The sequence below is a fragment of the Ammospiza nelsoni genome, chromosome 18 (assembly GCF_027579445.1).
Source record: "Ammospiza nelsoni isolate bAmmNel1 chromosome 18, bAmmNel1.pri, whole genome shotgun sequence".
In the NCBI taxonomy this organism is placed as follows: Eukaryota; Metazoa; Chordata; class Aves; order Passeriformes; family Passerellidae; genus Ammospiza; species Ammospiza nelsoni.
Genome location: NC_080650.1, coordinates 12,004,139 through 12,127,935, shown reverse-complemented (window position 1 = coordinate 12,127,935; position 123,797 = coordinate 12,004,139). Strand labels below are relative to the sequence as shown.

Below are 123,797 nucleotides of genomic sequence, written 5' to 3'. Positions count from 1 at the left end.
CTTCCCGTGAGGGCATTTTGCAGCTGCATGAAATCACCACCTTTGTGATCATTTGTGGGAGTTCCTGGGGGTGAGCAGAGCTGGCAGGGGCTGGGCAATGTTGCTTGTCCAGAGCTGGGGGTGGTTCCTGCCAGGCTCCCTCTTTCCCCATCTTGGGGCTTGGCTGAATCCTTCTGTTTTCATGGCTTTTCTCTGGATTTGGACAAATCTGGGCATATGCCTGAGGCTGGGGGCAGTTGATGTGCAATTCCCTTGAATTTTATTTATCCCCAAGCAGCCTGGGTACAGCTGTGTGGTTTTTGATCTGATTTATGTGTCACAATTGCTCTTAAACGGGCCCTGCTCTGTCTCTCTTCTCCTGCTCTCTTTTCCTGCTCCCTGTGAGCCTCTCCTTTTGCTCACTCCCAACTTTTGCTGCCGTGGAAGTTCTCCCACAAGCTCTGAACACACAGGCCGAGGAAAAGCTCCTGGCAGTGACTTCTCCAGGGGGTTTTCCACGGAATATTTGATCTGCACCCAGAGCTCTGCATGCCCTGATCCCTCTCCCAGGTGAGCCTGGAAAGCCACGAGGATGGGACAGAAGCAGCTCCCAGAGGGAACAAAGGCAGCTCTTGGAGGGAGATAGAGGCTCCAGGTCTTTGCTGAGGACGTGCCAACAGAGGAATCATGAAATGCCAGAGCCAGCAGCTCTTAGCACATCTCATGACCACTTCTGGGACAGCAAACCCCAGCCCTTTCCACATTTCAGGGAGCAGAAAGTGCCACTGTGGAGCCACCTGCTTGCCAAGAGAGATGTGTGTGGCATTTTGGGGTGAGGCCCCTCTGTGCCACCTGCCAGTGGCACGAGCTGTCCTGGGAGAAGGGAGGTGAGATCAGCTGCAAAGGTGCCGGGCTCTGACACGCTCACACCTCAGCCCTGCTGCAAGAGCCTGGCCCCAAAAGCAATTTAACACAACCACAGAAAGGCTGGAGGAAGCAGAAAGGCTTTAACAGAGAAAAGCTGTCTGCAAGGGAAAGCAAATGTGACCTTGTGTGTCCTTCCTGCTGCTGCAGCCTGGAGAATCACAGAGCATTCTGAACTTGAAGGGACCCACAGGGATCCAGCCCAGCTCCTGATGAATGGCCCATCCAGGGATTGAACCTCAGCGTTTTTTGGCTCTGCCCATTCCAGGTTTGTCCTCCCTCAGTGTCACCACAAGGACAGCAGGACGTGGCTGCAGCTCTTGCTGGAGGCAGGGATGCAGGCTTGGCATCTTGAGGTGGCAGCTGCTGCTCCTCCCCTCTGCCCTGCTGTGCCCAGCTGTGCATGGATATCCTGGATGGACCTGAGCTCTTGAGCTGCTGACAGCACAGGGATTGCCCAGGAGCTTTCACAGGGCTCAGATCACCTGCCCTGAGCTAAAGGCAGCACAGAAAGGGCTGCAGGAGCTCTGCTGCTCTCCCAGCCCATGGAACAAGCCCCACCATCCCAGGCTGTGCTGTCATTCCCACCCTCAGCCAGGATTTCCTGCCACATCTCCGTGGGCTGTGACACCTTCTGCAACTTCGACTCCCTGAAGCATCTCCAGCCCAAAATCCAGGGGCAAAAGGCCTCCAGGCACCGGGAGAATTTGAGAATCCAGATCTGCTGGTGCCAGCTGAGCATCCAACACGGGATAAAACGAATAAATGCTGCCACGGTGTGGCCAGAGCTCGGCAGGGCTGGGGCACACGGCCGGCTCTGTGGCACTGCCTCGGCTCTTGGTGACCTGCAGGGGAAAGCCGGAGAGCACGGAGGAAAGGACAGCCCACCCCAATCCCAGGGCAGGCAGAGGGACGGGGCCCTTGGCTTGGGATGTGTGAGTTTGGGAGAGATCCTGAATGGGAGAAAACTCCCTGGGCTCCAGAGCTGGGGACTTGCTGCAAGCTTGGCCTTGATTCCCATCCTGGGGCTGCAGAAACAAAGCTAAAATCAGAAAGAAAATCAGAAAGAAAATCAGACTCATCCTCTTCTTCTGGGAAATTTTGGCTCCTGCTTTATGTTTTGGTTCTCCTTTAGAAGAAGAAGGGAAGATGCAACCTGATGATGAGGAGGAGGAGGAGGCAATGCCCAAAGAAACATCTCTTTGTCCTCTTCCCAGCTCCCACCGTGGTGCTGGCAAGGTTTCCCTCCTGCCCTGCCTCCTGCCTGCCCTGCTGTACCACCTCCCACTGGATTATTTTGCTTTTTGTGCATCCCAAAGCTCATCAGCTCCATCTCCCTCCCAGGGGAGCCAGCAGGGCAGAACAACCTTCCTGCCATGGGTCTGCAGAGGGTCTGGGCCAGGCAGAGAGCTCAGCAAACACCTGGAGAGGAAATGCTGGTTTAAGGCTCCTTACCTGGACCTGGAGCAGAAACCCCTCCCTGCCATGAAGGTCCATGAGGTTAAACCCCCCAGGGCCCTGAGCTGCCTCTGCTCCTGCTGGCTCCTCACCAGCTGCACCACTGGGAATTTTGATTCACTCTTTGCTGTTGAGTCAGTCTCAGACGTCTGAACTGCTCCCCTTCATCCCCTCCACCTGCAGGGGCTTCACACTCCCCTCGAGCTCCATTTTCTCCCTTAGCAACAGGGGAAAGAAACTTGTGGATGTGCTTCATTATTCCTGAGATGTGGCTCTTCCAGCCTGGCCTCTGCTCACCTCCCTGTGGCCTTTCTGACGTGCAGGTGAAACCACAAAATCTCTGCTATGAACACAGAGGGAGGTGGGTCTGCCCCAGGCTGGGCCCTGAGCTGTTCCAGGGGTCACACACATAGGGGTGTGACAAATCTGGGGCACTCAGGTGACAAATCTGTCCCTTCTGGGTGCCTGCTGCCCACCCCTTCTGTGCTGGACCTGAGGGACCCAGCCTGGCTCTCCTGAGGATCTCCACCACCACCACCACCCCAATTTGGAGCAGCTCTGCTCCTTTTCACTCTCCAGGTGTTAAAGAGTCTCTTCTCTGAGCAGGAGGTTTGATTTTCAAGACACTACAAAGTGGGGTTTTCTGCAAAGATTTCACTTCCTAATTCTTTCAAGTGTCCACAGAGAGTCATTATATGGATTTGAGATCCCAGGGGGAAAGGTTCTGTGTTTTCCCACCCTGCTGTGCCCACCAGCAGGGAAAAACCACTCAGTGCATGGGTACCCAGTGCTGTGCTCTTGGTGATTTCTGAGGTTTCATCTCCTGGGAAGGGCTGCCTGGGAGTTTGTTGCTCTTCTGTTTATGAGAGACAAGGGTAAAACAATGAGAAAAGGGTAAAACAATGAGACAGGGGTAAAACAGTGAGACAGGGGCAAAACAATGAGACAGGGGCAAAACAATGAGACAGGGGCAAAACAATGAGGCAAGGGTAAAACAATGAGACAGGGGTAAAACAATGAGACAAGGATAAAACAGTGAGACAGGGGTAAAACAGTGAGACAGGGGTAAAACAATGAGACAGGGGTAAAACAATGAGACAAGGGTAAAACAGTGAGACAGGGGCAAAACAATGAGACAAGGGTAAAACAATGAGACAGGGGTAAAACAATGAGACAAGGGGAAAACAATGAGACATAGGCCACCAGGAGTGGCCTCACAGAGCTGTCACCTCCACATCGTGGCCTGAGCTTGTTGCTCAAGAGGAGCTGAGCCAAACTGGCCAGAGGATGGGATGTGTCTCTGTGCTGTCCCTGTCCCCTGTGTGTCCCCAGGGGGAGCAGGGACTGTGTGCACCCCCTGGGCACGGGGATCTGAGGGATCTGAGGGATCTGAGGTGTCTGTGCACAGCCAGCAGTCCTGCAGCTGTGTCCTGGCCAGGAGCCACACCCTGCAGGGAGGCTGTGGGGACAGAGGGGACAGTGCCCGGTGTCCAGCCTGTGGCTGTTTCCCTGGGATCCCTCCCTTGGCAGCCCTGCTGGGGGCACAGGGATCCCAGTGCCTTGTGCTGGGCAGGGAGCACAGCACTGCTGCTGCCTCGGGCTCCCTGTTCCCCTGGGATAACTGGGAGCAGACCCAGCCCCATCTCCCTGGGGGATGGAGCTGGGGGAGGTCACAGTGTGGGTGCAGACTGGGCTGGGAGATCTCCCACACCCTGGAGACCCCCTTCTGGTCAAACTGAGGGGAGAGGTTGTGGTTGTGCTCACAACCTCATGGACCAAGCCCAAGATAAAGCTGCTGCCTCCTGACTTCTGACCACTGAAGCCATTCCACTGCCCCCCTAAGGGTTCCCACCATTTTTTGGAAGGATGATTTTATGCTCAGAACTCGATTCTGTTCCTGGTTTCACCAGGGACTCGTTCTCAGCTTCAGAACTGCTCTGATAACTCTGCAATTGCATTGACAGTTCCAGAGGGGAGCACAGTCCCTTCACACAACAGATGGAGACACATTTGCAGGACCATTCAACTTTGCTGTAACTCCTTGTTTGTTAGAACAATTCCTTCTGCTGTAACGGGGAGAGCAAAATTTGGCCAGTGCTCTTGAAAAACCTGCAATCCTAAACTTGGATAAAATCAGCCTGGAATTCAAGTCCTCCCAGATCCAAAATGCCTTCCACACCTGCTGGCTTCAGTGGCACTGGGGATTTTGGCAGCTTGCACAGCAGCAGCAGCAGCAGCAGCAGCAGCAATTTCAGAATATTTTTGCGTGTGTCAATCTGCGCTTGCACGTGCCTGCAATGCATGGCTCCAGCAATTCCTGGGAAATCTCCCCCTTCCCAGGAAAATCCCAGCTCCAGCTTCTCCCATGTGGCCATGTGTGCTCAGCAGGGAGTCGGGGGAGAGGGAGAAAGCTGCTGCTTTAAAGCACTTGGTTCCAGAGGTGAAACAGAATTTAGGAGAGGTGAAAATCACCTTGGGAAACTCGTGGCACATCCAAGCATTCCCATGCAGATCCACCTTTTTTATTTTTTCCTGCTGGGAAAATGAAGCAGACTGGCAATTCCTGGCCTCCACCCCTGCAGATGTTTGGCTGTGATGGAACTTTGAGCCCTGGAATCACAGGAATGAAACCCCAAGAGGTTGTGAGCTCAGAGCTGAGCAGTGGCAGCACCTCACTGCCAGGGCTGCTGCTCTCCTGCCTCACTCATCCACGCCCTACCTGGCCAGATTTTGGGGAGGAAGAGCCTCAAAGTGAGCAAATCAAACCTGTGATGCTGGCCCTGAGAATTCCTGGTTTATCAGGAGCCTGAAGTTTTGCAGCTATTCCTCATTGCAGTAGAGAGGAATTGGGCGAGACTCCTGTATCCAAAGCTTTCAGAGCTGTTCTGGAGCTGTGGAAAAGCAAGAACTGGGATGCAGGGCAGCTCTCTGCAGAAATCTGGGAGGGAAAAACACCAGGCAAGATATTTTCCTTCCAGGGGCATCCTTAATACCTGGAAAATTGAAAGGCTAAATACTGGAAAAGATGGTTTAAGAGAGAAGCTAATTCAGGGCTCCTTTTTGCTGCTTTGTTTTCATGTGTTGGTTTTGGGGTGAGGAAAGCAAACAGAGAGCAAACAGCCAGTGTGTCAAATTTGGATTAAATCAAACTTTTTGTTCCTACAATAACTGCTGGCGGAGATTTTTCAAATGTATCAAGGGCAACAAAACCAGCCTTAATTAACTGAGACATTAATGCTCCTTGCTTCTGAGCCTGCTTTTGTGTTCTCCTCTCTGTGTGATCGTGGCATGGAATCCTGTCTTAACAAAAGCCACTTCCCAGCAGCCCAGAGGATGCTCAGGAACAGGGATGGGGTAGGAGAATCTCCCTGTGAGTGAGATTCAGTGCTAAACCCCTGCTTTGCTAAAACCCTGCAAGATAGGCAAATCCTCACAATTCCCAAGGTTGAATTCCCATGCTCTACTGCCTCGAAATGCCTTTAAAAACCCCAGGCTGTGTGTGCTTTGTGAGCAGTGTGCAGCTTTTCCAGAGTGCACACACAATTCCCCAGGCAGAGGATGAGCAGAGCACGGTGACTTTCAGCCGGGACTCGTCGCTTTTTTCCATTGCACAGAGTTAAAAACACCACTTCTGCCAGCTGCCCGGGGAATTTGATGTTCAGTGCCAATTAATTTTTGTAATAGGAGCAGGGATTTATCCCCTTGGCTCCCCCAGGCACCTTCAGTCTCAGACTCAAAGGCTGGGTTGGAGTCTTTCATTTTCCAGTGGCCTTTTCCTGAAGAGCAGCGGTGCCACGGTGAGGACGGGGACTGGGCTGGGGAAGGTGGCAGCTTTGGGGCAGGCAACTCCCAAATTTTCCATTGTAAACCCTTCAGAAGTGGGTTCTGCAAGCCCTGGCTGCTCCCTGCTCCCCTCACACCCTCAGGTCACTGTGCCTTCATCCGCTCGAGGAAACCATGCCAAGATCTGAGCCTGGCACTCTCACTTTGCATCCCATCCCCAGATGTGTGGGGCAGGGGGAGCTCCCTGTGTAGCTGCTTTTTGTGTGATCCCAGGGTAGGTTTGTGCAGGGGTGGGGTGACCTGAGCTGTGTGTGATCCTACCAGTGCTTTAAGCAGCCAGAAACGTGGTTCTTCCCCTACCTCCAAGCTCTCAATGCTGCTAAAAATCTCTGCCATTCGTCCCCCGTGCTCCAGCCCCTCTCTCAGACTGGCTCTGGCTCTGTTTGCAAGATATCCACGTTGTTCTGAAGCATGCACCTCTCTCTGTATAGTCCCAATCTTCTGATTTTATGGAATACTTATGCCTGTTTGCATTACGGTCCAAATAAAAAAGTGAACTAAAAGCTGGCAGCTCTTCTCTCCTCTCTGGGTTTTTAACACCAGAAGGTGCTCGAGGTCTCTGCCGGTGCCTTGGCCTCGCTCTGCTCTGCCACCTGCAATGCCAGGGTGCCACAAATAGCAGTGACAATCGGCAGCACCCCTTCACCTGCCAGACACACACAGAGCCTCGTGAGGTGGCCTGAGTCACAGCACTCGTGTGTGAAAAACACCTTCACGCTCCTGGGAACAGCCAAAAAGTTTAATAAAGGACAGTAGGGGACAATGAACACAGAGCAAAGGTTATCTTGGCACTAAACCAAGAGCACCCTGTTATCGTCAGGGTACCCCTTAAATACCTTTTAATTACATCAGACTGTTGCATATTCATAAACAATTATGCCTAGTAAACTTTTCCCATATCAATTCATATGTTCCAAGAATTGTTTAGCCTGGCTCCTCCTTGGATCTGCCTTTTTAGAGCATACACATTCCTTGATTGTGGTTTTAGCCCTTTTTTATCACCACCACTTTGTGGCACCTCCTCAGTTCCACCTTTTCAGAGCGTGGGTATTCTTTGGGTGTGGTTTTAGTCCTTTTTTATCACCACCAGTTTTTGGGCTTTGCTCCACACTGCCTTCAGACAGTGAGAGCTGATAACTGGAATATCAATAGCAGGGTCCTCATCCTGTGCTCAGTGGATGTTATCCCATCCCAGCAGGCATTTCAACACAAGCACACTGATATCAGCTATTTCACTGAGCTTAACTAACAACAGAAATAAAAACTATATCTTTATTAAAAAGTTACTTTAGCACCACATATATAAAATCCATTTTATTATTTGCAAAAAGCCAATATAATGTGTATATATAACACACAGATCCTGTCATTTATCCTCTGTCCTTGGGGGAAATGTCACAGGGTGCAATCCAGAGTGAATTTTGGAGCCTTGGGAACACAGAAAAAGCAGTCCAGGCAGGATTTGAGAGGCCTGGAAATGAGAAAGAAATGAGAAAGAAATAAGAAAGAAAAGAGACAGTGGCCAGGGTAATGAGGCAGAAACATGGACATGGCTTTTTCCATGGGAAAATTATTTTCCCACATAAAGGAAAAGGGGACTTATTAGAAAAGAGATTTTTACATGGGCAGGAGTGGCTTCCCACTGGCAGAGAGCAGGGTTAGGTGGGACAGGGGGAAGGAATTGCTCCCTGGGAGGGTGGGCAGGCCCTGGCACAGGATATTGATACTCATTGATCCACTTCAGGTACTCCTACCTATTGATGAGGTCCCCTCTGTGCACCCCTTTAGGTACTGATACACATTGATAAATCCCCTTTTGGTACCTCTTCTGAGATATTTTTACACATTGATATATTCCCTCTGTGCACCCCTTTAGGTACTGGTATGTTAGAGCCTTAGCTACTGAGAATTTTAGATTTTCTGTGCTGACAGGCACTGACCCTCAAGAGAACACTTCATTTACCTGAGGCCATGGAGAAGGCTTCCAAAATGAAATAATAAAACTAAGATTATGAGTGTGGAGTTTGAATAGAAGTGTGAAATATTACATAGTAGAAAACTTAGAGTTTAAGGTTTTAGAATATAGTAATATATAAAAATTACATATATATATATATATATATATATATATATATAATATATAAAATTACATTATAATATACAATGTATATAATATTTATAATAATATCCATTTTATTTATATATATATATATATATATATATATATATAAACAAGATAAAGGTTTTAAGGTGGAAGCTAGTCCTTCTTGTTTACCTTCTTCACAAATTTAAGTAGTATTGTGCAATTAGATAAAAAAGTCCACATTACAGAACACAGGTAATTAGTTATTCAGTTAAAAATAATTTAAGTGTCATTTCTTAATTAGACAGTTTATCCTTAAGAGACCTTATACACATTGATAAGTCTCCTTTTGGTATATTTTGAGATATTTTTACACATTGATATGTTTCCTGTGTGCACTCCCTTTTAGGTATTGATACACATTGATAAGGTCTCCTTTGTGCTCCCCCTTTCAGATATTGATACCCACTGATAAGATCCTCCTTTTGGCACCCCCTTTTCCATATTGATACATTTTGTAAGTCCCCTTTGGGCACCACCTCCGAAGTATTGATACACATTGGGTATTGATTAGATAAGGTCCCCTTTGGGCACCCCCTTTTCATCATTGATACACACTGATGAGGCCCCTTTTTGGCATCCTTTTTTTGCTATTGATACACATTGATAGGTGTCCTTTTTGGAATCTCCTTTCTGATATTGATACACCTTGATAGGTCCCCCCTGTGCACCCTATTTTCCCTATTGGTACGCATCGATGAGGTCCCCTTTTGGCACCCCCTTTCCAATATTGATCACATTGATGAGGCCCCTTTTGGGCAACCCCTTTCTGATATTGATCACACTGATTAGTTCCCTTTTTGGCCCCCATTTCCAATATTGATCATACTGATACAGTCCCTTTTTGGCACTCTGTTCCCAATACTGATACACATTTATGAGATCCCTTTTTGGCACCCTGTTTCTGATATTGATCACACTGATTCGGTCCCTTTTTGGCTCCCATTTCCAATACTGATCACACTGATGCAATCCCTTTTTGGCACTCCGTGTCCAATATTGATCACATTGATGCGGTCCCTTTCTGGCCACTGTTTCCAATATTGATCACATCGATGTATTGGCTCTTTCTGGCCGCCTTTCCCAATACTGATTGCACTCATGTGGTCCCTTTTTGGCACCCCCTTTCCAGTATTGATCACTTTGATGAGGTCCCTTTTTAGCACTCCATTTCCAATATTGATCACATTTATCCCTTTCTGGGTGCTGTTTCCAATACTGATCACACCAATGTGGTCCCTTTTTGGCACTCTCTTTCCAATACTGATCACATCGATGAGGTCCCTTTTTGGCACTCTCTTTCCAATATTGATTACACTGGTCCCTTTCTGGCAGCCATTTCCAATATAAATCACACTGACCCCCTTCTGGCCCCTGTTTCTGATATTGATCCACATTGATGTATCAGCCGTTTCTGGCCGCCATGTCAAATATTGATCACACCGATGTGGTCCCTTTTTGGCACTCTATGTCTAATATTGATACGCATTGATGAGGTCCCTTTTTGGCACTCCTTTCCCAATACTGATCACACTGATGCGGTCCCTTTCTGGCTGCCGTATCCAGTATTGATCACACCCATACGATCCCTTTTTGGCACTCCGTGTCCAATATTGATACACATTGATCCCTTTTTGGCACTCCGTTTCCAATATTGATACACATTGATCCCTCTTTGACACTCCGTGTCCAATATTGATACACATTGATCCCTCTTTGACACTCCGTGTCCAATATTGATACACATTGATCCCTTTTTGGCACTCCGTGTCCAATACTGATCACACTGATACGGTACCTTTTTGGCACCCCCTTTCCAGTACTGATCACACTGATTCGGTCCCTCTTTGGCGCTCCGTTTCCAATATTGATCACATTGATCCCTTTTTGGCACTCCGTGTCCAATACTGATCACACCAATGCGATCCTTTTTTGGCACTCCGTGTCCAATATAGATCACGGCGATGCGGTCCCTCTGTGCCCGCCGTTCCCGGTCCCTCTGTGCCCCCCGTGCCCTTTCCGTCCCCGCCGTTCCCGTCACTTGTCAGACGCTCCCTTGCCCGCTCTGCGCTCGCCGCCGCGGCCGCACTTGGCGGACGCTCCCCGGGCCGCCCCTCCCCGGAAGCGCCGGCGGCCCCGGAGCGCAGGTAAACAGCCAAGATGGCGGCGGAGGCCGCGGGCCCGGCGGGGCCCGGCACCGGTAGCGGCAGTGGCGGCGGGACGGGCCTGACGGATCTGCCGGGCGAGCTGCTGGAGCTCATCCTCTGCTGCGACGTGCTGGGCGCCGCCGACATCGGCCGCGTGTCCTGCACCTGCCGCCGGCTGCGCGAGGCGTGCCAGCCCCGCGGCAAAGTGTGGCGGGAGCGCTTCCGCCTCAGGTGGGCAGCGCCGCTCGGCCCGGCCCGCCCGGGCTCGGACGGGAGGGACCGGGAGGGAACGGGCAACGCCGATGGCCGGGCCGGCCTGGGAGGGTCGCGTGGGGCGGTGGAAGCGGCGCCGTCAGCGCTCGATCCCTTCGCGGTGAGCTCCGGCCGGGCCGGCGGTGGCACCGTGCGGGCACCGGGCGGTGCGGTGGGAGCTGTAAAGCCAACATTCCACCCCACGGGCAGGGACACCGAGCACTGTGCCAGGCTGCTCCAGGTTTATCCAGCCTGGCCTGGAGCACCTGCGGGGATGGAGAGGCCACGGCTGGGCTGCTCCGAGGGTCCTGCAGGGCTCCCTGCCCTTCCAAATCCCCTGGGAGGGACCAGACTGAGCCTGCTGCTCTCAGGGGATCCTGCTTGGCCCGAGATCAGGTTTGTGGCCCTTTCCACACCAGAGCCCGTGGATCCCCCGCACTGCCAGGGCCAGCACGGATTGGCCTCCCTGAGCCCTCCAAAACTCCCAAAGCAGCAACCAAAACCCATGTCAGGCCTGATGCTGGACAGCAGAGAGGGGTTTCTGCCTGAGGGTTTGGGGAGAGCTGTTCTCACAGATCCCCAGTCCTTGGGATGGGGTTTTGCTGCTGTTCTGTTCCCCCAGGGGCTGTGCTCAGTGGAGCTGTGAATATTTTGGGATCAAGGGTGAGTGTGACACTGTGGTGCTGTGCTGGTCTCAGCAGTCCTGGGGGCAGCTCCCCTCATTCCTGAGGCTGTCCAGGCTCATGTCTTACCTGCTTTTGTCTGTGCTGGCACAGGAAAAGCAGCAGAATTGCTTTCCCTTGCTGCCAGTTGGCTCCTGAAATTCAGCTCAGCCCAAATGTGGGGATTGTTCTCTTTTCCCCCCCTTTTCACAGGGGTGAAAAAGCTGCTGAGGAATCACAGCTTCCCCCCTGCACCAAGCCATGGCTCTGGGGCTGACTTTCAGCAGTTGAGTGGCTGCAGTTCCTGCAAGTGTCAGCCTGGTTGGGATCCAGCAGCTGGAATGGGATGTGGTGGGTGATTGGCACACATTTCTCCCCTCCTCTCTCCTTGATAATGGAATTTTTGGCAGGAGGCTTCACCCTGACCTTGCCATCCTGGCTGGATTCCGTTGTGAGCAGTGGCAATTTCGTCTTTCCAGAATTCCCACCGTCCTTCCAAGCCATGAAATTCTCCTTTCTCACCCCAAAATAAAGGACTGTGATGGTTATTGTGAGGTGGCTGCATTTCAGCAGTAGCTGAAAGGCCAGGAATTCATCAGGAGAGAGGTTGTTATGTAATGTGAGGTTATTTGACTTTATTTTGTGGAGACAACTGCAGGGGAGTTTTATTATTAACCAGCAGTGAATACCTTCCAGGTGTGGTTTGGACACTGGTAATGATTATTATACAGGAGGAGTGATTTCTATATTTGGCAAATTAAATATATAAATATATATATATAACCTGAAAAGAGCCTAAGACAAAGGAAAATGTTTTGTATAAACCAGTAATAATGAACAGCATTTCAAAATGTGGAATAAATCCCCCAGCAAATGAAAAGAAACCCCTTTCTCTCAGCTTCATTTCCAAAATATTTCCATCTGTGCTGATTCTTGTTCATGTTTCTCACACAAGTGATCCTGGTGTCTTCACAGCAGCAGGAATTGCAGTGCTGGCACCTATTTTATGGCACAAAGCTGTGTTGTGCCAGCACACACCCACTTTATTCAGAAAGGTGCTGCTAACAGCCCCCAAAGCATGCCCTGAAGTTGGATTTTCAGCTGAACCTTGAAATTTTGAATAAGCTGTGAAATGTGTGGTCTTTGAGGCTCAGTAAAGGAGGTGTGAGGTGTTGTTTTTTTCAAACAATTATTTCTTGTCTCTTTTCAAACTGCAGAAGCATTTAGCTGTCACAATTTGACTCCAGGTTGTGTTTTCCTCCCCTAGATGTTGCCACCAGCAAGGGCAGTGGAGGGAGCTGTGTTTTTAATGAGCTCCCCGAGGTGGTAGGAAGAACACAGGACAGAGAATTCCCCTTCTGTTCAGTGCCAGGTTGGCTTCCTTCTTTGTGGTAAACTCTTTTAATTATAAAACTGAAGCATTTAGGATGTTTAGGCATTGAAATCCTGCAGTGGGAGCCTCCGAAGGCTTCAGGAGAGCTTGCTTTTAAATAATCATTAATGCACAGCTGCAGATGGGGAGTTGTGCTTTGATGTCTGAGGTAATTTAATCCAGTTGGAAGCTGGGCAGTGTCTGGGCTCTGTCTCAGCTCCTCAAATCGTTCTGGAGGTTCTCAGGGAGGTGAAATATTAATGCTGCTGTTGTTTTGTGTGTGTGTGTGTGCAGGTGGCCATCCCTGCTGAAGTACTACAGCCACAGTGACAGTGTCAGCTGGCTGGAGGAGTACAAGGCACGGCACAACGCGGGCCTGGAGGCACAGAGGATTGTGGCCTCCTTCTCCAAAAGGTTCTTCTCAGAACATGTAAGTCCTCCTCTCTTTGTGTGTGTGTGCAGCAGCACTGCCACCTGTCCAATAGAATCATTAATAAAATCATTAATTGGATCATTAAGTTGGAAAAGACCTCCAGGATCAAGTCCTGAACTGCGTTCCTCAGCACCACATCTTTGCATTTTCTGAACCCTTCAATGAACCTTTGAAAAGCCAGAGCTGACATTCCTAAATCCCCTCAGGAAAACAATTCCTGCCCCTCTGCAAGGAGAAGCTGAGAGCAGCACAGTGCAGGTGTCTGTAGGGCTGCTTGTGTTGGTCCCACAGCTTTATATGGACAGAAACCAGAGCTCAGAGAGGCTGAGGTTTCTCACAGCACCCTGGGATGCCATCTCAAGGACACAAAGAACATTACTACTATTATTGTTATTGTTATTATTCTTTCTGAAATGTTGGGGCTTGCAAATGATGCAGCCACAAGAGCCCATGTTCTACTTGTGTTGCTCTCACAGCTTTATCTGCTGGACAGAAACCAGAGCTCAGAGGGGCTGAGATTTCTCACAGCACCCTGGGATGCCATCTCAAGGACAGAGAGAACATCATCATCATCATTATTATTATTATTATTATTATTATTTCAGAAATGTTGGGGCTTGCAAATGATGCAGCCACAAGAGCCCATGTTCTACCCTTGATCTGCTGCCAGAAGGATTTGGGCTAAGCCCAGCACTGGTCCTTGCCCCAACCCAACAGCAGCTGCTGCCAGGAGATTTTCCTTCCAAGGGTCCAGAAAACTGAACTCCTTCAAAGGACAGCAATGGCACCACTTCCCTAAGCAGCTTGACACCCCTTTCAATTAATCAATTTTTCCTAATAACCCACCTAAACCTCCCCAGGAGCACCTTGAGGCTGTTTCCTCAGCACTGCCTGAGCATTCACATCACCAGGGTGTATTCTTCTCTAAAAATCCTTAAACCATTCAAAAGTTGTTTATTTCCCTTTTAAAAAATGTTTTTATCTAGTATTTATTATTATTTTTATTAGGAAAAGGTTCTTCTTCCCCCAGAGGGTGCTGAGCACTGCAAAGGCTCCCCAGGGCAGTGGGGACAGTCAGAGGCTGCCAGAGCTCCAGGAGTGTTTGTACAGCACTGCCAAGGATGTGATGGGATTTTGGGATGTCTGTACAGGGTCAGGAGATGAATTGAATGATTCTTGATAGCTTGGAACATTCCACGATTCCATAATAATTCAAATATTCACCATCATTGATTGTGATCAGTTCTTTTCATTAGTTTATCCTGCCCCTCTCTCCACATCACCTCAACTGTGCACTCAGAGATTTTTATATTTCCTGACTTTGTGTAAAAAGCTGAAACACAGCCAGAAGGGGAGAGAGTTCCAAATCCAGAGGTGTGTGGAGTGCACACACCCTGGGGTTGCATTCAGCCCTGAAAGCTCTTTGCTTTGTGCTGGGAGCTCAGCCCTGGCTCTGGGAATTGTGAAGGCCACAGGGTTTTGTTGACACAAAGCACAGCTGCTGTTCTCACTGCAGACCTTGTGCAAGGACAAGTTCTGAGAGCTGTCACAAGCCCTTTGAGCTCAGGAGCAAAGCACAACAGGGCCTCTCAGTTGCAAAGTGTGTTTTTGAAGTTCTCCAGCCAGCCATGACCCTGAAATGCTTCTGTGTTCAGTGGGGAGAAGGTGAAAATGTGGTGTCTCACTCTGATGTGCACATGAGGCAGGAGTTACTTGGCTCTTTGTGGGTTTTGGCAAGCTGTACAGCTGGGTCAGCCTGGAACTGTGTGAAATCAATATAAATACTGCCTGTGACTTTGGCTGAATTCAAAATCCCACACAGGAGCCACTAAACAGCCTCCCTTTTATGGCTCCTATGCAGAAGGAAGGCAGCAGGGCCAGGTGGGTGTTTGGTGTCTCCTGGCTGCTCTGTTCTGCAGCTGCCAGACATTTATCCATGGAGAATTGTCACAGCATGAACTGGGAGAAGTAGCTCCTGGATTCCTCCTGTTTTGATCACATATGCAAAGACCATGGAGAGACCATTAAGAAATACCCAAAGGCCTCATGATGAGAACCATCTCCTGTGGGGCCAGAAACTGCAGCTTGATTCCCTGCTCAGAGCTGAGAGGAGAAGGCTTTCAACCCATGCATGAGCCCATATCCTGTAGTGAAAAACTTGAAAGCCTATTTTTTTTTACAGTTCAGCCAAAGTTTAAAAAGTAATTCTGAATTCTGGAAGAAAATAGCAATTCTGAATATAGATGCAGAAGTGGATGTTGCAAAAAATAAAGGCTCCTGTTCTTCATTCCTCCACCCAGGATGAATCTCCTGCACAGGGGGGTGTATGGAGGGGTTCAGTCAACCACAAGCAGTTGATTCTACCTTAAAATCACTTGCAGCTTGTGCCCATCCTGCATAAATGTGATTTTGCTGGTGCTGAACTCAGAATCACAGCCTTAAATGCTGTAGAATTGGCCTGAAATTGCTAAGAATGTTCCTGGGGTTCTCAGTGGATTCATAAATCCATGAGTACAGACTGGGAGTATTTGGGGAGCATGAGGTTTTTAAGATCTTTAATAAATTGGGAGAAAAATGGATTAATTTGGTTTTGAGACTTTTTCTGAAGTTATGGGAGAATCTGTTGTGCTGTGCATGACTCCTTATCTGCTTTGGCAGGTGCCCTGTGATGGATTCAGTGACATTGAGACCCTGGGCTGCCCCAGCCATTTCTTTGAGGATGAGCTGATGTGTATCCTCAACATGGAAGGAAGGTAAGAGAGGGCTGAGAAATTGCAGAGATTTCCCTCTTTCCCCAGTTCCAGGAGAAAAATATCCTGGTTAGTGCCTGACCTCAGCTTCTGCCCTTGGTCACTCATTTAACAACACCCCAGCTTGCTGAGGCCTGATTTCACAGCAGATTGAGTATTTCCAGAGAAAACCATGGAAACTTTGTCCCACAAGAGGAGATCCTCTGGCTTTGTGGTGCTTTTTGTTGTTTGACAGCTCGAGGCATCTCTTGGGACATATCCCATGCACCCTCAGCTCTGCCTAAGCTGTTCCCATCCTCTTGTTCCTTTTTGATTTAAGCCTGGATCAGTTTGCTGAACTGATTTGCAGGATTAGGTCAGAGCACCAGAAGAAAGTAGAAATCCTTCAGGAATGCCACCTTGAATCCCTGTACCCTGAAATTCCAGCTTTTTCTTTCCTTTTCTGAGCTGGGGTAGGTTGGTCCAATTTTTTGTCCCCAGAGAAGCAACTGAGTTGAATTCAGCCACTGCAAAATTTGCAGTTCTGTAAATTATTCAGCCAGGTGGTAAATAAAACTCGTGGGTTTTATCTGCCTGGGTAATGTCATCACCTTGATTAACACTGGGCAAGATGAGTATGTTTATTTGGAGGTTTTATTTGCTTTATTTGAAGGTTTTTCTGCTGGTACCTCCTACCCAGGCTGGTAGGTGTGGATTGATGTGATACAAAGCTGGATAAATGTCCTTAATGGGGCCTAATGGCCTTGATTAGAGGGACTGTTAATAGGGCTTGAAAAAACCCAACTGGAATGGCAATCATCTCATTTTTGCCTTTTCCCATCCATTTTATTGCCTTTTCTATTTGAGCTGGGCCTGAGCATCTCTCATTTGACAACTGGTTAAAAAGCTTTTGAGGCTTTGCACTGGCCAAATGCCTCCCCATAAAGCAGAATTGATGCTAATTACACCCTGATTAAGCTGTAGCCAGTGCCATTCAGGAGCATTAGGCTAAATCATCTCCCTGGAAGATATCCCAATAAAGCAGTTGTCCCTATTGAGGATCCCAATTTATTGGAAGAAGATAAAATATGATGAGTTTTGATTGCCCTGCTGTCCAGGAGGATGGAGAGGCTTTAGAAAGTGATGGGGTTTTGCTGTAAAAAGTTTTGGAATTGTGTCATCTACAGAGCAACTGTTGATCTCCTCCTGCCTTTTCAGAGCTACAGAGTTGCTTTTCCTCTGGGGAATTTTGGTTTTCTTCTGAATACTATTGGACTGACATTCATGTCCCTCATCAATCCATTTTTAATGCTGAGAGGTTGCTTTAGGAGTGGCTCTGGAGAGATGCAGTCAGACAGAGGGTAATGTTTTATGAATAAAGTACAGGATTTTAATCAGATATTCCTGAGCTCCTTTAATTAGGATCTATGTTGTTTCCCATGATAATGTATCTCCTCAAAAGGATGTATTGGTGATGGGAGATGATAGGAGCAATGTTTTGCAAGTTGTGTGTGGCTTTTTTGTGATAAATTCCTCTCAGCATTCCCCTTCTGGTTTGACTTTCAGTGACAGTGCTTGTTGAGAAAAACAATAACCCAAACTGTAATCTTGTATTAAAACTTAAACCATGTTTTCCAACTTAAACCAACTGTTCACCCTTCAAATACCTATTTAGAGCAATGCTTCCTCTTGTGTTTAACTGTGCAGGAAAGGTCTCACCTGGAAGTACTATGCAAAGAAAATTCTCTATTTCCTACGGCAGCAGAACATACTGAAGAACCTGAAGGAGTATCTGCAGCGCCCCACAGAGCGACAGTCCTTCCTGGAGGGTGAGTGCTTGGCACAGAGCCCCTAATGCCAGCTCTCCTTCCTGCTTTGACTTGTAAGGAGCCTGCCTTGCTCAGATCCAGCAAGCCCTTGCCTAATGACTCAGAGTTCAGGCTGGATTTTGGATGTGTCTGGAATCCTTCCCATCCCCGTTGCATCAAAATGTCAGGATGGCATCAGGTGCTGTCAGTGCTGTGTGCTTGAAAAATCACCCCTGGACAGCTGGGCTGAAGGCATAAAATGGTAAAACACTGGAATCTTGAACAAGGTGCTGAGAAAATGAGCTGGAGCTCGGCATCCTCATTACTGACATTGCTGCTGTGGCCCCTGGGCTGATTCCCAGTCAGTTCCCTGCTCTCCCCCTTCCCAGGAGCTCCTCAGATAAGGGCAGGGAGCAAGCAGAGGGAATTGTTGTAGCCTGAGCACTGGGAGTGTCTCAAGAATTGAGTGCTGGACTTTGGTGGGAAACAAATCCAAGTCACATGGTGGGAAGGCACTTACACCTGCTAAGAAAGAAAAAGCTCTTTCTTCTGCTTCTTCTGCTCTTCATGTCATCAGTCTGGTGGATTATTCTTTTTCTGTTTTCTGAATGGCTCAGAAGTTGCCTGGGGCTGTAGAAGAGTCCCTTCCTCTTGGTCCACACTCCAAAATATCCCTGAAAAAGGATAAAAGAGGCTGTAACACCAAAGCTGGTTCTTGTTAATGCAATAGGCATTGAAGAAGGGGCTGTTAGGGAAAGAAGGGAAAGCAAATTTGGCATTTTCTACAAAAAAACAAATTAATTATGAGACTTAGTCATGTGGGTCACAAATATGTGTGGTTTGTCTGCCATGAACGTGCCTTTGAAGCACCAGCAGGAAGTGTTTTGGGAATTTCAGCACAGGGAACACTTTGGGGGGACAAGAAGGAGACACAGGGCCCTGCTGAATTCCTTGATTTACAGACCAGTCATGGACATGCTGACAAAGCCATGTAGGAGGCTGGAAGAGGTATGGTCCATGCAAAATCCTTGCAGCTGATTCCAAAGATTGAAAAGAGGAGACTTTGGAAAGAGCAGTGGTGCCAAGGAGAAGGTTTTGTGAAAAGGAAATATTTTCCTGGAGGGGCTTGGGCAGGAAAAATACAAAAGTTTCTCCTGTTCTGTGTTGTGTTAGGAAGATGGAGAGCAGGTGTGAAAGAGAAAAATGAATGTAGCTGATAAGGAAATGATGAACAAGGATGATATGGAGGATGTGACAGGGAGCAATCAGAAGTGAGGCAGGTTGAGTGAAGCTGGGATTGTTTCAGGCTCTGAATAAAAATCTCTGTACGTTGGGGCTGTGGTGTGAGCACAAAGCTGGTCAAGCCTGACCCAGCTGCACTCCTGCTCAAGGTACAGAAGCTTTTCAGCATGGTGGAGAGGGCAGTACTGAGTTCAGCTGGTAATTTCTCATGTCAGCTCACTCAGTGCATTTTGTGTATCCAGGAGATGACTGCAGGTGCACACACAGAGCTCTGCTGTTCTGCTGCAACCGCTCGCTGCATGCCTGGAATGCAGAGCAGGCTAAACCAAGCCAAGAAAAAACTCAAGTCCTGTTTCTTATGCAGTTTGTTTTTTCCAGGTGCTGTTTTGATTGATCAATACTGTAACCCCCTGTCAGACATCTGCCTGAAGAGTGTCCAGGCTCAGGTGGACGATATCACGGACAAAGTGCGCAAAGTGCTGCGGACCAAGAACCCCAGGCACCCCAGCTTGGCTTCCAAGGCAGGTACTGTACAGAAATGTGCCTTCCTGCAGAGCCTTCCTGCCCCTCTGCACAGCTGGAACAGCTGGGGAGTTGTGGCAGCTTAAAGAGCTGTTGTTTTTATCCCCTGGCAAACAAACTTGTGACATTTACTGAAGCCATCATTCAAGAAACAGCTGTTCAATAGCCCAGGGTTCAGTCCATCTGATGCTGAAAGAATTGGGAGGGGAATTCTATTTTTTTCCCATTTGTCTCTGGGAATCTTATTAGTCCTGTTATCTACAGCTGAGCTGTGGGACTGGGAAACAACCTCTTTACTGCCAATCTCAGAAAATAATCAGTAGAAAGGTGCATGTTTATCATCTCCAAAGGTCAGGCAGCATCTTGCTCCATGGTTTTACAAACACTGAGTAATTTCTGGCTTCCAAGGAGAGACTGAGCCTGCCCATGTGAAGATTTCATTGCATAAAGGTTGAGTGCTCTTGTTTTCTCAGTCTTTGTTTCACTGCATGTGTTTGCAGGAGAGGTTCTCATTCCAGAAGTGGAGCTTCAGAGGCAGGTGCTTGATGCCATGAACTGTGTCCTGTATGAGCAGCTGAAATACAAAGGAAATGAGCTGGATTACTACAATTCCCTGAATTCCTACATTCACCAGGTATGTGTGTGTCAGGCAAAAACTGGGAGGCTGCAAGGCTTGAAACACTTTATTTGTCTGAATGTAGCCAGACAAGTCATTCTCTGTGAAGAACAACTCTTAAATAAATATGTTACCCTTCAGTGCATATTCTGTCAAGTTGCATTTTCAGTTGTGAGATCAACCCTTGAAATTCGTGTTTTTCTTAAATCCTGCCTGTATTTTTGTCACATTTTTCTCCCCCAGGTTTTGATCCGCAGGACAGGAATTCCCATCAGTTTGTCTGTGCTTTATTTAACAATTGCCAGGCAGCTGGGAGTCAAACTGGAGCCTGTCAACTTTCCCAGCCATTTCCTACTGCGGTGGTGTCAGGGGAAAGAAGGGTGAGTGACCTGCTGAACTCTGAAATTGTGCCCACAGTGACAAAAACCAGAACTTATTTACAGCTCCAGACCTGTGTGAGAGTGTTTAATTGTGTTCCATCTGCCTGTACAGAGGGAAAAATCAGATGTTTAGGAAAGTTTTCCTAGAACTCAGCTGCTGTGGCTGAATAATAACAGATTTCCTGCTCTAGACCTAGAGGAGAGTGTTAAATTATTTTGCACATGGAATTGTAACCTATACAGAGGGAAAAACCAGATCTTTAGGAAGGTTTTTCTAGAACTCAGCTGCTGCTGAATGGTAGCAGATTTCCTGCTCTAGATCTAGAGGAGAATGTTTCATCATTTTCCACATGGAATTATAACCTACACAGAGGGAAAAAACATGTTTAGGAAAGTTGTCCTAGAACTCAGTTCTTCTGCTGCTGAATGGTAACAGATTTCCTGAAATAATAGTACCCATGAGGTGATGGAAAAAAGGAAAGGTACCAGGTAGTCTCTGTTTAGGAGGGAGCTGAGAAATGAAGATTTTCCTAGAATTCAGTTCTGCTGCTGCTGAATAATAACAGATTTCTTGCTCTAGACCTAGAGGAGAATGTTTAATTATTTTCCACATGGAATTATAACCTATACAGAGGGAAAAAAAAACATGTTTAGGAAAGTTTTCCTAGGACTCTGTTCTGCTGCTGCTGGATAATAACAGATTTCCTGAAATAACAATACCCTTGAGGTGATGTGAGAATTATGGAAAAGAGAGAAGGTACCAGATAGTCTCTGTTTAGGAAGGAGCTGAGAAATGAAGATTTTCCTAGAACTCAATTATGTTGCTGCTGAATGTTAACAAATTTCTTGCTCTAGACCTAGAGGAGAACATTTAATTATTTCCCACATGGAATTATAACCTATACAGAGGGAAAAACCAGATCTTTAGGAAAGTTTTCCTAGAACTGCTGGATAATAACAGATCTCCTGAAATAATAATACCCCTGAGGTGATGTGGGAATTATGGAAAAGAGGAAAGGTACCAGGTAGTTTCAGTTCAGGAGGGAGCTGAGGAATGAAGGACACAGGTTGGAAGTGTTGAGGGAAGAACAGAAACGGCAAACCCTGCTTTACCACGAGACCCTGCTCACAGTTTGTGCTCTGTGTTACCTCCTCAGGAGCACAGATATTTTTGACTACACCTACATTGATGCCTTTGGGAAGGGGAAGCAGCTGACAGTGAAGGAGTGCGAGTACCTGATCGGGCACCACGTGACAGAGGAGTTCTATGGGGTGGTGACCTCCAAGGAGGTCCTGCAGCGCATGGTGGGGAACCTGCTGAACCTTGGCAAGAGGTGAGCTGAGGATCCAAACCCTGGGGAAAAGGAGCTGGGGTGCATTATCTGCATGTCCTTCCAAAAGGAGTCACTCATCTCATGAGGTCCTGAAAATTCCACGTGTCACAGGGCATTTTAATCGCCTGCATCTGGGTGGAAACAAAAATATTTAGTGAAACAAGTTCCTCTCAAGAAAATAGACAAGATGTTTTATTTTCTCTGTGAAAAGCTGATAGGGACTGTCCACCTTGAAAACAGAACCTTTTTCTGTCATGTGGTAAGCACAACCCCCATATTCAAATGAGCATTTTCAGAGATCCTGTTGGTGTGTAGAACATCAAGTTTTGATTCCAAATCCTCCTGATAATCCCTTTCCTGAATATCCACAAACAGACTCCCAGGAGTGAAAGGATTGTTGTAGGTGTCAGGGGAACAAAAGGCTTGGAGAGTGAATTCTCTGACCCGGGAGAAGAGCAGTGGGTGGGAGGGCAGAGTTCAGTGATCAGGTGTGGAGTGCTTTTCCTTGCAGCAGGCTGATGTGGTGGGTGACAATCCCTGCTGGAATCACTGCTGTGAGCATGCTGGACCTGCAGCACCATTGTGGGGACTCCCCCTGTCCCTGGGAGTTCTGGGGACAGGGTTGCAGAGCCTCATATGTGAATTTCCTTTCTGCTGGCAGAGAGAGCACTGACCAGTCCTACCAGCTCCTGAGGGACTCCTTGGACCTGTACCTGGCCATGTATCCAGACAATGTGCAGCACCTCATGCTCCAGGCCAGGTTGTACTTCCACCTGGGAATCTGGCCAGAAAAGGTACCTGGGCACTCAGGGGAATGCTCTGGGGAAGGCTGAGCACTATCAACACTGGGTTATTGATTTCTGGGCTATGTCAGCCTGCATTACAGTCTGCCACGATTTGTTTCTGTAATAAATGCAGTTGGAGGAGTTCTCACATTGCAGGGAATCAATTTGAAGCAGGGAGAGTGGATGATTCTTGGCTGTTTGTCCTGGGGGAGGCTTTGGAGCAGCATTGAGTCATAATTTATGATTTACAGCTTGTCTTGTAACCAACACCGTGGACTGTGAGTTCTTAGAGCATCCTGTGCCTAAATTGTGGTAAAACTCCTGCTGGGCTGCTAGAAAAAGAACAATTACCTTCTCAGAAAACTTTAGAAAGTTATCTTTTATAAATAAAACCAAAGCTGTGCTCCCAACTTTGGCCACACAGTCTGTGGAAAAGCAGCTTGATATTCCTGTCCTTGGAATTCCTTTTACTTCAGGATAACAATTCCTGTTATCTTGGTAATGTGGGAAGGAAGGTGCTGAGATTTACAGGTTGTCTGGATCGTCCAAGGCTTTCACTGAATCAGGGAAGAGCCTGTAACTCAAAAAAATCTGATTTTTTTAGTGTGTCACTGCAACACAGAGGTTTTTCCTACTCAGAATTCCCTGTGCTGGTTCAGTGGAGCCTGTACCGATTCCATCTGTGAGGTTTGGGAAGGGGACAGGAATATTGGCTGGACAGCTGAGCAGAAGCAAAGCTCTTCCCACCAAATCAACTGGAACAGGATGCTGGAGAAGCTCCCTCCTTCCCTTTGAAGAGCAAACTTTGCTAAGCTTGGCCTTCCTTTCTTAAGGCAGCAAATTTTAGGACCAGCACCAAAAAATTGTGTATGAGAGGGACTCAGTGAGCTGGACATAAATAGGGAACACTGAAAGATCTTCCTGGCACTCAGGGCAGTTTGGAGAGCACCAGATTTGGATTTGCAGCCCCCCAGAACACAGAACCAACACCAGGGCTGAGTTTTACTGAGTTTTCCTGAGCTCTCTGCACCAGCTGCAATGGAAATGAGCAAATTTGGATTTTTCAGGACTGTATCCAGTTGTTCCAGGCTGTCAGGCAGGATTGCAGCTAAGCAGAGAGAATGCTGTGTCTGACAGGACACAATGTACCAGCTTTGACAGGAGCTGCCAGATTTATGGATGGCTTGGAAATCTAAAAAGTCCTGCAGAGCTACACTTCATGTTGCCCCAAATATTTGTAAATAACAGTAAATAAAACTCCCAAAAATCTCTGGCAGCTGGGGTTACTTCTTCCTATAGGATTTTTCAGGATTTTCACATCCTTCTTAATTCTTAATAGAATTAAAGTGGCCAAGAAGCCTGAGCTGTGTTTCTTCTCATGAATTACTCACTTGTCCTTTATTTAAATTGATTTTCCTCGATTTTTGGCTGCTGTTCATGCTGAACAGCCTGAGATTTCCATTCCTCTTCTGCTGCTGCTCTGAACTTAATGACCAAACCTATCATCAAGGAGACAATCCTTTTGCCATGTGCCAAAGTGTGACAGATTTTGGGACTTGAAGTATTTGATGTTGAGACAGATATCTGTCTTTTCTCATCATGTTTACATAACAGATTGGGTTTTTTTCCTTGCTTTTACCAAAAAATTTAAATTTGCTTTGCCTGCATCTCACAAACTCAGCAGCAGGTGCTCTGATGTTGTGCCAGAGGGTGTTGGGAGGCTGGAATTGTGGATGTGCAGACCTTGCTTTGTGTTTTTAGTCATCCTGAGACAAGCAGCTTTTCTGTCTTGTTCCATGGGGAAGCATCATGGAGGTTATTTCCATTTCTTCCTGTGCTGCCCTATTTTTGCTCCTCACAGACATGCTGAGAAGCTCTTTTAAGTTAAAATATTAGTTCTCAGGAGCACCAGAAGTCACCTGGAATCACTTCCCAGCAGCATTTTTGGGACATTGGGAACTCATGACCAGAAACTTTGAGAGGTGCTCTGTGGGCACTAAAGAGGATATGATGAACTTGTGGGGCTGAGTTTTAAGGAGCTGCTGAGCTCTCCAGTGCCTTTCCTGAAGCTGGGAGCTTTACAAAGAGAAAAGGAGTAAGAACAGGCTGTGTGCAGGCTGAGCATGAAGCTGTGGCAGAGAACAGTGTGGAAGAGGTTGTGGCAGCTCTCAGGGCACTCACATGCATCAGTACATCTGTATGTGTTTATGTCTGGGTCTGAAAAGAGAGCTGTCTGCTGAGGAAGGCAGGAGCCTCCCCTGAAATGGAAAATGCAAACCTGCTCCCTCCAAACTGTTGTAATTTTGAAATTAAGGGGCTCTCAAGCAAAGGTATGGGAATAGGTTCTTTACTAGGAAAATTAAAAATACAAATGAAATAGTACAAACAAAAAAACAACAGTGACAGAGTCAGAATAGGAGCTGACCCCCTGTGTGTCAGGGAGGTGTCCCAGCCCCATCCCATGGGGGCTCAGCCCTCCTGCAGTGCCAGCTGTGGCTCTGCTGCAGCAGGGATCCTGCACAAGGGGGGAGTTTTCCTCTGCAGCTCCAGGGCTGCTGCAGATGGGCCTGGGCTCCCTCTGGCCATGCAGGGCAGCAGAAAGCTGCTCCTCTGGCAATGCAGGGGGCAAAGGCTGCTGTGCTGTGCCAGGCTCAGATTGGATCCAGGCAGGAATGCTTGGCTCCTCCCCTGGGCACAGCATCTCCCCATGGGATGCTGGGATTGGATCAGCCCTGCAGGGACACTCAGTGGCCATGGACAGCAGAGATCTCCTGGAGGGAGGGTTGGCTGTGGGAGAGAGAAAGAAAAAACTGCCCATGAACAGCAGAGAACTGCCCCAGCTCTGACAGATGGCAGTGGAATACACAGTTACATCTTCTAACCTAACACAGTTTATAAGTTGTGCTGCTGCAGGGAGATGTCCTGACCCTGTTTTTGCTGTGGTTTGGAAGGTCCTGGACATCCTGCAGCACATCCAGGCCCTGGACCCATCCCAGCATGGAGCTGTGGGGTACCTGGTGCAGCACACCCTGGAACACATCGAGCGGCGCAAGGAGGAGCTGGGCCCCGAGGTCAAGCACCGCTCGGATGAGAAGCACAAGGAGGTTTGCTTCTCCATTGGGCTCATCATGAAACACAAGAGGTGAGCTGGGAGCATTCCCCAGAGTCAGCTCTGTAGCAGCAGAGCAGAAGGGTTTGAGCTGACAGCACTGGGATGTGGTTAATGCCAAGGAGGAGTGGGAAATGCCAGGCACGTGCGTCTGTCCCATGCAGGAAAATGGGGGAGGCTCTGGGAGTGCCTGGGGAGAGCAAATGTTTGCACTGCAGAGAGCCTGACTTGTCTGAGTCATCCTCTGTCACACGGGTAACATCCCACAGCACAGAGCTCTCCAGGAAACAGCAGCAATCACTTAATGAGGGACTGTGCCACGGAGTCAACTTCAGAATCTATTCTGATATTCCCAGGACAGTTTGTGGATGTTTCCCTGCACTCTCATTCCCTGTTCTGCCTGCACTGTGTTGCTTTGGCCACGCCTCTGACTCCTCAAGACATCCAGAGCATATTTGAGGGGTATCAGCAGTGATAGTTACAGCACCTCACACTTAACCCCATGAATATTCTGTAAATAGTGATGGCTTTGTTCTCAGTGTTGAGGTTGCCATGTCTGTGTGATGAGCACAGAAGTAGTTGCACAGCCCAGCAGGGTGGTTGATCCTTCCTTATTTCTTCCTTCCTCTTCTGGCTGCTGACTTCCAGGCTCTTTGCCATTCTCTTTTCTTGCTCACATTTGGTTTTCCTTTGTCTTCAGCTGTTTATTCCTGTCTGTTTATCCAGCCATTCAAAGTCACTTCCCTCCACCTCAGAACACAAACACAAAGTCTTTCTGAATTGTTTTTTTCTCCCTCTTGCTCCTCTCCTCCTTGTGCCTGCTCTCAGGAGGTTCCTATCCTGTTTGTGCTCTGTTAATCTTGAGGAAAAAGAGCTGGCTCTGGAGTCCCCACAGCCTTTGTGTGCAATTTCTTGACTCAGGTATGGCTACAACTGTGTGATTTATGGCTGGGACCCTGCCTGCATGATGGGCCACGAGTGGATCCGGAACATGAACGTGCACAGCCTCCCCCACGGCCCCCACCAGCCCTTCTACAACGTCCTGGTGGAGGATGGCTCCTGCAGATATGCTGCCCAAGGTGAGCAGGGGCTCCTGTGGGCACTCTCTGCCCACATCAGGACAAAAGGATGCTTCAGTGATTAATTAAGTGTGGTTAATGAAGCTTGTAAAGGTGGAGGTAGGAAGGAAATGATCCTGAGTCATGGCCTGCTCTGTTTGCTCTCCATGAAGTCAGCACTGCTGGGCTGGCCATGAAAACTCACTCTGGTGTGGTCTCCTCTTGCCCCACGAGGGTTTTGGACACTCTAATGGTGTGAACCTTGATTACTGCTTTGGGAGAAATAATTCAGCTTCTGCTGGAGGCTGAAGGTCAGTCAGCAGCTCCTGACAGCTGTGCCTTGCACAGGACCTGGAAATGGATTTAGTGAGGGGTTGTGGCCAGGACATGGTTCTGGCCACTGTCACATGCCAGGATCCCAGGGGACACAGGTAACCTGGCTGTGAGTGCCAGCTTTAACCAGAACAAAAATGAATGTCTCTTCACAAGTGCAGGGAGGTGTAGAAATCTCAATGTCACATGTGTTTTATGCAACAAACCATAAGAGGAAGCTCTTGTCTGGTGGTCAGAGTGTGTGGTTGGGACACAGGAAGAACTGTTGAACTGAGCTTCTGAAGAAAATTACAAAAGAGAAGCACATATGTGACTCTGTACATTGGAAAAATGTTCATTTGCCTCATGTTTGTGTTCCCCCTGTGACAGGGAGGTCCCATCCAGGCAGGGCAGCTGCACAGCCAGAGTGTGTTTGGCTAAGGGAAGATGTGGAAGCTGCTGGAGGGACAATGCTGACCAAAATGCCCTTTCCCTGGGTGCTCCTCATGTTCTGTCCCCTGAGTGTGACAGGAGGTGTGACAAGAGGTGCTTTTACAGGCAGGGACACTCCTCCCTCTGTAGATCTAAAGTGCAGGTGTTTCCCACTGTCCTGAAATTGGCTTTTTTATATTCAGAAGTCCAGAAAGATGAAGTGGCAAATTCTGATGGCTCAGATCAGGCAGGGCTTGGCCTCAGAGAGTCTTAAACTCATGTGCCATGAGTTGATATTAAAATGTGCATCTTGGTAATTACCTAATCAGGTAATTGTCCCCAGTGCTGCTGGGGCTGAGTCATCACTTATCTTGTGTCTAATGATGTTTAAACAAACAGAACCCTGTCTGGTCCCACAGTTCTTGCAGGGTAGGCTGACACTGTTATCTCTGTGTAGGAGACACTGCTATCACTGCATCTCTGTGGCCTGCAAGAGTTCTGATACTGCTGGGGAGAAGTGAAGGGTTTGTTCTTGCTGCTATTGATATCCCTTCTAAAACATCCTCAGATCATTTGGGAAGGATTATTTCATATCCTCCTGACCTGACTCTGTGGAGGGAGGAGAGATTTTGCTGAAAGAATCCTAAACAAATCCTCATGTGGAGTTTAATTTAACCAGCTCAGAAATAACCCCAAGCTTATTATAGATAAATGTACCTCAGTTTGAGGCCTTCCTGTAAATCTGTGGGTTGAGTGCAGTTAATTCCAAACTGCTGTGTTCTTCAGGGAGTTTGGTACCTGTCCACTCTTGTCTATGTTTTGTTTGCTTTGTGACAGCACAAGAGGGAGATCTGTGGCTCAAAACTGCTTGTCAGCACCTTTGGGAGGCTCCCACCTTGTGCTGAACTCGCCTGTGTCAGCCTGTTCCCCTGCCAGCTGCTGTTTTACCCCTGCAGCCTCATCCCTGCAGCCCCATCCCTGCAGCTCCTGAGCACAGCTCCATCCCTGCAGCTCCCCATCCCTGCAGCAGCTCCATCCTTCCAGCTCCCCATCCCTGCAGCCCCCATCCCTGCAGCTCCTGAGCACAGCTCCATCCCTGCAGCTCCCCATCCCTGCAGCCTCATCCCTGCAGCTCCATCCCTGCAGCAGCTCCATCCCTGCAGCTCCTGAGCACAGCTCCATCCCTGCAGCTCCATCCCTGCAGCTCTCCATCCCTGCAGCCTCATCCCTGCAGCTCCATCCCTGCAGCTCTCCATCCCTGCAGCTCCATCCCTGCAGCTCTCCATCCCTGCAGCTCTCCATCCCTGCAGCTCCATCCCTGCAGCCTCATCCCTGCAGCTCCATCCCTGCAGCTCCATCCCTGCAGCTCTCCATCCCTGCAGCTCTCCATCCCTGCAGCTCCATCCCTGCAGCTCTCCATCCCTGCAGCTCTCCATCCCTGCAGCTCCATCCCTGCAGCTCTCCATCCCTGCAGCTCTCCATCCCTGCAGCTCCATCCCTGCAGCTCTCCATCCCTGCAGCTCTCCATCCCTGCAGCTCCATCCCTGCAGCTCCATCCCTGCAGCTCCCAGCTCAGCTCCCAGCTCAGCCATGCTGCTGCAGAGCACTCAGCAGTGCAAATTGTTTTTCCGCAGTGGTGCAGTATCCAGAAAGGTCCTTTGCAAGCCTCTAGGACTGCACCAAGCTGCTGAGGCATGGAAAGCTCTGGTGCTGCTGGCTGCACACCCTGGTGTGCAGCAGCTTCAAAGAGCCTGCATGGATTAATAGGAATTTTCTGTTCCCACTAATGAACTGGATTTCAGAGACAGATTATTCCTGAATGACGTTCCCTGCACCCCAGCTCGTTCTGCCCTGCCCAAAGTCAGTCTTTGATCCTGATGCAGCTTTTTTTTCCCTAGCTAATACTACCTGTTTTATCTGGCACTGTGCTGGAAAAAAATGACATCATTTGGGGAGTGCTGCAGGCCTCCAGCCTGTGGGATTTACTCCCAGTCCCTGCTCTGCACTGACACTGCAGAGCAGAGCAGCCCTTGGGGTTCAGTGTTCAGGGGACACCTTTGGGGTTCAGGGAGCACCTTTTGGGGTTCAGCATTCATGGGTCACCTTTGGGGTTCAGGGGGCACCTTTGGGGTTCAGTGTTCAGGGGACACCTTTGGGGTTCAGGGGGCACCTTTGGGGTTCAGTGTTCAGGGGACACCTTTGGGGTTCAGGGGACACCTTTGGGGTTCAGGGGACACCTTTGGGGTTCAGTGTTCAGGGTTAACCTTTGGGGTTCATGTTCAGGGTTAACCTTTGGGGTTCAGGGGGCACCTTTGGGGTTCAGCATTCAGGGGTCACCTTTGGGGTTCAGGGGCACCTTTGGGGTTCAGTGTTCAGGGGACACCTTTGGGGTTCAGTGTTCACAGATCACCTTTGGGGTTCATGTTCAGGGTTAACCTTTGGGGTTCAGGGGTCACCTTTGGGGTTCATGTTCAGGGGTCACCTTTGGGGTTCAGTGTTGTTTAACTCTTGTGCCTAATCAGGTTTTCTGGAGGAAAGAAGCTACTGTGGGAAATATTAAATGTGTCCTTCTTAGGGTTTATCACTGGGGAACTTTGGATTTAGGGAAGTTTGTTTTGCTGGAGGCACAGGCTGGGCTTTGGCATGGTGGAAACACGAGCTGAGGGAGGAAGGTGGGCTCACCTTGGAGCATTTGAGGGGGATCTCTCCTCAAACAGATCCCCCCAGGGCTGTGAGGGATTGAGGGTGCAGAGCTCACTGCAGCAGCTTCTCCCCATGCTTACAGCTGAGTCCTGTGACCAGCAGAGTGGGAGCAGCACCCTGCTCCTCCAGCCCAATGCCAGGCAATCCAGGCACAAACCAGTTGCCATGTCCCTGGTGAGTGGGGCCATCAGGAGTGAGGCTCTGTGAGCGCTCACACTGACCTGCTCTGCCCATTTTCCTGCATTAGGGTATTTTTTCCTTTCACGCACCAGATTTGGTGTTTCTAGAGACACAAACAAAGCCTGAGAGATGCCCAGGGTTGTGCCCTGCTGTTCTGTGGGGGTAACTGCTGCTTCCCTTCCCTGGCAGAGAACCTGGAGCACAACTCTGAGCCTCGGGAGATCCCTCACCCCGACATCGGCCGCTACTTCTCCGAGTTCACCGGCCTGCACTACCTGGCCAACACCGAGCTGGAGATCCGCTACCCCGAGGATCTGGAGCTCACCCGAGCCACGGTGCAGAAGATTTACAGCTCAGGGAAGGAGTGAGTGCCAAAGGCAGCCTGGGGACAGAAGCAGCTGGAGTGTAGCTTTACCCTCTCTGCAGAACTTGCGTGGGAAGCAAGTTTGGTGACAATCCTTTGGCTTAATGCATTGAAAACTGCACTGAACTTGGAAACTGGTGCTACAGCATCTTCCCGTTGTCTGCCTGGCCCAGGGGCACGGGGACACTTTGGGACTTGAGGCCCAGCAGGAGGATCTTGCAGGGACAGCTGTGCCAGGAGCGTTGTCCTTGGGAAGGATCTGCACATTCTGCTCCTTCTGTGGTGGCCTTAGGGTCAGCACAGCATGATCCTGGTGTGGAATATGGAGGAATCTCCTCTTCCAGAGAAGGAAGTGGCTTGTCCTGGCAGTATTTTTGTTTGGCTGTGTCTGTCTGGTTTGGTTTGAGTGTGTATCCCATGCAGGCAATAGTTTTTAAAGTCTCTCACGTTTCGTCGTTGTCTTCTCCGGTCTGAATTTCTGGGTCGGGTATTGCTTCACCTCTGTAGTCTGATTGTTCCTAGAGCTACTGTTCCAATCCTGAATATCCTCCTGGGCCTGGCAATATCCTCATGGGCCTGGGAAGGAGCTCCAGCCACAAAACCAGCAGCAGTGAGGCTGGTGAGCAGTGCTGACCCCGGGGCCAGGTGGCCACCTCACCAACAGCAGAGACTCCAACAGCAGAGGAGGAGCTCCTGGCCCTTTCCATGCCTGCTGAACACACCCAGCCCATGTCCTGACCTTGTTCTTCACTCTGTCCATCCTGTGTGTCCAAGGTGGGATCTGTGGCACAGCCATGAGTGCTCCCAGAGGAGTTGGAGCCTCTGCTGGGACCTTGAGTGACTTGGATGGACGCGGAGCTGCCGCTCGCTGCCATCCCCAATTTTTTTTTTCCAATAGGTATTTATGCAATACATGGAATGATGACTGGAACCTGGCCATCCCTGGAGTCAGCCAAAGCACTATGGAAGCAAGATGTTAATTGCTGCAGCTTGAGGCCTTCTACCTTCTTGCCAAAAGAAAACTGATTCTAGGGGGGTGCAGGCTTGGCTGCCTACAAGGGAAGAGCTTTAGCAGCTCGAGGCACATGACTTTTAACCTTGACTGAAAGGCCCAGACAGAACCACTGCAGAAGAGGTTTTCCTCTGGGCTCAGGGGCTGTGGGGTGCAGAGTGACACAGTGTTTGTGCATATCTTTGTGGTTTCTGAAGCAATGTGTGTAGAGTAGCTGCAGCTCGTGTCTCCTGTCACTGTCCACTTGCAACACAGTAATTCTTCTCTCTGAGCTGACAATTAGGGCCCTGTAGAGGTAGGTGGATGCTCTTTAGTCTCTTATGCACTACAAGTATCTCCATGTGGAATCACAGCCCTCCTCTCCAGCAATGCCTGCCCTGCATGTCACCTCCTGCAACTCTGAGCACCGGTTTGCTGTGGAAATAAATGCTGAGAGCCCAGCACTTTGGTGGTGGTGGTCTGCAGGGATCTGGGGCTCCAGGAGGAGCAGCCTGTGGGGAGAGAGTGAGGAATGCTGAGGGGGCTCTGCTCCAAGCAGAACTCTGTCTTCAGAGAGTCAGAATCCAGAATGGTTTGGGCTGGAAAGGACCTTAAAGCTCCTCTTGTTCCATGGGCAGGGACACCTTCACTATCCCAGGAACCTGGAGGGGGGAGGAGTTCCCATGGTGAAGCAGGGTAGGGAATCCTCAGGCAAAAAACCTGAAATTCCATCTCTTGTTCTTGAGGGTTGGAGCAGGCCCCAAACCTCCAACCCACTGTGAAAGCAGATCCCAAAAGATTCCTGGCAGGGATGCAGGGTTGGGAGTGGGGCTGGTGAGTCCCAAGGTGGCTGAGAAGGGGCAGAGCAGGGCTTGGGCTCCCCATTCCCATTCCCAGCAATATCCTGGGGGTTTGTGCTCCTTTCTGTTGCCACCTGGGCCTCTCTGCAGTGCTCCCAGGGAATTGCAGAGCTCACAGGAGCCAGACAGTTTCCCTGGGAGCTGGCCAGTGCCTGCCAACCCGCCTGGGGAGCTGCTGGGTGCTTCAGGGTCCCAGAGCAGCCAGCAGAGCCCTTTCTGTCCCTCTTTTGGGTCACTCTGTGCTCATACCCTGGCCCAGGAGGAAGTGTGGGAGCTGTTGCTCACCACAGACTGGGCTGCAGAGGGGTTGGGTACTCAGGGACAAACCCTGGAACTAAATCCTCATCCTCTGGCAGGAGTTTTTGGAGGGGCTGTGACCTCAGGCAGCTCTGCCTGCTCTGGGTGCTGCCCACATCCACACCTGGGCTGTGGGTGTTGGGTCACCCAGAGCACCAACCCGGCCTTGGAGGTGCCAAATTTGGAAAGATTGGGCTGAAAATTTGGAAATACTGATTCAATGTGTTTTCCACACAGCCAAGTCAGATTTTGGGGTTTGACACAAACCCAAAGGGAATGCTGAGTTCCCTTGGTCTCCCATTTGGTACAGGTGCACCCACTGCCTCCAGTGCTGCTTGCCCTGGGTGGAATCTGGTCCTGGGGAGGAGAAACTCCCCTGTGAGCTCCTGCTGCTGTGGGAGGCCTCAGCCCAGCATCCAGGGTGGCCAGGAGAGCTGGAATCCTCCAGGATACATCCAGGGAAAGCTGGAAACCCCCAGGATACATCCAGGGAAACCTGGAAACCCTCAGGATACATCCAGAGTGACCAGGGAGAGCTGGAATCCACCAGGACACATCCAGGGTGGCCAGGGAGAGCTGGAATCTCCCAGGACACATCCAGGGTGACCAGGGAAACTTGAAAAACCCCAGGATACATCCAGGGTGACCAGGGAAAGATGGAAACCCCCAGGATAGCTCTGTGTCCATGCTGGAACAGCCTGGGTTCCCACAGGCTGCACATCCAGGGCCCAGCACTGTGGGAACACCTCTGTGGGATGCTGGGGTGGCATTTGGGGTTTGCCTGTGCCCCTCCCCTCCTGGCAGGGCAGGCACTGTCACCTTTTCCCCAGGGGGACAGCAGTGGATCCCAACAGCTCCTTGTGTCTGTGGTGATGTCTGGCTCCGTGGTGTCCATGTTAAAGGTGGTGCTGATGCTGTCCGTGGGGATCTGTCTGTCCTGTCTGTGTGGAGCTCTCCTGTGTGGCTTTCTGGAGAAGGTGGAATTGCCTCTCCTCTGTCCCACAAGGTGCAAAGCCAGGCCACGTCTCTCCTGTCCTTGGGAGCAGGGGCTGAATTCCCTGCAGTTCATGCCCTTCCCTTCTTCCCTTCATGTCACAGCCACCCATCCTGGGGACAGAGCAGCCCCGGTGCTGGCATGTGACAATCCAGGGGGTGAAGGGAAAAATCCAGACTGGGGCAAGAGGAGGCTGGGAAGGGGCAGAAGCCAGGAGTGCTCCCTGTCTGGGTGGTGAGGGAAAGCCAGGGCTGGGTCCGGGCTTTGCCACTGGGTGCTGGCACTCAGGGGTGTGCCCAGGCAGTGCCAATCCCAGGTAATGGCATTCCTGAGCAGTGCCAACCCAGGACAGTGGAATTCCCAGGTAATGGCATTCCAGGGCAGTTCCATTCCCATCCAGTGCCATTCCCAGGTAATGGCATTCCCAGGGATCAGTGCCAATCCAGGGCAGTGCCATTCCCAGGGGCAGTGCCATTCCCAGGGGCAGTGCCATTCCCGGGCACTCTCCTGGGCGCAGCAGCATCCCCGGGAGGTTTCTCCACCCTTGGAGGCCAAGCTCTGGCTGTGCTGCTGCTCCATGCCAGGCTGAGGAGCTGCCGGTGCCCTCCAGCAGCCAAGGGACAGGGAGGGGACAGCTCCTGGATCCTCTGGGGAAACTTTTCCAACGCCTTTGGAGCCATCCTGGCATGCAGGGACACTGAGAGCAGCCTGGCACAGCCGAGGGCAGGCACTGAGGCCTCAGACAAACCATGGCAGTTTGTCTCCAGTCTTTGCAGGAAAACCCAGCCCCAGGAGTGTCCAGACCAGCCGGCCCTGCCTGGGCCAGGGAGAGCTGTGGGGGCAGGAGGATGAGAAGGAAAGGGCTGTTCTGGGCTGGAGAAGGATCTCTGGGATCTCCTGGTCCCTTCCAGGCCACCTCCACCTGCACCCCAGCTGGCTGCAGGTGCTGTCCTGGCCCGTTCTGGGCATCTCAGGGATATCCCAGGGATATCCCAGCTCTGAGGGCCCTGCCTGGCTCTTCCCCCACGGGGGACACGGGGACTGTTGGCAGGGACAGAGTGCTGCATTTATTTCCCACCTCCTGCCTGGAAGTGCCTGGGCTGGGCAAAATTCCACATTGGATGGAAAAGTGCTGGCCCAGGAATGGAGGGTGAGGAGCCCTGAGCCCCAGGGCCCCTGACACTGACAGCTGAGGTTGCAAGATGGGGGCATCTCTCCTTTCTCCCATTTTTATTTATAAACAGGTATTTTCCTGGACAGCTGGAGGCTGGAAATGATTTCATTCCTTTCCTGTTTATATTTGGCTTTCAACAAAATAAACAACACTGACTTGCTACCTACTGCCGGTGTGCTGTGCTCTTTGAGCTGCTCCCCAACCTCTGCCTGCCCAGAGGCTCTGGTGGCTGTCCCCAAGTGCTGCTCCTGGCATGGCCCTGTGCCCGGGGCAGGGTGACACGTCCCTGCCAGGGCCGGGCGGGCACCGGGGACATGCCGGGAACCCCCAGGATACATCCAGGGTGACCGGGGAAAGCTGGAAACCCCCAGGATACAGCCAGGGTGAGCGGGGGAAAGCTGGAAACCCCCAGGATACAGCCAGGGTGTATCCCAGGGTGCCTCCTGGGGAAGCCCCCCGTCATGGGGGGTCACCTCTGGGTGTCCCCGGGCAGTGCCAAGGCTGGGGCAGCCGGGGGTCTCCATGGGGAGCTCCCGGCCCGGTTCCCGCACAGGGACACCGGGGCATCCCCGCGCCCTTCTCGGGGGCGCAGCCGGTGTTCCCGGTGCCCGCAGCCGCTGCCGGGGCTGTCCCCGCTCCCCAGGCTCCCTCCCCCGGGCCCGGCGCTGCTCTGGGCGGGGGCGCGCAGGGACCCGGGGCCGCCGCGCCGCCGCCGCCGCCGCCGCCTCCCCCGCCGCGCCCGCCCGCCCTTAAAAGCGGCGGCGGCTCCAGTGCAGCGCCCGCGGCGGCGCTCCCGGCACGGCCCGGGATGGGCTCCGCGCACTCCGTGCCCGCCGAGATGCGGGAGCTGGCGGACCGGACGGGCTGTGAGTACCGGGGAGCCGCGGGCACCGCCCCGGATCATCCCACCCGCACCGAGCCCCCGGGGCCGCCGCCCGAGGGGACACCGGGGTCCGGCAGGGGACGCATCACCCGGGGAGGGGGGGCTGAGCGGGACGTGTCACCCTCGATGGGGGCTGCAGGAGGTGCCAGCCGGGAAGGGACGGAGGGGGGGGGCGCACGGGAAATGTCGGGAATGTCACCTGTGTGGCCGGGGGGCTGCGGGAGGTGACGCTGGAGCAGCGCAGGGAATGTCACTGGGGAGGTGCAGAGGTGTCACCTGGGCTGGGGGAGAGCAGGATGTGACAGCGGCGATGGAGCGGGGGAGAGGATGGGAGGGGAGGAAGTAGCACTGTCACCAGAGGGTGCCAGCGGGTCACCCTGGTCCCTGCTGCCACCAGCCCGCGAGCCGCGGCGTCGAGCGGCCACACGTGCGAGCCCCAGCCGGGCTCTGCCACCGCGCCACCGGGCATTGTCCCCGCAGCGCTGCTGATCGAGGGACCGGCAGGGAACGGGACGGGGTGGCCGTGTCCGTCCTGGAAGTGTCACCAGTGTCACCGCGGCAGGATCCAGCGGGAGCTCCCGGTCCCCGTGCTGCGGTGGAGGGAGGGCTCAGGGGGGGCTCTGCCCACGGCCAGAGGGTCTGTGGGGACCGAGAGGGTCTGGGGACTGTCCCCAGTGCTGCTGCTGCCCCTGGGGTCACAGCTCCCTTCATCTCCCTTCTCCTCTCCTCGGGCTGAGCCCCCCACACTGAGCCCCTCAGGGCAGACTCAGGACCTCGGGGCGCCCGCGGGGTGCCAGCCTGGCAGCCCAGGGTGCGAGGAGGATTTTGGGGAGCCCCCTGGTCCGGGGACCCTGCAGCAGCATCTCGGGCACAGGTGGCACCTGCCATGGGAGGCTCCTCCCCGGTGCCCCGGGGATCAACGCCAGGGCAGGGTTTGTGAGGGCAACACCCAAAAATCTCATGGAAAGCAGAGGAGGGAGGGCAGGGGGAGCCCACAACTCCAGGCCATGTCTGGGGTGCCCATCCTGTGCCCCCCGTGGGTATTCACAGAGCTCCCCCCGATCTGTGGCTGCTGCCAAAAAGGGGATTTAGGGATTCACAGCCTCGCTGCTGGGCTCCGAGCTCACACAGGGCACTGCGGCCACCCTCGGTCCCCTGGGAGGGGCAGGGACAGGGCAGAGCCACCCGGAGTGCCCCAGGCTCGTTCCTTTGCCTTCTCCTGCATGGAGGGACACCCTGAGGGGCTGCTCGGGGCTGCTTCCCCTCCATCCCTCCGTGTGCTCCATCCCAAAGCTGCTGCAGCATCTCCTTAGGATGAAGCAGCTCTTCCCGGGATGCTGTGACCATCCCTGCAGCCAGGCTGGGCCCCCCCAGTGCCCCTGAGCCCCCCCTGAGCCCCCCCAGTGCCCCTTTCCCTCTGCTCAAGCAGCAGAACCCACGCAAGGCCGGGAACAGCAAGCCCGGCTCCCTTTGGTTGAAATCCCATTTTTTCCCCTGTTAGCAGAGCCTGCCATGCTTGGACACGGGCCTGCAGCATCAGGATGCTTCTCAGGGACACCAGCAGCCTGTGCCGCCCTTGAGCCAGCCCTCCTTCCAGCAAAGCTTTTGCCTTTCCTGCAGATTTTCCTTTTTTTTTTTTTTTTCTGGAGAGCAGCCGAGCTCTGCCACCTTTACAGGGACGGTGATGCTGGGAGAGTTGCCCTGAGAGAAGCACCTGGGATGGGGAAAGAGGCAGGAAAAGCCTCCCCCAGCCCTCCAGGGCCAGCCCCACCATGAGCACCCAGCCACGGAGCCCAGCTCTTTGTGCTCTGGGTGCCTGGGACGTTTTTCTGAGAGTTCAAAGCTTTTTGGTGATGCTCAGGGCTTGGTGGCCCAGCTGCTCCCATGGTGACAGCGGTGGCGTCACGGCACGGAGTTAAAGGTCAATTCTGCAGGGCCAAAATTGGAAAGCAAAGTCCAGGGAAAGTTTCCATGGGACAGCAGCAGAGCAGCAGCCAGGAGGGACTGGGGGGAAACATCCAGTGGGGTCTGGGCATCACCACCTGGGAGCTGGGGGCTCAGGGGGGATAAAGGGGGGATAAAGGGGATCCTGCAGGGATCCAGGCAGGCTCAGGGCTCCCCTGGCCCATCCCAGATGGGATTTCCAGGCTCTTACAGAGAGCTCTGAAGGCCCAGCCCCGCTGATCAATGCAGCTGCTATTTCCAGGCTGTGAAGCAGCAGTGGGCAAAGCAAAGGACATTATTTAAATATCATAAAAGGCAGCGAGGGAGGCAGCTCAGCCCAGCTCTGACCCTGCTGGCTTGCTGCAATTAACCCTTTGCAACCCCTTAAGGTGGTTTTATGTGTCTCCCTGGTGCCAGGAGTGGCTGATTTGCAGCTGCTGGGGCTGCAGGAGCCTGGGGGTGCCCAGACAGACCCCCAGCCCACAGAGACACAGCTCCAGAGCTTCCCTGGCTCCTGGGAATGGCTCTGTCAATGTTGGCACAGGAGTCATGTTCTAGGGGGTCAGAGCTTGGTTACAGCCCCAGGAGAGCAGCAGGAGGAGATAAACTCACCTGTGCTGGGGGTCAGGGCAGTGGGGAGGTGCTGCTGAGCCCCAGCACTCAGGGGGCTCGCAGGGAGCTGCAGGTCCCCCCTTCCAGCCCTGCCCTGGGATGGGGTTGGTGCCCCCATGGGTTGTGGCTCACCCTGAGCAGTGGCAGCGATCCCAAAGCCAGGAGTTGATTTTGGGGGCTGCTGTGCCTCCTCTGTGTCCTTTCCCCCTTCCCTGGCTGCTGTCAGGGTTTCTGATCCCAGAGTTACCTCCTGCAGCAGCCGTGGCTGTGCAGGACGTGGAGGAACCTCCTGGCTCCAGGCAGAGCTGGGGCAGGGGGAGAGGAGGAGCTGCCTGGGCACAGCTCTGCCCACGGTGCCAACAAGCCCAAAAATGCCAATCCTGCTCCAGAGGGCTGGCACCAGGATCCTGAGCTGGGGAGGGATCCCACTGTGCCATTCCCTGCCGTGCTGGGCCAGGGAATTCCCTGCAGACGGGACAGGGAACAGCCCAGCCCTTGGCACGGGGCACAGGGACACAGAGGGACCTGCAGGGTGGCACCACAGGGAATGGGGGTGGCACAGCTGTGCCCAGGACCCTGCCCTGCTGCTGGGGGGTGGGACAGGCACAGAGGGGTCCCCCAGGGTCCCCCCCTGTCACCTCTCTCCTCTCCCTGGCAGTCACCTCGGAGCAGATCGAGCACCTGCACCGGCGCTTCAAGCAGCTGAGCCAGGACCAGCTGACCATCCGGTAGGGAAGGGGCAATGCCAGCCCCAATTAAATCCCAGTCCCACTTCAATCCCAGCCCCAGGACAATGCCAGCCCCACCACTGAAATCCCAGCCACAGGGCAATTCCCATCCCATTTAAATCCCAGCCCCAGGACAATCTCAGCCCCACTGCAATCACAGCCCCACAGCAATCCCAGCCCCATTACAATTCCCATCCTGTGGCAATCCCAGCCCCACCACAATTCCCATCCTGTGGCAAATCCAGCCCCGGGGCAATTCCAGTCTCGCTGCAATCCTCGCCCCATTACAATTCCCATCCCGTTGCAGTTCCAGCCCCACAGCAATTCCAGCCCAATTACAATTCCAACCCTGCTGCAATCCCAGCCCCAGGGTGATCCCGGCCCTTCTGCAATTCCAGCCCCACCGAAATTCCCATCCTATGGCAATCCCAGCCCTGCTGCAATTCCAGTCCCATTACAATTCCATTCCCACTTCAATCCCAGCCCCAGGGCAATTCCAGCCCCACTGAATTCCAGCCCCAGGGCAATTCCAGCCCCACTGCCAGGGCCACCCCCAGTATCTCCCCCTTCCCTGAGCTGCCCAAGGTGCTGGTCCAGGGCTGGAATTCTGTGTCCTTCCCTGAGCCATCCCTGAGCCAGCTCCTGCAGCACAGCCTTGCAAATATTCCAAGGAAACCACACAATAACGCATTGGCTTGGGAGCAGGGGCATTCTGACAAACATCTCATCACCCCCCAGCTTTAAAACCAGTTCTGGGCAGGGAAGAGGGGTTCGCAGGTGCTCCTGTCCCTCTCCTTGGTGGCTGCACAGGGAATTGGGAGAGCTCTGAGCTCCTCCTGCTCCCCAGGGTTATTTCTTGGCTCTTGGTTTGCTTTATAAATCCCAGAGATCAAAGCCCAGCACGAAGCTGAGGGGAGGGTGGACAGCAGGATCTCCTGGGTGAGCCCTGCTTGAGGCCTTTTCCTGGGAAAACTCCAAAACCCACAGCAGGTGGAGCCATGCAAAGAGCCCTGGGGTCATCCCAAGAGCTTCCCCAAGACCCATCCTGGCGGGACAAAATCCCTGAGCGCAGACTTGCTGTCAGTCTGAACGGAAGAAAGAAGGGTTTTATCCAAAATCCCTTTATTTTTCCTGCTTTGGAAGGGAGGGTTGGGTCTCTCGGGGCTTCCCTTCTCCCTCCTCCCCATCTCCCTCACACCCTGGGCTCTCTCTGTGCCCTTTGCAGCAAGGAGAACTTTGACAGCATCCCCGACCTGGAGTTCAACCCCATCCGAGGGAAAATCGTCCACGCCTTTTTTGACAAGCGGTGAGAGCCCCCAGCATGCAGGGAAGGAGGATTTATCCTCTGGGAATGGGGAGGGGCTGGGCAGGGACCTTCCCCCTAAAGGCTGGGGTGGAGCTGGGTGGAAAATAAGACATTTAAGCAGGATTTTAGGGATAAACCAGTCCTAGGGCTTTGCTGGGGGTGTGATGATGCTGGGGCAGGTTCCCCGTTGTCACCTCTGCAGCAGGAGAGACACCAGAGACATCAGTAGAAGATAAAGGGCCAACTCTTAGGGCTTAATCCAAGGTTTTATTCCAGGAGTCCCCAAGGAGCCCCCACACCTCAGGGGGCTCCAGCTGAGAGCCCTGGGAGAGGGGCCAAGGTTACATTGAAAGGGAGGTGGAAACCCAAAGTTGAGAACATTTGCTGACCAATGAGTGACCCTGAGGGATGGATACTGGGAAATTGCCTTGGTTTGGAAAGACAGGAGTCTGCTGAGGAAGGCAGGAACCTCCCCTGAAATGGAGAATGTAAACCCTCCCCACCCCTCTGAATTGCTATAAATTTTAAATTAAGGGGCTCTTAGGCAAAAATATGGGAGCAGGAAATAACAGTTCTTTAATAGGGAAGCAAAAAAAAAAAAAAAAAAAAGATAAAATAAACAATGCAGTACAGTAGAACAACAGTGACAGAGTCAGAGCCCAACCTGACACCCTGTGGGTCAGGGTGTTGGTGGCAGTGCCATTGGAATTGTGGCTCAGCCCTCCTGCAGTGTCAGGGGTGGTTCTGCTGGAGCAGGGATCCTGTAGAGAAGGATGTATTCTTCCTCTGAAGATCCAGTGGGAGAAGAGGCAGCTGCTGTTCCTCTGGGGAATCCAGTGCAGAAGCTGTGCTGGTGTTCCAGGATCTCAGATTATATCCAGTTAGGAATGCTTGGCTCCTCCCTCTGGGCTCACATCTCCCAATGGGATGCTGTAGTTCTTATCAGTCATGCAGGGACATTCAATAGCTGTTATCAGCAATGTCCCCTCCCAGGGAGGTGTGAATGTGGTCACTCAAAGAGAGAGATAAGGCAAACTGCCCACTTGACAAAGGTAATCTGCCATACAGATGGGAATGGAAAACATCTTGCATTGCAATCTGGAACAGAAATGGACATTTAGGACAGAGTGTGGGGTAACACTTGTGGGGCTGACCCCTGGCCTCTGGCTGATTACTCGATGTCCTGGACAGAAAGTTCTGGCTGGAGGGGATGGGATGGTGAGTGACTGACAGAGAGCCAGGGTGGGGATTTGGGGATGATCCCAGCAAAGGAGAGGGCTTATACAGGTACAGGGGCCAATCTGGTATAAATCATTTGGGATACAAAACCAAACCTATTACAAAGTATAAAACCACACCACAACACCCAATCACCCCCCAGGAACCTGCGGCAGGAGTCGGACGGGCTGGCGGAGGAGATCAACTTCGAGGACTTCCTGACCATCATGTCCTACTTCAGACCCATCGAGATGAACATGGACGAGGAGCAGCTCGACCGCTTCCGCAAGGAGAAGCTGAAATGTGAGGCTGCCCCGGGGCCAGCCTGGGCTTGGGGCTGCTGGCCAGGGGCTGCCCTGACCCTGCTGTCCCCTCCTGTCCCCTGCTGTCCCCCCAGTCCTGTTCCACATGTACGACTCGGACCACGACGGGAAGATCACGCTGCAGGAGTACAGAAATGTAAAGTTGGGTCCCCCCTGCCCCATTCCCCATCCCCAGGCCTGGCCTGAGCCTCTGCCCTTGCAGGTGGTGGAGGAGCTGCTGTCGGGGAACCCCCACCTGGAGAAGGAGTCGGCTCGGTCCATCGCCGACGGGGCCATGATGGAGGCAGCCAGCATCTGTGTGGGACAAATGGTGGGAGCCTCTGCTGGGGCCTCCTCTTGCTCTCAGGGGCTCTGCTGGCATCACAATGGGGCTGGGGGTGTCCCTGCTTCCCAGGGCACCCACCTGTGCCACAGCAGCTTTGGCTGGAGGTGTTTTTTGCAGGTAGCAACTCCCAGGGTGATGTTTGCTCATGAGAGAGGGATCAGCAAACAGCATCCCATAAACCCCCATCCATCCTCACTGCCTATGGAAAGGGCTGCTCCTGGCAGCTGAGGGGGTTTGGGAACCACTCTGGGGCTGGCCATGGGGCACAAGGCAGGAACCCGTGGGGGATGTGTCCCTCAGCCCCAGGGGACATCCCTGGGCCACCACTCCCCATCACCCTGGGGCAGCTGCGATGTTTCCTCTCACTGAGCAGGGCCCGGACCAGGTGTACGAGGGCATCACCTTCGAGGACTTCCTGAAGGTCGGTGACACCCCTGGGAGGAGGGGCTGGGGCAGGAACAGGAACAGGGACAGGGGCGGGCACAGGAGGGACCGGGATGGGCACAGCAGGGCCGAGGTGTGTCCCTGGTCCCCTCACCCTGTCCCCTGGCAGATGTGGCAGGGCATCGACATCGAGACCAAGATGCACGTCCGCTTCCTCAACGTGGACACCATCGCCCACTGCTACTGAGAGGGGAGCAGGAGGAGGAGGAGGAGGAAGAGCAGCACCCAGCAGCAGCTCCATGTCCTGGCACTCAGCTCTGCCCCACCCGTGTGCCTGTTCCAGGCTGGGGCTGCCCTCTAGAAACATCAGAGGCTTTTATCTGTAATAAAAGATATTTCTCTTTTTAATTCTTGCTGAGAAATCTTCCATCCATCCATCCATCCATCCATCCATCCATCCATCCATCCATCCATCATCCATCCATCATCCATCCATCCATCCATCCATCCATCCATCCATCCATCCATCCATCATCCATCCATCATCCATCCATCCATCCATCCATCCATCCATCCATCCATCATCCATCCATCCATCCATCCATCCATCCATCCATCCATCCATCCATCCATCCATCCATCCATCACTCCGTGTTTCCCTGAGCAGAAACCCTCCACAAATCCTGGCTGCCCCACAAATTTGGGATTTTAGCCTCTGCCAGCTACTGCTGTGGGGAAGGAGCTGCCCAGCTCGGGCTGATCTCAGGCCATGGGAGGGGCAGGGATGGGGATGCTGGGGACAGGAGGTGACAGCAGCACCTGCAGGGACAGCCCCGTCCCACTCTGCATCCTGCAGGGAATGTGGAGGCAGCGACACAAGGAACATTCCCGGTTTAATCCCAAAGCAGAGCAGGCGGGAGGAGCCCAGCAGGCAGCAGGGACGTGGGGACACGGGCTCCTGGCAACCAGGTGGCTTCTGCCCCCTCATGTTCCCGCAGGAACAAGGCTCGGGAGCCGGGGGTTGTTTACTGCCGTTAATGACTCGATGGCTCCAGGCGGGTTCTGTCTCTAAGGCAGCCCGGGCTGGGGAGGGAGGGAGGCAGGGAAAAAAGGGCAACGGCTATTTTTAGGAGAGCAGGGAAAATTTATTTGTTTTATCAAAAAAAAACCAGCTTCCCCTGGTGACAGGGGTAGCACAGCCGGCAGGTGAGGGGCTGGGCAGGGATGGGTGTGGGGCCACCGGCCCTGTGTCACCTCTCTGTCCCTCCCTGAGTCACTCCTGTGTCCCTCTGTCATCCCTCCGTCCATTCCAGTGTCATCTCTCTGTCCATCCCTCTGTCACCCCTCTGTCCCTGTGTCACCCCTGTGTCCCTCCCTGTGTGCCCCCTGGCTCAGGGCAACATTTCCTCCTTCTTTTTCTCATTGTTGGGGTCTCTGCTCAGCACCCCCACACTGAGGGCATATTTAGGGTTTCTGTCCCCTCCCAAGTCCCCGTGTCCCGCCGGAGCTGAGCCTGAGCAGCTCCTGGGGCCCAGGGAAGGACAAGGACAGCGCTGCCCTGCCCCAGGGACCGGCCCGGGGCTGCCCTGGGGATGGAGCTGATCCCAGGTCCCCTGGGAATGTCTCACCTGGGAATGTCCCACAGGGCGATGGGACAGTGCTGCTGGTGGAGCTGGGCTGGGCTGGGCCGGGCTGGGCTGGGTGGGGATGGAGCTGGCACGGTGGGATGGAGCTGGGATGGAGCTGGCACGGTGGGATGGAGCTGGGATGGAGCTGGGATGGAGCTGGGATGGAGCTGGCACGGTGGGATGGAGCTGGGATGGAGCTGGGATGGAGCTGGGATGGAGCTGGGATGGAGCTGGCACGGTGGGATGGAGCTGGGCACGGTGGGATGGAGCTGGCATGGAGCTGGCACGGTGGGATGGAGCTGGGCACGGTGGGATGGAGCTGGCATGGAGCTGGCACGGTGGGATGGAGCTGGCATGGAGCTGGCACGGTGGGATGGAGCTGGCACGGTGGGATGGAGCTGGCATGGAGCTGGCACGGTGGGATGGAGCTGGGCACGGTGGGATGGAGCTGGCATGGAGCTGGCACGGTGGGATGGAGCTGGGCACGGTGGGATGGAGCTGGCATGGAGCTGGCACGGTGGGATGGAGCTGGCACGGTGGGATGGAGCTGGCATGGAGCTGGCACGGTGGGATGGAGCTGGCATGGAGCTGGCACGGTGGGATGGAGCTGGGCACGGTGGGATGGAGCTGGCATGGAGCTGGCACGGTGGGATGGAGCTGGGCACGGTGGGATGGAGCTGGCATGGAGCTGGCACGGTGGGATGGAGCTGGCATGGAGCTGGCACGGTGGGGCTGGGAGGGCACGGTGCGGACGCAGCTCCCAGCTCTCCTGGCGGAGCCATTCGGGCCCTGCAGGGCTCCTGGTGCTGCCTCCCAGCCTGGGCTGCGTTTGCAGAGCTCCGGGATTCCGTCCTTGGGCCCCTCTGGGCAGCCCCATGACCACCACATCCTCCTCCTCCTCCTCCTCTTCCTCCTCCTCCTCCTCCTCTTCTTCCTCCTCCTCCTCTCCTGTAGCAGACCCCCAGTGCTCCCTCCTCACCCCATGCATACAAAGCCCCGACCCCCAGCTCCTCCCCAAATCCAGGATTCCGCAGCCAACCCAGGCTCCTTTCCCTGTTTTCCCACTGAAATTCCCACCCAGACACTGCGGGACCACTCCAGTCCCTGATCCAGCTGCAAGCCCCGAGCTCCCATCGCAGCCCCGGGGTCCTGCAGGGTCCTGTTCTGCCCCAAATGCCCGGCTGGGGCTGCAGGGGTCAACACGAGCTCAGGGTCCCTCTCCCCATCCACACCCCGATTCCCTCGAGGGATCTTCCCAGAGGATCCCAGCAAGGGCAGGGAGGTGGAGGCCAGGAGGGGTGAAGAGGATGGATGAGAGGGTAATTATTATCCCTTGAGTTAATTAGTCATTATAATTAGCCAATTATAATATATTAATAATATACATAATATCGACTATAAAATATATATTATATATATTATAATATATATAACCATTATAATATAATTAGCTGCCCCTGATATTCTAAGGGGCAAGGAAAGCAAAGGAGGTTGGGAAACAGAGGCAGGACCCAAAACCAACTGGCTGCAGCGTTTTCCATTTGCGAAAAACGCCAATCACTTGGTTTTAAAATTTTAGAAGTTTAATAGTAATAAAATGGTTATAAAAATAGTAATATAATTAGAGTGATAATAATTAGGACAATACGAGACAATAAGAAGAAAGAGTTAGGGACAGTCCAGGTACCTCTTTCTGGGCAAAATAAGCCCAAAAAAGGACCCACCTTAACAGGGGATTAACCCTTAAAACCAACAGCCTGTTGCATATTCATACACCTCATCCATGATACATAAATTCCATTCAAACACAGGATTCTGTCCGGTCATGGTCAGCTTCTTCCTCTGAATCCTGACAGCTCTTCAGGGCTGAGTAAGGTGAGAAGTTCATTTCTTCTGATAATGGAGCAATAAATTCTTTTTCTCTGAAAGATTTTGGTGTCCTGTGGCTGCTATCTCAGTGCAAGTCCTCTCTTTAAAAAAATATCTCACATATACAGTTTCTATTTTAACATTATGTTACAACCTAAAACTATATTTAACACACTACTTAAGAAAATTAACACGGCACAACTTTCTTTCACTATTACATGTGTTGTGTTAGAAAGTAATGCTGTATTAATTCTCTTAAGTAGTGTAGTAAATATAATTTCAGGTTATAAATATAGAAACTATGCTATATAGGATACTTTTTTTAAAGAAAGGACTCTCGCTGAGATAGCAGCCACAGGACACCTGAATCTTTCAGAGAAAGAGAATTTATTGCTCTCTTATCAGAAGAAACGAACTTTGTTAGGATTCGAAGAAGTTGACACTGCCCAGACAGAATCCTGTGTTTGAATGGAATTTATGCATCATGTATGAGGTGTATGAATATGCAACAGGCTGTTGCTTTTAAGGGTTAATCCTCTGTTAACGTGGGTCCTTTTTCGGGCTCCTGCTGCCCAGAAAAGGTACCCGGACGTCTGTAACTCTTTGTATTTGTTGTCTCATATTGTCCTCATTCAAATTGTCCAAATTGTTACTACTCTAACTGTATCACTGTTTTTATAACCATTTTATTACTATTAAACTTTTACAATTTTAAAAACAACTGATTGGAGTTTTTCACACCCTCCAACAGCCCCAGACATCCACATGAGCAGAGTGAGTCAAACACACACACAACCCACCTCTGCTGAGGTACAACCTTACTCAATTAACTGCATTAATTAACAAGGAGAACCCCAAAGGAGCACCCCCATGGGGACAGAGGGACACTGGAGCTGCCCAGAAAGGGAACAGGGGCTGCAGTGCCCATCCCGGGACAGCCTGGCACGGCACAGCCTGGCACGGCACAGCCTGGCACGGGCAGGAGGAGAAGGAGACCCTGGGAAAAGGAAAAGGGCACTGCACAAACTTATCGGCTCCTTGCAGCAGCCAGAGTCGGGAGAACAAAGCTGCTCCCAGATAATGAGCAGAGATAAGGGGAAGGGAGAACAATGAGCAACCCCCAAAGAGAACAATGAGAACATCGGAGCAACCCCCAAAGTCACCCGTGCTACAGAAACCATGATTTATTTGCCAGGTTTCAGCTGAACTCTTGTCCAAACTCTGCATCCATGACACTTCTGCTCTTCCAGGAATGGAGGGAGGGAGCTGGCTTCCCAGAAGGGTAAAGAAATAAAAAATAAAAGACCAAAGCTTTATGAAAGATTAAATTTATTGGTCAGACAGAATGGTTTTGCCCCTTGCACTTTTTGTGTATCTATCACACGGAAAAAGGTAACTTAAATGCCTAAACTGTGATATTTTGGCCTAGGGGTCATGGGAGAGCACCCCAAGGCAAAGAAGGAAAGCAGTGAAACCCATCTGTCTGCAGGGCCAGCCCAGCCCCTCTCCTGCAGGTCTGGGCACATTCCTGCACCCCTCCCTCAGCTCACACTGATTCCATTAACCCAGGATAAAAGGTGTTGTAAGTTAAAACTTAATCTCAATTTAAACAGAACTGACACAGCTTTGGTTTGCACCAGTCACTTTACAAGGGCAAATCACAATGAAATCATTTCAAATCAGCAAAAAGATCCATGCAAGGCTGGAGCCTTTGTTCCCCAAACTGGTTTTACCTGTCTGTCATTGGTTTTACCTGTCTGTCAGTGCCACCTGGACTCAAGGTAAAGCCTCACTCCTCATTTCCACCTGAGCAGCACCTCCTGCCCCTCAGCTGCTGCTTCCCCCCAGCTCTGGGGCTCAGCACCCAGGAGGGCACTGGGGCCACCTCATCCCCTCTGCCCCATGACCAATTCCCAGCTTGGAAGCAGGGACAGCACTGCAAACCCTCCAGGTGCTGTGCAAGGACATGATCCAGCCAGGAACACCCCTGAGAAGCTGAGCCAGCCCTGTGTCCCAGTGAGCAGGGCACAGCTCACCCTAAAAGGCTCGGGAACAAATTTCCACTGACAGATGTACACAATTAGAAAACAGCTGATCCAGGATTTTAAAGAATTAAAAAAATAAATTGTTCTAAAATAACTTTGATGTGTGTGTGTGCCCTGCTGAGTTCCCAAGCATCCAGCCTGGCCTAGGGAACCTTCCCCTCCCTCTCTCCATCCCAAGCCCTCTCCCAGCCTCTGTAACCTTTTGTGCCTGCTGTTCCCAGGCACATCCCAATGCTCTCCAAGGAAAACAAGAACCAGCAGCTCAATACCAGGACAGACATTTCAAACATGTGCCTCAGCACATGCTTTTTTCCAATCCTTGGTGATTTTTTTTCCCTCTTGGGGTAGGCAAGAACTCCTCACTCAGAGATCTCCCACCCCTTCAGAGTCCCACTCTGGCTTCCTGAGCAGGATGGGCCCTGCAGCATCTTTCCCACAAGCAGCAGGAATATTTTTGCTCACCCTGCAGCGCTCCCTTTCCTTTCTCAGCCTCTCCACTCGCCCAGGCTGGAGTTCTGGACATGTCCAGAGTGACACACTGCAGGGGCAGCCCTGCCCTGTTGGGGTTCACACCCCAGGGCTTTCTGCAGCCCACCCCAGCTCTCGGGTGCGTGTCCCACAGGGGTTTTGCCGTGCCCTGGCCCTAGATGCTGTCGTAGGGCACTGCCAGGCCGATGTTGTAGCTGTAACCTGACACCTCGTCGTAGGAGGAGCGGCAGATGGGGAGGACGCTGTCCACGGCCAGCTGGTCCACGGAGAAATCGTAGGAATAAATCACCCCTCGGTACCTGCGAGCAAAACAGCCAGGACACAGCAAATCACCTCAGTGGGAAAGGGTCACAGATATCTTTTATGAAAAATCCTTTCCTTAGGATTTTTCCTGCTGAGAAGCTGAGAAGCCTCAGGAACAAAATGTGAACATTGATTATCTGCTGCTGTGGAATGCAACAGGTGCATCTGGGATTGGTCTCACGTGGTTGTTTCTAATCAATGGCCAATCACAGTGAGCTGGCTTGGACTCTCTGTCCCAGCCACAAACCTTTGTTATCATTCTTTGCTATTCTATTCTTAGCCAGCCTTCTGATGAAATCCTTTCTTCTATTCTTTTAGTATAGTTTTAATGTAATGCGTATCATAAAATAATAAATCAGCCTTCTGAAACATGGAGTCACATCCTCATCTCTTCCAGAATTCAAGAACCCCTGTGAACACCATCACAGGACAGCAAACAGAGGAATCACCATAAAAACCATGGGAATGGGAAGAGCTGGATAAACCCCCGTCCCCTGTGCTGAGCCCTTTGAGCAGGGAAAGCTCCCCCAGCCTCCTCGCAGGGCTGGTGAATCATCCCCCAGCCCTGCAGAGACGTGACTGTCATCTGCTGAAACATCTCCGGGCCCTCCAGCACGGGGGAAGATAAATACATTGGTATTTGATAGTTCAATTAGCACTAACAGCCATTTGAGATGCAAATACCAAAACCTGCAGCTTAAATGCCAGTAGTTTTCCTTCAGGAGGAGACAGCATTACTAATATTTCGAGTATGGAGAGGGCTGCATTCCCTGCCTGGCTTCAGTGGACTTTATGTTCCCCTGCTGAGAAAAAAAAAAAAAAGCTTTTTTTTGTGCTCAATCAAATCAAGAGCCAATTCATTGCTTGTTTTATAAACCTTACCCTTAAAGTTTTTTAATTTTAGTTTTTTGCTGCTTTTTTAATTTTAGTTTTTATACCCTCTCTGGGTGATGACTCAGGTGCTCAGGGTGCTATTTAAGAACAAAGCACGTTGCTGAGGGCTGGTTTCTCACTTTCGGTGCAAGCTGGGGTCGTCCTCGGTGATGCTGGAGCCTCGGGGGTTCTTCTCCTCGGGGATGTTGGCAGTGATCAGGATGTGGGAGTCGAACCACACGTGGCGCACTGGGTGTCTGCAACACAACCCAGAGCCCGGCGTGAGCGGCCACCGGCGCTGGGCTCCCAAAATCCCAGAGCTGGGCTGGGACCGGCTTGGGAATAAACCCGGAGTGACTGAAACCAGCAGCCAGAGGCGGGGAACCCGCCCTGCCGGCTCCTCCATCCCGCATCTTCTATCCCCATCTAGTGGGCTCTTCCCAGAACGCACGGGGAGGCCGGGAATGCTGCTGGAAAGGAGAGCAGAGCCTGGGAGGGATGGATGGATGCAGGCTGGGCTGGGCTGGCTGCCCTAACATCTGCAGCAGCCCCAGGAAGGGCAGGATGCTTCCCAAAAAAAGGGGAAGGCCACCCCACACACCCTGCACCGAGCTGGTTTACAAATGCACAAGCTGAGAGCCATGGAGTGGGGAGGGACCCACAGGGATCACTGATCCAGCCCCTGTCCCTGCCCAGACCCCCAACAACCCCACCCTGTCCATCCCTGGCAGTGCTGCCCAAAGGCTCCTGGAGCTCTGGCAGCCTCGGGGCCGTGCCCATTCCCTGGGCAGCCTGGGCAGTGCCAGCACCCTCTGGGGGAAGAACCTTGCCCTGAGCTCAGCCTGAGCTGCCCTGGCCCAGCTCCAGCCGTGCCCTGGGTGCTGTCCCTGTCCCAGAGCAGAGATTGGAGCTGTCCCTGTCCCTGTCCCTGAGCAGAGATTAGAGCTGCCCTCAGCAGCTGCAGCCCTGCTGAGCTCTGAGCTCAGGCTCCTCTCCTCCAGCTGAGCAATCCCAGTGCCCTCAGCTGCTCCTCCAGACCCTTCCCCATCCCCATGTCCCTCCCTTGGACACTCCAGTCAGGTCCTCACTCCTTTCCCTCCCACTGGGGAATAACTGAGCCCAAACCCAGCAGCAGCACTGTGTGTTCAAGCAGGACTCACTGCTCTCCCCAGCTGAGCATGGCTCATCTCCACACCCCAAATGTGTCTCCTGTCACCTCCCTCAGCTCCTGCTCCTGTGCTCCATTGCTGGCAGGGGGCCACAGGCAGGGAGAACAGCACACACCTCATCTAGGAAAGCCTTTTGATTGAAGTGATGCCTTCTGATTGCTCTATAGATTAAACACTGTTTTCTACCTGTTTAATCTAATGGTTTCACTTGGAGCACATCCCTGAGCTCAGCCCTGCCCTGCCTGCCCTGCTCCTGGGGCAGCACTAATGAACATGCCAAGGAGACAATCAATGGAATATTGTCCTTAATGCATCAGCCACATCACAACAGGCTTTATCATCCCCAGGGTCAGCACACAAAGTGATACCTGCTATTAATCAATGACAACTCCAGCTTGAACTTCCCTGCCTGTAAATACCTCATCTAGCTCCTCTTTGGGGAAGATGCATTAAAACTAATTTAGGAAAAACGAAATCAGGATTTATCTGTTCATTTTATGGATATCACTCAGACTTACAAGGGGCTAAACCCTCGAGTCTTTATCCAGACAAAGCCTGGGAATTGTGCTTTGATCAGGAAATTTCACTTAGCTGTACAAAGTGTCAGCTCCAGGATGCTGATCTCTGCTTGTACTTTCAGTACTGTGCTCCTTGTGCTCAGAACAAACTGGTATTTCAATATTTAAATGAGTTTAAATGCTTTGATCCTCACCATTAAGGGAATGTGTGGGTGAGGTGAACAGAGGCACAGGGATTGTGATGAATGCACTGGATGGGGACAGCCAGAACCAGTTCCTCTCCAAACGGCCAGTCCAGCATCTCAAACCCAAGGTTCCACAACTAAACAGAGCTTGGGGATGGGGAAGAAAATCCAGAGGAAAAAACTTCCCTGCTCCCCAACACCAACTGGAACACTCAGCTAATGAGTAAAAAGGCCATGACAGTGATACCTCAGGTTTGAGCTTTTCTGTTTTTCAGATTCTGTGCTGCTTTAGTGTGTGGGTCTGAGTTTCATATGTGAGGATGGTGAGCTCTCTGCACAGATCAGGGAAACAAAACAATTCCTGCTCTAGCTGGGCACCAAGGACAAATGATCCAAATCTCAGGCCCAAGAGCACAAAAAACGTGGGCTGGAGAGAGAAAAACAAGAAGGACGGGACTTGATGGGCTGGAGTTGTTATTGGACAATTAAATCCAATATGCAAATGGAGCAGAACGGATCAAAGTGAGAGATCCCGTGAGTGGTCAGGGATTTTGTGACCATTTTGGGTTCATCCTGGGTGTAGCCCTGGCTGGGCTCTTGTGCTGCCCAAGGTAGATCTATTGAGGAGATCCTTTTAAAATCCCTACTTTATTCTTTAACTCTGTCTAGTCTCTGTTCTAGGCCAGCCTTCACAAGGCACCAACAGCTAAAGAACCCCTCAGAAACACACAGGGAGGAGACAACCCATCCCCAAATCACCCAGAACTCCCCCAAAACTCTCCCAGTGCCACATCCCCCTCTCAGCCCTGGCTTACCTGGCGTGCATCTCCCAGAGCTTGGTGGCCATGCGCTGGTCCCAGACGCAGAGCAGCCCCTCCTCTCCTCCACTGACCACCTTCCACTCGTCCATCTGCACGGAGCACACGCCCAGCTGGTGCCCCTGCACGCAGCACACGGCCTCGCCACGCCGCAGGTCAAACACCCTCACCCTGGGGAACAGGCACAGTGAGGCACAGACACACAAATCTTCACTAATTAACCCACAACTGATGTGGTGTGCTTTTATACTTTGTAACAGTTTTGCTGTGTATTTTTCCCAAATGGTTTGTACCCTCCTCACTCTACCTGTATAATCCCTCTCCTTTGCTGGGATCATCCCCAAATCCCCACCCTGGCTCTCTGTCAGTCACTCACCATCCCATCCCCTCCAGCCAGAACTTTCTGTTCAGGACGTTGAGTGATCAGCCAGAGGCCAGGGGTCAGCCCCACAAGTGTTACCCCACACTCTGTCCTAAATGTCCATTTCTGTTCCAGATTGCAATGCAAGATGTTTTCCATTCCCATCTGTATGGCAGATTATCTTTGTCAAGTAGGCAGTTTGCCTTATCTCTCTCTTTGAGTGACCACATTCACACCTCCCTGGGAGGGGACATTGCTGATAACAGCTATTGAGTGTCACTGCATGACTGATAAGAACTACAGCATCCCATTGGGAGATGTGAGCCCAGAGGGAGGAGCCAAGCATTCCTACCCAGATATAATCCAGAGGTTCTGAGACACCAGCACGGCTTCTGCACTGGATTCCCCAGAAGAACAGCAGCTGCCTCTTCTTCCACTGGATCTCCAGAGGAAGAATACATCCTTCTCTACAGGATCCCTGCTCCAGCAGAGCCACCCCTGACACTGCAGGAGGGCTGAGCCACAATTCCAATGGCACTGCCACCAACACCCTGACCAACAGGGTGCCAGGCTGGGTTCTGACTCTGTCACTGTTGTTCTAGTGCACTGCATTGTTTATTTTATCCTTTTATTTTTTTTCTTCCCTATTAAATAACTGTTATTTCCTGCTCCTATATTTTTGCCTGAGAGCCCCTTAATTTAAAATTTGTAGCAATTCAGAGGGGTGGGGAGGGTTTACATTCTCCATTTCAGGGGAGGTTCCTGCCTTCCTCAGCAGACTCCTGTCTGTCCAAACCAAGGCAATTTCCCAGTATCCATCCCTCAGGGTCACTCATTGGTCAGTAAATGTTATCTATTTTAAATTTCCACCTCCCCTTCAATGTAACCTTGGCACCTCTCCCAGGGCTCTCAGCAGGAGCTCCCTGAGGTGTGGGGGCTCCTTGGGGACTCCTGGAATAAAACCTTGGATTAACCCCTGCTAAGAGTTGGCCCTTAGTACCCTCTGGGCATGAGAGAGTGTCCCCTGCTGCCTGCTGACCCAGGGCTGTCCGGGGTTCCTGAGAGGCTCCCAGAGACACATAGCTCTTCAGCTAATTAATCCAGAACTCTTCAGCTAATTAATCCACAACTGGCTGGGTGGCTGTAAGTCTCTGTCCGAAGTTTCCCTCATCTGCCTCACGATTGTCATTAAAGGGACAGAGACTGGGGACCACTGACGAAAAGGATCCTTGTCTGAAATTCTGGCCCTGTTGGAGAAAGTCGCTTGCCAAGGACCCCGAGGCCAGAGCACAGCTGCTGGCATTGCTAAGCTGTTGTTCACAGGTGTGTTTGCTGTATGCCAAACTGGGCCCAGTGAAAGGAAAAGAGAGGCACTTTGCCCTTTTTGCGACAATAGCCCTGGAATTTTTCCTCCCCTCTCAGCCTAGCTGGACTTCTCCTGAGGTTTTTGGTGGTCCCCACAGAAGACCCTCACCTGTTTTACAACCACTGTGACAGACAGACTGAGATGGAAGAAGCCTCTCCCTCAAGGACTGAGACATGAAACCCCTATGTGAAAAGGGCCCCCCACTCTTTCCAAGGACTGGGACTGAAACCCCCAACCCAGGGAAGGTGTGTGGGGGGAGGCAAGCTGACCAAAGCAGGATGGATGTTGCAGGTGCAAGCAGTGCACCAAGAAGACAATGGTTCTCACCACTGCTGAACATGGACTGTGTGCACCCTTCTTCAAATACCATTTTCCCCCCAAAAATACAACAGACTACTTTTGATTCGATTTCAAGATTCATCTGTTGTTATAGGACATGAAACAACATGAGCGCACACACCGCTGCTCTCAAGGTGAAGAAAAGGGAGGTTTATTTTTTGACTCCAACATTTATAGATTTCTAAAAGTGACAGTGGATTGGAGGGTGACAGTGCCACCTCTGCAATGACACTGGACAAACCAACAGTCTATCAAATTTCTCCTCCCCCATAAAGGAATGCAAAACCATTTACATAAAGTGCGTGAGAAAGTTTGCTACAAGAACATAAACATCAGAAGGCTTAGAAAATCTTAGAAAATCAGGGCAACAACTCATCCTCTTCCTCCATCAAAAAAGAGTATAATAAGGGTTTGAATGAACTGGAACCATGAGATATCCCTGGATGTGACCTGGTGAACTCCATCAGCTGGACATTGAAGGACTTCACCGTTCTATATTTGGTAGCTATAGACCTCCCTTTCTCTTCCTCCCTCTTTTTCTTATTCTTCCCTTTTCCCCCAATTCCTCCCCAACACATTTTGCTGTAGTCATTCAATAAAGGTACATTGATTTTTGATTAATACTGCAAGATGGTTTCCAGGATGGTTTCTACAATTCTTTTTACATAAACATCAGCTCTTGCCTGTCACCATTGAGTCAGAGATGACAGCAGCAGGATCAGAAGGCAAAGTGGCAAAAAGCCTCATTTATTTCATCCTCTCTTCTTTTATAGTTTTTTACAGGTGGACCTGATTGGTCATTTAATCAATACATTTCACATGACTGGCTAATTAACAAGATACCCATTTGTAAACAATCTCATGAGGAAAACAAAAACAGATTATTAGAAAAACACCACCTGCAGGTTGTTTTAATATTTGGCTATCATTGTTTATCTCCAGCTCCCTAATGCTTTCCAGGCTCATTCTGGGAAAACTTATCCAGCTTTCTCTGATCAGGCTGTCACATCCACACTCACCTCTTATTATAATTAGCTGAATGTCCTTTATGGCTGTGCAATTGTCCCCTTTAACTGGGTTGATGGGCTTCTGAAGAGGAAGTAAGATCTCTTCCTCATGCTAAAACTCTTCACCTGTGTCAGGCTGGCAGGGCTCCTTGGCCTGCTGGTCACAGTCCTCCTCTCATTCTTAGAAGCCAGTGGTATTTATGGTTTCTGCACTCTTAGAATACTTCACCTGTTATTCCCAATCTTGTTTCAGTTATTCAATTAATTTCCTTGCTAAGCTCTATATGATCTTTGCTAACTGCATTTCTAACTTAGCCCCTAAATTCATTTAAGCTCTAAATTAAAATATATATCTATTTTTCACTATTTTAGTTGCATTCCTAGCTCAATCCCTTGACTCACAGAGACAGCTCTGGACATGCAGCCCATGTGTTCTCCCGGAAGGGGCTGACAGCTGCTGGGTGAGCCAGGGAGAGTCACTTGGAGAAGAGGTGCTAAGAGTCCCTAAAAGGAATTCTATCAAGGTGGTTGATATGGAAACTGAAAAGAAGAAAAGATAAATGAGGGGGGCTGCAGTTGGACATGGCTGAAAACAGCAGCAGAGACCACTCTGTGCCAGCGAGCACTGTGTGGATTTGTTGTGACCAATGAATAAATGTAAGCTTTCTGAGAAGGTCTAACAGACAGCATGCTGCTAGAATAAACAGAGAGAAGCCTTCTGAAATGCATGGTGCTATTCTCTGGGTTGTGACTGTCTCAACAGTGACAGGTTCTGACAGCACAAGGATTTGAGGTTATGGAAACACACCTGGGACAGCAGCAGAGCCACTGCTGCCCCATGGCTGGAAAACCAGTGAGGCACATCCTCCTCACCACTAAATTTCCACCCTAATTTCTGCTGTCAAAGATCTTCTCCAGGCAGATTTCTCCCACCACACCCAAAGGACCTCTGTGAGTCTTTGCAGGTTTTAGAACCTAAAGAGGGCTCTGGAGTCTCAGCACAGGAGGGACCTGGAGCTGCTGGAGAGAGTCCAGAGGAGGAGATACTGCAAGGGCTGGAGCCCCTCTGCTCTGAAGCCAGCCTGGGAGAGCTGGGGGTGCTCACCTGGAGAGGAGAAGGCTCCAGGGAGAGCTCAGAGCCCCTTGCAGGGCCTGAAGGGGCTCCAGGAGAGCTGGAGAGGGACTGGGGACAAGGGATGGAGGGACAGGACACAGGAAATGGCTCCCAGTGCCAGAGGGCAGGGTTGGATGGGATATTGGGAATTGGGAATTGTTCCCTGGCAGGGTGGGCAGGCCCTGGCACAGGGTGCCCAGAGCAGCTGTGGCTGCCCCTGGATCCCTGGCAGTGCCCAAGGCCAGGCTGGACATTGGGGCTGGAGCAGCCTGGGACAGTGGGAGGTGTCCCTGCCATGGCAGGGGTGGCACTGGATGGGCTTTAAGGTCCCTCCCCAAGCATTCCGTGATTCTATGAGTTATGATATAAAATAAAAGTGAAATTTGGAGAAAGCTCCTCTCTCTGTGCCTCCCAAATCATCAGCAATGCCATGAGCCATGACATACCCATGTTGGACACCCTGCTAACCCATCCCTGCCCTGCTACATGCCCACATCCACTATGGACCAGGGGTGATGATATTACCAGGATCAAGGAAAGGATTATTACTGCAAAGATTTCAGAGGAGATTTCATGTGTGGCAATTCCAAAAAAGACAGGGAATTACAGGTTCATACCCTTGACTTAATCACCAATATTCAAAGCAAGCACCCAGCAACCAGGATCTGCTTTACTTCAAAAATGCAACTATGTGGCTTGTTTTTAGGTACATCTGGTTTTTGGACATTACTGACCACCCAGACAAAGCATTTTGAAGAGAAATAAATTGAAGACTCAGCCAGAAGCAGAACTACAGACAAAGACCTTAGGATTGCCACAAGGCCATAATACCAGTCAGAGCTGATGGTGTTAAGTTTTAAACCCGGTTCATATCACAAAGGAGTGTGGGGTTTGATCCTTATTTCTCAAGATTAAGAGATAAAGCAAAGTACATGAATAAACAAAAAAATGCAGCAAGTGAAAACAGAAGGAAAGGGAAAGACTGATCTCAGGTTTGAGAAGAAGCCAGAGCAAGTTCCTCCCAGCTGATGGCCATCAGGAACAAACCCATCAGGTACACATTAATCCCAGAAAAAGCCAAAACACACTTGTTCCAACACATTAACTGTACCTCATTCCATACCCCTGCTAGGATCCTAATGGTGCTGCAAGTCCTTCCTCTCCCCTTCTCCAGCAGAGATTGCATCATCTGATTTTACAAACAACACATTGCAGGGACTCAGAGACAAGGCAGCAGAGCAGGCCAGGGCTCCAGCAGAGCAGCATCCATCTGACAGGGAGGAGAACATGCTCTGTGTGCAACAGCCCGGCCCACAGCACGAGGGGCAAGGATTCCTCAGTGCCCAGCTCCAGCAGAGAGGAGCTCTGGCTCCAGCCTGGGACAGGATGGGGTGTTTGGAAGGGCTCATTCTCCTGTGTGTGTTCTCCCAGCAGGCAAAGCTGCTCCTGTTTGGAAAGCACAGCTGGAAGCTGGGATCTGAGCGAGCCCTGCTATCCCATGAGGGAGCACCCAGCTTTAGGCAGGTGAAAATGCCTCTCCCATGCTGGCCCACCCCTGGGAGAAGCAGAGGCACACTTGGCTGCTCAGATGGGCCTTAAGGAAGAAGAGGAACCATGTTTTGCCAATCTCATGTGATGCTGCAGCACAGAGCTGGCCCAGCACGGACAGCTGGGCTCAGTGGGAGCGCTCCAGACTCATCCCAGCTCCAGGGAGCTGTTCTGGAGGCCAGGCCTGGCCCCTCCTGCCACACTGCCCTGGGAGTGAGCTCCTGGCCTTCAGGAGAGCCTGGGACATGTTTGGATCCACACCTTTCTGGGTTTGCCATATGTTTGCTTTCCCAAGCTCCCAGCAAGGCAGAGCAGGATCAGCACACGCTCCCTGCTAGGAGAGGAGGCCTCTTGCCAGAGCAAAGCACAGCTCAGGAATCAAATCAATCAGCAGGAATTTCAGATGGAAAGATGGATTTTACACATCCTACCAAAACCATTTTGTGAGCATTACTTTTCAAAATCATGGTTTTGATAAAAGAAAGGCAAATTCAGGTGAAATTGGGAAATGGCTGTATTTAATTCAAGCAGTAAGTGCTCCCTCTGGCCAGCAGCAGCCTGAGCTCCCATGGCAAGGACCCTTGTTGGGGAAGATGAAACAGGAAAGCCTTATAAATGTGATTGTCTGGCAAAAGATTTTGAGAATATGGAAACTATAAGTGAGATTGAAATGAAAGCAAGCTTTGAGATACCTCAGTTACTGAACAACTGGAAAACAATGGTGTGGCCAGCTGAAGGTAATCCCCTTTTGATGGAACAACACCCTCTGCTTGCAGACAGGCCCAAGGGTCAGAGCAGACCCTGCAGCTTGGCAGAAGGGCCCAAAGAGGAGTTTTTAGGGTTTAAAATGTAACACAGTATGGTAATGTAATGATTCTTATAGGCTGTATGTAAATGCTGTAGGATTTGTATCTTGTACTAGATTGGTTAGTGAGAATCAGAATATTCAACAAAGAAGATTCATTGTATTGGAACAGGAACCTCACTCTCTTACCCTTTTACTCTCTCTTACTCTTTTACTCTCTCACCCTCTCATCCTCTCTGCCCCTCTCTTCTCTCAGCCCTGCCCCAGCTGTGTTTGGCAGCTCCCAGCAGGGCCCTGCACCCAGGCCCTTTGCAATGAACCCCAAGTTCCTGACCTGGCTGCAGAGATCTCTGCTCTCTGTCCATCCCCACCATCCTACCCCCCAATACTCCAACAGTCCCTGTTCCAGAATAATGTGCCCATGCAGATTCCAGCCTCATTCCACCTGTGCATGCCCAGCACCTTCCTGCAGCACCACAGGAGGATGTGCCCTCTGAGATGCTCTGCTCCTGCCCCCTGGATGCCAAATTTATCTTCCCAACTGTGAAAAATCTTTTATGAAAAATCTTTTCTTTAGGATTTTTCTTCCTGAGAAGCTGAGAAGCCTCAGGAATAAAATGTAAACAATGATTATCTGCTGCTGTGGAATGCAACAGGTGCATCTGTGATTGGCCCATGTTGGTTGTTTCTAATTAATGGCGAGAGTGAGCTGGCTCGGACTCTCTGTGTGAGCCACAAGCCTTTGTTATCATTCCTTCTTTTTCTATTCTTAGCCAGCCTTCTGATGAAATCCTTTCTTCTATTCTTTTAGTATAGTTTTAATATAATATATATCATAAAATAATAAATCAAGCCTTCTGAAACATGGAGTCAGATCCTCATGTCTTCCCTCAACCTGAGACCCCTGTGAACACAATCACAGTGCATCACTAACTCCTTGCTGTTCTAGTGACATCCAAGCCCCTGAACTCAGCCAGTGCTAAAGCTGAGAACCCCTAAAGCTTTCTGGAGGGGAAGGGCACAAAACACTCACTCTGATATAAAGGGGAGGGATAGCAACTCCAGCTCCTCTCCTGTCATTGTGCAGGAGATCAAAACTGGAGGTAACTTTACTGGGGTGCTTTGGAAAATCAATTATCTGCTTTTAGAGGGGAAAAAACCTCCCAGGGATTCAATTCCACTTGTCAAACTTCAGCTATTTCCTTTATGCTCCTTGCTGAGAAAGTGTGAGGCTTGCTCACACTCCCTATTCTCCAGGAAGGAACAAAAAAAAAAAGCTGTTTGACAAAATAATCATTTTTGCAAGCTGCTGCACTGGCGGGACAGAGGTCTGGGATTTGGCAGAGGGAAGTGCCCGCCTTCCAATCTGATCCCAGCACCAGAGCAGAGCACCACCTGCAGCCTGGTGCCCAGTGTGGAAAGGAGGAGGGAAGGAAGCAGGAGCCATTAGAGACTGGCTCCTGGCCATCCCACATCTCCTTTGGTGCACTGGATCAGACCCCACAAACGACTGGCCAAAAAAAGGAAATCTAAAAATTGGACTCAAAGGGTCTTTTTAAGCACTTTAATCCTTTTGCACTGCCTGTTCCCAGAGCGGCCATTCCTGGCAGCAGACACTGAGCTGGGAAAATCCTACTCCCCAAGCCAAGGAGTTAAAGAGAAAGCTGCTAATCAGCTAAATAGAAGCTGGAATCTGTTCATATGAAAGTCTCTTTTATTCTCTGTCACCTGAGGGACATCACAGTGTTCCCAAATACACTTTTGACATCATTTGGCAGCAGGGCCCATCTCATCCTCCATGATTCATCCCTTAGGTTATTTTTTTAATATCGGAAAGTGAGCTTTTAAATGCCAAACTCATTTTGCGGGTGGCGGTGGGGAAGTGGAAGAGATTCCAAGTGGTCTCGCTGGGCTGTGCACCAACTGCCTCCACCAAATGGCTCAGAAAGCTCCTCTTCCCATGGAGCTTCCCAGACAAAGCACACTGACAGCCACATCCAACTATTACCTAATAGTTTGTTCCTCAACTTGATGGAAACACGAGAGGAGAGAGCGATTCCAGCAGGGCCAGATGTAGGACAGGGAGCTGGAGGTGGGGATCACTCACCTTCTGTCCTTGTTGCCTGCCACCAGCATGTTGGGGGGGCTGCTGTGGAGGTTGACACATGAGAAGGCACCCATGGAGTTGCCCACCTTGGTCACACACTGGTTTGTTTCCAGGTTGTAAAGGAGGATCTGGCAGAGAGGGAATAAAACACCACATAATTCAGCAGGAGCACCACGACAAGGTTTTGCTGCCCCACAAAGCAGAGCTGTGACCACCTGAGGGGTTCTGCAGAACTTGTTCCTTGATGTGTAAAACAGCACCAAGAGACAGATCTACCCCTGTGAAGAAAGGCAATGACACCTGTAGCCACGATATTTTCTGAAAAATCCTTTCCTCAGGATTTTTTCTCCTGAGAAGCTGACAGGCCTCAGGAACAAAATGTAAACAATGGTTATCTGCTGCTGTGAATGCAACAGGTGCATCTGTGATTGGTCTCATGTACTTGTCAATCACAGACCAGTGGTTTCAGACTCACTGGTCAGTCACAAGCCATTATTATTCATTCCTTCTTTTTCTATTCTTAGCTAACCTACTGATGAAATCCTTTCTTCTATTCCTTTAGTATAGTTTTAATATAATATATATAATAAAATAATAAATCAGCCTTCTGAAACATGGAGTCAGATCCTCATCTCTTCCCTCATGCTGGGACCCCTGTGAACACCACCACAGACACCCTCAGAAATCAGGAATTCAGGTTTCCCAGTGGGATCCAGCCACAAGCAGGGATGCACCCCCAGAACGGCCAGGCACAGCTCTCAGGGAAACCACAGGTGACATCTTTGGGGTTACAGGAAAAAAAAAAAGGGTTTCCTCGTCAATTTTAGTGCTTGACAGAGCAGCAAAAGCAAACAGCAGCAGCCCTGAGGAGGTCTGGACAGATGGACAGTGAGAGGCAGATCTGGTCAAGTGCAGCAGGAACTGCAGGGTAGAGCTGAGCACACACTGAGAGCCTGGGTGCCCTCACACACACACACACAGAAATGTCACATCTGAAGTGGCAGCTCAGATGGGAAAGGCAGAAAAACAACTCTGATTTTAGGCAGCATCTGAGATGATTCAAGCAGAGCCTGGATGAGAAGCACGAGTTGTTCCCTGCCCGTTCCCACTCCTCTCCTCCATCAGTTTAATCACGTTTGCTGTCCTTCCTGTGGGGCCACATCTGATCTGTCTGCTTGGGCCTTTCAATTTAGGAGAACAAATATTTTTAGAAACAAAAAAATGCACTGGTCAAAGCCCAGTGGAGCTCAGTGCTGCACCTGGCCTTATATAACTTCATAAACATGATTCAATTTCATGGTATTGCTTGTTGAAATGAAAAGAGACCTTGTGACCATGAGAAGAGTTAATGGTATTTGAAACACCAGAAAAACCCCACAGCTTCCATGGCAACATCAGCATGGCCATGTCATCGTCACATCAATATTATTTACTTCTAATTTGCTGATTATAGCCACGTGCAGCTCAATAAATATTGCACTATCTGGATGGATTATTTCAACATTTGCCAGAACAGCAGCGCTGATGCTGCCTGGCCTTTTATTTCCTATCTGTGCCATTTCAGAGATCTGAAAGGTGAATTAAGAGAGAAGGAGAGGAGCATTCTGTGATGGAGGCCTCTGGGCAACCAAAGTGAAGCTTTGAAGATCTCAAGGAACAGGGCAAAGAGAGACAGAGAATTTGGAGGTTTCCTCCACCTGCCATTCTCTCAGGCAAATTCAGTTCCCTATTAGGATCAACACATCCAACTTCCTTAGGAGTTCGTAAGATTTATAATCTCCCAATTAGTTCTTTGTGAAGCTGTCTCAAAAAACATGGCATTTTTCATCCTTAAGACCCAAAAAACCAAAGCAAGGATGACCTTTGTTGGAAAACCTAGGACATAAAAGTTAAATTTAAATAAAAATTAATTTAAACTTCCACCCCAAGGAAAAAAGCTGCTACAAACTGCATGGCAATGTTAGTGTTTGAGGTAAAAACCAGTTTACAGCCTGTTCTCACTTCAGCCCAGCTCCCAACAGCTCAGTAACCAAACCCACAGATAATGATGTTCTGGCAAAGGCACCTCGAAGGGTTCTCAGTGCTAAGGAAATTAATATCTGTGCCTGGCAACTCAAACTTCTCCTTGAAAAGTTTGGAACAAAAGACAAAGGCAATAAAGTGCTGAATTCAGCTGAAGAAAGAACTGACAGGGTCAGGAGCAATGCATTCCAGCTCCCAGTTGGGCCCTTCCCAGCTGGATGTTAAAACTCCAGAGGGGAGAGGGCCAAAAGCTGCTTTCTTAAAAGTCCCCTGGGGCTGATACTTGCAGTGAACATCCATAAACTATTAATTTATCTAAATGACCAGAGCTCCCATCTCTGCTATAAACATAGGATACATATTTGAACATCCAGCCACGGCCATGAAAGGCTGGAATGAAAAACTGCACCGAAAGATTCCCATGGAATGTTTTCCATGTTGCATTTGCTCTGCCTGCAGGCCCATAGCAAAGCTCACAGGTAAAAGCAGCTGGGAAAAAAATTTATTTCTCCTCACATAACTTGAGGGTGGCCTGTAATTTAAAGGGATTGCATCTAAGGATCTGTAAAAAAAAAAGGGTTCACACCCACAAAAATGGAAGAAAAGCTTGTATCATCTTCTGCTACCCCCTTCAACTCCTTCTCATGCCTATCTCTATTCTTTTAAAGATTGTTTATTTTAACCAGCAATCTGGTTACTGATTTAAATTTATTTTAAATTTTATCATGCACAAATGTCTTTCTAACCAATTAGTCCCATCACTGGAAGAGTCTCTGTGATTTTCAGTATCCAGGTTTTGCCTATCTCGAAATTCAACCTGTCTTGAGCAGTTCCATGACCTGCAAATGAATTTCAAACCCTTATCCTGACCAATTGATAAGTAAAGAAGCTAAAAGCACTCAGAATGCTTAAGTCTGAATAATAATTTCCTGGAGACAGGGATTTAAGAGCACACTGATGACAATTCTGAAGTTGCTGGAACACCTCTGATGAGCTCTCCTGTAATATCCCAAGGCAAGAAGGATTTTCCTTACAAAGGCCAAGGAGAGAGAATGGAAATACCTGGTCAATAGGGACTTGAAATAAGGGCCTGTGTGTTAAAGGGCAGATAAAGCATAAGATCTCTGGGAGGTTTATAATCCTATAATGCACACTGCAAAGGGATTACCCTTTTAAAGGTATTTATAATCCTATAATGGACACCCAAGCCCAGTGACCTAATAGGTACCGAAGTGAGGGAAGTGAACCAAGAGCATTTGGGTGTGAAATGAAGAACCCTGGGATAACACACTAATGAGCAGCCCTGGCCCCTCTGGGACCTCAGGGAGGAAAAGCATTAAAGACCCCGTGCAGGCAGCACCGGGATCCAACGCCCCAAATAAAAAGTGTCACCTATTAACATTGGCCAAATGAAAAGTCCAAGTTGTTGGCCAAGAGCCAGGCAATCTCCCTGAATGCTTAATAATTCAACAAGCCAGGAATAGCCAGAGCACCTCCAGCATTCTGTTTAGTTAAAGACCACAGAGATTAGCAAACACATTATCCATCTCCGAGGCGATCCCTTCCCTGTTACAAGTCCCTTAACGACCTTTACCATCCCTCCCTCTCTCTCTCTCTCTTTTAATAAGGCTGAGCAAATGGGACTTCATTTCAGCCCACTGCCACAGACTGGGGGTATTAATAATTCATGCTCATAGTCTCCCCTTTGTTAAGGCAGTGCATTAGACTAATTCCCCTCTTTGCTGGGTGACTTGGGCACAGCTCAGCCTGTGGCTGCTCCTCTGGGAGGGACACACCAGGAACCCAGCCCAGGCACGGGAAAAAAGGCAAAGTTACTGTTCTGCACAGAACTGCAGAGTGCTAGGGACAGGGAGCTCACTTTAAATGCTGTCCAAGAACTCATGAAAGATGCCTGAAATGAATTCCCAAAGAATTAAAGGCTCTGGAGCCAGAAGAGCTGAGCTGTGAGCTTTGTTACATCTCGCTGCTAAGTGAGGTCAAGCGTGGTCGATGCACTCTGCTTGAGACACTTCCAAGAAAAACCAAGGAACTGTAGGAAATGCTGCTGATGGAACTCTTCCATGCGTGGCCAAAACCCCAGCAGGTGTTTTGGGATGCTGTTCTGTTGGAGATGTCTTTTTTGGACAGAACATTAAAACAACAAATCCCTGAGCACTTGTTATCAAAGAGCCTGTGGTACTTTCAACAAGAGCTGGGGTGTCCATCCCACTGTCCTGGATGGCAGCCAGCACATGCCTGCTCTGGGATGAGCTGATTTCCCTTTCCCTTTTCCTTTCCCTTTCCCTTTTCCTCTCCCTCCCCATTCCTGCCTTCCTTTCCCTTTCCCTTCCCTTTTCCTCTCCCTTTCCCTTCTTTCCCTTTTCCTTTCCCACCTCCTGTCCACAGGAACAGCGTGGGGCAGCTGGAGGCTGAGCTGTGTCTCAGAACTGGGTGAATCCCTCTGTGTGTTTGTTCTTCTTCTTCTTATTCTCTGAATTTGGTTCTTATTTAGATGCAGTATTGGAGGGAGGATCATAAATATCAGCAAAAAGCACGTTGTGAAACCACACTCAAACCCTACATCCTTCTCCTCGCTGAACAACACACAGGATCCATTACAGAAGCACTTTTTCAGAAAGAACCATCCAGGATTGAGGTTTCTGTCATTTCAAGTAAAATAAAACCACTCTGAGTTGCTCAGAGTGGCAGAGGATCAAGCAGCAAGCCTGAGGACAGAATTTACATTTATTTTCAGATTATATTTCTCCCCTTTGCTTCTGTCCAGCCCTCTGCCAATTGGAAAAAACATTGCCTGAATACACAAAAATATTGCCAATGAAAAAGGGGCTGTGAAATTCCAAGTCCACCACAAACAAAAAAGGGATCTGGTTTCTGCTCAGGTCAAACCCATCCAATCCAGAGGGTACCTACAAAAGCAGGAATATGCATTTGTGGGGGAACTCATCAAATTAAACACAACATATGGTACACACTGCTGCAAGTTTGGGTTTTATATCTGAAGTGATGTGGAAAACAAGAATATTTTTAAAGTTTACAAGCCCCAAGGGCACAGTTTCCCTGTGCAAATGTATTGGATTGCCTACTGTAAATATGGCACATAACACTGCAACAACAACAAAAACAATCTGACTGTTAACAAATGCAAGGTCAGCACGCTGATACTTGTGCACACAGATAAGTGTTCTGGCTCCATAAATTTCAAGATGAGCTAAGATTTAAAAGGAGCAGCTGAAGGAGACAGACAGACAATCAGAGAAGAAGAAAAAGAGTAAATCAAACACAAAACAGCCAGTTAAAAAAATAAATAAATAAAAAAGCAGTTAATATCCATGAATAATGGATGTTTGATTTAAAAGCAGTTTACTCCAATATGATGTAATTTTTGACAATCAGCCAGAGAGACTATTTTTCAAGTTCTTGCCAGATAGAAGTCATTGTGGGGAGCTGGGAACACAAGTGCTTCTCTGAGCATGTGGAAAATTGACTTTCATGCCATCCTAAAGGTGACTTTTGCTGGCAGACGCACGTGCCGGGCGATGCCTGAAAACCCAAAAGCAGCAGCACAGCTCCCAGCAAATCCAGCAGGAAAAGCAGCTCCCTGCTCCTCCCCATCCAACACCTGCTGCACAAGTCACACACAGAGCTAAAGACAAGTGCAGTTTGCTTTTCCCTTTGAAGTTTCCCCGTGCCTGGAGTTGCAGAGCGAGGCTGCAGGCTGGTGGCAAGCAGGGGAGCCAAGCTCCACGCTGGGCGCTGCCAACGCACCTGCAGCCCTGGGCACTGCCAGCCCCCGGGGCTCTGCCAGCCTGGGATGGGCTGGGATGTGGGCAGATGTCTGCTAGGACTGCAATGGGGTCACCAGGCTCCTTTGACTCGTGCCTGGTGGAGCTAAGAGCTCCATGGCCCGTGGGGAGGATGTTGTGTTTACCCACCGAACCACCCACATACTCAGAAATCCCTCTAGCCCAGGGACAGGTGCTCCCTAACCTGAGGGAAACCTTCTGAGGCAAGGTGAACCTTAAAAACTGAATTCAATCCCTTGGTTTCATCACCTGGAATATTCATGGCACATCCTAGCAGCTGTATTTTCCAAACCTGAGACACCCACCTCAGCCACTGTGCCATTTTTGAGGCACTCACACTGTAGCACACACAGGGGGAAAAAGCAGAATGTCCTTAATGTCAGCCAATATCAGCCAATAGAAAAGGGTTGATTTATTTATTAGTTATTATTTATTTAGTATTTTATTTATTTCAACTTTCAAATTATTATTATTATTATTATTATTATTATTATTATTATTACTACTACTACTACTACTACTACTACTACTATTACTATTATTATTCCTGGTAACTTAGAGTGTTTGATCAAGAAATCATGCAAAATTAGACAAGGAAAAGTTCTGGACTCATCAAACACTCATGATCAAAATTTAGACAAGGAAAAGCTCTGGACTCTGCTGGTGTCTTTTCCTTGCAATAGTTCAGTTCCTCAGAGAGTTCTGTCTCTCTTACATGGTACCAAAGAGCTTATAAATAAAAAGGTATTTAAAACACCTTTCAACACCTCCAAAGATCTGCTAACACCCTGCAGCCCTGCAGCTCCTCAAAGAGAGACATTTGGGCAAGTTCCATCTGTTCAAACACCAGCAAGCCCTGCCCTTCTACTGATATGAAAACAAGAGTTCATAAAGATGAATTTGTTGAAAACTGGGCTCTTTACAAGGGTCACAGAAGCCACCAGAAGTGAAAAGCCCCACATTTTTTAAACAAAAAAACCTAAGTTTAAAAAATTGAAGTCTTTGGAACTCCATGAGAACTGCAGACATTCAACACCAGAAAAGACAATGCAGCTTCTCAGTTAGGAGGACTTTAGTTAAAATAAGGTGTAAGTAAGGTGTAAAAGCTCATATAAAGCAGTCATGAACTAATTATATCACCCAAAAATGACTGTAAAGTATGAAACTCAATTTCAAGGAGTATTTACTGCTGTCCAGAGCAGCTTTGGCAGTGTCCAAGACCAGGTTGGACACTGGGGCTTGGAGCAGCCTGGGACAGTGGGAGGTGTCCCTGCCATGGCAGGGGTGGCACTGGATGGGCTTTAATGTCCCTTCCAACCCAAACCACTCAAGGATTCTATAATTTCAAATTTGTTTTCACTCACTATCACCGGTTAATTCTACTGGACACACTCACATTTCCAAGCAGCTGAAGAATTCCATGGAAACACGAAATCCAGGAGCAAACCCAGGCAGTGTTTCAATGGCTGCTGAGAGGAGCCAGGTGAGGTTGAACACCTTTCCTCAAGCCAATCAGCAGCTCCAGAGAGCTGCAAAAGCAGCAGCATGAACAAGCAGCACCCCAGAGAGCTGATCTCAGCACATCCAGCTTCTGCCTGAGCTGGAAGCTGTGAAATCATCCCTTCCCTCCTCTCCTCCCCATCCCCAGCCCTGGAATCAGGTTCACATTTGTGCACAAGCAACCAAAACCACACCTGAACTGTGCCTGACAATATCTGTAATGAAAATCCTCACCTGAACTGTGCCTGACAATATTTGCAACAAAGATCCTCACCTGAGCTGTGCCTGACAATACAACAAAAATCCTCACCTGAACTGTGCCTGACAATATCTGCAACAAAAATCCTCACCTGAACTGTGCCTGACAATACTTGTAACAAAAATCCTCATGCATGTTGTGTGAAGCTTCTTTGGTAGAAAAACCCCCAAATCCTCCTTTGTTCATTGTCTCATATCCACAAGAACTGCTGAAAATGTTAAAAATTTTGAACAGAATTTGAAATACAGGAGAACGTTGTGTTTTAGGATATTTCCCCTCATCTCAGGAGAACAAACACCTCTAAATTTCATAGAAATAATCCACAAAGCTCACCTGAGCTGTAGTAGGAGACCAGGCTTACCTGACAGCAGATTCAGGGAAGGTTATAAAGACACCAGCTATGAGAAAAGCTCCAGACTGCATCAGAAACCAGATGAACTCAAGCCTAACATTTATCCTGCTGCCTCCTTTTGAGGTTTAGATCCTGACATGAAGAGGACCAAAGCCAATCTGTGGATTTAATCTCCTCCATGGTGTTTAAACCCAAAATCCCCACAGGTGAATGCCCAGCCTTGTGGTGCTGCAGCAGCTCTGTGACCAGGGGGCTCCCAGCTGCCTGACACAGGGGATGTGTCACTAGCCTGACATCATCCCTCAAGGAATGTCCCCTGGATGCCCTGGGAATAAGGATTTCCCCCATGGGTCATTATCTGGGGTATTTAATTAGCCCTAGACAAGCCTAGATGGGAACACAGATATCAGAATTTGGGACTTGAAGGGATTTCATGTTGAGTTAACAGAGCTGAAACAACAAAATCTTTAATTGCCTAACTTCAAAAAAGAGTTCCAGGAGCACTAGAGCAGAAGAACTTTCAAGAAACAGCATCATATTTGGGTTGTCTGGTGCTACTAAAGCGCAAGCTGAACTTGTCAGGGATGAAGCATTTCTGTTTTCTCCTCCCTCCTGCACGGGTGTCTCTCATCTGACAGGAGCCAAGTCTAGGCCACAGATTTGATGTTTTCCTCCTCTCCAACATAAAAGTTCCCAGTAAATTTATGCCTCAGATCTCAGCTCTGCTGTCAAACGTGGCTAAAATTAGAAAATGATTTTATAAAAAGAGAGAGGGAGGAAAAAGACGGTTTCCCTAAGCGTTTTGATCAGGAAGCAGGTTACCAGGCAGGGATTGCCAGAAGGAAAACAACAACCAGGAGGAAAACAAAGAAAACCCCGAAGTGGGGAGGAACACAGGCAGCAGCCAGGGGGGCTGGAATCCTCCAGGATGGCATTTCCAGGCTGGGGAGCTGTCCCAAAGCCAGGCTGTCCCTGTGGGCTCAGTGTAATCAGGCACTGCAGAGTCCCTTCACGTCTGCGCGGGGCCGCTCGTTAGCACAAGAGCCAGCAGTAATTAATTTCCGGCGTGATGTCAGCTGGAGCAGCAGTGCCAAGGCAGTGTCCTTGTCACACCCCCTGGCTGGCTGCGCCCATCTCCCTGATTAGGATGCACCAGGTTTAATGCAATCTGCCAGCAAGAGCAGGGAGCTCAGGACTAAATGAGGAAAGATGTCCTGTGGTGGTGTTCAGGGGTCTCGGGATGAGGGAAGAGAAGAGGATCTGACTCCATGTTTCAGAAGGCTGATTTATTATTTTATTATATATATTATATTAAAACTATACTAAAAGAACAGAAGAAAGGATTTCATCAGAAGGCTTGCAAAGAAGCAAAAGGAATGATAACAAAAGCTTGTGTCTGACCAAGAGTCTGAGACAGCTGGACTGTGATTGGCCATTAATTAGAAACAACCAATCCCAGATGCACCTGTTGCATTCCACAGCAGCAGATAACCATTGGTTACATTTTGTTCCTGAGGCCTCTCAGCTTCTCAGGAGAAAAAATCCTAAGGAAAGGATTTTTCATAAAATGTCTGTGACAATGTCTGGCTTTGCTGAGCAGCACTCGGGGCTGGGGGAGTTCGTTTTGGAACCCAGGACATTGCTCTGGCTGCCCTGGGTGATTCAAGACCCTGGCAGGGGGCTCAGAGACCTTGGCACAGAGTCACAAACACCTGCACCTTTGATTTTAGTCCATGGAAACAATTACCAACTTTGTGTGAAGATTTACAAGTCACAAGAGCTTGAGTAGAATTATACTGAATTTATCACAGGGTGAAAATGTAGAATTTTGGGGACTTAGAATGGGGGTTCAAGAAGCAAGATGGGGGAATCTGGGTGTGTACTGTCCTTCTCCTTCTTCTTGTCCTCCATCTTCTGCTGTCATGGTGACAGTTCTGGATTGGTTTAGAGTAGAGACAGACTGTCTAACATAGGTGATGGGTATTGGAAAATTATTGTAAATAAAGTACAGGTAGTTCTTAGTATAAAAAGCCAACACCACCCCAAGGGCAGGGACTGTGCCACAAACTGACCTGCTGGACAGATCTCAGCGGGTCAGAGAAGGAATGTAACAAATAAGAGAAAATAAACAGCCTTGAAAAGCAGAACCGAGGAATCTCGACTTCTTCTTCAGTCACGGGGCTGGGGAAAAAGAGACTTTCTAACACCTCAGGGTCATCTCAACCACAGAAAACCAAGAGTTTCTCTGTTCTTTACGAGGCACAAAAGTGATCACTGGGGTAATGCCCCCAAATGAGGCAATTTCACCTCCTGCCCTCCCACCTCTGGAGGGAAAAGAGCTGGGTTAGGACAGCATAGGAATGAATGACGTCAGCACAGCTCGCAGCATCTCAGCCCTCCAGGTATTTATGGGGGTTTTAAGGGGAATGAGATGCAGCTGAACATGTTCATCCCTTACAGAGGAAGCCCTGAATAAAGCTTTCCCATTCCAGTCCCTTGCCAAGGGAAACCCTGCATTTTTACACTCCAGACCACAGAGGTCTGCAGTGGGTGCTCCACTCCTGCTCCTTCCCTCGCTGCTGACAGCCTCAGTGTTACACAAAAATGGAATTAAACAGGGACTGGAAAAGGGAGGCAAGGTGCAGGAAAGGGACAGGAACTCTTCCCAAGGCATCTGGAAACACCCAAATCCTCTCACAGTTTGGCCAAATACTCAAAAGCACAGCAAAAAAAGCAGTCTCCTCCTAAGGGTGCTCATTTGCCTGACACTGCTCAGGATGAGGAGTGAGGCTGAGGGATGGTTTGGGATTTGGGGTTGTTTCCTGGGGTTTTTAGGTGGGATTTTTGAGATGAGTTCCCCCTGATGCCATTGATGCAGCACAGACTGAGCTAGGCCCTGCTGAGGAGCAGAGGGTGCACAGGGAACCCAGCTGGCTGAATGTCAGATTATGCTTTTATCTGACCTAGAGATGGGAAAACTGAGAGGTGTTTTAAAAGCTCCTATTCTATTTTTAGTCTTTTGTGAAGGATGAGACAATACAGATATTATAATTTATACTACCACAATTAGAAGCTAATTATTTCTTAATTACACTATAGTATAAGTGGTTTTTGACTTATTAATTTTTACCACACTATGCTGTAAATGTCTTAAACTAATAATCTAAAATTACTCTTCATAAATCTTACTACAATATATTTTTCATAATTCTATTTCCCTAAAGTATCTAATCTTATTTATAAAGCCATCCTTTGAAAGTTGTTTCTGGTTCTATTTCTCAACAATATCTATCTTATCCCATAGTATTTCTAAGTCACTATTTCCTATCTCAAAGTTTACATACAGATACATACTGTGTAAACCTTGTGTCAAACTTTAAAAATTCTCTACAAATTCATTTCCCACAGCTGAACAATAATCCCTCACTTCAGCCCACAGAAGAACACAAAGCAGCATCAGATTATTGCATTGAATTGTTTTCTCTCTACTCTCAAAAGCTGGAGAGTAGGGAAAGAAGTCCTCAGCATGAATTCCTTTTTCCTTAATTACAAAGGTGTAAAAATCTTCTCAGAAATAATGACAGTACCTGGTTGGGCTCTAAAATTACTCTTCATAAGTCTTACTACAATATATTTTTCATAATTCTATTTCCTTAAAGTATCTAATCTTATTTATAAAGCCATCCTTTGAAACTTGTTTCTAATTCTATTTCTCTCTCAACAATATTTATCTTATTCCATAGTATTTCTAAGTCAGTATTTCTAAGTCACTATTTCCTATCTCAAAGTTTACATAGATACATACTATGTAAACCTTATGTCAAACTTTAAAAATTCTCCACAAATTCATTTCCACAGCTGAACAATAATCCCTCACTTCAGCCCAAGAAGAACACAAAGCAGCATCAGATTATTGCACTGAATTTTCTCTCTACTCTCCAAAGCTGGAGAGCAGGGAAAGAAGTCCTCAGCATGAACTCTTTTCTCCTTAATTACAAAGGTGTAAAAATCTTCTCAGAAAATAATGCCAGTACCTGGTTGGGCTCATTCAATAGCCAGCCAAAGGTTTTGATGCCAAAGGCAGCCTCGTGAGCAGCCACATCAAGGCAGGTGACAGGCTGGCCATAGACTGAGTGCAGAATCCTGCCAGGAGCTTCAGCTTTCAGCAGATACACAATGTCCTCTGCAGCTGCCACTGCCACCGGGCTCCCCCTCACATCTGGAACCAGATTAAGGAAGTTGACCTAAAAAGAGCAGACTTTTTATTTTATTTTTTTTTTATTTTAATTTATTCAAATACAATCAAAACTTCTTTTGCATGTGCTGAACTGAACAAACTACTCATGTGTGTCCCGAATCATCTCAGCTATGGATTAATTCCACACAAAGACCAAGCATCAAGCTTACTACTGAACTGTAAGACTGACTGAGCTTTGGAGGGGGGATTAATCAGGAGTGGTTTAAATCACTTCACACCCTTTAACTGCACAGCTTCCTCCTACAGGAGAGAGGCTGCAAGACTCAATTATTCCTACACACTTCCTTCCCCTTTCAAACAAATGCTGATACTCTGAGACAAAACAAAACTTCAGAAAAACGAGTTTTAATTACAACTCTCAAAACTTCAGTGACAGAAGGTGCAACCTAAAGAAGCTGCATGAGTAGTTACAGCTTCACAAGTGACACTATTAGGCTGCCTGCAATATCCTGCCTCAGAATTAATCAGATAGTGTGGATCTGGAATGAGACCTGGAGTTTCAGCTCCAATTCTATGCGAGAAAACTGATTTACAAAATGAGCCAGCTTAGTTTACTGTTGACAAAAAAAAAAAAAAAAAATTAAAAGAAACCTAAAATACCCAGCCAACCTCCTGCACCATATGGACTTGTGTTCATTTTCACTCCTAGCTCAAGCCAGCAGTTCACCCTTGCTCTTCAGGGATGGAAGACTCACCCTGAACTTGCTCCAAAGTCAGAGCCTCGAGCTGATCTAGCTCAGGCTGTAAGACTTTCATAAGAACCATCCCAACCCTTCCAACAACAATTAGCGGATCAGGAGCTCCTGTAAGGAAGCAGAGCAGCCTGGAGACTCACCAGTTTCTGGATTTCAAAGGTCCCTGGGGTTTGCCAGAATCCTCTGTCGTCGGGGCTCTCCAGCCTGACCTGGAAGCCGGAGGCCGTGGCCACGGCGGCGCCGCCCGGGGCCAGCGCCAGCGCCTGGAGGTGCTGGTTGTGCTGGAAGTGATGGATGGGCTCCTGGCCCAGCAGCAGGCTCCAAACACTGACAGTGCCTGCACAGGGGAAATGGGGTTAGCTCAGCTCTGACACAACCTTCAATGAGGCTTTGAACAGCTGCAAGTGGAGCTGGTGGAACAAAGGAACACACGGGGAAGAGATGGGGTAGGACGGCTGGAATTCAGGGTGCTCTGGTTCCTCTGGCCATGGGTCACAGGAGAATTGATGTGCTCTGGCCTGCAGCTGAAGGAGGGGAGGCATAGATGGGATATTGGGAAGGGATTCCTCCCTGGGAGGGTGCCCAGAGCAGCTGGGGCTGCCCCTGCATCCCTGGCAGTGCCCAAGGCCAGGCTGGACACTGGGGCTGGGAGCACCTGGGACAGTGGGAGGTGTCCCTGCCGTGGCAGAGGTGAAATGGGATGTGCTTTAAGGTCCCTTCCAACCCAAACCCATCTGTGATTCTGTGATTCCAGGCTCTATTGCTCTGTACCATTTCCTAATTTCTGATTGTCCAATAACATTAGCAGCTACCTTGAGGAAGACACTGACTTCTCTCAATTTCCATGTTTGGAGATCAGGTGTAAACAGACACCTGAAATTTTGTTCTATTATAGAGAGGTTCTCAATTACCCCAAAACCAGTGAGGAAGAGCCCACGCTCCGATTTTAAGTCACTTTGCTGCATAGTCACAGAATCACAGAATATCCTGAGTGGGAAGGGACCCCCAGGATCATCCAATCCCACTCCTGTCCCTGCCCAGACCCCCAACAACCCCACCCTGCCCATCCCTGGCAGTGCTGCCCAAAGGCTCCTGAGCCAGAGGCTTTCCCCACTGCCCTGAGGAGCCTGGGCAGTGCCAGCACCCTCTGGGAGAAGAACCTTTCCCTGATCTCCACCTAAACCTCCCAACACAGCTCCATTCCCTGGGTCCTGTCTCTGGTCACCACAGAGAAAAGCTAAAGAATACAAATCCTAAAGAATAAAGGAGTGTAAGTGAAAAGAAAACATATTTATAATTGCATTTTTGCCAGCCTGGCTCCCCAGTTCTCTATTTAAAAGCATCATAATCTGAGTAAGAGCAACCTGAGGCAATCAGGAGGGAACCAGAAGGGAATTGGAGCCTTCTGGGCCACCTTTGCACTGAATTGAGAAGCAATCTTCCAGCATGACAGGCAGGGCTGGAGAAGGCTCCCTTGCAGAGGAGCACGTTAATGATGAAATGATTAATGGCAGCTCTTCCTTCAGAAGGAGACATAAAAGCCCTGACAGACAGCTGTGGATGGGCACCACTGCCAGTTTGCAAACACTCCTCCCCAGTCCCAGAGGAGGTGAAGCAAGAGTGTGGTAATGAAACTGCACATAGTGAAATGGTAGCTAAATGAGTTTAAATTGATTTATGGTAGCTTTTGTAAAGATTATTTGGTATCTGGAAAGTGCTACCCATGTGAAATAATGCAGATAATCCTTAAGATCCCTGTCTAATGGCACTCCCACTGAATATTTATATTCCTCACCATGGGAATGAGTACCATAATGGGGACCATTTTTGTTTTATTAGGGATGAATATTTAAATTAATCTGCTATTTGCCTAAACAATTAGCCGCCTCTGTTTGTTTACACAAAGCCAAAACTGCAATTAGGCTTCCATCAGAAAGATCAGTCCCGACTAAAACTGTCCCGACGGAGCCGTAAGGGCTCCGAGCAGAACTTCCCAAAATGACTTCTTAGCATAATGGTAATTATGTTAATTGCTTGAAAGGTAAATAACTGCTGAACTGGGTTTGCAAAACAGACTGGTTGCACACAGCTTCAAACCAGTTAACAAATCCAAGTGGGCAGCACAGGCTGCACCCCCAGAGCAAAGGGATGGAGAGGTTTCACCTCCAGGAGATCACTCAGCCAGGAAAAACCCCATCAGTGATAAAGTGATATCAGATACAGGGAGTCAGAACTGGACTTTTGTGTCAGACCATGGGTTTGGCTGCCAGGCTCCTCCAAGCAGGAGGATTTTCAATTTTTGCTCAGCAGAAAATGTATCTCAATTAAATATCAGGTTCATGAAGAGGAAAAACAAGGGTGATTTGCTTTCAGTGAAACCTTTTGTTTACACATCTCTGTGATGAACAATTCCACTGGGTTTAACAGTGTCTAAATGGACGAAAGTTCTGGGAAAAAAAATAAAATATTCTGACCACAGGAGCAAACTGAGAAACCCAGAGCTCAGGGTTCTGCTCTCCAATTTTGGGCAACAAGCCACAAATTATTATTATTACTATTATTACTACTACTACTACTATTATTACTATTATTACTGTTATTACTGTTATTGCATCTCGAACATGTCAAAATCTGTCCAAAAGAAAATATTATAATCAGGCAAACACAGAGTGTACAAACACAGATATGTGCAATGTCTTGCCCATATAATGATACATTATATGGGCAAAACATTCCTGGTAATCTAAAAAAAAAAGTGACTTGTAAGGTCACAAATTCACATGTGATGAAGAAGCAGAAAGTAAAGAGTAACTTGGAGAGTTCAAAGAATATCCTGAATTGGAAGGGACCCACAAGGATGAGGACAGAAGGAAAACAGAAAAAGCAAACACTCCACTGGATTTATAAATAGGTAAAGCTGCTACGAGGGCTAAAAGTGCTGCTCAGAATATTCTGAATTTCACTGCAGAAACAACAAAAGGTATTTATGGGTGTGCAAGTCCTTGCAGCAGTCAATCATGTTTGGGTAAGAGCAAAAAATCCCACACATTCCAGTTCAGGTTATTAGTGTGGCACTAAAAAAAATCAGGCAAAGATTTAGCAGTGCAGATGAGATGATGAGATCACTGCTCTCCACAGTCTGTCTTCCTGCCTCCAGCACTGCCCAGCACCTCATTTCCACAGCAATTCCTCTGCTGAGGTGAAGTTAAGGTTGCAGCCATATGTTATCTTTTTTATTTTTTATAATACTGAAATCTTACCAAGTGTTAGAAGGTCACGAAATGAAAATTATAAGCAGCGGTTTCACAGCACGCTAAAATCTGCACCATAATTGTGATTATTCCAACTGAACTCCAACAGTAACTCCCCAAAATTATTTAGAATTATGAGCAAGCTGGAAAGTCATCATGGCTCATGAAAAGAAGTGCAAGAAGCTGCTGCTGCTGGTGTAATGCTGACATTCAATGTGACAATCACTGCACCAGCCTCGTTTATCACTTTGCCCCAGATTTAACAAAAAATTCAACTCCTAACCCATATATTTCTGAATTGTGGCCTGATGAAAGGTCCATTTATTGCCATTGACTCCAGACTGGAAAGTCCTTGGATAGAACATTGAGCAGGAGGTGCTGGTCCTGACTGAACCACAGATTTTGGGAGCATCACCAGCCCTGCACAGCTCGTGCTGTGTCAAAGGTGGGAGGCTGGAGCTCCTCTCTCTCCACCAGCAGTGCTGGCAGCACAAAAGACATCCTGCAAAAGCAGCTGTTACATCTGTTTCCACACAGGTTTTTCTCTGCTATTACAGGCAATGCATTTGTTACAAAATTAAACAAACCCAAGTATCTTTTTTTCCTTTAAAATCCCCTAATCCTCCGACAGGGCAAGGCAGCACAACCACAGAGCAAACAGCGCTCAATCTCATTTGTAAATATTATGCTGGCTGTGTCTGGCAGTGTCACAGAGCCTGTCTGAGCCCCTCCTGAGCTGGGCACAGCTGGCACTGCCCACCTGAGCTGCCTGCTTGGGGAGCTTGGATGTGGGTGTGGAAGAACCCAGCTCAGATCCTAAAGACCCTTTGCATCAGCTCTTCCACATTAAAACCAGCATTTGCTGTCAGCTGGTGGCTGCTGCCAGCTTTGGAAGAGGTATAAAGCAATCTACATGTGCATTATCTGAAAAAAAAAAATATTTAAAACCCCAGAATTTTGTCTGTGCTGGAGCAGGGAATCCAAATGTGCTCATGGTTTACAAGTTAATTCCCTTCAGCTTCTAAACACAAGGGAAGGCCAGAAGGTGCTGAATTCACATCATCTCCATGGTGCTTGTCCTGTTTCAGAGCTGTGGTCTTGCCACCTTGATTTAAATAAAATAAAACTCTATTTCACCTTTTGAAAACCCTTGGAATTGATGATCCTTGTGGGTCCCTTCCAACTCAGGCTATTCTGTGATTCTATGGCTCCATACAGGTGGGGTTTCTTTTGCTCCAAAGTGGGAATATGAATTTACTTCCTTATAATTTTCAGCTATATCATATCTCTATGAAGTACAACCAATATAAGAAAAGCATGGGTGGAAATGAGCACCAGCTTGGAGGATCAAAACTTGTTGCTGTGAATTTTTGAGTTTTTCCCAAAAACATTTCTAGTTGTGTTTTGGTAAACACTAATTTAACCTTAGTAGATACTTGAAGTTCATTAACCAACATTTTACATTTAATTTTCACTTCCAGCAGGTCCTGAGGGTACAAATAGTGAGATCAGACCTCAGTGACAAGGGCCTTTTACTCACACTACCATTACCACACCAGCTCCCACCAAATGTTCCCAGATTTTACCCCCACCACCCTTCTTCCAGGGATTTCCACACAACACCATCCCTCAGAGAAGGCACAGACCCTGTTTCATTCCCAGTGTGGGGAATGGGATGACTGGGATGGGAAATCACACTCCACTCACCCAAACCAAGAGATCTGCACCCAATGGGAATAAACATCCCAGCCCCTCTCCTGCAGCTTTCTTCTGACATTTTTTCCTTCACTCCAGCCAGCCTGGAATGCTCCTGCTCTCTTGGAGCACATCCTGGCACTCAGGGACACGAAACCCATCACTCTGCAAAGAGGGTACAGAAGGGACAACACCCCCAGGCAGCTTTAGGGGCACCAGAAAGGACAAGAGCACAGAAATTCAAAAAGCAGCACTGCCGAAATTCCCCTCCTGGAGGCTGCAGCAGGCAGGAGCACCTCTGATCCCTGCAGCAAGCACCCTCCTGTGCTTCCCCTGCAGCTCGGGAAGCCACCAGCTCCTCACAGTGGGCCTGAGGGGGTACAAGCAGGGCAGCAGGGCCGTGTTCCCCACCGTGCCTGCAGCAGGGTGGCTGTGGCATTTAAAGGACAGCAGGAAAAAGTTCTGTTCTCCTGTTGCTGCACATTGTTTGCCAGTCAAACCATGCAACTCCAGAGCGCAGGGGGGAGAGGGATGGCTGAGGCAGACTGCTGTTTCCCAAAAGCTGTGGCTCCCAGCCAAAGGCAGGCAAGCATGGAGCAGATGGAGTCCTGGCAAGGCCTCTCCTGTGCCTGCATTAGCAGCATCTGCTCATTACCCAGAACCCTCTCCTGCTTTATCTAATGCTCCAGGAAAAGCATTTTGATTTGATTCATTTCAGTTCGGTAACGTGCAACACAATTAGTGGTAAAATCAAACTGGAGCACTGCCAGTGCTGACAATAGGAAACAAGGCAGAAGAAATATGAGGCCAGTGGGTTGGAATTCAAAAATCACAACTGTGGCTCGAGTTGCCAAGTCCCGTTGCCCCAGGTGTACATCCAGTGCCCCCACTGAGCGCTGGCACGGGCACAGGGAACTTCATTTGCTCCTCATCCATTCCTCCCTCCTCTCCCCGTCCCTGCAGCTCAAGGCTGGCACCATCAGCAATCACAATCCCATTTTCCTCCAGGGCCACCAAGGAGTGACAACCCACTTTGGCCAGGGCATCCCAGGAGGACATCCCTGTGTCCTTGGTGTGCCTGGGGAAGGAGCTGAGGGGCAGAGCAGGGCAGGCAGTGCCTGCCAGCCCTTCCCTGGGATGGGGAAGCAGGGCCAGCACCGCGGGAGCCCTGCGGGACCGGGAGCAGCCAGGGATGGTGTCGGGGCCAGCCAGGGAAGTCTAGACTGCCTGACAGCACCACCTCCAACACGAGCAGATGGCTCCTCTGGGTTAGTCAAACTTACAAACAAAGAGGAAAGGGAGCTGGAAAAGTACAACAAAGAACAATCAAACACATTATCTTCAAAGCCGTCCGCTCCCTCCCCAAAATTTAAAATAACTCTCTCCAGCAAACTGTAAATATGTGCTTTCGGCTTGCAGTTAGTAAACACTGCTAAAATGGGTCTTTTTATTTCCCTATTCCCATAGAAACTAATCTATTCTGACCAAGGCTTCTCAAATCAGAGTAACTGCCATATCACAGAGCCTATTAAAATCTCTACCCAAAAGAATAAAAGACGCCGAGCTTTATGCAAACTAGTTCAGTCACAGCACTGACAGCAAGGGATATGACAGGCAAAAAAACCCAGACAAATTATTAGATTAGCCAGTGGGAAACTAGAAAACAAACAAAAGACCCTCTGCTAGTTGTTGTTTGGAACACTGGAAAAAAAGCCAGCACTTAAACCTGTGTTATAATTTATATAATAATATTATTAACACCAGATTTGCTGTTGTCAGAAAATGTTGCCTATTTACAATTTTTACCCACAGAAAATGATCCTGGCATGATCCAAGCTAGAAAACCAGCTAAAGATGCTGAGAATCTTAAAACACATAAAGCATTTAATTTACTTCTAAAATAAAAGTGGAGATTAGGGATTTTGTTTGGATTATCCACCTTCTGTTTTGTTTTCACCTGTAGACACACCAGGATCAAAGACAGTGTGTGTACAAAGCTCTCTAAACTTACAAATATTCTTTATTTGTACCCAAGAGACATTTTAAGTATCAAATTTTATATTTTAAAGATGATGGGAGTTGAGATCTGCCCGAGCCCCTCAGTTTAGGATCCCAGTTGGCCGGTACTGTCCAAACCTGACTTTTTTAATTGCTGTTCCCACATCCAGAAGATGTTGGTCTCTGGCTCTTGTTGTCCATTACAGAAACCCTCTAAGGATATTTAAAACAATGCACACAACCAGGATTTTATGAGGGTTTCACTAAATACTAGGTGAAAGCTTTCATTTCTTTAAATCCAAGTATATAACAACAACCCAGCACTGCAAACCAACACTTCAGTGCATCCACACACCACGCCAAGAGCGAGAGGGATGGGGATTAATCAGCCATCCAAGTTTACCACCATCCCCATAACAAAGCTCCACAGCACCCCAAGGGAGTTTTGGCCAGAGGAGAAGGCTGGTGGAAGAATATTTAATATTTTTATAGCAAAACAAGTTATTTGCTTAAGATAGCTTGGCTGGACTACAGCCTGGCACTCAAGCTTTGTGCAGCAGCTCCAGTAGGAATTAAAGCTCAGCTTTAATGGGTGCTATGTTCCAATGCCTCCTAATGCATTTAGGGTTATTGGCCAACTTTCTCACATAAAAGCAAGTGTGTGTGTGTGTGTGTGGATACACAGGATTACAGACACACAAAAAGCTGAGCACAGCTGCTTCATTTTTGTGAAGCCTTTTTTTTTTTTTTTTTTTTTTTTCCCTGTTGTTTTAATAGGGAGGAGAGTTGTGCTTGCTCACCGTCCTCGTGGGCAGCCACGGCCAGGGAGCTGTTGATCCTCACAAAGGAGACGTGTGGCAGGGCTCCAGCCCCTCCAGGGCCTGCCACTGCTGCCAGCACAGGGGCTCTGTAGTCCCAGGTGCGGGTGTCCCACAGCTTCACCTCCCCTGAGCTGTACCTGCAAAACAAGGGAGCCATCACCCACCTGAGAAATTAATAACAGAGAATTTTTATAACTTGATGGAAAGCTTACATAGAGAGATAAGAATTGTTTTCTCTTTTTCTCTCTGTGCTTCTCCAGGAAAAATCCTGTGAGAGAAAATGAAGTCTCTCTGTTCAGAGAATGTGAATGCCACAGCACAGTATGGATCTGTATGCAAACTGTGCACATAACCATAGTTATAAAGAATCTGAAGGATTGCGTTGTATAAATTTATCTGACCGTTCAGAGTCCATCCACAAACCAACAGGATAAATCCTGGGAGAGAAAATGATGTCTCTCTCACATTCTCTATGTTCAGAGAATGTGAATGCCACAGCATAGTATGGATCTGTATGCAAACTGTGCACATAATCATAGTTATAAAGAATCTGAAGGATTGTGTTGTGTAAATTTATCTGACCGTTCAGAGTCCATCCACAAAGCAACAGGATAAATCCTGGGAGAGAAAATGAAGTCTCTCTCTGTTCAGAGAATGTGAATGCCACAGCATAGTATGGATCTGTATGCAAACTGCATATAATCATAGTTATAAAGATCTGACCATTCAGAGTTCATCCATAAACAATTTCAAAAACTAAATCATTTGACAAATCAAATTAAAACAGAGGATAGATCATAGTTAGATGACTTGTTTAAAACATAGTTTTACACCTTAACTAAAAAACCTTTACAAAATAAGTTTACATGTATTGATTGTTATAGTGACAATGTTAGTGACAGTGCCATATTGATTGTTATAGTTTGTACTGATTGTTATAGTGACAATGTGACAGTGCCTTCTACACCTCACTGTGCACAGCAAACAATAAACAAAGCCATCAAAGAAGGTTTTTCTCTTCAAGAGAGAGGGGGAAATGTGGGAAATGAATTTGTAGAGAATTCTCAAAGCCTGACAGAAGGCCCACACAGTGTGCATCTGCATGCAAACCTTGAGACAAGAAATGCTGAGTTAGAAATGCCATGGAATGGGACAGATATTGTTGGGAGAGAAATGGAGCTAGAAACAAGTTTCAAAGGATGGGCTCACAAATAAGACTGGATACTTTGGAGAAACAGAACTATGAAAGATGCATTGTGGTGGGACCCATGAGGGGCAGTTTTAGATGATTGGCTTTAAGGCATTTACAGCATGGTGTGGCAAAAGCTGATAGGCCAAGAAATGCTTATAGTGTATTGTAATTAGGAAATAATTAGCTTCTGATTGTGATGGTGTGAATTATAATATCTGTATTGCCTCATCCTTCTCATGAGACTGAAAATGGAATAGAAGTTTTTCAAACACTTCCCAGTTGTCCCATCTCTGGGTCAGAAAATCCATAATCCAACATCAACAACCCCAGAGCACCTGCAAGGAGGTGGCTGCAGTAGAAGGAACAAGGATGGGTTCAAACAGCTCCCACACTGATCCTCCCCAGCCCCCTGCACAAAACCATCAGCTTGGCCCATTTTAGCCCCATTTATTGAATGTGGCACAAAGTCTACCAGGGCAGGCAGGTAAATGAAATTGGAGCTACAAGGAATGGTGTGGCCAGCAGGAGTAGGGCAGTGATCCTGCCCCTGTGCTTAGCACTGGTCAGGCTGCAGAGTGCTGTGTCCAGTGACAGGGTCCTCAGTTTGGGAAGGACATTTAGGGCTGGGGTGTGTCCAGAGAAGGGAAAAAAGGCTGGTGAGGGGCTTGGAACACAAGTCCTGTGAGGAACTCTGAGTCCTGTGAGCTCCTGAGGGAGCTGGGGTTGTTTAGCATGGAAAAAGAAGGGTCAGGGGTGACCTCATAGGACCCCCTGACAGGAAGCTGCAGCCAGGGAGGATTGGCCTCTTCTCCCAGGTAACAACTGACAGAATGAGAGGACACAAGCTGAGCCATGGGAAGTTTAGACTGAACATCAGAAAAGAATTCTTCACTGAAAGAGAGACTGTGCCAAGGGAGGTGGTGTATCATTGTCACAGCTTTTAATGAAGGGATGGCACCACAGCTGGGCTAAGAAGGATTTATTGCTCAGATAAACATCAGTCTCAGAGGCTGTGAGATTTAGAGGAGCAAGCAATCAGTCATAACTCAAAATGGTCACAAGTTCCTTGTTACAAGACAATATAGAACTTTCTAACCCAATGAATAGATGCCACAAGGTTTATTTTGCTTTTCTAACCTATCACCTTTACTTACTTCTGCTGCACTGAGGGTACTTTTGTCCAATAGACTTCTGTCTCACAGACACACAGATGCTTCCATTATAAGCTGAGAGTTTAGAAGTTATTCCACACAACCCCACCCCTACATTATAAACCCTTCACCACTCTATCAATGCAGTTTCTCACTTACTTAAGGCACATTCTTACAACTATAGAAACGCAAGTTTATGATTTTTCTGCTTAATGTCTCTGTGTTGTATTTTTACATCAATCCAGCCTTTTTCTAAGGCTGCAGATCAGACCCTTCAGAGTCTGTGGAAGTTTCTGTTTGTCTGATTCCCACAGGGGTGGAGTCACTGTCCTGGATGTGGCACTCAGTGCCATGGTTCAGCTGATGAGGAACTGCTGGGTCACATCACAGGCTGGACTTGATGTTCTCAAAGGTCTTTTCCAACCCAGTTCACTCTGTGATTCTGTGACACACAACTGAGCCACCACAATCAGTATCCACTTTGCAACTAACACACAGGAAGAGCCAGGCTCAGGAGAAAAAAGGAAATCAGGAACAAGCCTAAATTACATCATGGCAAAACTTCAAACTGGTTCTTTTCAGTCTTTCAAGATTCCTGATTGTGTTCAACCAGAGCATTTATCTATGACCACACCAGCACCCACCCAATCTGCTGCTCTTTATAGGAAGAAATTTCTTTTTATAGAAGAAATTTCTTGATGTCTCATCAACAGATCAATTTACCTACATCTCTGAAGACTAATTAATTAATTGATTAATTCAACTAAGTGTTGTCTTTAGAATTAAGGTTCCTTTTTTGCAGGAGGCTCATTAAAATATCACAAAAACAATAATTTAGCATCAGCTTGTCAATGAGGAAATAAAGAATCAGAACTAAACTTTTCAGATAATATTGAGTATATCTGAATGAAAGAAGGTTGTTACACAGCAAACATGGATAAACTGCTCTGGGCCATCTATGACCACACAAAAGACTTTTAAAGGGGGAAAAATCACAGAAAAAGTAGAGAAGCTTCTACAACTAGTCAAAGACCACAGTTCTGTAATTATTTAAGGCCAGTTTTGACAAAACTGTGATAAGTAACATTGTCAGATGTCTTCCTCTGGCATAGCTGACACTTGGTATTCTTTTGGAAAATCAAAGGTGCTTCCTGTTCTGTCACCTTTGTTGTTACATGCTGACTTTTGGGGGAAAAGTATCATGGAAAAGTGATTCTTACCAGCCTCAGAGGTCTGGTGGTTGGGAATCTGGCTGTGCTTATGAGGAAAAAACCAGTTAATTACAAGAAAAATAAGGAAAGGAAGGTTTAGGGGGCATGAGAGTTGCACTCAGGTTTCCCATTCTCTGGGCATTGCCATGCCCAGGGCTCCTGGTACAGGGAGCAGATCCCTCCCCACCTCCTGGTGGAAAGGCTCCAATTTACAGAAGGAATTAAAGTGCCCAGGGGGGTGGTGAAATCTGTCAGGCAGAGAGAGATGCACATTAATTGATCAGGAAGAGAGGGAAGCCTGTCCTTGTCACTGCCTCCTCTGCTGTGCCTGACAGGGGAGCACCCAGGGAAATGAGAACAGGGTGGGACACTTCTCCCTTTCTCTTTCTCTGCAAAAAAGGCCCAAACCTCTCTGAATCCTACTTTCATTTCCAATTTACAGCAGCACAATCTAACAAGAACAGGCCAAGAAAGAAACTTCCCCAAAGCAAAATGTTTCATGATGGATTGGACACGGAGCACAGATCAGATCACAACAAATCTCCTCAGTTTGCAAAACTGCAAAGGGCTCATTTTGCTTCAAAATCTGGATATAAACCACAACAGGACAGGTGATTGCAGGCCCCTTCAACAAGAGGCACACAATGTTTTGGAAGCATTTTAATTCTGAAGTGATTTTTTGTTTCCTTATGTTAGGGTTGGTTGGGGTCGTGTTTTTGAGCTTCTCCTGACTGCCAAGAGCAGCAGATTCCTCCCAAGGGAAGCCAAAATTCTCTTGTCACTGAAAAGTGAGTTCCAGGGGAGACATAAAACACTAGTAGACTGGACAGAACTCAGGGACAGAATATTTGTTTTCATCTCTAAATAAACAAGGAAGAACAGCATCTCCTCCTAGTGTAGCTCTCACACAGTCCAGGCTTGAGATGTAAAAACAAAGACTGAGAGAAGGAAAAAATGGCAGGAGAAGAGGAGAGACCCAGGGCTGGATAATTCTCAGGGTACACTGCACCTGGTTTCCCTACACAGCCTGGAACACAAGGGATCCACCAAAAATAACAATGCATTGACTGCAATCCTGGAATTAGAGAAACAACATCACAGCACCACAGTAAATCCTTAAATTAATTTTATCTCAAAATTCAACCAAGTCAAAATTTAGTTTGAACTGTTCTCTGCTCATGAAGAACCACCTGAACCACCTCTGAGCCAAGCTCAAACTGGAGCAGCATCACCAAACACTTCTGGCCATTGGTTTGAAATCAATTTGATGAGGAAATAAATTCTGATGTGGTGTTGCTGGGACCTGTTTGGCAGGGTCTGCACCAGCTCACCCTGCAGCTTTTTTCTCCTCCCTCCTCCACTCCCTGGTGGATCAGCTCATGCTGGAGACTCCCATTCCTGTGCCATGAAGCCACAGCCCCTGCCAGGACCTGCAGGACACCAGAGTTTGTCCCCAGAGAGCTCTGACACTGCCCAGCAATCCCTGAGAGCACCCTGTTCTCCTCCAGGGACACCGACCAGGGAGACTCCAGGAGAACCCTGCAAGAGCCCACCAAAGCTCCCCCCGTGGCTGTCCAGAAATCCCAACAGTGCCAGCACAGGAGAAATTCCTCAGGAAGGTTCCCAAGGCTTCCTGTATCCCTCCTCCGCCATTTCTCACCATTCCCATCCTTCCCAGGGCACTCCCACGTAGCAGAGCTGAAGGATTGGGAGAAATGTTCCACAAGACCATGGTGGGATCATGAGTGGAGCTGCAGGGAAGCAGCCTGGGGAAATGGGAGATAGAAACCAGCTCCTCCACTGCCCATTTCCAGTGAGCACTGGGCCTGCACCAGGACTGAACTGGAAAAATTTCAAACACAGATGAATCCAATTCAGAAAGCAAAAAAAAATAAATTTAATGCTGTTGTAAAGAGCACCACACTTTCAATTTGTAACCACAACAAAAGGCTTTTAAACTATTAAAGCACTGCCTTGCTGTAAAAAAAATAAAAAGGCTGCTTTATTGCAGATAATTGGCAAATCTGCCCTATCAACAGAGCTGGCTGGAGAGAGGAACACACTGCACTATTTCTAGATAATTTCAAGATTTCTATTCATTTCCCACTACAACTTTTACATTTTGCCCTGAAATTTTCATTTGGATCACTCAATGAAATAACCCCAGATGCAAGTCCTGCCCAAGAACAAGCCCAGCACTCCAAACCCTCTCAGTTACTGAATTTTCTACCAAGATGGCAATGAAATGCCCACTTAGCTTCCTGCTGGAGTGAAAAAAAACCCAAATCAACTCAAAATTCCCTTCCTGTTTAATACAGCAATGATCCCATCCTGGTTGCTCTGACACCAAGAGCATTTCAGTTGCTTTCCCTGATGGGTGCCATGAGCTGATGAGTGCAGTGCAGTAAATCCTCCAACACCTGACACCACTGAGCAAACCCAACAACCCAAACCCTAAAACAACCCACATTACAGACCACACCTGCTTCATTTCATTTAGAAAAGTTGTCCAAAGTCTTGCTCTCCTGAGCACAACAGGGACCAACAAGAAGCCTGTTGCTCACAAGGCCAATTTCCCCCTCTCCTGATACCTTCCACCACACCACACCTGGCTCCCAGCTCTTTCTACTCACACGTTTTTCCTTCTCAGATGTTCAACAGAGCCTCTCCACACAAATAACTCAGCTTCTTTGATGGACTCACATTCCACTTTGCCCTTTGGAATATTTCAGTATAGACACATGAGAAGCAGCAGCAGAGAATGGACAAGCTGTATTTTTCTAAATATACTTCTCAACAAGCCCATTCTGTAATTCTGGCCAGATATGGATCTAGCTGTAAAAATTAGCCTGGATATTCAGGAATGATGCATCAAAACCTTGCTGAAATGGAGCAACAATAGGTAGAATGCATATGGCATAGAAAAACTGTGAGAAATTAAATTAATGTACAATAAAAATAACTATTCACTAACCAAAAGCATTGTGACTGCTTTTTAGTGGCAGTAATGAGAGGGACATTTTGCTGTGCTCTCCCACATGAGTGAAAGCAGAAGGAGCTGGGGTTAAAAGCTGCTGCTGCCCCACGATGAATGTCTGGGAAGCAGGTGGTGGAGTGCAGAGCACATGTGGGAGGAAGCAGAGCTGGAGGCTGGCACAGCTCTAATGAAGTGGTGCTGAAGAGGCAGACGATTTCATAAGGAGAAAAACATCAGGAAACTGGTCAAAACACAGAATCTCATCTGAAAAAGCTCCACTGTGCTGGATAGCAATAGCCAGAACAAATTTGGGGAAGAGGAGGAGGGGGAGGCTGATCCCTCTCCAGAGCCCCAGATGTCTTTATGGTTGCCTAATGACAATTATACTCAACCAATTAAGACACTGCTATCACAGTTGCATTGTTAGTAAGGCTTTGGCCCTGAGTGTTGATGGCTGTCTAATTAGTGTTTGTGCAAAGTACAACTGCAACTAATATATAAACTGACAAATACACAAAAGAAAAACTGTTAACAGGAACATTTTCCAAACATTCGAGACTCCGCTCATTCAGTCCATGGCAGCAGCAAAGACAAACTGCTTTCCTTCATGGCTGGGGGACTGCTGGCACTGCAGAATTTCACTTCAAACCACAGGGTCAACAGGGCCCTTGCTGGGTTTCTGTTCAGACAGAATGCTGGTGCCACTCACTTTTGGTGCTGCCTCGAGCACACCCCTCCAGGGCAAGGCTCGCTGCACTAAATTGGGCTGGTCACCAAAGACTTCTGATAAAACCCACCAGAAACCAGTTTACATTTTCCATATTTTCTCTAAAGAGTCTGTAGCAAGGAAAAGGAAGGAGAAAGAACCCCCTTTGTTTCACAGTCAGGTCTGATTTCCAGAAGGCAAAGTCTGTTCGGTTTCCAGATACCTGCGGTGATCAACAAACCAAAAAAAAAACCCAACAACTTTGTTTCAGGCAGTCAGGGACCATCTGTTAATACTCAAAAGATCTTATTATGAAGTCCTTACAATGTCAGTGCATTTTATTGAAGTCAGTAGGAATTTTGCTGCAGTAACAGTCTCTGTTTAAGCAGATGCCTGTTGATAAGCAAGTAAAATAATGAGTATTTTGCATTGTCTTGCTCCAACAAGCACCTCAGAGCTTTCATCCTTATTCCACCACAAGCAACTCTCCAGTCCTTCCTGTGTTTAATTAAGGTATCAGCCAGTGTCCCCCTCAGCAGGCTCAGGAATAAGGCCCAATTAAAGATGCAAACCCAAGCCCAAACACCTTCAAATTGGTTCAGATTGACCCTGAGCTCCATCTTCTCTGCCAGCTCAAGTGAGACAGTGACAACTCAATGTCCAATTTCAAAACACCTCCCCTTCAGAACCATGGCATGTTGGGAGGTACCTCAATCACAACTAAAAACACTGGAATTCAAGGGATTCTAGCACCTTCTTTGTATTCCTCTGAAGTGAGGGATGAGTGAGGGACACTCAGAAACATCTACCACAGGATGAGGAGCCTCAAAGACTGGAAAAGGTAAAAGTTTCCCATTCTCACTCTCAGGTATTTGGATTTTGCCAACTCTAACCAACAGGTAGCTTGACTGAAGGATTCCTTAAGGAAAGGATTCAGGAAAAACTAACAGTAGCAGAAAAGAGCTACTTGACATGGCAGAAAGGAATATAAATAGAACACAATGGCCAAAAATAAAACACAAATGGAACAGGGAAGAGAAAATTTTCTATTACATAGCAGAAAGCTACACCATAAAGCACAAGGAAAAACAGATGGGGGTAAACCAAAACCAGAGTCTGAAACAATCCTAATGCTGGTAGAAGAATGCAGAGTAGAAAATTAATCGCCCTGATTTCATCCAAATGTACTTTTGGGCTGCTTGATATATGAGTGCAGCCATGAAAAATGTGACTAATGTGTCCCAAAATGGGTCTGGAAGCACTTTCAGATTTAGCATGTAGGAAATCCATTCTGAGCATCCTTGTGATCAGTTCCCAAACTCTTCTGCTGGGAACCCAACTTTCCAATTTACCAACCCACGCCCATCTGTGGAACCCTCACAAATATGGAGCTGCAGAGAGCTTCTACCTTATTTTTTAGGGCTTTATTTAGGAAATTATCCCTCAAGAAAGTGGGTTAAACTGCTGCAGTGTGTAGTTCTGCAGCTTAGCACAGTTATCTGTAACAAAATTAACATTTCACCATCCTCACTGCTTCTGCCTCACCTTCTATATTAAGTGCATGCAAATGTCATACCAAGGGAACAGAAACAAGCCAAAGGGTTGTACTGTAAGGAAAACATTTTAATGAACATTTATAAAAGCAGCAATTAGAAAAAGCCACACTGTTTCTAATAATTTGATTTTTAGGGCAAAAAATCTCCCATCCCCTAGCTCAAGGTTCCAGTGGCTTGCATCAGCCCAGGCCCATTAATTAAAGCAGCTCCTCTACCAAGGAAACAAATTACTGTGGGTACAGGAGAAAAAAAAATTATCTTTTCCATAAGAATTCAGGAGGCATTATGATGCAATCTGGGAAGGTACTGCTCCATCAGCCCTATCATGTCACAAAGGACAAAGAACAGATAAAAACAGTGGCTCCAGTTGCAGACAGAGGTGAGAAGACACCACTGGAGCATGCTGGAAATTGATCTGTTTGCTCTGGAAGGAACACAAACTGCAACAGGCTGCAAGCAGCAGAGAGGAGGGGCAGCACCTGAGCTCCAGGCACTGATAGTGACAGCCCAAAGAGTAAAAATGGAATCTTCAAGAAGTTTAGTAGAAAGAAGGATGGGTTTGTCTGGCCCTACTGGAAAACCAGGACTTACAAGCTCAAAATTATTGCTTGTGCCCGCAAAACCCAGAGGCAAACCAAGAGCTCCAGGCAGGTTGCAAAAGCAGCTTCCAGAGAGTCAGATCAGGCTTCATAAATGAAAAAAAAACCAAATCAACTCAAAACTCCCTCCCTGTTTAATACAACAATGATCCCATCCTGTTTGCTCTGACACCAAGAGCCTTCAGCTGCTTTCCCCGATGGGTGCCATGAGCTGATGAGTGCAGGGCAGGTAAATCCTCAACACCTGACACCACTGAGCACACCCAACAACCCAACCCCACTCTGGGTTTCACCTGAAAGGTTTTTTTTCAGGAGCTGGCAGAAAAGGCAGCCTGGCTGTCACTAACACCACCTTACCTAAGCCCCTGCTCATCTGTCACCTTCTGAACTCATGATGTCATTGCCCTGCTCAGGGTGGAAAGAGGAGCCCTAACACTGCCCCTTAACAATGAGTGAAGAGAGCACAAAAGGTCTGGGGAAGGTTGAAGGAAAAAGCAATTATTTTCACCTTCTGCTTTGTTTGACATCTTGGCTCGCAGTCACTGGGAGGGGAGGGAGAAACTATGAAAGTTGTGGCATCCTGGAAGTGAAATTTAGGCAATTAAACAAGGCAGGGGTTTATCCAGGCTGTTGGAAGTCTTCAGTTTGTTAACTTTGATTCATTTTCATTACTAATTAATATTTTGGTTTCCTCAGGTCTGCACACTGAATTAAGATGCAAGAGCTAATAATAAATACCTTGAGAATAACCCACAAGCCCTATAGCAAAAAATCCAAATTAGATGAGAGTTGACATGAAGTTTTTAAAAGTGCAGGAAAGCTTTTTCAAGCCTTTCGGGCTAGTTTCACACATCATTATGAAACTAAAGAGAGTGGCAAGCCCAGCTTCTAAAAAGTCATTTGCAGGTCACCTTTGAGCAGGAGCAAAGTGGAGTGGAAGGTGATGGAAGAGAACAAAGGAACTCACCATAAAGAAGCAGCTACTTGTGTGCAGATGTTGCTCAAAATGAGTTAAACTGAAAGGCCCAAATTGTTTGTGAGTGCTCCCAGAATGAAGAACTGTATAAAATCATGTCAGCATGAGAAATAAATGTCCAGATTCCCCTAAGAAACCACACAGGATATTTAGGAAGCTTTTCCTTAGCTTCTCATTGCCTTTATCAAGCATCACTTGGGGAAGCACCACCTGTGCCAGATGTGCCCCACCCTGAAAAGGGAGAAATGTGAATCTGTTGGTTTATCAAGACAATCAGCAGAGGAATATCACCAGTCCTAACTCCTCAAATCTCAAGGAAAGCTGGCAGTACTTAGGGGGGAAGGAGGAAAACATCTGAAATTAAAATTTCAAGAGCAGCCAGGGCTGATTTCCCAGTCTGTAAGAGGTGCAGGGACTCCTCACAGCATCTGCTAAATCAGTTTGTGGCCAAGCTCTTCACTACCAGGCCACCACTCAGTCATGCAAAACTGAAGAAAAAGAAGAAGATGATAGTTTACAGTTCTGGGTCTTGGGAAGGGTGCTCTGACTCTGGTCTGACTCTTTTGTTTTATTTGCAGAGCCATCACCAGGAGAAGTGAAGCCACAGTGCCTTTTCTGTAAGCATTAAAAAATTAACAGATACCCCTCAAAGCCCAGCTGGTGTGGTTTCAGGAGTGAGCTGTGAGGTGAGATGGGCACCAGCAGCACAAGGCAAGCTCACCCCAGGGCTCAAGAACAGCCACAGGTGAGTATTTCAGAGCCAGTCAGGAGCAACAGGCACAGGACATGCCATGGCATCCTCTGGAATGGCAAGGCCAAACAAGGACCAGATGCATGTTCTGAGATCACACTGTCCAGGAGGACCCAACCTCTGAGAAAAAGGTAGCAAAAGAAAAAAAGGTAGCAAAAAAGTAGCAATTTTACTGCCTGAACAAGCATTTGCTTTAAAAAGCCCCATATAAATCAAGATTTTAGTAAGAGAAAGTGAAGCAATGCAGGCATTCTGCACAGTAAGTGACAGCATCAGGCTCAGGGAGCCTCATCACCAGCAGGAGTTTCTAAAAGCCAAGCAAGCAGCTATATAATTGCTTTAAGTAAGCTCTGACTTCGGGCTGAAACTCCATTTGAATGGGGGATGAGGGGGAGAACATCATCCCTTTAGAGAAGATCCTTCGAGACGTGTAACTGTAGAAAGGCTGGCGAATCCAGCATTGATTGGGAGTGAGGTAACCACAAACACCGCTGGCTCAAATGAAAAGGGACTCAGGGGCTGACCCAGAAAACAAGCCTGGTAACCACCGGGATGAAATTTTAATGACAAACACAAGAAGCTCTGCGTGCAGGCCAGATTGAATTATCTGATGGCAGGCAGCACAAAGGGGAGCTGCTCGCTGCCACCTCGGCTCCCAGCTCAGGTTGCACTCAATCAATCCCTGAAATTCTGCCATCTCCTGGCCTCAGCCTGGCCAGCAGCGTGGGGACAAGGGAGAGTGCATGGAATAGGAGCGTTTCTCTGGGTATTTCTGTGCCTTTGCTTCCTTCACAGGTTAATAAAGAGCTGCTCCTGAACCACCTCAAACTGTGCCTCTATAAATCACAGCTGCTGGTTTAAGTCACTCTGCCCAAAACCTGTATCAATTCCCTTTCAGAAAGGTTAAAAAGCTCTACAGCAACTAAAATAAAAATGATTCTACTTTGCAGCAGTTTGAAGCAGGACAGTGAAGATGACAAGATCATGCCCAGCACATTTTGTTCCTGAGGGCTCTCACCTTCTCAGGAAGAAAAATCCTAAGGAAAGGATTTTTCATAAAAGATGTCTGTGACGAACTACCTGTTGTTGATGGTTGGGAATCCCCCTTTTGTCAGTGACACCCTGCTGCTTCCTGGAAGATGCCACCTGGATGGTGAAGAGGGGACATCGGAGCTGGCATGCAAATAAAGAAACCCCTCACCAAACCTAGCCAAAAACCCCTAAAAAATATGAGCCAACATGGAATTGGCAGATCAAAGTGATGTCTAGACGTGAGGAACAGAATCCAGTGTCTCCAAAGACCCTTTTTACACCTCACCCTAACCTAAAAAGATGTTGGCTGGACAGAGGACCTCGAATGTGGAACTGAAAAACTGGGAACCTCCTGATGCTCTCATGGGGATGGAAGCTCCAGCTCTGCCCACAGACCAGTGGACAAAGCTGCACTTTTCCTCCTCCTCTGTGCCATTCCTGGAGCAGCAGCAGCAGTATGAGTGCAAGCCCTCGGTTCTTCCCACCCGCGCTGATTTTAAATAAAGGCATTAAAAAGGAGAAAGATCTGCTACCCTGTTTATTTCACTGCCCTGTCAGCCTGACCTCAGTGCCAGGCAAAGTTCTGGCACAGAACATCAGCAGGGCCAAGTGCAGGGTCCTACCTTGGGCCATCACCACCCCAGGGAATGCTGGAGGCTGCACAGGGTGGACAAAGCCCTGGAGGTGCTGGTGACAGCAGCTGGGCACCAGCCCAGCCCAGGTGTGCCCAGGTGTGCAAGGGGCCAAGGGCACCTGAGCTGTCCCAGGGCAAAGCACTGGGCACTCCTGGGGCACCTCCAATCCTCTGCCCAGTTCTGGGCCCCTCAGGACAAAAAGGACCTGGAGGGGCTGGAGCGTGCCCAGGGAATGGGCTGGAGCACCAGGAGTGGAATTATGATCCAAAAACCTGCTACAAACTGAGCAGCCCTGAGCAGAAATAGAACATATTTGGAATAGAAAACATTCAGAATAGAAAATCCTTGGGAAATGCCCCACAATTCTGGATTAGCAGCACCAGGCCCTGCAAACTCACACATTCAGACACACAGGCCCCTCTGTAATCACTGATTATTCCCATGCAAAGCTGAGCACAGTGTTTGTGAAACAGGAGAGAGAATCATTAAATGCAACAGATAATTGATATTTATACTGAGAGGAGAATTGACTTTGTAAACCTCAGCTATTAAATTACTTCTTCAGCACTGAAAGAACACAACAGTTTGTTATTGATCACCAGATTCATTACACTTTTATGACAAATTTGAAAGCACAATGCCATTAAGTTCAATTTTATAAGCTGGGAGAGACAGGGGAGGGTTAGGGTTGGATTTAAAAAATAAAAACACAGCAAACAACAAAACCCCAACAAATTCCTCAATATCCTAAATACTTACCAAATCCACATAAAGTATTTCTATGCACAATTTGCTGATGCCCTCTGAAGTTTTAGTTATAAACTGAAGTCTCCCTTGTTTGATATTTACCATTTACCAATTTAAGAGACCAAGCAGAGTGAAGGACAAGCAGTAAACAGCAAAGGACATAACATAACTTTTGTGTTCTAATGCTCTAAACTCTTCATTTACTAACTAGGTAAATTCAAACAGCTGAATTTTAATTTCTTCATGTTGTTTTATCAAACACATGCTGACAGCTTCATAAAGAGATAATTCAATTTTCAGAGAAATTACTGGAAAGTCATTTAAGTGGACATCTTTTTTCCTAAAGGATACACACATGCAGAGTTCCCTCAGCGGTCTCTTACCTGCTCACCTGTTTTCAGGTATCTGAATTATTTAATTGTATCACACCCCTGATGTAAATTCACCAAGAGAATCAGGAGATACTGGAGGAACTGGAGAAGCAACATGAAAAGAGTGTGTGCAACTGTCAGGACCCAACTTCTCTGATACACCAAGCCAAAATATGGACTATTTGATTTAATATGCAGGATTCATAACCTTTGTTTATTAATACTTCAGAAATGTAATTTAATCTGTGTAACTATTTACTGCACGTTTGGATATAAATACAAAGAAGAAAATGAAAGAAAAGAAGAGCTGGAGGTTTTGGCAGCAGCATGAAGACAACTGGGTTTGCTGTCTGATAGTTTAGAGTCCTGCTCTCAGCTGTCCAAGAGCATTCAAAAGGATTTCCATGAATTAGAGTTTTCCAGGCATCTTTCTTATAACTAGTCTGTTAATTTTGAAGTATTTTAGAAGCAGTTTCCTCAGTCCCACACCATTAACATGAAGTGCTACCATTACACATTTAACTCTGGTATGTCAAGGACAATGTAATAATTTTATTTATATCATAATTTTTATTTACTCATGTAATTTCTGGAGGGTTACTAATTACTGAACCTGTGAAATTCAAATAGAACACAGGAAAGCCTCACACTTCCTGGGAGAATCACTGCAACCTCTTCTAAAAATTTGTGAGACTCTTAAAATTGTATTTAAGAGTATAAACCACATGAATAGATAACATTAAACCAAGGTCCAGAAAACTTCTATATTAGGAAAAGAGAAGTTTGAGTTTATCTATTCTGAGTGGGTTATTTTCCCCCCAGGTTGTCTTTTAAGTAAGAATGGAGAAAAGTAACAGTCCTTCTAAAGTTATTTTTGTGCTGTGACAAGATATCTTTGTGATTAAGAGATTTTTAGGAAAAAACATTAAAAAGGGGTTTTTTCCAGTAGATGTATAAAATGTTTAATACATTCTGGGTCCTTCCACAGCAAAACAATAGATGCAGTTCATCAAAAAGCACCTGAGTTTTTACAGGGACTACTTGTACATCAGATAACTTTTGAATAGTTCCATAAAAAATTGAACTGCTGAGGTAAATTGTAGATAAACATCCTCATCAGTCACTAAAGGACAGCCTGTCTCAGGAACTGCAGCTGAATCCATTCTTAACAGAATTAAGTTAATTAAGCAACAAACAGGTGCTGCTTTTGAATTTATTAAAGGAAGCACCTGAGATTTCAGATGGTGAAGGTGGAGTGAGCCCTACACAGACTGGTAAAGATGGAGTGGGCATTACACAGCTTAGTAGAGGTGGAGGGAGTATTACACAGCCTGGTAAGGATGGAGCAAGATTTACACACTCTGTTAAAGGTGGAGTGAGCATTAGACACTCTGGTGAAGATAAAATAAGCATTACACACTCTGTAGAAGGTGGAGTGGGCATTACACAGCCTGGTAAAGGTAGAGGGGGAATTACACACACTATGAAAGATGGAGTGGGCATTAAACACTCCGGTAAACGTGGAGTGAATATTACACACTCCAAAAAGGTGGAGTGGGAATTGCACACTGGTAAGGATGGAGTAGGCACTACACACTGTTGCAGTTGCAATGGACATTACACATTCTATAACACATGGAGTGAACATTACACACTATAAAAGGTGGAGTGGGCATTACACACTCTATTAGATGGAGTGGGCACTGCTGACCGTAGCAGGTGCAGTGGGCATTACACACTCTATAGAAGATGGAGCAACCTTTACACACTCTTAGAGGATGGAGGGGGCCTTACACACTACAGAAGATGGAGCAAGCTTTACACATTCTATGGAGGATGGAAGGAGCATTACACACTCTATAGAAGGTGGACTGGACATCACATACTCCATAGATGTTGGAGTGGGCATTGCACAGTCTACAGAAGGTGAAGTGGCACTACACACCCTACAAAAGATGGAGTGGACATTACACACTCTAGAGAGGATGGAGGAAGCATTACACACTCTGTAGAAGGTGGAGTGGGCATTACACACTCTATGGAAGGTGCAGTGGGCAGTGCACACTCTATGGAAGATGGAGTGGGCATTACACACCCTATAGAAGATGGAGTGGGCATTACACACTCTATAGGAGGTGGAGTGGGCATTACACACTCTATGGAAGGTGCAGTGGGCAGTGCACACTCTATGGAAGGTGCAGTGGGCAGTGCAGACCCTGCTGCAGCTGCAGTGAGCAATGCAGACTCTTTGGAAGGTGCAGTGGGCATTACACAGTCTATGGAAGGTGCAGTGGGCATTACACAGTCTATGGAAGGTGCAGTGGGCATTACACAGTCTACGGAAGGTGCAGTGGGCATTACACAGTCTATGGAAGGTGCAGTGGGCATTACACAGTCTATGGAAGGTGCAGTGGGCAGTGCACACTCTGTGGAAGGTGCAGTGGGCAGTGCAGACCCTGCTGCAGTGGGCATTACCCACTCTGTGGAAGGTGCAGTGGGCAGTGCCAGCCCCGTGCAGCCACAGAGGGCAGTGCCAGCCCCGTGCTCACCCTGCCATCACCACGCCGTCGCAGCAGTGGACGTCGCACAGGACGCGGCCGGGCTCGTAGTGCAGCTGGCTCACGGCACCCACACGGTTCTGCAGAGAGACACAGGGCTGGTGATCCCATTCCTTTATCCAGCAAAACCTGCTGCTGGCAAACTCCCAGCTTTGCTACTGCTACCCCAAAACCCCCCAGCAGCTTTCAGCTGGGAAAGAGGAGCTGCAGAACACAACACCAACCCTCGTCTCCCACTTGCTCTAAGCAGGTTCCCATTTTTCCCCATTCCAATTTTTCCCCATTCCAATTTTTCCCCAATTCCTTAATTTCCCTCTCACCTTCCAGTTGGTTTTCAGCATGTGCTCTCTGGCTCTGCAGTTTTTGAGGGCAAGCTTCCAGCAGGAGTGGTCAGAGATGCTCATGTCCAACAGGTATCCCTCCTCCTGGCACAGCCGGTACCACAACACTTCGTCTTCTGCAAGGATTTTCCATGTCCTGCTGACCTAGAAATCGATGTTTATATATGGATCTCTCATAAATGGATAAGGAAAAATGAGATTTTATATTTCAGATACTATTTAATATTTCATATTAAGATATAAATTAATACAGGTCTGTATAAAGATAAAAGTCTTACTTTAACAAATATATTTGTTCAGTCTTTATACACCTGAGTGTATAAAAACCCCAGACTTTTAACAAAAGGCTTGTTTTCTGTGGTTTCTTCAGGAAATAAATGAGTTTATACTCCACTGAAACTCCACATAACATAGACACCAGTTTAGTGGCCACACTGTCAACCTGAAATATCAGTGACTGGAAAATTTTGACAGGAAAAGCAGCAAGAAAACAATTAAGAGAGAATTGTGAGCTTAGAGCAAAAATATGAATATATTTTCATATTTGTAGCTAAGAAACCCTCTCAGATCACAGCACCATACCTCTGAAGTCTCACTGACAATGCCTGATTAGGGGTATGACATTAGTGATTTATAACCTATTGTATTACAGTATGCATAAATAGGAATGAATTATTAAGTTTTTCAAGCAGCCTCAAGTTGCTGCCCATTCCAGAGAGAACAGCTTCATCACAATCAATTGTGGGCTCAGAATTAAAGATTCAAGAGGTAAGAGCCAACTTAAGTAGCTTTTTTTTTTTTCCTCTGTAATTCTTAATTTAAAAAAACAGATGTAACCAATGAAAGCCACGACTGGTGAAAGCAGCAATCAATTGTGCTCTGGTTCTAAAAAGATTAAAAGAACCTTCTGAGACTGACATCATTTTTAGTAAGTTACAATTAAGCATCTAATGTTCATTTCAGTCCCCAGATTATGCCAAGAATCCAAGCCTCCCATGGACACAAACTCCCCCAGGACCATCTCTTTATATTTATTTGCCATTTTTTCCATAGTGACACACACAGAGAAAATGTTTAATATGATGAAAGAAGGGGCGATCTGAGTAACCTGCAAGTGTTTTCAAGGTTTGAGACTTACAGAGAAAAGCAGTGCTCAAATAGGAATATCCAAAGGCAGCAAAATGAACATTCTGGATCACCCAGAGCCCTCAGAGCAAAGTGGCAGAGGGAGACAATCCCCCTCCATCCTCTGACAAAGGAAACAACCTGCACAGGGCAAGAATAATGCCCTGAAATGACAGAACCAGCACTGAGGCTGCTCCAGCAACACACAGCACCCTGGAATCAAAGTGCTGAGCGCTCCTGTCCCTGGAGGGACACACTCAGCAACTTCAAAAGCACCAAACAGAGGCAATCCCAAATCCAAACCACTAGGAATTTGCTCTCAATTTGATTTAAAAGTAGGATAAATATCTGTGTTATTGCTCCAAGAATACAAAAAAAAAAAAAAAAAACCAAAACCCCAAAGCAGCTTTCTGCTGACACACCAAAAGAGCAGCTGTGGTGCAGGAGTGGAGCTCCCCAGGCAGAACCTCTGCCCCCTCCCCAAACAGCAGCAACATTTTCCTGACAGGGACAGGCTGAGCACACGCACAGGGAAGCACAGCCAAACCTGGCCAGCTCTTGCCTTGCTTTCCAAAAGAAAAATCAAAAATAAACACACACCTTTCAGCCTGCCAAAACAGACAATATTGCACAGACCTTTCAAGTTTCAAGGTCTTAAAAGCATTTTATAAAGACAGTAAAACAAAAGGGGGGGGAGCTACATAAAATTTTGACTGCCTTTTCAACTTTCAGGGGGAATAAAGATCCTATCCTATCCTGATTTTTTTCAATCAAATTACAGTGAACCCTGCTGCTTTACAAGCCTGAATTTCCAAAGGGTCCCTAACCCAGCCTTTCCTTACAGCCCCAAACTCACATGCCAATCCCTTGTAAAACCCCACTGAGCGAGGCTCAGCTGCACGAAATCACTAATAAAGAGTCTCAAGCATTTCACTTTACAGCACCACTGTGAGCTGCAGCATTAAAACCAGCCATTGGCTTCAAGTCAGCTTTATTAGATCTGCTTGACTTGGAGTTTCAGGTGAGGCCCCAAAAGCCAGGGCATTATGGCTTTATTTACATGCACCCAAAAGCTGGGTGCTGGAGAGGAGCTGAGATGTGCAAAGCTCTTGTTAAAACTGTTTCCAAATCTAAACTGCACAGAAACTGCAGCAAGGATCAATGACAACATCTTACAGACTTGTTTATAGATTTGGAGTCCTGAATTTAATTTTGTCTTCAGTGTTCCTATTATCTTTTTACAACTGTTCTAAGCAAAGAAAGTTTGGGTTCCCCTGAGCTCCACAGAGGGACAGTTTTATATTTTATAGTTCAGCAAGTAATAATGTTCTGAAGGACTTCAAAAGCTTTTGCTGACACAGGCTTTGCTATTTGGTTTTGCCTCTGGGGGATATTTTTCCCCCTAAAAAACCCCACCTCTTCCATCAAATCCAAAATTTCTTCTAATCCCATCTAAATCAACTGGCTCAAATCCTAATGAAGGTTTATTCATCCCTCTGCATCTGATAATGGTTTTTATTTCACTAGGTTTATTTTCTTCCCCAGACACACAAAGGCAGAGTCAAGGCTCATTTGCTGGGACCAGGGGCCTCAATTAGAACTCGCTGGACTTTGAGCTCAGTACAAAAAACAGTGCCAAGTGTTTAATCCAAAGCCATTCTGATGGAAGCTGCTCATCTTTTCTGCTCACAGCCCTGAGCACAAAATGGTTTGGCCTGGAAGGGACCTTGAAGACCACCCAGTGCCACCCCTGCCATGGCAGGGACATCTCCCACTGTCCCAGGCTGCTCCAAGCCCTGTCCAACCTGGCCTGGAACATTTCCAGGGATCCAGAGGCAGCCACAGCTGCTCTGGGAGCTTCATCCCAGCCTCTCCCCACCCTCACAGGGAACAATTCCCAATATCCCATCCATCCCTGCCCTCTGGCAGTGGGAGCCATTCCCTGTGTCCTGTCCCTCCATCCCTTGTCCCCAGTCCCTCTCCAGCTCTCCTGGAGCCCCTTCAGGCCCTGCAAGGGGCTCTGAGCTCTGCCTGGAGCCTTCTCCTCTCCAGGTGAGCACCCCCAGCTCTCCCACCTGGCTCCAGCCCTTGCAGCATCTCCTCCTCTGGTCTCACTCCAGCAGCTCCAGGTCCTCCTGATGTTGGGGACCCCAGGGCTGGGGCAGCTCTGCAGGTGGGGTCTCACCTGAGCAGGGCAGAGGGGCAGAATCCCCCCCTCTTTCCTGCTGCCCCTGCTGGGGGCTCAGCCCAGGGCAGGGATATCCTTCCCCATCCATTTCTCTGCACTCTCTGGGAATCACAAGGAGGTTGGATGATGGCTTTTACCCATAAACAACCTTGATGCAAAACCATGCTCAAAAAAACACATTCAATTTTCTTTTTATAAATGTATAAACATTAAAGCCTCAACAGTTTGACAATCCCAGAAGCCCTGGAAGCAAGCAGCTGAAATTCTTGATTTATGCATGACAATTCATTCCTAAATTCCTAGAAACAGTCTCCCTTGCCCTAGATCCATACACAATTCCTGTGTTGGTAAACACTTCTAAACCTTCTCTAAGATGAAAACCAAACAGGTCAAGGGAATTTCCCATTAACAGGTCAAGGGAATTTCCCATTGATCTGTTCAGAAACAAAACTGCCAAAATTCAGTGTTGCTGAACTCAAACACATCCCCTCATCACCAAGCTGAACCATAAAGGCCATGGGTAAATTAAATGTATTTACAGTGGGTAAAATAAATGTATTTACAGTATCAGCCCTAAATCACACAAGGACATTTCAGTTTGTGACATTTGTGGTGTTGGGATTGTTTTCCTTTCCCTCTACACCCTGACCAGGAGGAAGGAGTGACTGCTTGCTCCCAAACCTGCTCACAGCCACAGGAGAGTCATTCATGGTACAGATATTTCTGCCAATGGTCAGAACACCATCAGAAAGTGCTCACAGCGCATAATTCTGCCTTACCCTGGCCTGTTCTGTGCTACATGAAGCCCTGGATACTTTTCTCCTTGAATTCAAAGGAGATATCAAGGAGAATCTGGGGGATTCAACAGGGATTGGTCTGGTGGATGCTGCTGAATGTCACCCCCCTACTGCAGACCCAGCAGAGCTCAGGACATTTATTTACAGACTTCTGTACTTCCAGTGCCACACAGACAGGCTGTGGTTTACACTACTAATTCCAAAAATCAAAGAAAAGCTGCGGGGGAGCAAGGGAGAGGGAAATATCAAGGTGAAATTCAAGTTCTCCAGACAGTCTGTGGTGTGATTAAATCTCAGAGAGGCTCTGCAGTCAGGCTCCTTTCCTGTTAGCTGGTTACCAATTTGGCATAAAGAACCAAGCAAACAGGTTTTCTCCAAAAGCACTCACAAGGATCATGATGCCAATTCCACCAACTGGCCCAATTTCACTGAAATCCCAAGGCACCTTAATAAAAAAAACCTTTCTAGGATAACACCATAAAGCAGCAGGGTTTTCCATGGAACAGAAGAGGGCTTCCCCCCTTCTAAAACAAAACCACCAGGAGAAAAATGAAAATGCTATTTATTTTTATGGCTCTGCTTTTTATTTGAACAGTTAAAAAGAAGCCAGCTCTGCACTGGATATTCATCTGATTGGGAAAGCCCTGTGAAACACTGGGCACTTGCTCAGCTGCCACAAAGGAACAGTGACTTGGGAACAGGAGAATGAGAAATGTGGAAAATTGTCTCTGTTAAAACACATCTTATGAGAACAGGTTCAAGCTAAAAAGCAAAGTGAATGGCAGAGAAATCCAGTCCAGCCCTAAGCACAGGGAAAAGGAGCAGCCTTAGCAGCCAATCTTTTTACTATGCCATGAGGTAAAGTGATCATGCCTAAGGAGGGGGGAAAAGAGAGTGAAAGAAAAACCTTAAACTAATCCACTTCAAAAATGCAACCCTGTTCCATGTCATGGGCTGTGGCCTTTACTGATGGCATATCTCAACCCCAAGGGACAGAAACTTGAGTACATCTGAAAGCTTCCCTGTCCTGGACAGCACCAAAAAATAATCCTAGAGAATTTTCCCCTCTGCAAGAGCAGTCCTGCACAAGGAATTCATTTTCTTTAAACAGCCCCTGTCTCTAAAAGGCATTAGCAACTCAAAGATTTAAGCAATAACCACTTGTAGCTATTTAACACTACAACACACTCACACTGAACATTAAAAGCCCAATTTCCTTTCAATGCCTGGACCATCTGCAGAATATTTAAGTTCAGCCATCCTCAACACACCCTGTCTGTCACTTCTCAGTTTTCACATATTAACATTTTTCTCTTCCACTCAAACCATGCCCTAGACTGTTTGTAACACAGAGAATGGTTTTGGTTGGATTTTGTGAGGTTGCAAGATGAGCTCTGTATGTGAAAGTTAATGACCACCAGCCTGGAACCCTAAACAGTGGCCACAGGAGAAGCTGGAATTATATCCACAATATTCTGCTTGATTCCACTGGGTAATCAGCACTTGCCAATTAAGCTGGCTTTGAAGACTCATTGAGAGAGGATCTTCATCAGTGTGTGAAGAAAGGAAATAAAGAGGCCCAGCAGTGTGGGCTGAACAATCCTGAGTAGAATGAGGTGAGAGTGAGTGTTTCAGTAAAGTTCTGGAAGAGACTGGGAGTTTACAACTACACGTAAATTAAGGACCATGCCTGAGTTCAGACTGCTGAGAGCATTATCTGAAAGTATCAGAAAAGAAAAATATAAACCCCTTGCAGGGCTGGGGAGAGGAAATCAGGGTCATTTAAGAATTTAGCCTCACATGGAAATACTACAGATAAAAAGTTGCTACTCCAATGTCTGTGGTTCAATTCCATGCTGGAAACTGGGAGGAGCAGCTCTTGCCATGCCCTCAGCACTGCCAAGTGCTGAGTCCTAAACACTGCAAGACACTGACCTGAATCAAAAATGCTTCAAAACACTCACTCAAATCAAAATATCTCTGCACTATTTATTTTCAATTCTAAGGCCTTGCTGCTGCCCAAGCCACAGATGTTTTATTTAACTCTGCTCAAGTGCAGCTGTAAATCCAGCTCATGTACCATCACATTTCCAATATCCAGCTTTGGAACTGCCTCCTGTGAGTGAAAGCACAACCAGCCGAGTTCCTTGGTGAAGAAGGTCAAGGTGCCTGGTTTTTCACTATTTCTGCCAGTTTTTACTGGAATCAGAGCAGCAAACTGCCAGCAGCACTCACCTGAGCACACCTGCCCAGCTCAGCCTTGCCCAGGTACTGGAATATCTTCAGTGCCAGCTCGTAAGGCAGCTGCACGTCGAAAAAAGGAACCTCATTGATTTCATTCTGGGAAGGAAAAAGGAGAAAATAATTGGTGAGGCTGGTTGAACACACAGCTTGACAGCAGGAGAAGTTACCATGGTATGGAGGAGGAATGGTGTGTCCTCAGGGCCACCACAGCTCCATGAAAATATCAGCTTTTCTGCCTCTCCCCCATTTCATGGCCCTTTAAAGGGCAGAGAAAGGCAGGACACAAGTTCTAGTGAAACAGTTTGGCTAAAGTGCCAAAAACACCCAATCAATGATCACTTTGAAGACATATGCCCATTGTTAACTTCACCAGCAAGATTTCAATCTATTTCAATGTATTTTCCACCTATGATGGAAAAATGAACAAATATTTTAAATAAAACTGAATGGAGATAATATTGGCTTCTTTCATTACTAATATAAAAATGTTATTTTAATAAGAAATGTTCCTCCTTTAACTAATTGATCACCTCAATCTAAAAAGTGAAGCCAAATCCATCAATTTAAGCTAACAGCTAAATGCAGCACATAGATTTTTCCTAGATGTACTCTGTTTGGTTTAATTACATAATTATTGCATCTTCTTTATGCAGTTATCGCAACAAGATTTATCTTTGCTGTTATCCTGTCTAGATATTCACAATTTTTATACTCTATAATAGAGAAAGAGCTTAATCATCCGATTCTATTTCTATAATATATTAATTTCTATAATATATATATATATTTCTATAATATATAACTATTTCTACGTCACCAGTTTTGTTCTGCAGCGTTCTCTCTGGTTTCTGTCCCCCCACAGGTGCTCCTGATCATTGTCCATCAATCCTCATGCACAAAATCAGCTGCTCAGTGTAAACCCACCTGCACTGTTTGCCTTCAGAAGCTCAAGATCATCTCCTGGGGACTTTGGTCTTTGTTTCTTTGAAGGTCTGGTACCTTTGCTTCTTTGCAGGTCTCTCCTACAGCTTCTCATTCAATTCTGGACCATTTGCAGCACCAAAGTAGAATAGAAGGGATATTCTGGGTTTATTTAAAGCAGTTCCTCAGGGAAATCCCAATATAATGTGGTGGTGTGGTTTTTAAAGGATAAGACACACTCAGGACAAGACAACCTAAACACAGGCAAGTGTTTAGGGCATGGGCAATGCTCCCATCAGGTCTTTTATCAACAAAACCTCATTTCACACACACTGGAACCTCCCACTTGATCTAAAGTTCCTTAGAGCAGGAGCTGCAGCCAGCCCTGCTGCTGCCCTCCCTCCTCACCCCCAATTTCCCTGCACAAGCAGCTCCTTGTCCCTGCCCCGTGCTGGGGCCGTGGCTCCGCAGGCTCTGCTTTGCTTTGGAGTGCTGTAAATCCCAGCCGTGCCCAGCGGGGACACCCAAGGAAAGCACAAAGGGAGGCTCTCCTTGGCTCCGAGCTGGCCAGGTGTGATCCTGCTCCGGAGCCGCTGGGCAAGGGCTGTTAGCTCCGGGCTTATAGCTCAGGCACGGCAGCACCACGGGTGAGCTCCTTCCAAACTGGGCTTGACTCGTGTGCAAGAGCAGATCTGGGCTGGCTGGGGCACACCGGGGTCTCACTGCAAGGAATCAGGGCTGCAGGCACAGCAGTGCTCACACAAGGCTCAGCACCAACGGAGGAAAGGAGGGGAAAAGAGCAAAAAACTTCCAGGGATCCAGGGCCTGCCCACCCTGCCAGGGAACAATTCCCAATTCCCAATATCCCATCCATCCCTGCCCTCTGGCACTGGGAGCCATTCCCTGTGTCCTGTCCCTCCATCCCTTGTCCCCAGTCCCTCTCCAGCTCTCCTGGAGCCCCTTCAGGCCCTGCCAGGGGCTCTGAGCTCTCCCTGGAGCCTTCTCCTCTCCAGGTGAGCACCCCCAGCTCTCCCAACCTGCACAGGCTTTTTATAAATTGAGCTGCACAAGGATTTATACCCTGCTTCAAATAAACCCAGAAGTGCCTTTTTTTCTGCTTTGGTGCTGCAAAGGGTCCAAGTTTAAATGAAGAGTAGCTGTAGAAGAAACCTACAAAGAAGCAAAGGAATGGGGGTTAGGAAGTGCCAAGAGGGGATGATCCTGATTTAGGATCTGAGGTTCTGGAGGCACAGCACAAACTCCTACTGATTCCATTCTGTGAAAAACGCCAATCACTTGCTTTTAAAATTTTAGAAGTTTAATACTAATAAAATAGTTATAAAATAGTTAATGTTATAAAATAGTTACAAAAATAGTAATATAATTAGAGTAATAATAACTTGGACAATTTGAATTAGGACAATATGAGACAATAGAGGCAAAGAGTTACAGACAGTCCAGGTACCTCTTTCTGGGCAGCAATAGCCCGAAAAAGGACCCCCCATTAACAGAGGATTAACCCTTAAAAGCAACAGCCTGTTGCATATTCATACACCTCATACATGATGCATAAATTCCATTCAAACACAGGATTCTGTCTGGGCAGTGTTAACTTCTTCCTCTGAATCCTGACAGCACCTTCGAGGCGGGAAGAAGTTAATTTCTCCTGATAATGGGCAATAAATTCTTTTTCTCTGAAAGACTGAGGTGTCCTGGGGCTGCTATCTCACTGCAAGTCCTTTCTTTAAAAAAAGTACCCTACATAGCATAGTTTCTATTTTAACATTTTTTTTTATAACCCAAAACTATATTTACCACACTACTTAAGACAATTAATACAGCATTACTTTCTAACACAACACATATAACATTCATTTTAATATTTGTGAAAAGCCAACCATAAAATACGCATTTTTCACACATTCTAATGCAATCCTAACATTAGGGGCACAGCCAGGTCTTCCCACACCCCAAAAATTCCTGCAGCCTGTCCTCAGCACAAGGAAGCAGGGATGTTAAGTCAGCACCAGTCTGTCTAAAAGTCTACTGGAATGAGTCCAAAACTCAAATACAACCAGCCCCTCTGAGACAGATTCGGGCTCCTGTGTGCTAATGGAGCACTAATTCTGTAAAATGGATTAATTTGTGCCTTGCAGACAGAAATTTAATCTGTTCCTTTTAATTTTTTTAAGCAAAGAGTAATTAGTCATAGTGAGGTTAGTGAGAACCAAGAAAATTGGTTTCCCCCTTAGTTTTCCTATACTGTAAATAACATCTCTATGGCATTTAGAGGATTTACCAAAGTAACTTTTATCTGGTTCAGAAAGGTATTTAAGACTATTTCCAAATTACCCCCTTTATTTAAAGAATTAAACTTGTTTTCTTACTACGCTGCTGTGTCACAAGGCAGGATATCCTTAATTCCTGCACTCACATCAAATGCCTGAGTAAACAACAAAAAATCTTAAAAGAAAAAAGATATTATTTCATAGAACCATGTCATATCTCGAGTTAGAAGGGACCCTCGAGGATCACCGAGCCCCGCATAGGACACCCCAACAATCCCACCCCGTGCCATTACAGAGGACAGGCAGATTCTGAAGGGTTAAAACTTTGTAAACGGATGTATATTCAAAAGATGAGGTTATAAACAAGCACACAGAAACACAAATTCAATGTCCCCGTTTGCTCGCCGCTCCCAGCGGCCCCTCAGCCGAGCCCTCTCCGTGCTCCGGTACCGGCCCCACCGCGACCCCGCCCGGGGCCCGGCCCGTCCCCGCCGCAGCCCCAGGGCCGCCCCCGGCCCCGCGCAGCCCTACCAGGTCTCGGATCAGCTGTCCCAGCAGATCGTCCCCATCTCCGGCTTCCCCATCCGCGGGTTCCCCGGCGGGCCGGGCGGGCGCCGGGCTGCGGCGGGCCGGGGCGCTGCCGGCCAGCAGCCCGCGGGCCAGCGCCAGGTACCCGGGCTCGGCCGGGGGCTCCCGCGGGCTCTCTCCCGGCCTCTCCGGCGGCTCCTGAGGGGGCTCATCCCGCCGCCGCCGCTTCGCGCCCCCGGCCCGCTCCTCTCGCCGCCGGGGCCGCTCCCGCTCCGCCGGCACCGCAGCCATGGCGGCGGGGCCCGGCCCGGCGCGGCACGGAAACCGCGCCCCGCGCCCGCGCGTTCCGCCGCCACAAGGTTCCGCCGCCGCTGCCGGGACCGGGACGGTGCCTGGGAATGGAGCCGTTGTTCGGGCCGGGGCCGTCGTTTTGTGGTCCCCACACGAGGGCCCAGCCTGGCTCTGGAGAGCCGCAGGCGGTCTAGCGGGGCCGCGGGGACGGCAGGGTCGGTCTGGGCTCCGGGCGCCGCTGGGCGCCCTCAGCCCCTTCACAGCCATGGCCGGGGACCGCGTAGGGGCCCGCTAGGAGCCCTCAGCCCCTCACAGCCATGGCCGGGGACAGGGCAGGGTCCCGCTAGGAGCCCTCAGCCCCTCACAGCCATGACCAGGGACAGGACAGGGTCCCGCTGGACACCCTGAGCCCCGCTGGGAGCCCTCAGCCCCCTCACAGCCATGGCCGGTCCCTCAGGGAGAAGCCTTTCCCACGGGACGGTTGCTGCCCATGGAAGTGGCCGCTCTGAGTGACCAATATGCCGCTCTGAGTGACTAATGCACCCCTCTGAGGCCATTTTTCCCTTTCTCTTGGCCATGTCTGAAGCCCAGTGGGTGGGCAGGGATGGCCCCACTGCTGCCGCGCCCACCACACCTGCTGGGAAGGGGTTTTGCTGTTTTTATCACACCCATCTCCTGCGGTCACCACAGCCTGAGAGCTGCCATTTAGATGGTATTTTGGAGAGGACACGAAGCTGGCTCAGTTCCTCTCCACTATCAACACACCTTGGTGCTCCAGGGCTGGGTTCAAATGATGCTGAACCGCAGCTGCGAAGCCTCTGCACCTTCAGCCAGTCCAGCTGCCCAGGGAAGCCATGAATAGTCAAGTCTTCAGATGATTCCTTGAGGAGCCCTCAGGAATCAGAGGAAACAGAGCAGGTAAGGGATGTGCTGGTGTCAGTCAAACGGTTGGTCCTTCTAGAACAGAGTGTAAAGCACAGCCCGTGGTCTCAGCAGCAGCTTGTGCAGTTACCCCCACCCTGGTGTCGAGCTCTGCCTTCCCCACTGACCACTTGCTGGTTTCTCTCCTCTACAGCTTGCCTGTGGTGTTTATAAAACCCAACTTCACGAACAGGTGTCCAGAAAGAACCCTACCTCGTTTAGGGGAGGAACTCCTGCATGTAGAAACCCTGCAACAGACAGGTGGGTGAATGCTGGCCATGCCTGGCCTGTGTGCTGGAGCCCAAAACCCCCTGCCCTGGGCTGAGCCCCCAGCGTGGGCAGCAGGAAAGGAGGGGGGGATTCTGCCCCTCTGCCCCGCTCAGGTGAGACCCCATCTGCAGAGCTGCCCCTGGCTGTGGTGTCCCCAGCATCAGGAAGGACCTGGAGCTGCTGGAGTGAGACCAGAGGAGGCCATGGAGGTGCTCCAAGGGCTGGAGCCAGGCTGGGAGAGAGAGCTGGGGGTGCTCACCTGGAGAGGAGAAGGCTCCAGGGAGAGCTCAGAGCCCCTTGCAGGGCCTGAAGGGGCTCCAGGAGAGCTGGAGAGGGACTGGGGACAAGGGATGGAGGGACAGGACACAGGGAATGGCTCCCAGTGCCCAAGAGCAGGGATGGATGGGATATTGGGAATTGTTCCCTGGCAGGGTGGGCAGGCCCTGGCACAGGGTGCCCAGAGCAGCTGTGGCTGCCCCTGGATCCCTGGCAGTGCCCAAGGCCAGGCTGGACATTGGGGCTGGGAGCAGCCTGGGACAGTGGGAGGTGTCCCTGCCCATAGCAGGGGGTGGAATGGGATGATATTTAAGGTTCTTTCCAGCCCAAACCAGTCTGCCATTCTCTGATTTGTTTTCCCTACAAAGCAATCACTTGCAGGAACTTAGGGGAGGGGTCTCCCTGGGGTGCACAGGCTGGTGAGCCCTGCCAGAGGTGGGACTGCAGTCCAGAACCTGCCCCTGCAGCAGGACATGGGGCAGCTCCAGGGAGGGTGCATGGGCTGGGGAGATTTGCCAGGAGGTTCACAGCAGCTTCTCTGCAAAGCAGGGTGGGGACGGGGCCAGTTTGGGGTGATTGCTGGCCCAGAGCGAGTCCCCCGTCCCATCCCAGGGCTGGTGTGTGCAGGGAGCCCTGCCCGGGGTGCCAGCCCTGTTCCCAATGCCCTGCCCGGGGTGCCAGCCCTGTTCCCATGCCCTGCCCGGGGTGCCAGCCCTGTTCCCGTGCCCTGCCCGGGGTGCCAGCCCTGTTCCCAATGCCCTGCCCGGGGTGCCAGCCCTGTTCCCAATGCCCTGCCCGGGGTGCCAGCCCTGTTCCCATGCCCTGCCCGGGGTGCCAGCCCTGTTCCCATGCCCTGCCCGGGGTGCCAGCCCTGTTCCCATGCCCTGCCCGGGGTGCCAGCCCTGTTCCCATGCCCTGGCAGCCGGGGAGGCCCCGCGGGCCCCGGGTCAGTGCCGGGGGCTGCGCGCTCCTGCCTCGGCCACCCGAAATGTGATCCGAATCCGTAATGCTGTGGGTGATGAAATCGGCTCCAGCTCTGTGTAATCCCCTCACTGCCCCCCTGCATCTCCTCGCTGTCCCCTCCTCCAGCCCACAGGCATCTGCAGCCTCACACTGTCTCTCTATCCCCACGCCATCCCCTCTGTCCCACAGTCCCCTGTATCCCCACATTGTCCCCATACTGTCCCCTCTATGCCCAGTGTCCCCTCTATCCCCACAGTGTCCTCTCCATCCCCATGCTATCCCCTCTATGCCACACTGTCCCACCTTCCTCACACATCCCCTCTATCCCCAAACTGTTCCTCTGTCCCCACACTGTCCCCTCTATTCCACAGTGTCCTCTCTGTCCCCAAACTGTTCCTCCATCCCCACACTGACCCCTCTGTCCCAAGTTCCCCACTGTCCTCTCTATCCCACATTGTCCCCTCCATCCCCACGCTATCCCCCCATTCCCACACTGTTGTTTTGCTGTCCCATCAAAATCCCACTCTCGATACCAGAATCTTCCACTACACAAGCACTGTCCCCTCTACTCCCAGTCCCACACTGTCATTCCATCCCCAGTGTCCCTGCATCCCCATGCTGTCCCATCCATCCCAGCACTATCCATCCATCCATCCATCCATCCATCCATCCATCCATCCATCCATCCATCCATCCATCCATCCCGGGCTGTCCCACCGAACTCCCACCCACCCTTGGATACCAGAATGTCCCACCACACAAGCACCGTTCCCCCCAGTCCCTCCATGTCCTTCTATCCCCACACCATCACCCGCATCCCTGTCTGTCCCACCCAACTCCCCCACCACCGCTGGACCCCGGACCGTCCCACCGCCCCTCCGCTGTCCCCCTGCCCCCCACCCACCCCCGCGCCGTCTCCGGCTCCCCCCTCTCCGCCCGCGGCCGAGCACCGCCCCGCGGGGGATGATGTAACCCCCGGTCCCCCCCGTGTCCCGCCCGCGTCCCGCCCGCCGCACACTCGGCGGGCTCGGCGGCGAGCGGACGCAGCCATGTGCCCGTGCGCGCTGCGCGGCCCCCCCGCGCCCTGCAGCCCCTGCGGCCCCGGCCGCGCCGCCCGGCCCGAGGCCGCCGCCCGCCGGGTGGCCGCCCGCCTGCGCCGCCTGGGCGATGAGCTGGAGCAGCGGCGCAAGGCGCGGGGCCGCGGCCCCTCGGCCGCCCGCCGCCTGGCCGCCGTGGCGGGGCTGCTCTGCGCGCTCACGCCCGCGGCCGCGCTGGCCTGGCTGATCCGCAGGAGGAGCCTCTAGGGAGACGGGCGCTGGACGGAGCGGGGAGCAGGCGGGACGCGCAACAGGTGGGCGCGGGACGGGGCGGCCGGCGGGGCTGGGCTCGGCACGGGAGCGGGGGCTTGGCTCGGCTCGGTCCGGCCCAGGGAGCGCGCTGTCCGCGGTACCCGCGCCTCGCCGGGCTGCGGGGGCTGACCGCGGCAGCGCACCGAGCCACGGGCTGCTCGTGCTGCCGGGGCGCACCGACCGCTCTCCTTTCCCTACCCCTCTTCCCCTGGACTGCCTGTGCCAGGTCACACCGACCTGTCGCTCTCACCTCTCCCCTTGTCCCCTCCATCCCCACTTTCCCTCTCTCCTCTCCCCTTTTCCCAGGACTCCTCAAACGCCCCCTTTCCCCTTCCCCAAACTTTTCACGGCTTCCACCCCCGTGGCTCCCCTCCGCCCGCTCCACCCGTGCTCCTGTGGGGCAGTTTGAGCTCAGGGGGAGCCGAGCAGGTCCCGTGTTGCCCCGGCTGCCGGTGCCCCACACACCCGTGCCTGCCAAACCTCCAGCCCTTTTTTGCGTGGAGGAACTTTCCCTGTGTCCTGTCATTCCCTGGTGGGCTTTAGAGCCACGGGTGCTGTGGGGCACTGGGTGGTGGAATGTCCCCACTGGACTTTCCAGTGGGGCACCTGGGACAGTGGCTCTGTGTTTTGGATGATGCCTTGCCCAGTGTTGGGGGTCCCAAGCTACTGGCCAGGAAAAGCACCCAAGCCCGGTTACTGCTGGTTCTGTGCTCCAGAGCCGCTGAGCAAACGAGCAGCAGGGAACCGGGACATGCCCGGTCCTGTAACCTTCCTTGTTGCCATCCTGGTGCCAGCTCCGGGGCGTGTGGGGACAGCTCTGCACCCTCAGCCCTGGGAGCACTCAGGGATACTGAGCATATGTGGGATCACCTCAGGGATTTTGGGTGCTCTGCGCTGTTCTTTGGGTCGTGGATTTGTCACCACAGACCTAAGGAGCACGGGCTCCTCTTTTGGGTGCTGTAAATTGCATCATAAACACCCCCCAGTGTCTGTCTGTGTCCAGGGCACAATTTCAGTGCGTGTCTAACTTTCAGCGTGCACTGGTATCCCACCAGCTTGGACAGGGCAGTGTGGAAGGAAAGTCTGGTTATCAGAGAGTTTCAGAATGAGGTTTTGCAGCAGGTCTGTGTGTTTGCACTGTGTGTGTGCACTCTGTGGGGGGACATTGTTGTCATCCATCCGAGCCACAACTGCTGTGTCTGGCGGGAGGCTCCGCTGGTCACCTCTGGAAAGCTTTCTTTGAAACAAAAGCAGAGGAGAACTGTGGGCTTTTGGTGAATTGAAGCCTCAATTTCTATAAAAGCAGGCACTGGATGGTGCCTCAGAGGTGGTGTCAGTGGTGTGGGACTGTGGTCGGGAGCAGAGCAAACACATCTCTCCCTCCTCGTCAGTTTGTGGCAAGTTTGATTCCAGTGTTTGGAAGCAAACCCACCCGTCTGCCTTGCTGGCCTCTCTGAGCACAAACAGAGCTGAAATCCAAGGGGGAACGGCGGGGATCTCCCTTATCTAGTGTCTCAAATGTCTATTTCTTTCTGACAAGCCAGGGAAATTCCTCCCTGCCCAGTCTGGGACTGTGTCCCAGGCAGAGGAGGTGGCAGGTGAGCGGGGCTGGCACAGGGAGCCTGTCAGCTGGCCCCGGTGATCCATGCACAGACTTGCTGGCAATCCCACGAGGCCAAAGCTGGTTGGGGTATTAATTTTTGTGCAGGTTTATCGGGCAGACACTATTCTTTTCCCCCCAATCTCTTGTGCTGTTGATCCTGGAGTGCTCACTTCCATTTCTGCCCACCAGTTGCTTTTAAATGGCTTTGATGAGAGGCTGTGGAAAAGCCAACATTATCCCGGGCGCCTCTGAGGCGAATTCCATGGGCAGCACCGTCCTGCCCCTGGCTTCAAAGGCTGCCACAGACAGTGCTGAGCTGCCTCCAAATGCTCCTGGACACAAATACACATGTAAGGCTGAAAAGGAGCTCCTGGTGTGTGATGGGAAGCGGTTTCAGGGATAAAGGCACAGATGAACAGGCTGGTGACGCTCCTGGCTGTCCCTGTGTGCAACCTGTCCCACTCCTGCCACGCTTCTGAGGCACAAGTGACCAAGCTGCAGATGAAAATACAATGCAAGGCCAGAATAATTAACTGTGTCATCTGCACCTCAGTTCCTCGGTTATTCTGGCCATTAATAATCTCTTCATCCTGAGCAGTAATTTGCTTTCACCAGTGGAGGTTTCTGACAGTCTACAGTGTCTCGGAGCCCCAGTGACAGTGCAGTGAGCTGGGTTAGCCTTGGAGATGAGGTAAGACAGTGTTTGATTACCTCAGCAGAGTATTTCTGAACAAAACAGGCGTTTTTATGCCATCCTCAGAGAAGTCTGCAGTGACAATAACATTGTCCTGCAACAAGCTGGGAAGTCCAGCCTCTAACCACTTGTGATCTTTGGATTTTATGGAAAGGCTGGTAAGAGGAGAGTAACTTGTACAGTTAATGAGTGCCCTGCAGAGTCAGCCTTTGTCTCGTGATCTGGTGCTTGCAGAAGGAATGGAGAGAAGAGGAAAAGGCCAGTTTCAGCTTGGGTTATTCCTCGAGTTCCCCTCCTGCTTTTCCAAGAGGCTCTGAGCGTTCTGAGGCAGGAGGTTGGTGCTTGTTCCCTGAGCTCCGTGTGGCCTCTCACAGCAGCACAGCTCAGGGAATAATCCCGTGCTCTAGGGACCCCCTCCTGCTCCCTCAGCCCTGGCTGATGGCGGTGGAGCAGGACTGGGGCTGTGACCAGCTTGCATCTGCAGACCCTGCCTGGGATTTGGGATGGATGCTTTGCAACTGGTAGTTGTAATATGTAATCTGACATCACCTTGAAACATCCAACCAGGGCATGAAGTATAGTTGTCAGGTGCCAGTTTGGCATACAGTGTCACTTGTATTTCGCTCTGTTAGTTCAGGAGTGGCAGTGTATTAAAATCAAACCCTGCTTGTCCCTGCCAGCTCCACCATCCTGGTTCCGTGCCCACTGTGTTGCCAGGAATTCCCCCCACTGTTTGCTGCGAGGTTCATGCAGAGCCACTCTGTCCAAAGTCTCGGTGCAGTTAATTATCTGCATTAAAACTGGCTTGATAAGATTTCTGGAGGTGTCCCACTGAGCTGTGCAGGAGAGCAGAGCAAACGAAGGACCAGAGGCAGTGGAGATGCAGAGAGCTGGTTCTGCACCAGGACAAACATCCAGCCTTGTGCACCCCGTGTGTGTCCCTCACACAGAGAGGCAGGCTCTGTTGTTTATCCTCCTGGATCAGGAAAAAGCCAGCCCTTCCCAGCGGTAAGCATCCTGCTCCAGAAAGCCAAAGGTCCCTGCCACCCTCGCCCCAGCCTCGCAGTTAAATTGAAGAAAGAAAACCTTCAGCATTAATTCTCCCGACAAACAAACATCAGAGTTTGCACAAACAAACAGCAGCCCAGGAACGGCTCATTCCACGGGTGGACTGAGGCCAAGCAGGACAGTCTTTGTGGGAGGATTGGAGCCCAAATGTATTTTTTTACTGTCTGGGTTCTCTACTCTTCCTATACAAAGATCTCCCGGACAGACTATTCTTCCCAGTTCGTTTCTAGCGCTCCTGAACCCCCTCGTAATTGTTTTTTGGTGTTCCAAGTTGCCCTTGCAGCTCCCGCGGAGATGCTAATGAAGTGTGAGTGTACACGGATGGGGCTGCTGGGGAATTTGACAGGGCTGGTGCCCAGCCCTTGTTCCCTCATTAAGCTGCTGCTGCGCGGGGACGGCAGCGACTGTGCCTGGTTTAGTCCCTGCCTCCAGCGCGCCCTCAGCCATCCAAGCCCTTGGATATATTTTTCCCTTTCAATATATCAATAACTGTTATTTTGTTTATTAGCAGTGGGACGTGTGCCAAGCCAGCGGCCCCTGTAATCCCTTTAAATGGAGCGGTTCCAGGCTGACACAGTAGCCGTGAGCAGAACTCCTTTTTCCAGCTGCAGCTCAAACTCTGCTCTGGCTTCGTGCAGGTGCTGCCCAAAGGTGGCTTCTCCTCCCCTCCCTGAATAAAAATCACTCAGAGAAGTGCTAAGAGACACAGGACCCCCTACCCGAGTCGTTTCATGCCCATCCCATTCAGCATCCATGAGAAAAGCAGCTTGGTTTTTTTGGGAAAGCTCTGGGATAAGGCTGGAGAATTCCAGATAATCGAGTAGTGTTAAAGCACCGGGATGTGGCCAGGTTGGCTGAGGTGTTTTTGTAACCAAAGCCATTTGTTGTCTCATAACCTCATTGCTTCCTTTGTGCAATGGTTGAGAGCAACTTTCTGAGCAAAATCTGCCTCTCCCTAAATGCCCAGGCACAGAGGGATACATCACCAAAGGGAATGTCAGTTCCCATGAATAAATTTTAGTGGAAGTGAATTTTTCCTTATCGTTCCCATCCATGTTTCCAATAGACACTGCACTTTTCATACAGGCACTCAGCCATAATTCCTTTTATTTTATAAGGAAATGAAAATGTTGATAGTTGTGGACAGTTTTCCCCCAAAGTTTCAGCTTTTAAAGAATGGCACATAAAATAATCCATTTTTCAGCAGCTCTGCAGAAGGGATATGCTGGTTCTCTTTCCAACTTACTATCCACCCCAGTACAAATGGGAGGTAGTTTGGCTTTCCTCAGCCTTTTTCAGACCCAAAGTACCAAATTTTGCTCTGTCTGCTGAGTGCCTATTGTGGGAAATTTGGAGTAACTCCACTGGAGTCAATTGGGTTGCCCTGGATTTACGGTGCTATAAATGAGATCAGAATTGGCTCAAAGTATATTCCATTAATGAGTCAGATACTGGCAATGCAGCCAATATGCACCCAGAAATGGCTTTAACACAGCCTAGGATATTCAAAATTGGTTTATTGACAGATGGGCTCAGGGCCAGAATTCTGGGGTTCTCTTTTATTCTTTCCATGAAATTCACCTTCCTGCAGAAGGCCAGCGCGAGGCTGATGCAAAACTTAAGAGCCATTTAAGCCCTTAGAATGGGGCTTGTGAGATGCATAAACATTGTGCTGAGCTCTTTGCCTGCCCTGGAGCAGATTTATCGCTTGGAGTTCAAGATGTTCTAGGATTTATCAACTTTTACAGGTTTTTATAGATTTTCTATATGTTAAGTGACACAGAGAGACAGTTTGTAAAATACAGTGACACCACGGATGATCTGTTGCCAGCCACGGGTGGCACAGCAGGACAAGGGTTCAGAGCTTGGCAGCTGGGAGTGCTGCTACAGGAGAAATAATAAATAAGGATTAAATGGTTTTGCTCTGGAGGAAATCCTTTAATCAACTCCTGGACTCTTTATTCCAGTGTAACTTGAGTAAATATCTCACCTCTTGGAGTGGAGGCAGCCACATTGCTTTGTACAGTGCCACACTCACAGCCCAGCTGTGCCCTGCTCTGGGGGATTCTGGCATTTCTGTGGGCAGTGAGGTACCAAATCCCCTCCTGGTGATGTTTCCCAGTCTGGAGGAGCCCGTGGTGCTGTGTGCCTGTCCCTGAGCACACAGGGAAGCAGGAAAGCTGAGCAGGGGCCGTTCCAAGCCAGGGGCTATCCCTGGAGCTCTGCATTGACTCCCTGTGCCCAGCTGCTGGTTTTGTGTAGCTGTGTTTGTCCCTCCCCACACAGCAAACACCTCTCCTATTTACCTTGTGCCAAAAGAGGCAAACAGCTCTGCTAAAGCACTCTGGGACACTCCAGCACTTCCAGAGGGCAGCTGGGATGTGGGAGATGGAGCCTGGAGGAGCAGCAGCCCTGGGATGGGGCTGGCTGGCAGCCTTGGTCACAGCCATGCTGGAAATGTGCTTCACCTCTGGAGGTTCATCCTGGCCTTCCTCCTTCCTGCCATTCCCAGTGGTGCCTCAGATTCCCTGAAACTGGAAAGCAGGGTTGGAATGAGGGGCTGGAATTGCCACATCCTGTGGGCAGCTGGGATAAAGCAGACGTGGTTCAGGAGCCAGAGACATTCCAGGGATAGGGAAAGGTCACAGCCCCAAGGCTGTGCTTGCTCTCAGGCCCAGGGGGAATCCCTGGAGTCAGGAGTTGGACTGATGATCCCTGTGGGTCCCTTCCCACTCTGTGATTCTGCTCAGAGTCCGTGGCAGCACCACAATTCACCTCAGTCCCTGGAGCCCATCCCATCCCAGGCTGTCTCCTTCCCGCTGGCACGGCCAGGGCGGGACAGAGCAACGGGAGGGGTTCCGGAGCAGGGCAGCTCAGGATGTGCCCCGGAGCCCTTGGCCGGCCCTAATTCGCTGTGACTTCATTGCTGCTGCACTCGCACCGTCAGCGACTCCCCCGTGTCCCCGCGGTGAAATCACCTCATCCCGGCTGCGGTGGAGATTTCTCCGTGCAAGATCTCTCACTGTCACTGCCTGCACACGAGATATCCACGGCATCTGCCCCAGCCAGGGCTGCCATCAACAAACTGAGGGACGAACGCTGGGAAATGGGGATTTCATCGCAGATGCCCCTTGGGCACCTCTCCTGCTAATTTGCACTTAGATGGGTGCCTTTCTCTGAGCACTTTATTAATTAAGGCTCGCAGCCCACCTGTGAGGCAAGGAAGTTATTAGTGCCCTCATTTTCCAGCAGAACTGAAAGCAGTGGTTTGCCCCAGGCCACAAATCTAATCAGTGGCAGAGGCAGGGATGAGTGAGTTCTTGCAGTCTCCTGTGATACTCCGTGCACCCCACTGCCTACCTGGAACGAATTTAATGGCTTCCCTAAAAGTTCACATTTTTGTTAAAGTGATGTAAATGAAGATGGAGCACCCAAAAGGAGCCTTGCAAGGGGGAGAGCTCCCAAAAATCTGCAGTAAAAGGCATCATCTTCTGACTGAGCCACAAACCCTCCTCCCCATAAACTCCACACTTCTTGTCTGTAAATTTAGTAGGAGGGTTCAAGCATAAATTTAAAAGAAGCTTTTATTGTACCCAATGCATCAACATAATTAACACCCATCCCCATTCTTTTGCTTTCTTAGGCTGGAACAAACCCTGTGCCCTTGGAGAAAATTGTTTCCCCTTTTCCTCCAGGGAATCCAGAGGCTGAGCAGCAGCTGTGAAGAGTGGAGAGAAAGAAAGAAGTGGGAGATGCTGGAAGTGCTTTGGGCGACGTGAGAAGGAGGATTTGCCCGGAAGGAGCTGTTCAAGGGCCCAGCAGCAAACCAGAGACACAAAACCTGCTTATATATAGAAGAATGTAACCCCTGTGTATGCAGACGTGGACGCGTGCATGCCTTGTCGAGAGCGTAAGCGACATTCCCTGTAGATCAGATCGCTGCTGTGAGCAGCCCTGCTCCCGCAGGCCGAGCCTGGCACTGCTGCTGGCCCTGCTGGACACCACCCCCTGCCCTGCTGGCCCATTTCTGCAGCGGGATGAGGAGGAATCTCTACACCCACATTTGGTGATCCTGAGAATCCCAAACGTGCTGCCCAGGCGTGGCGGGAGCGGGTGCGGAGCGGCTCGGACAGCGGTTTGTGTGTGTAAATATTCATGCTCTGGCACCAGGGGAGAGCAGCTTTCCTATGACTTTAGTTTCTCTGGTGCTACATTTAATATTTGTCTGGGGCTAAACTGCCTCTCTGTGGTGCTACAGTTTCCCCAAGAGGATGTTCTGAAACGTGGGACAAGGAAAGATCTATTTTGGTTATTGATATTTATACACAAGATAGCAAAAAAATAAGACTTGTTGAGAAGGTGCTATTTTTTTTTTCTTTCTTTCAATCTCTGCAGAAACTAAGACAAAACAAATAATCTACCCCAGAACTTTATAAAACTCCTTTTCTTTGGAGCAGTTCTTTTTTTCTTTTTGACAGTGTGGAGCTTGGGAAGCAGCAGGCACTGAGGTGGAAAGGACACAAGGCCCTTTCCACTGCAGTGTGCACATCAAAGTCTGCTAGAGCAGCACTTTCTGCAGCTCCAGATCTGGGAATTCTCCTGCATGGTGATTTATTCAGTCCCACACCCCCTGAACCAGGGAAGAGAACTCTTATCCAGACTGATCACTAGAGCAGGGGATAACAGGAGAACTTGGCCTTAGAAGTCAAAGGGCTTTTTTCAGTCTAGTACTGAGCACTTTTTTCCTTGCAGCCAAAACTACCTGACAGATTTCGGGTACCTTCCACGTACAGCAACCTGTGCACAGTTTTTTAGAAACATTTTTCCTACCTTCAGATATTTGCACCAGAAAATTGACCCTGCCATGGCAGGGAGGGCGTTTTCAAAGGCATAAAGGAATGTTAGAACCCGATTTCTGAAGGAAATTTGGCTCTTTTAAAAATACTTCCCACCCCTCACCCAGCCCAGGAAGAACCCGAGTGGCCTCTGTGTTCAGTCAGACCCTGCATATTCTATTGCTGCAGGAGAAATGTTTCTAAGCAATCTGAAAGCTAAATTCTCCCTTTATCAAATATTCACTGCAGTGTTTTGGGCCCCTGCACACATTTTCCTGGCTGATATTGATCCAAGTCAATGGTTCCTAATGAGGAGCCTTGCCCTGCCTTGGTGATGTGCAGTGTTGGGAGGGGTGGTGTAGCTCTGTGTAGTCTGTCTGTCCATACCCTTGGGGTGGTCTCAGAGCCACAGGGACCAGTGAAACATTTTCCTGCCATTTCTGCCCTGATGCTCAGTAATCCTCAGCATCCTGAACCCCTTCCCAGCTCAGTCTCATACAGTAACAAAAGGAGGAGCCTCAGCTGATTCCAGCAGTGCTGGGCAGAGCCTTAAAAATACCAATTTCTGGAAACCCCTGGAATGTGGGAGTGAAATTGTGCCTGTGGAATTGCACAATCCCACTTGAACAGGAACCATGGATGTGCCACTTGGCTTAGGGCACATCCTCCCCAGGCCTGGCTCACATCCCTCAGCCACATCCCTCACCTTTATCAGCTCTGAATGTAATAAATTTCTCACCTGGAAGAGGCATTATTCCATTTCCCTGTGCACACAGCTGGCACTGCCCTTTCTCTCTGCTGCCCTGGATGTTGGGTGCTGCTCCCAATGTTCCAATTCCCTTGGAGCAGCACAGCCAAGGAAAAGGAAGGGAAATTCTGTCCTCCCCACCTCGGGAGAGCCCCCAGATCTGTGATCAGCCCCAGTGCAGGGATTGGCTGATCTCCCTCAGTCCCAACCCTCCCTGGACAGGCTTGGCTGTGAAAATCCCCAAAACCTCAGAGCTCCTCAGGGGCTCCAAACAGGCAGCAAAAAATGTTAAAGGACTTGTCCTGCCCAGCCTGGAGCAGCCACATGGATGGTGCTTCCCAAGAGCAAACCAGTCTGGTACCCCAAACTCTGCCTTGGTCCTGGTTTGCTTCACTTCTGTAGTTCCAAACTGGATGTTTTGCGTGAACTGAGGGTGAAGTTTTGGAGTTTTGTAGCCAGAATTCCCTGTACAGAACTGGAATTTCTTGTTGAGGGTATGGATTTGTCAAAGCCTTACATTTTGTGGTGTAATTGCTATCCTTGAACGCCTCCATTTTTTGACAAGGAGTGTTTTTATCCTTTCTACAAGATCTGCTTTCCCCCTGGTTGGTGTTTGCACGGAAAGGGGAGGGTGCTGTGAGCTCCCTGGAAATTCCCAGTCCCCTCCTGAGGGCAGGAAACCGGCACAGTTCCCCTCTGGCCCTTTTGTTTTCTCCCAGCACCGAGCAGTCCCGGGCTGGGTCAGCTGGGAGGGCCCTCTCGGGTTTCAGAGCTCACTGATGAGCTCATGGTGTGTGCAGCACGGCTGGGAGGGAGCTCTGCATCAATCTTTAAAGCAGTTCTCTGCCAGGGCAGCTCCCTGCACAACCTGGAATTCCATATTCCAAGGGAAAAGAGCAGCCTGGTGTGGGCTGCTGCCACCTGCTCCAACTGCAGCTCTGGGCAGTGAACTCACAGCAATGCTGGGTTATCCCAGGGCAGGGCTTGGCCCAGGAGCTCCACATTCCTCCCCTTTCTCCTTTTCCAGCAGGTAAAAAAGCTGGGATGGGCCCAGGCCTCCTGTGCCACAGCCTGGAGTGCCCAGGAGGGGCAGAACCAGAGCAGGGAGCTGGCAGTGCCCAGGGTGATCCCATCTGCTCCTGCTTCAGAGACAGAGGCAGGAGTTCCTCTGAGCCAAGGACATTGCTAAAGCAATTCCCTTAAATCCTCCTTAAACACTTCTTGAATCAGCTCCATCTGATCTGTGAGTCTGTTTTGTTTCTGTAGCACAGGAAAAGTTACAAAGGTCTCTTAAACCCTCAGCGTGAGCAGAAGCAGTTCCTGCTGTTGAAATCCATCACAAACTGAACTGGTTAAACTGGTGCAGTCTGTCCAGAGAGCCTGGAATGAGGCATTCCCAGCTGGAAAACTGCACTGCCCTGTGAAAAATGTCCTGAGGACAGAACAGCCCATAATACTCAATTCTCCTACACCACATCTGTCCCTGATCTCCACAGCAGCCTGGTGTGTACAGAACAGACTGAGACTGAACCCTGGACACACTGTCCATGTCCAACCCTCCTGGCTGGATCCCAGCTCCCCAGCAGGTGCACAACTTTCCCTGCAGCCACTTTGCTCCCAGCAAAATCGATTTTCAATCCAGGCTTCAAACTCAGCCTGGTTCTTGTGTAACTTTGCTGTGTGTGAGCTGAACTTTCCATCTCATCACAACAGTGAGGAGACTCTGGCCATGCCAGTTCCAGATCCAGGGGCTGAGGGAATTGGGAATTCCATGGGAATTGGGATTCCCTAGGACCAGCAAATCTGGAAGGAGGAGAGGGATCCTCACCTGCTGCTCCTG

General features: G+C 49.2%; 3 protein-coding genes across 4 annotated transcripts; 2 read left to right on the top strand and 1 right to left on the bottom strand.

Moving 5' to 3' along the window:
• Nucleotides 1-10,507: 10,507 nt before the first annotated feature.
• Nucleotides 10,508-35,269, top strand: FBXO21 (F-box protein 21). The gene is made up of 12 exons (XM_059485348.1): nucleotides 10,508-10,725; nucleotides 13,075-13,210; nucleotides 15,872-15,966; nucleotides 17,650-17,771; nucleotides 19,371-19,517; nucleotides 20,015-20,148; nucleotides 20,374-20,510; nucleotides 21,668-21,844; nucleotides 22,506-22,638; nucleotides 25,581-25,771; nucleotides 26,660-26,817; nucleotides 30,613-35,269. Exons 1-12 carry the CDS (start codon nucleotides 10,508-10,510, stop codon nucleotides 30,789-30,791), a joined length of 1,827 nt encoding a protein of 608 aa, XP_059341331.1. The 3' UTR covers nucleotides 30,792-35,269.
• Nucleotides 35,270-35,338: 69 nt separating this feature from the next.
• On the top strand, nucleotides 35,339-43,234 carry TESC (tescalcin). 2 transcript variants are annotated; one of them, XM_059485221.1, is made up of 8 exons: nucleotides 35,339-35,486; nucleotides 39,201-39,270; nucleotides 40,496-40,576; nucleotides 41,958-42,097; nucleotides 42,192-42,253; nucleotides 42,320-42,427; nucleotides 42,816-42,863; nucleotides 42,996-43,234. In XM_059485221.1, the coding sequence occupies exons 1-8, from the start codon at nucleotides 35,357-35,359 to the stop codon at nucleotides 43,071-43,073; spliced, it is 717 nt and encodes a 238-aa protein (XP_059341204.1). In that variant the 5' UTR covers nucleotides 35,339-35,356; the 3' UTR covers nucleotides 43,074-43,234. The 2 variants fall into 2 exon arrangements, with proteins under 2 accessions (XP_059341204.1, XP_059341205.1); XM_059485222.1 differs by lacking the exon at nucleotides 35,339-35,486 and adding an exon at nucleotides 35,855-35,969.
• Nucleotides 43,235-47,635: 4,401 nt separating this feature from the next.
• On the bottom strand, nucleotides 47,636-109,230 carry FBXW8 (F-box and WD repeat domain containing 8). Its single transcript, XM_059485447.1, has 11 exons — nucleotides 108,943-109,230; nucleotides 105,194-105,298; nucleotides 98,828-98,992; nucleotides 98,499-98,587; nucleotides 82,025-82,182; nucleotides 74,421-74,617; nucleotides 73,362-73,571; nucleotides 61,371-61,498; nucleotides 52,721-52,894; nucleotides 50,174-50,290; nucleotides 47,636-49,156 (listed from the first exon to the last, which is right to left on the bottom strand). Exons 1-11 carry the CDS (start codon nucleotides 109,228-109,230, stop codon nucleotides 49,012-49,014), a joined length of 1,776 nt encoding a protein of 591 aa, XP_059341430.1. The 3' UTR covers nucleotides 47,636-49,011.
• Between the last annotated feature and the right edge of the window lie 14,567 nt (nucleotides 109,231-123,797).

Bases quoted from the DNA above. Each gene is read 5' to 3' on its own strand.
- FBXO21 (XM_059485348.1), top strand. From the start codon at position 10,508: ATGGCGGCGGAGGCCGCGGGCCCGGCGGGGCCCGGCACCGGTAGCGGC. The intron at 13,211-15,871 runs GTAAGTCCTCCT...CTGCTTTGGCAG, and splicing joins AAAGGTTCTTCTCAGAACAT to GTGCCCTGTGATGGATTCAG. The intron at 21,845-22,505 runs GTGAGCTGAGGA...TTCTGCTGGCAG, and splicing joins CTGCTGAACCTTGGCAAGAG to AGAGAGCACTGACCAGTCCT.
- TESC (XM_059485221.1), top strand. From the start codon at position 35,357: ATGGCCCTGTGCCCGGGGCAGGGTGACACGTCCCTGCCAGGGCCGGGC. The intron at 40,577-41,957 runs GTGAGAGCCCCC...ATCACCCCCCAG, and splicing joins CACGCCTTTTTTGACAAGCG to GAACCTGCGGCAGGAGTCGG. The intron at 42,864-42,995 runs GTCGGTGACACC...GTCCCCTGGCAG, and splicing joins CCTTCGAGGACTTCCTGAAG to ATGTGGCAGGGCATCGACAT.
- FBXW8 (XM_059485447.1), bottom strand. From the start codon at position 109,230: ATGGCTGCGGTGCCGGCGGAGCGGGAGCGGCCCCGGCGGCGAGAGGAG. The intron at 98,588-98,827 runs GTGAGAGGGAAA...GTCTCTCTGCAG, and splicing joins TGCTGAAAACCAACTGGAAG to AACCGTGTGGGTGCCGTGAG. The intron at 61,499-73,361 runs GTACTGGCATTA...CCTCTCTGCCAG, and splicing joins TATTGAATGAGCCCAACCAG to ATCCTCCTTTACAACCTGGA.